At 48.2% G+C, this 132,293-nt stretch overlaps 1 protein-coding gene and 2 long non-coding RNA genes across 12 annotated transcripts; 2 read left to right on the top strand and 1 right to left on the bottom strand.

The window, feature by feature from the left end:
* Window positions 1-21,923: 21,923 nt before the first annotated feature.
* LOC115078080 lies at window positions 21,924-46,959 on the bottom strand. 2 transcript variants are annotated; one of them, XR_003853064.1, is made up of 3 exons: window positions 46,812-46,959; window positions 23,955-24,022; window positions 21,924-22,679 (listed from the first exon to the last, which is right to left on the bottom strand). It is a non-coding gene; the product is annotated as an uncharacterized LOC115078080 (long non-coding RNA). The 2 variants fall into 2 exon arrangements; XR_003853063.1 differs by lacking the exon at window positions 46,812-46,959 and adding an exon at window positions 24,223-24,491.
* LOC115078081 lies at window positions 43,803-46,620 on the top strand. The gene is made up of 3 exons (XR_003853065.1): window positions 43,803-43,906; window positions 45,123-45,217; window positions 46,454-46,620. It is a non-coding gene; the product is annotated as an uncharacterized LOC115078081 (long non-coding RNA).
* A 97-nt stretch (window positions 46,960-47,056) lies between the features above and the next one.
* Window positions 47,057-110,514, top strand: B4GALT3 (beta-1,4-galactosyltransferase 3). Of its 9 annotated transcripts, XM_029580712.1 has the most exons (10): window positions 47,087-47,157; window positions 62,368-62,593; window positions 62,934-63,028; window positions 65,704-65,803; window positions 85,471-85,785; window positions 91,616-91,851; window positions 97,095-97,285; window positions 97,689-97,811; window positions 106,781-106,885; window positions 107,977-110,514. In XM_029580712.1, exons 5-10 carry the CDS (start codon window positions 85,533-85,535, stop codon window positions 108,911-108,913), a joined length of 1,845 nt encoding a protein of 614 aa, XP_029436572.1. In that variant the 5' UTR covers window positions 47,087-47,157; window positions 62,368-62,593; window positions 62,934-63,028; window positions 65,704-65,803; window positions 85,471-85,532; the 3' UTR covers window positions 108,914-110,514. The 9 variants fall into 9 exon arrangements, with proteins under 9 accessions (XP_029436571.1, XP_029436568.1, XP_029436572.1 ...); XM_029580714.1 differs by lacking the exon at window positions 62,934-63,028; XM_029580713.1 differs by lacking the exon at window positions 62,368-62,593 and having other exon boundaries at window positions 47,125-47,157.
* Window positions 110,515-132,293: the final 21,779 nt, after the last annotated feature.

The following is a 132,293-nucleotide window of genomic DNA, read 5'->3' as shown; positions in this document are numbered from 1 at the left end:
CTACTTGATTTATCAGCAGCCAAACAATCGGGCCGATACAGTAAAGTCCGTGGGAGAGCTGTGCATGCGATTCACTATGCAAATTAGGCCCGGCAGTAAAAACAGGCAAAAGGAGGCGTTAGGGACACTAGCGCGTCCCTAGCGCCTCCTTTTGGACCGGAGCGGCGGCTGTCAGCGGGTTTGACAGCCGACGCTCAATTTTGCCGGCATCGGTTCTCGAGCCCGCTGACAGACATGGGTTCGGAAACCGGACGCTGGCAAAATTGAGCGTCTGGTTTTCGAGCCATGGGCTGATTTCAAATTTTTATTTTTTTTTTAACTTTTGGGACCTCTGACTTAATATCGCCATAATATTAAGTCAGAGGGTGCACAGAAAAGCATCTGGAGACAGATAAACAGGCTTTTCTGTGCACTTTCCTGGCGCCTGAAGAAATTAGCACCTACCTTTGGGTAGGCGCTAATTTCTGAAAGCAAAATGTGCGACTTGGCTGCACATTTTGTTTTCTGAATCACGCGGGAATACCTAATAGGGCCATCAACATGCATTTGCATGTTGCGGGCGCTATTAGGTTCAGGGGATTGGATGCACGTTTTCAGCCCCTTACTGAATAAAGGATAACGCTAGCACATCGAAAACGCGCGTCCAATAGAGGGTTAACAGTGCGCTCCATCGGCCCGTTAATTGCTGAAGAGGGCAAAGGGGCTGGGACTGAGTTATATGTCCCAATGGTTCTTTTTTTTTTTTTTCTTTTTGATGTAGAAGACTATTCTTTACAGTCATGGCCTCTATTATCTGGAGTTCCATGGGCTTCTGTGTCCCACACAACCTTTAGGGCACATCACTCCCTGTAATTCAAAACACTTTCACTGTTTTATCCCAAGTTATGTTTATTCAGGTTTCTCCACCTTGTTCAATGTAAGACAAGACTATGTCATTGTTGTCGTTTGCTGGTTGTAATGTAAACCGAAGTGATAATTAATTCTGTTAATTGAACCTCGGTATATAAAAGTTATAAATAAATAAATAAATAAATCATCAAGTGTTATGGAGCCATCTGATATAAGCAGATGACATGCAAATGTATTCATCAATTGGAGCTGATCCAGAAATGACAATAAGGGTTTTCAACACTTGATTACAGGCAATCATGCCGAGGAGGGGAGGGAATAAATTTAAAATGAACCCCAAATAAGTCTGAGGTTTTATAGAGCCAGTACTAAGGAACTGCATTGATCTGACGAACCACTCATGTTAGATGAGAGCTCCTTAACCCAAATTTAGGGGTCATTCTGACTTCAGCAGCTCAGACCATATCTAGGGGATACCAAATTAAAATCAGTAGTACAAGGGGTAGTTTTGGCACTTCTAGATGATGCTTCTTGGTATATTGATTTACCCTTCTCTAAGACCTGTAGACAAGATGATACAAAATTCTGCAGCCCACTTAGTCACTGGAGCAACGAGGAGAGTGGATCACTCTCTGCCTTGAAGGACCTGCAAGCATTTGGCACATGTGGAGGTTTTTTTTATAAATTTTTATTCAGCAAATATTCAGAAACATAGCTCAATTTACCACTGCAAAGAGGCTGCATCTCGCATAGCTACAGTTTTTCGTGAAGCATGTGCCAGCATTAACCTCACCCTTACATCATCAACTTGCTTAGTTAATGCATCTCTAATAGAGGTTCCCAACCCTGTCCTGGGGGCCCACCAGCCAGTCGGGTTTTCAGGATATCCACAATGAATATGCATGAGAGAAAATTTGCATGGTATGGAGGCAGAGAATGCAAATTTCTCTCATGCATATTCATTGTGGATATCCTGAAAACCCGAATGGCTAGGGGGTCCCCAGGACAGGGTTGGGAACCACTGATCTATAAGGATAAGCGGCAATGGGGAAACACCATGATAGTGTGTCACATCCCAATCTATATTATGCCTCAAATCAGTGCTATTCTTTGACAATCCTTAGGGTAATAGAGCAAAATAAATTGAACCACACAGACATATGCTTCAGATAACTTTTCACTTTGCAAGTTTCCCCATCTAAATGTTCCAGCTCCATCTGTTCAGACAGTTAAAGCCACCACAAACCAACTCCTTCTCGGGCCACTTAAGCAGAATTGCTTTTGCAGGCTACCAGCAGGGTTAAATATAAAACTATTGTCTCCACTACTTCCAAAAGGTTTCCCCAGTAGGTATTAATGTTCCCTTCCGCAGGCAACATGACCCCAGCACATGCATACAAAGCTGCTAAACCATTTTCCCCAAAAAAGGATCTACCGTATGGCCAGGGAGATAAGAACACTTAGATTTTCAGTGTAAAACATAATCTTTTATTGAACAATATAAGTATTCTCGGGAGATACTGATGCCATGCTTGTGACAACCTGTCCACCAGCATCTCATAGAAACATAGAAATGACGGCAGAAGAAGACCAAACGGCCCATCCAGTCTGCCCAGCAAGCTACGCACTTTATCCATTTTTATTTCCCTTTTTCTCTCTCGCACCTGTTACTATTGGCTTCCAGTACCCTCCAGCCCACCACCAATTTAGAGAGCAGCACCGTATCTGCATCCAAGTGACATCCAGCTCAATTAGGGGTAGCAACTGCTGTAACAAGCAGGCCACACCCTTGCCCCATACTCTTACCCACCCGTTATTATTTTTTTTTTTTTTTAATTTTTTTTTTGGAGATAGCAGCCCTCCATCCTTCCGCTCCGTGAAGGTGGAACAATAACTGCTGGCCACTGGCATCCCGCTCCGTGAATGCCTCTGTGGCTACTGCCGCTCCGTGCAGTGTTTTGCTGCCTCCACTTTATTCACGCCCTCTAGACTTGATGGATCCACAGTGTTTATCCCACGCCCCTTTGAAGTCCTTCACAGTTTTGGACTTCACCACTTCCTCCGGAAGGGCGTTCCAAGCATCCACCACCCTTTCCGTGAAGAAATATTTCCTGACATTGGTTCTTAGTCTTCCTCCCTGGAGCCTCAGCTCGTGACCCCTGGTTCTGCTGATTTTTTTCTGGCGGAAAAGGTTTGTCGTTGTCTTTGGATCGTTAAAGTTTTTCAAGTATCTGAAGGTCTGTATCATATCACCCCTGCTCCTCCTTTCCTCCAGGGTGTACATATTCAGATTCTTCAATCTCTCCTCGTATGACATCCGATGAAGATCCTCCACCTTTTTGGTCACCCTTCTCTGTACCGCTTCCATCTTGTCTCTGTCTCTTTGTAGATACGGTCTCCAGAACTGAACACAGTACTCCAGGTGAGGCCTCACCAAGGACCTGTACAAGGGGATAATCACTTCCCTTTTCTTACTCGATATTCCTCTCTCTATGCAGCCCAGCATTCTTCTGGCTTTTGCTATCGCCTTGTCGAATTGTTTCGCAGACTTCATATCATTAGACCAGTGGTTCTCAACCTTTTTTCGGCTGGGACACAGCTGACAGATGGTTCTCAAGTGCGTGACACACTGAACTTGTGACCGTCACGGGACAAAATGTAAATATACATTCTGCATCCTCAGGATCCACATCGACCCCCAAAAATGGGTGCAGAGCAGAACTAGGGCATTACCCATACAGCTCACCATACAAAAAAAGATATTCTGGATCTGATGACATCTCAGTAAAAGCAAAACAAACTCTCTTTACTGCCAGGCACAATACCCCTCCTTATGAAAAAACAGTAATTTACCACTACAAATATTTAACCAGGCCCTAAACACTAATACACCTCCTATTGGGAAAACAGAGCAAGCCAAGCTGCTATAGATAGATCCCCACTCAGAAATAATTGTAAAACTTTTCTAATAAATGTTACAAAACAGCTGATGAACAGAATAACATCCAACAATTAAAAACTCATAAAAATTAATAAAAATTGTCTAAATATCAAAATATTTCAAAACAGCAGACATCACATAATACCCAATAATTAAAATGGCAGTCAATCAAGAAAAATAAACTTAAAAAGCTGCCTTTACTTACCCTCTCCAGCAACTCTCCTACTCCTTTCCCTTGAAGATCAATAGCACTCACTAGAAGCAGCAGTGGCTGCTGAAGCTATGTCCTCACAGTCCTCTTCCTTAAGGCCCACAACCAGTCACAACCAGTCTCTGTCTCACACAGACTAGTAACTTCTCTAACTAGTATCTCTTCCTCACACACACACACACACACACACCAGTCAGCTCCCTGACCAGTCTCTATCTCTCACACACATACCAGTCACCTCCCTGACCAGTCTTTGTCTCACACACACACACCAGTCACCTCCCTGACCAGTCTTTCTCAATCACACACATACTCTGTCACTTACATACAATCTCACACATACTCTGTCACTTACAACCGCACACACTGCCACTCATGCACCCATTGTATCACACACACACAAGCTCTCACTCATGCACCCAGGCACCCATTCTACTCCACACACACACACAAAGCTGCCACTCACCACCCAGGCACCCATTCTACCACAGGCACACAAGCTCTCACTCATGCAACCAGGCATGCATTCCAACACACACACACCCCCAACACACACAAAGCTGCCACTCACGCACCCAGGCATCCATTCTAACACACACACACACACACACACAAAGCTGCCACTCACGCACCCATTCTAACACACACACACAGCTGCCAATTACGCACCCATTCTAACACACACACACACAAAGCTGCCACTCACGCACCCAGGCACCCATTCTAACACACACACACAGCTGCCAATTACGCACCCATTCTAACACACACAAAACTGCCACCCAGGCACCCATTCTACCACACACACACACAAAGCTCCCACTCACGCACCCAGGCACCCATTCTACCACAGGCACACAAGCTCTCACTCACGCACTCAGGCACCCATTCCACCACACACGCACACAAGCTCTCACTCAGGCACCCATTCCACCACACACGCACACAAGCTCTCACTCACGAACCCAGGCACCCATTCTACCACACACGCACACACGCTCTCACTCATGCACCCATTCTACCACATTAAGATAAAAAACTGTCAAAGAGATGGAATCTTAAATAGACCAATTTCTAAATACCATCACCATGCCACGGCGAAATTTGCTGTAGCCTGGATAGTTGCAAACAAAGAGACCTCATACAAATGTGGCTGGGTTACCTTTGCAGTGCCCAAAACGCCACTCTGGTTGTGCGGTGATAACTTTACGGGGTGCACCGTCATCAAAGTTCAAATCATTGGTCTCTTTGTTATAGGATGAAAGTAAAGACAACTTGTGTCAATTACTGGCAAAAAATTAGGCAGTTAACATTTTACTTATCGTAGCGTGGTAGCGGGGAGTGCAGTAAGGATAAAGTTGTTGGCAATAGCCCGACACGGCTCGTGTTTCTTGCACCAGCTTCCTCAGGGGCCTCACAATGCCACTACTAAAAAAAGAAATGCACAATTAACAACTCCTTATTAAACTGCAAAAAGTGAAGTCCGCGAAACTTGATACCTACGATTCCAAGCACTGCCGCTCTGCTCTGCTACTAGGCTGCAGCTATTATTCGGGCAGCCGGATCCGCCATTTTACTCAGTGATTATATACCTACCGCGATAGGAGGAACTCATTAATTATTAATTGTTAATTATGACGTCAGAGACAATCGAATCAGCACGGACAGAGTTACTAAATGAGTGATGTCCATTCAACAGAGTCATTCAGACCATTAGGTGATGTAGATGCCAAGGTGAAGATCCACCACTGCTCACGCATATTGAGAGTTTGATTAGTGTCACCACCTCGGGGGTTAGGTACAATATGTTCAAGTATCGTCCAGAGAAGTTGGTCGAACGTGTGGTTCAAAGTGGTACAATGCGTTACTATAGGTGCCTCCATACTGAGTGTGTTCAAGCGGCTCCGATGTTCAAAAAGACGAGTTTTTATTTTTCTGCTAGTTCTACCCACATAGATTAATTTGCAGGGGCACTGTATAAGATATATAACAAACGTGGAGTTGCAGGTAGTAACTGATCGTTTGTAATAGATATAACCCGTTTTGGGATGTTGCCATGACGGTCCCACTATAGTAATGGAGCACATGTCGCAGTTGCCACAGGCAGTGTGCATTCCTTGCGGGCGAACAGTATCACATGGGGTCACAGACGCATGTACTACACAGTCTTTTAAATTTTTACTCCGTTGGTACGCAAAAAGTGGCAAGTCAGTGAATACATGATGCAGCTGAAGGATGTGCCAATGTCGTTGAATGCTTTTGACAATTAAATAGGATTTTTCCGTGTGTGTAAGGACACATATATCTGCAGTTACCGGATCATGTGTTTTGTATTCCAATAAAGCTGTTCGTGGAGAGTGCCATGCTCTCTTAAAAGCTTTGTGAACCGCACCATACGGATATCCTCTGGAAAAAAATCTTTCTGCCAATTTGCCTGCTTGTAGTTTAAACTCGCCATCCGATGAACATAGGCGTCTGAGCCTAAAAAATTGGCTCACAGGTAAACCTTGTTTTAACGCTCTGGGATGGAAGCTGTGATACCTGAGTAGGTTGTTCCTTTCTGTTTGTTTGCGATAAACAGACGTATGAAGATGCTGGTGATCGATGGAGATGGCAATATCTAAAAACGCTAAATTAGTAGCGCTGTATTGTGTGGTGAATTGTAAATCCTTGTCGATTGTATTAACCCAAAGAAAAAACAATTGTAGAGAGGCAACATCTTGTTTCCAAAAAATGAGGAGATCGTCAATGTAACGGACCCACAACGAGACAGAATCAAACCATCTTGAATTGTAGATATGGAGTCTTTCTAATCTATCCATGACAAGGTTAGCAATAGACGGGGCTGCGGACGACCCCATTGCTATGCCATGGATTTGCAGGTAAAATTGAGAATTGAACGAAAAGTAATTTTTTTGAATAACTAGTTTGGCTACTTCAAAAACAAACCAAAAAGGGATCCTGGAATCTGCCATATTATTTTTAAGTGTCTCTTCAATGGTTCGTAAAGCAGTAACATGGGACACATTGGTATACAATGAGACAACATCCATTGTTACCAAAATCATAGGCTCCTTTAAAGTTGAAAAATTACCCAAGACTTTAAGCACTGCAGTGGTATCCTTGATGTAAGATTTCATTTTTTGAACGTAAGGTTGCAAAAAAGTGTCTAAAAAAATGGCCAATGGCTCTAACACCGACCCATTACTTGACACTATGGGTCTAAGGGGGGGATCAGTTGTGGATTTGTGAACCTTGGGGATCCCGTACATAATAGGGGTCCGAGGATGCTGTACCAAAAGGATGTTCCGCTCTTTACGAGTGAGAAAAGGAGTTACTTTTTCTTCCAGTAGGCTTGCAATAATGCTGACTAGGTCCTTAGTGGGGTCATCTACGAGAGGCCTGTAGTATTTAGTGTCGGACAAATGGTTGTTTAATTTGGTAATATACTGGTCACGATCCAACAATACTATACTGCCCCCCTTGTCAGCGGGTTTTACAATTAAGTTAGGGTCAGATGTAATCGATCGTAATGCTTGACGATCACAATTTGAAAAGTTGATGTATGAGTGGGTGCTACTACCTTCAAATGATACCATGTCTTTTAATACAAGGTCCCGAAAGGTTGCTATGTTGTTGTCCATAGGCCCCGGTGGTATCCATTTCGACTTTCCTCTTACTATGGAAATGTTGTCACTCAGAATTTCATTGGTGGTGCAGTATAACTTAATTTGAAGTTTACGAATGAATTTCATTAATGATATCCGACTCTGGAATGGATCATGTCTCTGATGTGGAACAAAGGACAATCCCAGGTTTAACACTCTTTCTTGTGCATCGGTGAGGCAATGCCGGGAAATATTTATAACTGCGGATCGTACCTGGTCCGCGATCGGGTTTGTGGCCCCTCCGGATGAGACGTTGTTTCCCGGTGGTCGCAGTGGGCATAGGCTTGGCTCACCGGATCTGTCCGGTATGGCCTGCGCTGAGTCTGGCGTTGCCACCTTCCGCGACGGCCTCTCCCTAAAAAAGACTGCGATTGACCACCTTTTTTCCTATAACGCGGGGCTTCGCCTTCGTCAGACCCGCTCGATCCACTACCCTCAGAGTCCTCAAAGGTGACTTGTCTATCAGGTGGATTGTCCTCTTTGTTGAGCCAACGGTAGACATTATTGGTTGCATAGTCATCCTCGTCCCTTTTCAGGGTTTTGAGTTTCATTTGTCTAACAGATGTTTTAAACTCATCCAATTTATTATTATGTTTATCAATAATTTCTTGAAGGTGTTCTGCCGAATGATCACAAATGATCTGCTCCTTAAGAGATGTTATTTTCTCCGTGGTTTCATCAATGGATGTCTTGGTGCGCTCCACTATTAGTACCATCAAATCAATGGAGCATTTGTTTAGAATAGAAACCCATCGGGCTACAAATGCATCATCCTCCCTAAACACCAAGGGGGATTTATTTACCCGTAGGCCACGGGGAATGATCTGTTGGTGCAGATATTGTACTAACGTGGCTGAGTGTAATTGTGATCGTATCAGTTGTTTATGAAGTTCCATGTATTCCGTTTCTATATTCAATTTGGAAACTCCGGCGTCTTCACACAGCAGTGAGTGACTCTGTACTAATGTCGTAACATAATCAGCTGTGTAGCTGAATGTATCTTTGAGTTTGGCGGGATCCATTTTAAAGAACAGTACTATGTAACACTTAAGATAAAAAACTGTCAAAGAGATGGAATCTTAAATAGACCAATTTCTAAATACCATCACCATGCCACGGCGAAATTTGCTGTAGCCTGGATAGTTGCAAACAAAGAGACCTCATACAAATGTGGCTGGGTTACCTTTGCAGTGCCCAAAACGCCACTCTGGTTGTGCGGTGATAACTTTACGGGGTGCACCGTCATCAAAGTTCAAATCATTGGTCTCTTTGTTATAGGATGAAAGTAAAGACAACTTGTGTCAATTACTGGCAAAAAATTAGGCAGTTAACATTTTACTTATCGTAGCGTGGTAGCGGGGAGTGCAGTAAGGATAAAGTTGTTGGCAATAGCCCGACACGGCTCGTGTTTCTTGCACCAGCTTCCTCAGGGGCCTCACAATGCCACTACTAAAAAAAGAAATGCACAATTAACAACTCCTTATTAAACTGCAAAAAGTGAAGTCCGCGAAACTTGATACCTACGATTCCAAGCACTGCCGCTCTGCTCTGCTACTAGGCTGCAGCTATTATTCGGGCAGCCGGATCCGCCATTTTACTCAGTGATTATATACCTACCGCGATAGGAGGAACTCATTAATTATTAATTGTTAATTATGACGTCAGAGACAATCGAATCAGCACGGACAGAGTTACTAAATGAGTGATGTCCATTCAACAGAGTCATTCAGACCATTAGGTGATGTAGATGCCAAGGTGAAGATCCACCACTGCTCACGCATATTGAGAGTTTGATTAGTGTCACCACCTCGGGGGTTAGGTACAATATGTTCAAGTATCGTCCAGCGAAGTTGGTCGAACGTGTGGTTCAAAGTGGTACAATGCGTTACTATAGGTGCCTCCATACTGAGTGTGTTCAAGCGGCTCCGATGTTCAAAAAGACGAGTTTTTTTGCAAATTAATCTATGTGGGTAGAACTAGCAGAAAAATAAAAACTCGTCTTTTTGAACATCGGAGCCGCTTGAACACACTCAGTATGGAGGCACCTATAGTAACGCATTGTACCACTTTGAACCACACGTTCGACCAACTTCGCTGGACGATACTTGAACATATTGTACCTAACCCCCGAGGTGGTGACACTAATCAAACTCTCAATATGCGTGAGCAGTGGTGGATCTTCACCTTGGCATCTACATCACCTAATGGTCTGAATGACTCTGTTGAATGGACATCACTCATTTAGTAACTCTGTCCGTGCTGATTCGATTGTCTCTGACGTCATAATTAACAATTAATAATTAATGAGTTCCTCCTATCGCGGTAGGTATATAATCACTGAGTAAAATGGCGGATCCGGCTGCCCGAATAATAGCTGCAGCCTAGTAGCAGAGCAGAGCGGCAGTGCTTGGAATCGTAGGTATCAAGTTTCGCGGACTTCACTTTTTGCAGTTTAATAAGGAGTTGTTAATTGTGCATTTCTTTTTTTAGTAGTGGCATTGTGAGGCCCCTGAGGAAGCTGGTGCAAGAAACACGAGCCGTGTCGGGCTATTGCCAACAACTTTATCCTTACTGCACTCCCCGCTACCACGCTACGATAAGTAAAATGTTAACTGCCTAATTTTTTGCCAGTAATTGACACAAGTTGTCTTTACTTTCATCCTATAACAAAGAGACCAATGATTTGAACTTTGATGACGGTGCACCCCGTAAAGTTATCACCGCACAACCAGAGTGGCGTTTTGGGCACTGCAAAGGTAACCCAGCCACATTTGTATGAGGTCTCTTTGTTTGCAACTATCCAGGCTACAGCAAATTTCGCCGTGGCATGGTGATGGTATTTAGAAATTGGTCTATTTAAGATTCCATCTCTTTGACAGTTTTTTATCTTAAAATGGATCCCGCCAAACTCAAAGATACATTCAGCTACACAGCTGATTATGTTACGACATTAGTACAGAGTCACTCACTGCTGTGTGAAGACGCCGGAGTTTCCAAATTGAATATAGAAACGGAATACATGGAACTTCATAAACAACTGATACGATCACAATTACACTCAGCCACGTTAGTACAATATCTGCACCAACAGATCATTCCCCGTGGCCTACGGGTAAATAAATCCCCCTTGGTGTTTAGGGAGGATGATGCATTTGTAGCCCGATGGGTTTCTATTCTAAACAAATGCTCCATTGATTTGATGGTACTAATAGTGGAGCGCACCAAGACATCCATTGATGAAACCACGGAGAAAATAACATCTCTTAAGGAGCAGATCATTTGTGATCATTCGGCAGAACACCTTCAAGAAATTATTGATAAACATAATAATAAATTGGATGAGTTTAAAACATCTGTTAGACAAATGAAACTCAAAACCCTGAAAAGGGACGAGGATGACTATGCAACCAATAATGTCTACCGTTGGCTCAACAAAGAGGACAATCCACCTGATAGACAAGTCACCTTTGAGGACTCTGAGGGTAGTGGATCGAGCGGGTCTGACGAAGGCGAAGCCCCGCGTTATAGGAAAAAAGGTGGTCAATCGCAGTCTTTTTTAGGGAGAGGCCGTCGCGGAAGGTGGCAACGCCAGACTCAGCGCAGGCCATACCGGACAGATCCGGTGAGCCAAGCCTATGCCCACGGCGACCACCGGGAAACAACGTCTCATCCGGAGGGGCCACAAACCCGATCGCGGACCAGGTACGATCCGCAGTTATAAATATTTCCCGGCATTGCCTCACCGATGCACAAGAAAGAGTGTTAAACCTGGGATTGTCCTTTGTTCCACATCAGAGACATGATCCATTCCAGAGTCGGATATCATTAATGAAATTCATTCGTAAACTTCAAATTAAGTTATACTGCACCACCAATGAAATTCTGAGTGACAACATTTCCATAGTAAGAGGAAAGTCGAAATGGATACCACCGGGGCCTATGGACAACAACATAGCAACCTTTCGGGACCTTGTATTAAAAGACATGGTATCATTTGAAGGTAGTAGCACCCACTCATACATCAACTTTTCAAATTGTGATCGTCAAGCATTACGATCGATTACATCTGACCCTAACTTAATTGTAAAACCCGCTGACAAGGGGGGCAGTATAGTATTGTTGGATCGTGACCAGTATATTACCAAATTAAACAACCATTTGTCCGACACTAAATACTACAGGCCTCTCGTAGATGACCCCACTAAGGACCTAGTCAGCATTATTGCAAGCCTACTGGAAGAAAAAGTAACTCCTTTTCTCACTCGTAAAGAGCGGAACATCCTTTTGGTACAGCATCCTCGGACCCCTATTATGTACGGGATCCCCAAGGTTCACAAATCCACAACTGATCCCCCCCTTAGACCCATAGTGTCAAGTAATGGGTCGGTGTTAGAGCCATTGGCCATTTTTTTAGACACTTTTTTGCAACCTTACGTTCAAAAAATGAAATCTTACATCAAGGATACCACTGCAGTGCTTAAAGTCTTGGGTAATTTTTCAACTTTAAAGGAGCCTATGATTTTGGTAACAATGGATGTTGTCTCATTGTATACCAATGTGTCCCATGTTACTGCTTTACGAACCATTGAAGAGACACTTAAAAATAATATGGCAGATTCCAGGATCCCTTTTTGGTTTGTTTTTGAAGTAGCCAAACTAGTTATTCAAAAAAATTACTTTTCGTTCAATTCTCAATTTTACCTGCAAATCCATGGCATAGCAATGGGGTCGTCCGCAGCCCCGTCTATTGCTAACCTTGTCATGGATAGATTAGAAAGACTCCATATCTACAATTCAAGATGGTTTGATTCTGTCTCGTTGTGGGTCCGTTACATTGACGATCTCCTCATTTTTTGGAAACAAGATGTTGCCTCTCTACAATTGTTTTTTCTTTGGGTTAATACAATCGACAAGGATTTACAATTCACCACACAATACAGCGCTACTAATTTAGCGTTTTTAGATATTGCCATCTCCATCGATCACCAGCATCTTCATACGTCTGTTTATCGCAAACAAACAGAAAGGAACAACCTACTCAGGTATCACAGCTTCCATCCCAGAGCGTTAAAACAAGGTTTACCTGTGAGCCAATTTTTTAGGCTCAGACGCCTATGTTCATCGGATGGCGAGTTTAAACTACAAGCAGGCAAATTGGCAGAAAGATTTTTTCCAGAGGATATCCGTATGGTGCGGTTCACAAAGCTTTTAAGAGAGCATGGCACTCTCCACGAACAGCTTTATTGGAATACAAAACACATGATCCGGTAACTGCAGATATATGTGTCCTTACACACACGGAAAAATCCTATTTAATTGTCAAAAGCATTCAACGACATTGGCACATCCTTCAGCTGCATCATGTATTCACTGACTTGCCACTTTTTGCGTACCAACGGAGTAAAAATTTAAAAGACTGTGTAGTACATGCGTCTGTGACCCCATGTGATACTGTTCGCCCGCAAGGAATGCACACTGCCTGTGGCAACTGCGACATGTGCTCCATTACTATAGTGGGACCGTCATGGCAACATCCCAAAACGGGTTATATCTATTACAAACGATCAGTTACTACCTGCAACTCCACGTTTGTTATATATCTTATACAGTGCCCCTGCAAATTAATCTATGTGGGTAGAACTAGCAGAAAAATAAAAACTCGTCTTTTTGAACATCGGAGCCGCTTGAACACACTCAGTATGGAGGCACCTATAGTAACGCATTGTACCACTTTGAACCACACGTTCGACCAACTTCGCTGGACGATACTTGAACATATTGTACCTAACCCCCGAGGTGGTGACACTAATCAAACTCTCAATATGCGTGAGCAGTGGTGGATCTTCACCTTGGCATCTACATCACCTAATGGTCTGAATGACTCTGTTGAATGGACATCACTCATTTAGTAACTCTGTCCGTGCTGATTCGATTGTCTCTGACGTCATAATTAACAATTAATAATTAATGAGTTCCTCCTATCGCGGTAGGTATATAATCACTGAGTAAAATGGCGGATCCGGCTGCCCGAATAATAGCTGCAGCCTAGTAGCAGAGCAGAGCGGCAGTGCTTGGAATCGTAGGTATCAAGTTTCGCGGACTTCACTTTTTGCAGTTTAATAAGGAGTTGTTAATTGTGCATTTCTTTTTTTAGTAGTGGCATTGTGAGGCCCCTGAGGAAGCTGGTGCAAGAAACACGAGCCGTGTCGGGCTATTGCCAACAACTTTATCCTTACTGCACTCCCCGCTACCACGCTACGATAAGTAAAATGTTAACTGCCTAATTTTTTGCCAGTAATTGACACAAGTTGTCTTTACTTTCATCCTATAACAAAGAGACCAATGATTTGAACTTTGATGACGGTGCACCCCGTAAAGTTATCACCGCACAACCAGAGTGGCGTTTTGGGCACTGCAAAGGTAACCCAGCCACATTTGTATGAGGTCTCTTTGTTTGCAACTATCCAGGCTACAGCAAATTTCGCCGTGGCATGGTGATGGTATTTAGAAATTGGCCCATTCTACCACAGGCACGCAAGCTCACATGGAGGCTCTTCTCGTTGTTTGGCCCAATAAGCCTGGCCTCCACTTCTCAGCCACCTCTGGCCTGACCTCCCGCGGTGCGCAACGTCTCTCCAGCCACCTCCCACGGTGCGCAGGGTCTCTCCGTCTTCAGCCGCCGGCAGCGGCGCACAGCGTCTCTACGTTCTTTGGCCCCGCTGGCGTCAGTGCGCAGGTCTCTTCATTCTTCGGCCCCGCTGGCGTCGGCGCGCAGCGTTTCTTCATTCTTCGGCCCCGCTGGCGTCGGCGCGCAGCGTTTCTTCATTCTTCAGCCCTGCTGGCGTCGGCGCGCAGGTCTCTCCGTTCTTCAGCCGCTGCCGCGCAGATCTCTTCATTCTTCGGCCCCGCTGCCGGCGGCGCGCAGGTCTCTCCGCTCTTCAGCCGCCACCGGCGGCGCACAGGTCTCTCCGCTCTTCGGCCCCGCTGGCGTCGGCGCGCAGCTCTCTTTGTTCTTCGGCCCCGCTGGCCCCGCTGCGCAGCTCTCTTTGTTCTTCGGCCCCGCTGGCCCCGCTGCGCAGCTCTCTTTGTTCTTCGGCCCCGCTGCGCAGCTCTCTTTGTTCTTCGGCCCCGCTGGCCCCGCTGCGCAGCTCTCTTTGTTCTTCGGCCCCGCTGGCCCCGCTGCGCAGCTCTCTTTGTTCTTCGGCCCCGCTGGCCCCGCTGCGCAGCTCTCTTTGTTCTTCGGCCCCGCTGGCCCCGCTGCGCAGCTCTCTTTGTTCTTCGGCCCCGCTGCGCAGCTCTCTTCGTTCTTCGGCCCTGCTGGCCTCGGCGAGCAGCATCTCTTCGTTCTTTGGCCCCGCTGGCGTCAGCGCGCAGGTCTCTTCATTTTTCGGCCCCGCTGGCGTCGGGGCGCAGGTCTCTCCGCTCTTCAGCTGCCGGTAGCGGCACGCAGCATCTCTTCTTTCTTCGGCCCTGCCGGGCTGGCCTCCAGCGGTGGCATGCAGTGTTTCTCCATTGTTCAGCCCCGCCCCTGGGGAGAAGGGAAGCACAAGCGGGGCAGTGGAACACCGGGAGCCGCGACACACCTGCTAGTGCTTGGCGACACACTGGTGTGTCGCGACACACCGGTTGAGAACCACTGCATTAGACAGTATAACCCCTAGGTCTCTCTCCTGCTCTGTGCACATCAGCCTTTCCCCCCCCCATCGAATAGAGTTCATTTGGATTTCCATTCCCCATATGCATTACTTTGCACTTCTTGGCATTGAATCTCAGCTGCCATATCTTCGACCACTCTTCCAGCTTCCTTAAATCCCGTCTCATTCTCTCCACTCCTTCTGGCGTGTCCACTCTGTTGCAGATCTCCTCATATACAGGAAGTGATCCTTCTTTTATAGATAACATACAATATTGTGGAAGCTTCTAGACTTGCGTGACTGCCCAAAGAATCATTTACATAGTCACATCATGCTGTTGACATGACAACCTATCTCTGAACTGCCCTGATTAGTTTTCCAGGGCGTGGCCCATTTGCCCTCACTCTCGAGATAGTCCTTTGTTCTGTTAAAATCTTGCTGGTCAAGATAATTAACACATCTGTGGCTGTGTTGATAAAAACTCCTGAGAATAGTGCCTGAAGCTCCCAGCCGTTGGTTTCTTCTTTGAGACCCAATGAATAGGCCTCACCTTTCTGGTGCCAGCTTGTCTGCCTTTATAGATATCCAGGGAAATTCTGCAAGTCTTGCTCAAAGTCACTTAGAGTTCATTCAGCCCAGGCAGGCTAAAGAAAAGCAGAGGATTCTGGGGATTTCCTTCTCCATGTTGGTTTTCTGTTCAGGCCCACTCATCATTCCACAAAATGTCTTGTTTGCAAAAATACAAAGAACTGAGACTTGGGCAAATCGTGTCACGCTTTTAATACTGAAAATGGGTGACAAGCCCATGTCTCCTCTGTAAGCAAGTAACCAACCGTCTTTATTCCTTTCTGGGACTATAGTTGACAGATTTGCTATTATGAGGAACCACAAAGGCCTTACTGAAAGCCAAGTACATTGCATCTAGTGCTCACCCCTGATCCAATTCTCTGGTCCCTAGGCTAAGAAATTTGATCAAGTTCATCTGACATGATTTACCTCCGGTAAGAAAAACATGCTGGCTTACAATTTATAATCCATTGGATTCCAAAAGCTGCACTATCCTTCGTTTTAGTACTGATGCCATTCGTTTACCCAAGACAGATGTCAGGCTAACCCACCTGTAGTTCCCCACCTCCCACTTCTGTAGACAGGAACCACAGCCTCCTGTCTCCAGTTCTCTGGAACTACTCCCAGTCCTAAATAATCATTGAACATGGCAGCTGGAGCTTCCAGGACTTCTCTAAGTCCCCTTAACACCCGCAAGCTGTATCGGGGCTGATGCCATGGCTGTATTTACTTTCAGGAACACAGTCTTCTGCAAATCATTTGAGTGTTACCTCACTTCCAGTCTTAGTTGTGTCTATTTTCTGTGGGACTTCTCTTCTTCAGTGAGCAACAACCAAATATTTGTTAAGCAATTCGGCTTTTTCCTCCTGGGCCTGCACCTAATCCTTCCCCTTCGTCTCCGAGTCTCACACTGCCACTTTTGCACTGTATCACTAACATACATACCAAACAGCCTGGTCCTCGCTCCCTCCCTGTTTTACCATATTTATTTCTTTTCTTCTATTTGAATTTTTGCATTCCCGACTGCCTTCGCACCTGCTTAGCTTTTGCAGATAGTGGTGCCGGTCTTCCTTTTTTTTTTTTTTTTTACAATCTCTTGGGTTTTATATAGGCTAACCTTTTTCTCCTTGACTTTTCAGCCAGAGCGACCTCTTTTTCTCCTCTCACCTTTACTTTCCTACCAAAAAGGTTGTGTCTAAACTTTTAATTTAACCCTACACAGGCTTCCACATAACTCCACACCTACACCACTTTTATCTATATAGACTCCCCTTTCAACTGCCCTATTTCCCACTATTCAATACATACACTGCAACACTATCCCTTTGTAACACATTCTTGTGCAACATACTCCTGTGTTTCATAATCTCTGACGTAACGTAATCACTGTCGTAGCTTTATAGAAGTGCAATATGTCAGTTTAACCCACACAATTCATGGTAATGTACATCGTCCATAAGGCCTCACTGTAAATATTTCATTCTCAATTGTATGCTCTTGTTCAAATTTATGCCCTTGTAACTCTCCATCCCTTTTTTACCTCTCCTCAAAGTTTTCGCTCCCCCCACTTTTCTCCTCCCCCACCCCCCCTCCGATGTTCTCTGTAAAGCCTGTTGCTGCATTTTGTTTCTTGTCAACCACTGAGATGCTCCCAACGATCAACGGTTATAAAAACTGTTAAATAAATAAAAATAAATACATAGTTGTCTTTACAATATGTCCTTTTAGTTTACTTCTCCTGCAAACAATACCGTTGTGTATCCTGTGACCTTTCCCCAAAGTCACTGAAGTAAAATCAGGATAATAGCCAGAAACGCTGTGAGCTACACAAAGACCTAGCAGGCCAAAACGGATTCCTGGCAGCTCCTAAAAACCTAAACCGAAGGATATGCAGAAAGCGGTAACCCGTAAAATGCGCCCACAGGGGCCAGAGCCCAGCTGAGTGCCATCCCCAAAAATCCCATGACTCTGCAGGAACAATGCCCCAGAGAAAGGGAAGGAGGAGGGCCACAGGCCAGAGGCAGATTATTCGTCCTCCCGCTGCCCTTCCGAGCAGGCCCAGAACTTCACTGCAGAGCGCTAACCCTGCTGCCTGCGGGAGACGGACAAGCCGGCGGAGCAGCTGTCGGGTCTTTCCTCCGGCACGCAAGGTAGAATTATTGGAAGTAAGCTGGGTAGGGTTAAATTAAGAGTTTAGTTTAATGAATAGCTTGGCTGCTAGCAGTTGTTGGGGTTTTTCTTTTCTTTTTTTTTAGTCTGGAAAGGAGGCCTACATTTGTCAGGCTGAAATAATTAAAATCTATTGCTGCTGTAGCTGCTCGTCTCTCCTGTTTGCCTTTGGCTGCGACAGTTTCCTGCTCATGCTTAGAAACATAGAAATGACGGCAGAAGAAGACCAAACGGCCCATCCAGTCCGCCCAGCAAGCTTTCACACTTTTTTTTTCCTCATACTTAACTGTTACTCTTGGCCCTTATTAGTAACCTTTTGGTTCTATTTCTCTTCCACCCCCACCATTAATGTAGAGAGCAGTGTTGGAGCTGCATCCAAGTGAAATATCAAGCTTGATTAGTTAGGGGTAGTAACCGCCGCAATAAGCAAGCTACACCCATGCTTTTCTGTTTATCCAGACTGACAGACGTGCGTTTTCCCTTACCCCTTATTCAGTAAGGGGCGGAAAACGCGCGTCCAACCCGCGGGACCTAATAGCGCCCTCAACATGCATGTTGAGGGCGCTATTATTAGGTATGCCCGCGCGATACAGTAAGTAAAACGTGCAGCCAAGCCGCACATTTTATTCTAAGAAATTAGCGCCTACCTTTGGGTAGGCGCTAGTTTCTGCCGGCACCGGGAAAGTGCACAGGGACCTCCGACTTAATATCATGGCGATATTAAGTCGGAGGTCCCGAAGAGTAAAAAAAGTAAAAAAAGAAAAGAAAAAAATTTTTAAATGGGCTGGCGGCTGTCGGGCCAAAAACCGGATGCTCAATTTTGCCGGCATCTGGTTTCTGAGCCCATGGCCGTCAGCGGGCTCGAGAACAGATGCCAGCAAAATTGAGTGTCGGCTGTCAAACCTGCTGACAGCCGCCGCTCCAGGTCAAAAGGAAGCGCTAGGGACGTGCTAGGGTCCCTAGTGCCTCCTTTTGCCCATTTCTACCGCACCACCTAATTAGCATACTGAATCATGCGCACCGGCGAGTGGCCAGCGCGCACGCCGGGAGAGCGGGCTTTCGTCCGCTCTCCCGCATTTTTACTGAATCGGCCCGTATGTAATTCAGTCCTTGTTGGTTGTTGCCTAAATATAGATCCACGTTTCTTCATTCCCCCCCTGCCTTGAAGCAGAGAGCTATGCATTGAAAGTGAAGTATCAGGCTTATTGGTTTGGAGTAGTAACCACCGTAACAAGCAAGCTACTCCCTGCTTTTTTGTGAATGCAAATCCTTTTTTCCACATTTCCTCATTGCCGCTGAAGCTTAGAGCAGTGTTGGAATCACATTAACCGTGTGTATGTTTATTGAATAAGGTTATTATCATCAGGTAGTAGCCGTCGTTCCCGTGAGCCACCCACTCTTCATTTCACATCCTTTAGACTTTATGGATCCACAGTGTTTATCCCACGCCCCTTTGAAGTCCTTTACAGTTTTGGTCTTCACCACTTCCTCCGGAAGGTCATTCCAGGCATCCACCACCCTCTCCGTGACGAAATACTTCCCGACATTGGTTCCGAGTCTTCCTCCCTGGAGTTTTAAATCGTGACCCCTGGTTCTGCTGATTTTTTTCCAACGGAAAAGGTTTGTCGTTATCTTTGGATCATTAAAACCTTTCAAGTATCTGAAAGTCTGTATCATATCACCTCTGCTCCTCCTTTCCTCCAGGGTGTACATATTTAGGTTCTTCAAACTCTCCTCATAAGTCATTTTATGAAGACCCTCCACCTTTTTGGTTGCCCTTCTCTGGACCGCCTCCCTCCTGTCTCTGTCCCTTTGGAGATTCGGTCTCCAGAACTGAGCACAGTGCTACAGGTGAGGCCTCACCAAAGCCCTGTACAAAGGGGATCAATACTTCCTTTCTCTTACTAGATATTCCTCTCTCTATGCAGCCCAGCATTCTTCTGGCTTTTGCTATCGCCTTGTCACATTGTTTCGCCGACTTCAGGTCGTTACACTATTGCCCCAAGGTCTCTCTCCTGCTCCGTGCACATCAGCCCTTCTCCCCCCATCGAATACAGTTCATTCGGATTTCCACTCCCCATATGCAGGACTCTGCACTTCTTGGCATTGAGTCTCAGCTGCCATATTTATTTATTTATTTTTATATACCGAAATTCCTGTATGAGATACAAATCAATCCGGTTTACAAAGAACGGCAGCTTGCCCGGGGCTTACATACCTGACCAGGGCTTTTTACATAAAACAGTAAAACAAGACAATTAACATAAGTATATTAACATAAACATGAACATAAAACATAAAGCCATGAGTCTCCAAAGCTGTACATATAACAATTAAACAGTGGGTCCCAAAATAAAACAATAATACTGATTACATTGCTAACAATTAATAATTGGGCCGGAGATTGCCTAGGGCTGTAGGTGAATGCTGAAGTACATTTGTTTGAAAGTGGGAATGGGAAGCCTGGTAGATGGGGGGGAGGGGGGAGAAGAAGATAGGAGTAGGCGGACGGCAAGGGGCTAGCTTTACCCCTTATACCCCTGTATAAGGGGTAAAGCTAGCGCGTCGAAAAGACGCGTCCAAGCCCGGAGCGCACTGTACCGTATCGGCCCCTGAGAGTGTACCCTCTCCCCGGCAGGGCTCCAGCCATTGCAGCCCATCCTGAGCAGGGTTTGGGAAGGCAGGAGTTTCAAGCACAGCAGGAATGGCACTTCCCTTCTTTTGCACTGCATGCAGAGTCTGCTTTCATCCCTCTTTAACATAATAAGTCTCCCTCTCCACCTATCACCCTCTTGCCACCCACTCCCTCCCATTCTCTTTCTTGGTGTTAAGTGAGTGGGAGGAAGCCTTTGTGCACTGGGAGGGCTTGCCTTGGTTAGTTATCCGTCACCATGGAACAGGCTTTGAATTTATGCGCTGGAAAGCTGCATTTGTTTGAGCTCCAGCCAGGCCTGACTGTTCCTTGCAATAAAAGCAGCCTTTGAATGGCGATTTAGCACTTAAACCCTTCAGCGGCAAACGTTTTCAGCAAACTCCAGCCGGGCTCTTGGGTTTCCCAGCGAGAGAGCCCTATAACCACAGCCTCCCCTTTCCCACAGGAGCTCGGGCTGCGTTCTGCAGCAAAAGTGAGACCATGCAGCTGCAAATTAGCAGCCACTGGAACAGACTTGCATGTTCAATGTCGGTTTCAAACTTTAACTTTAGGAAACCCACGTCCTGGAGAATTGGTTGCTGAGTTTCTCTGTTGCTGGTGCAGGAAAGGGGGAGGAGAGGATCCCCTCTTCCCCCCTCCCCAGCTGGCTACGCTCTCCTCTCTCACACACACATGCACAGTGCCCCCCACCTGCCTGCTCTCTGTTCATGATTTCCATCAAACGAGCAGCGGAAGAAGCTTTTCCAAGTGCTGCCTCTTCCTTAGGGAAAACGTCAGCTTCACAGGCAAGGAGAGGACTATTTGACATTCAGGAAACAAGTCGGAGCTGTCTCATTTGTATGCAGGCATGAGGAACACAATCGGAGGGGACTGGAGGTTGTTAGGGGCTGTAATGTACTGTGGCGTGTTTTAAGCACGGAGTTTGTGATCGTTTGGCTTTAAAGATTGTTCTGCCTGGCTGTTTTTATACCTTTCATGTAGGTTATGGATTTGAAGTTGTAATCTGACCTGAAGAAAATGGATTTGCGAGATATAAGATGTTTAAATAAATCTGCCAGTGCCCTTAGAAACTCACATCCCATCCCTAGTTCCCTCAATGCGCTTCAGCTTAATTCCCCTTTCACCCATCTGCCCCCCCCCCCCCCGTCTCTTCTCACTTAGGGCCGGTGCAAGAGTATTTGGCGCCCTAGGCAAACCTTCAGTCATACCCCCCCCCCCCCCCTTCTGGGGCAGTATAGCCTCTCCCCCTCTGGGCCTGGGCTGCCTGGCGTTTGCTGCCTCCCACAGTTTTGACGCTCTAGGCAATCACCCAGTTTGCTTAATGGAAGCACCAGCCCTGTCCTCATTCCATCATCCTCCCTTGCCCTGCTGATCCCTCCGGTGCCAACCTAGGCGGGCAGGTGGTTTAAAGCGCAGAGGAGCCTACAGCCCAAGGCAGCAGCACATTGTTCACCATCTCCAGCCGATGGCAGGGGGCAGCTAGTGCCAGCCACTCCTGTGATTCTGGGGGGGATACTGTACTCATGAAATTGAAGGGTAGGGGTGGGGAGAACCCCCACTGTAACCAAGGTCAGAGCATGTTTGCGTTAGTAATTATTATTTGATGGGCATTTTCCGAATGATGTGTGCCCACTTCTGACCCTGCTCCATGACTTTCTTATTCCTGCCAACGTGGCCCAGCTGCCAGCCCTTGGAGCAAAGTGCCTTATGCAAGTCCTTTTTTTTTGTGACCCTTTCTCCCATTTGCTGGAGAGATAAGTGTACAAGGTCCCATAGTTCCTCCAGCAGCCGGCATCTTGTTTCCAGGCAGCTTTACAAGGCTGATCCACAGCTTTTTGCCTTTGTTACAGTGGTTTAGAAGGACAGAGCATTTCCATGGACTGTGCAAACTGTAACGTTATCTCCTGCCAGCAGCCCTCCAGGACGCTCCTTCCATGGGTGGGACTTGGGCAGGGGCACAATGGTTTCCTCCCCTTCTGATTTACCGCTGCAGGAGACAAATAGCAAACAGGTTTTTTCCCACCACTATTTACTCTCCTATTCAGTAGTCTTAGCAATGCTCACAAGGTTATTTGTTCACTGTAGCCACACATCCTACCCCACGATTATCAATAAAAAATGTATTCCAAAATTCCCTTAGCAGTAAACATAAAAAACATGGAATTCCTTGGTTGGATAAGCATCCCAGGCTGCACATCTGTAACAATCTTTAATACAGTAAGTCCCAGTGTAGCCAATCGGTTTTGAGTACACAGAGGAAGGGGGTGCATAGTCGGCTACCATCTGGCTAACTTGGCCAAGATATCCGTGCCGCTGAATTTATGTATTTAAAATCTCTTATTAATCTGTTCCCCAGTTCCCAATACGTAATTGGAAAGAAACAATATAAAAAAACATAAGACAAGACATACAGTGAACCAACGCGGATCCACAATCTGACACCTAACACTGCTTATCTACCACCTCCATCACACTGCTAATCCATCACATTATTTTAGCACACTGCTGATCACATCATTATTTATCTAACCTTGTGAAAGGTCGGATCATTTCTCTCCATCCAGATCTCACTCCATAACGAGTGCTAGAGCATTGGAGCCACACTCAAAAAATGCTCCAGCCTGGTGGCTTTGGCTCACCTTAACGAGGTGGCGAAAAGTTTCTCTGAATTTTTTTGGCCTGCAGGCAGAGCCAGCACAGCACCCAGCGAACACCATCCCTACCGTGAAGCACTGTGGCGGCACCATGCCATGTGCAAGGTAAATCACACGGAGGGAAAAAAAGTAATCCCCACCACAGTCGCCCTCCAGCAAAAGGAGCTGGGCAGCATCGTGGAAAATATGCTGAAATCCTCGGCTCAGTGTAAAGGAGGTGGTCAAAAAAGCAAAGAGAATGTTGGGAATTATTTTATTTATTTATTTAATATATATTTCTATACTGGACTTCACGAATAGAAATTCACATCAGGCCGGTTTACATGGAACTTAGGGGGTGAACAAGTGGAACCAAAAACGAGAAGGCTGAATCAAGCAAAGTTACACACACACACACACACACACACACAAACAGAGAATCGGTCAGTTCTCTCCGGGGAGGATGGTAAATCGTGCAGTGCCCCAGGGATCTGTACGGGAATTGGTGCTTTTTTAAATCTTCTAACAATTGCTATTTAGCACCCTCTAGATTTGGGCAATAGCACATCTATAGACAGGCAATGTAGTTTATGCAGAGGCTCCCTAAGTTTCTATATGCTTGCTCTTACTTAAAATGTTGTTTTCACTTTTGTTCCATTTAAAAATGTACGAGCCGAGCAACACCAGGCAGTTTTCTCTAGTAAAAAAAACATAAATCAGAGCATAAAAAAAGTTATATAATTAAAACAGCAGAAAACAATTACAGACACCAAGCAAACGTTATGGCAAGATTCAGCCCTTTGCAGACTGCACGATAAAGCAAAACAAACGCAAACGAAACCGAACGCCACAAGTAACTTGGGAATCCAGGACGGAAGCAAAAGGGTAACGCCGCACCTCAACCAAATGCTCTCCTTAGAACCTGGGGTTGGTTTTTTTCCCACTGCACACCCAGTAATTGTACGGTAACCTCATTTCTTTCGGAAGGGAATCCCACAGGGCAGGCGCTCCAGAGGAAAAGGCTCTACCTCCTGTCTGGCTGGGGTGAAGGTCTGCCAGAGGCGGCAGTGACGACAGCAGGCCTTCATCCGCAGACCGTACTGACCTTGAAGGACGTAACCGTACTGAAAGTAAAGCCACGGCTCTTTAGGCAGGGCCTACCCAGACTAAGACACTGACCTCCACCTCCTCTGCAACGCCCCTGCTCTGCTCTCGACTTTGGTACTAGCCCCTGTATATAATTTTTGTTACTAACTCTCACCATTTTACAGCCTAAGAATTGTCTTTTGCGTTATATTTTCTGCTCTGGCTTATCCATTGCCTCCTTGTTCCCCTCGCTCCTGTTACCGTTATGTACTTCTCCACCTGTCAGTTCAGATGTAAACCGGTATGATGTTGCACACTAATGTCGGTATATAATAAAGTGTTAAATAAATAAACCGAAGCCTCCTTAACAGGTTGGACCTGCCCAAGAAAGCATTTCAAAACTGCCACTGAAAGGTTAGCTTGCACAGGGCAAGAGTAACGTGAGCATGCAGAGTGCATCCAAGGAGAAACCTGGCTGCTTTCTCAAAGACTTTAGTGGATTGCAAACACTGCAGTAGTCCGGTCTGGATGCCATCAGAGCACAGAGACAAGAAGTGACTAAATCTTGATTACGCAGCGATGGCCTTAATTTCAGAGAGCAGCTTTCTGCCACTGCTGCATCTTGGCAGTGCTTCTCGCAGAAAAGCAGCTATAGCCCCCACCTCCAGCCTTTCCCACATGGGATTTGGAGGAAAAGGAAGCCTTCTCACTTGTAGCTAACAATGTCAACTAGGCAGGAGACTGGAGAAGCAAAATCTAAGATTTTAGGCAGGAAACTGAAATCCAGAGCTCCAGCGTTGCATGCTCAGAAGTGCTCCCATCCCCGTGCAGGAGCCCTGGGGCAGGCTGAGCTTCAGAGTCTCATCGGGTGGATGAGAGGTTGCTGCAGGGAAGAGAATTTTAGATTAGTTAAGGCGCCTATTCTGATGGGATGAGCCCCGCTTTAACCGGAGTGGATCGAGACTGCTGGCATCAGAATTCGAAAGGAACTAGCACAGATTTAACTAGGCCTCAGACAGGTTTTTGTCAATTTGGGACTCTTTCCTGCGAGCGCTGCTACACCGATCCAAGAGTTTGATTTTGAACGAATGACCTGTAGTTCCATATGTTTGCCTTCTACGTTAACTGCTGACACAGTATATTTGAGCAATAATTATGGGGAGTTCGTGGGAGGGGAGAGGGGTTAAGAAATTTAGTGTCACTTGTACAGCTGTTATAATGTTAATACTTGGGGATGCCTCAGGAACCCTACATCCCAAGCCTTGTTTGTATTCTTAATCAAAATATTTTGAACTAGGAAAATTGGTTGTTACCTGCTAATTTTCGTTCCTGTGGTACCATAGATCAGTCCAGACAAGTGGGTCTTGCATCCCTAACCAACAGATGGAGACAGAGAGCTAAACACTTCTCAGGCACTGCTACGTAACAGAGAGTGGCCCCTGCAGTCCCTCACTATTGCCCTGTACCCAAGCCAAGGTAGAACCCAAAAAAATCTCAACTAATAATGTACCTCCCCGGATGAACAAGAGCGAGCAGCTGGAGCACCCTGAATGGAGCCCTCACATCCAAGGCCACAGAAAATAAACTTTGTATTGTTCCTAGAACCCAACTACATACAGCTGTAAATTCTTCAGAATATACCACTCAGTTATGCTATCTTTCGGAAAACCAAAAACAAAGGGATGGGGCTCTGGCCTGATCTGGGGTTCAAGACGGATAGTCCCCTACCCATTGTGCGGTATATAAGAATTTTAAATAAATAAATAAATAAAACAAAGAGGTAGGCGATCTATGATACCGTCAGGTGAACACAAAGGAATAGATGCCTGGATCTTTTTTCAACGCTTTATTGGTGCAGAGACGTGTCAAATAAAAATCGCCCGACTCAGGCTGAGTTTCGCAGCTTTACAGCCGCTGCCTCAGGGGCTACAAACAGAGTGAATAATCAAAAATCAATAAATATCTCAAAAATAATATTATTAAGATCTTACGAATATTAAAAAGAATTTTATATAAAAGAATAAACATCCTTTTCAAACATTGTAAAGATCTAAAATCAAAGCATCATAATAAGATAAAAAAAAATTTTTAGTTAAAAAATAATTAAAAGGTGACAACAGATAAACATCTAAAATGCAAAAGATTCAAATTAGAAACATGCTTTTAGCAATGAAAGCAAAATGAATTTTGCATTAAACATATTCTAATTTACCTCAACTATTCCAATCAATGATGTATTTCCTCCCATCAATTGTACTAGTATGCCAGCAGTGCAAGAACAACTAAAAGAAATCCAACCACTATTAGAACATATGCAAAACATTTTTTTAAAAACCAATCATTACATGCATGTGGCAAAAATATGTCCTATAAATTTCATAAACAGTGTTATCATATATGCAAAGCTCAAACCATAACATCAAAAAAAATTTTTAAACAATTTTTTAATTGTTCTTTCAAATAACTAATGAATATTTAAATTGCTAAAATTCAAAAATAATGATAAACAGGAACACTTACTACACCACACCCAGTCGATTTAATTTTGACACAATAACAATACAACTTATTGCTATCTTGTACCATTATATTAATCTTAAGAAAATGATTAATAAAAAACAATCCTTTATTTGGCACATTATAATTGTACCAAAACATCTTACTATTAATTCTAAATGCTATCCCAGTGTTCTTAAAGATTGTGTACATAATAAATTTAATGTCAATCCTAACCTCTTAACCAAAAGGTATTATGATCCCATACATATGACACTATTCTATTTTTATTTGGTAGGCTGTACCATTACAGCACAAACTCAATAAGATAATATTGCAAACATCAGTGACATTATTTAATCTCCTGTGTGAGCTTAATTCAATAAACACCCACCCCTCTTCTGTTCAATATTTTTCAAAAGTTCTTTAAAACAAATCTACTTTACCTTATGCATGAAGGTTCAAAACGCATTCCAGCATAAAAAACTGCAGTCTCCGCTTACATCTAGTTCAAGCCGCGTCTGGTCAGCCATTTTTAAAGGGACAAGTTTGGCGCCAAAACTCTTATTGGCTCCTGACTCTTCTGTGACTGAAAAATCTGTTCACTTTGGCATTGCTGTGCAATGCCATCAAGTACAGCTGGGGAGTGCCCCATCTGGTCCGAATGAGGTCAAAAGCCTCCAACAACTCCCACTCCCCCACATCCAACTATTTTCTGCTAAGAAAATCCACTTGCATGTTGTCCACTTCTGCAACATGAGATGCCACAATGCTCTGCAGGTACCGTTCCTCCAAGACAAATAATTCCTGGCCCTCCAGAGCCACTCCTCGACTTTGTACGGCCTTGTCGGTTGACATACGACACAGTCGTTACATTGTCCGAAAAAAATTCTCACCATTTGGTCCCCCATTTGAGGAAGGAAAATTTTCAATGTCTCATGAACCGCTCTTGTTTCCAGGTGATTTATAGACCAGGATTTTTCTACTGGTGACCACCCTTGACAAACTGCACCCCAACTCCTGAAGCTGGAATCCAGGGTCACCACCACAGTCCAGGACCTCCAGATCCACTTTCCACTCCAACTTATGCTGCAACCACCACCACGAGAGACTGGATCTGAAGACGCCTAGTAATGGCAAAAGCCACTGAAAATCCTCCGACAACAGATCTCAATGGGATAGAAGTGCTCTCTGAAGCATGGAACCAGATTCCGAGTGGAGGCCATCGAATGGAGGACCTGCAGATAATCCCATACCTTGGGAACCTGAATGTGCAACAGCTGGGATACTTGAGACTACAACTTCAAAGTTCTCGGAGGTGAGAAAATCCTTGCCTAAGCGGGTGTCACATCTCACCCCCAAATACTCCAAAGACTGACTCAGACCAAAATGACCCTTCACCAAGTTCATGATCCATCCCAGAGACTGCAACATCTCCACTACCCTCTGAACCAATTGGCCACACTCCACTTCTGACTTCACCCGAATAAGCCAGTCATGCAGATAAGAATGAACTAGAATCCCTTCCTTTCACAATGCAGCCGCCACCACAAATCATCACCTTTCTGAAGGTCCGAGGAGCTGTAGCTAACCTGAAAGGGAGGGCCCAAAACTAAAAATGATGGCCCAGCACCATGAAGCGAAGGAACTTTTGATGCTCCATGCGAATGGAAATGTGAAAATGGGCCTCCGTTCAATCCAGAGGCCATTCTCCTTGGCGAATATCTGCTATTAGCATCCTTAACATTTCCATATGAAAATGTGGAATCCACAGCACTGCACTGACTTTTTGCAGGCTCAGAATGGGGTGAAACATCCCCTCCTTCATGGGAACAACTTAAGTACATTTAATTTCTTCCTCACCCTTGTTCCACTGTTGGGACGGGTATGATTGCTCCTAACCTCTGCAGGCGACACAAGGTCTCTCAAACTATCTCTTGTCTGCCCAAAGACAAATAGTGAGACTCCATGCCTGACAGGGTGAGAAAATTCTAAAGCATAGGCATCTCTTATTACCTCTACAACCCACTGGTCTGAGGTTATCTTGGTCCACTCTCCATAAAACCTGAGTCAGCCACCCCCCGACTGACTCCGAGAACGCACCAATCTGGCTTCATTGTGAGGTCTTGTTATTTGCAGCCCCCTAACCTGCACCATCCCTGGCTGGCCTTTGGGACCCTCAAAAGGTTTGCCATCTCCCAGAGCCTGACTTCTGTGCAGACAAAGAACCTTTATTGGAATGAAAATGCCTCACACATCCCAAAAACACGATTGAGCAGGAAAAGATTTCCTATTGCTCTTCTTATCCTCTGGTAGCCTATTTCCTTTTAACTCTCCCAACTGCTTCATTAACTATTCCAAATCTTCACAAAAAAGCAACTTCCCTTTAAAGGGGAGATTACAGAGCTGAGACTTGAACCACATGTCCGCCAACCAATTGCATAACCTCAGCAGGTAGCGAGCCGATACCATACTCCTAGCAGAGGTCCTAATGAGATCATATAAGGCATCTGCCACATAAGCAATGCCGGCTTCTAACTGAGCATCTGCCTCGGAGACTCCTGGTCCCAAAGCAAACAGGCCCTCTGCATCAGACTACCACAGATGATTGTATGCAGGCTTAAGGCTGAAACCTCAAACACCCTCTTTAACCGCATCTCCAGCTTTCAATCCTAGATGTCCTTTAGCAAAGTGGAACCACCACCTGGATGGTGGTTCTCTTACAGAGACTGCTGAAACAGAGGCATCTATCTTGGGCAAAGACAAGAGCTGCAAGACATCCTCAGTCAAGGGATACAATCTCGCCATTGCCCTTGCCACCTTCAGCCCAGCTTCTGAAGCATTCTACTCCTGGTCCACTAATTTTACTTTCTTAGGCAAAGGGAAAGCTGTAGGAGGACCCCCAAAGACCATCCAAAAATCAGATCCACTCCATTATCTGAGTCCTCATACAACTCCTTTAGGACATGAGGAATAAGTGGCTTCAACTCCTCCCTGCGGAAAAGACGGACCACTCTCGGGTCATCCCCCTCCATAACAGGGAGCTCCTGAGACTCAGACAAATCCCCACACTTGTCTTGGCTACTTCCAAGCTCACACTCCATTGACTCATGCCCCTGAACAACATCAGGGTCAACATCAGTCTGATCCTCATCCAGATCATCCAACCGGTCATCTGAATCCTCCGACTCCAAATCCCCATCAGGTCAATTGAGCCCCAATCCGCGTAGAAGGGAGCCAGAACACCTGACCTTTTAGTCTTCTTAGGATTGGGCTGCCACTTTTGCTGGAGAGACCGTTCAGCCCCTTCTGGCCCAAAAGGCCTTGTGCATGAGTAAAAAAACTGTAGAGAAATCTTCTCTTTTGCTGTCCTCCTCTTCAGGCAACTTCAGTTTCCACCCTCTGATCCTCAGTCCCAGCCTGCATCGCCAGAGAAAGAGAGGGAGGAGAGTCCTGGGGCTCCCGGGCTGGTCCTTGCATCGATTTCTGCACAGCCCTTCTAATTCTTGAGACAATCCTCCCCAGCGACCCCTTTATAAGGCCTTGTGAACGGGTAGCCCTCCTGTCTGTTGATTGTCCCTCGGGTCCCTCCCCCCCGCCCCCCAGTCAGGACATTATGTGGATTGAGTACTGCCACAGGCCCTGCAGGTTTTGGCGCGATCAGAGGTCAGCGCCAGGCAGGGGGATGGGAAAACACATGGCATGGTGTGAGTCCTGGCGCAGCAGAGCAAGCGAAACATAGTGGCCTGAGCCACTGGGAAATTATAGACATAGCAGCCCTGCACAGAAAAATACCTTCTTTTCCCCAATCCGACGGCCGGCAACTAAACACCCAGCCATGGCTCTACAGAAAGCACTTGCAGACACCCCCCCCCCCCCCCCCAAGGTTAATCATCCAACAGCCTTGCCAACAAACAAATAAAAACTAAAATAGCCACTAACAGGAAAGTATCAGCTGTTCCTCAGGGAAGGAGGGAACCAGGACCCCTGGCTTTCCTAACCCTGGATGGCACAGGCTAAAGCAGCATAGATCACCAACCCCCTGCTTGCCCGGCTTGACTTGAGGGATGGCCCACGAAGGAACCTACCACCTCAGGTAGCTCCTTAATTCTTCTGACCTACTCTTAATTTTTTCTTTTTTTGACTTCTAGACATGCAGGTTTGCACCTCTATCTGAAATACTGAGGGACTGTAGGTGGAACTCTTGGATATGCCTGGAAAGTGTTTAGTTCTCTGCCTCCATCTGCTGGTAGGGACGCATAACCCACTTGTCTGATCTGGGGTATGAAAAGGAACCCAATAGAGAGGTTGTGGTAAAGACTGAAGTAGCCCAGCTGGAATTAAATAAAGCACAGTCAAATATGAAGGGTTCCAAGATACCTATAAGCAACTGCTAATAAACAGGTTGTGAGTAAAATTAAAACACTAAAGTTATCTATATACAAATACCAGAAGTCTAAACAAATGAGACTGGAGAGTTAGAATGTATGGCATTATGAGGATATTTACATAATAGGCATCTCAGATACCTTGTGAAAGGAGGATAACCATGGGACAGAGTGATAGCAAGGTACAAATATTGGTGGAGGGGTGGCGCTATATGTTATGGATAGCAGTCAGGATAAAAGTCTGCCTGCAGGAAACAAAATGTGCTTGGAATATTTACAAATATAAATTCCATATGTGAAAAGGAAGAATATAGCAGTGGGGGTATACTACCATTCACCTGACCAGGATTTAAAAAAACAAACAGGGAAATGCAAACAGAAATTAGAAAGGCAAATACAGTTGGCAAAACATAATAATGGGAGACAGTAATAATTAAGTCAAAATTTGACAATCACTAGAAGGAGGACATTAAGTAAAACTATGCCAGAAGCATTTAGCTTTAAAAAGAGATAAAAAGAAGAAGTTAGAAAAATAGTTAAAGGAATAGTTAACAAGGGTTAAAAAAAAGTTTGCATGAGATGTGGACATTGTTTTAAAAAATACTATATTGGAAACCCAGATAAAATATATTAAACACATTACAAATGGTCAAAGTAAGACCAACTACCAGCATGATTAAATGGGAAGGTGGAAGAGAAAGTTCAATTAGAGCCAAAAGGACATCTTAAAAAAAAACAAAACAAAAAAAAAAAAAAAAGAAAAGCAGACTCAAGTGAGGAAACTAGGCAAGAACAGGAGTATTGGCAAGTCAGCTGTAAAACATTAATAAGATAAGCCAAGAAAGAATTTAAGAAGAAATCTGCCATAGAGGCAAAAATTAATAGTAAAACCTTTTTCAAGTACATTGAAAACAAGAAGCTTGTGGAAGAGTCAGTTTTACTACTAGATGACTGAGGGGTAAAAGGAGTACTAAGGGAGGAAAAACCCATAACAGAAAAATGAACAGACTTCTCTTAGGTTTTTCTGAGGATGTTGCAGAGATACCTACACTGGAAACTATCTTTGATGGTGATGATTCAGAGGAATCAAAGCATATCACAGCAAAAATGGAAGCTAAAACAGAAAATAGACAAATTAAAGAGTAACAAGTCACCAGGACCAGATGGTATTCACCCTTTCAGAACTCAAATAAGAACCTGCAGACCTGTTATTAGTAATCTTTAACCTATCATTAAAAATAGTCAATACTTGATGAGGTGGCCAATGTAACACTTTTTTTTTTTAAAGTGCTCTAAGGGTGATCTGAGAAACTATAGATGTTGGTGCCAGTCAAAGTGGTAGAAGCTACTCTTAAAAAATAAAATTACTGGCCATAGAGATAGAAATGGCCTAACAGGGAAAAAGCAACATGGCTTTATCAAAAGGAAGTCTTGACTGATTTTTTTTTTTTTTTTTTTTTTTTTTTTTTAAGGTTTATAAAGGCAAGCTGGTCAGTAATAGTGTATCTGGATTTTTAGACGGCATCTGACAAAGACCCTCAGGAAATTAAAAAGTCACGGGCAAGGTCCTATTGTGGATTGAAGACTGGGAAACTGGTTAAAAACAAAACAAGAAACTAAATCTAAATGGTCAGTTTTCCCAAAAGATCAAAACTGGGACCAGTGTTTAACATTCATAAATGATCCGGTAAAGGGAGCAACAAGTAAGAAAACCAAATTTGCAGATGACAATTATTCAAAGTTGTTAAAACGCAAGCATGTTATGAGGAACTGCAAGAGGACCTTGCAAGATTGGGGAACTGGGCATTTAAACGGCAGATGAAGCTGTACATGGACAAGTGCAAAGTGATGCACAGAGGGAAAAATAATTCTAACTACAGGTACACGATGCTGGGCTCGGTGTTAGGAGTCACCACCCCGGAAAAGGCTCTTGGGAGTCAATGTGGACAATACGTTAACATTCCCAGCTCAGCGTGCAACAGTCAAAACAGCAAAGAGACTGTTAGAAATTATTCGGAAAGGAATGGAGAATTAAAAAAAAAAATAAATTAGAATACAATGCCTCTAATCGAGCCATGCTAAGACCACACTAAGTATTGTGTGCAGTTCTGGTTGACTCTCTCAAGAAAGGCATAAACAGAGCTGGAAAAAGATACAGAGAACGGCAACAAAAAGGATAAAAGGAATGGACCTGCTCTATGATAAGGGCTTCAGCTTAGAGAAGAGACGGCTAAGTTAAGACCTGAGAAATGTCTAAAATCAAGAGTGGGGTGGAACAGATAAATAGGGAATGGTTATTTACTCTTCCTAAGAGTACTAAGACTAGGGGCACACCATGAAACTAACAACTAGCAGATTATAAACAAAAGCAGTGAAAAGTTTTTTGAGGGTTTTTTTGTTTATTGAACAAGCTGAGGAATTTATTGCCACAGAACATGGTTAAGACATCTCGCACAGCTGGATTTAAAATAGGTTTAGACAAGCTCCTGGAGGTAAAGTGCATAAACCATTATTAGCCAGGCACCCTCGGGAAAGCCATCACTCATCCCTGGAAATGAGCATCGAGGAATGGATCTTACAGTTAATAGCAAAAGAGTGCATGATATTCCCTAAGGGGATTAGATAGACATGAAATAATACCTGGGCCAATCCTGCTCCCTGAGGGACCCGCTATTTATCGGAGATGAACTGGAAAATACATCCCCCTGGCCTCAGTCTGTGTCCTATCCTGCAAGCAAGAGGCAAACCAAGACCAAACCCCTATCGTCACTCTGGTTATCAGACGCGCAAGCCAACAAAATGTTGAAATAGACTGCTTAGGAAGGACCAGTAAGGTCAAGAACTAATATCCCACCCCAATTGCAGCCGCCCAGCAAGACCCATACAGGACCACGGGAACTGCGCTTCCTACTTCCTGTCCACTTGAGCTGGAAGAGGCATCCGCTAGGCCCGCATGGGTGGGAAGATGACCCAATAAGCATGGCCAGCAGGTGGAGGAAAGTGTCAGCAGTGACAGGCCAGGCGACGCAGGGAAGGAAAGGGGGAGGAGACGTGTTTGGGGACATGCAAGCCCGGCGTTGTTAGGGCTGTGCTGGCCCCCACGGCACTGGAGAGGAAGAGCAGGATCAGCAGGTACTCTCAGCAAAAGAGGAAGAACAGCGTCTGCCCCCCCCCCAACCACACATACACACAAACAGGAGAGGGTAGAGAGAGCAGAGACATCTGATCCCACACAGGCACAATGAAAAGGCTTCCATCGCCCAGAGCGAGCATGTGGGAGAGGTGACAGCATGTTTGTGTATGAGAGCAAACATGTTTGGGTGAGAGCATATGAGAGAGAGAGCATGAGAGAGAGTCAGACATCATGTGGGAGAAAGTGAGTGTGTGCGTGAGAGAGAAAAACTTGTGTGTGTAGGTAAGAGATAAAGGTTGCGTGCTCCCCAAACCACTAATCCAGGACAATTTTAGGGTAACTGGAAGTCAAAAGTTTCCATGTATGGAGAGCAGGAGATTTTTTTTTATCCTTATTAGTTTTAAGTATTGGGTGTTAATGTGTCTGTTTTTGTTTTTGGGGACCTTATCCCCCAGGTATACGGTCGTCCGGGGACCTTATCTCCCGTGTTTACATACAGAGGACCATATCTCTCGGGTTATATGGCTGGTAACCAAAGAAATCTCTCAGCCTTATAGTTCTAAGCAACAATCTTTATTAAGAAAAGTAGGAAAATAAGAGTCAGATAAGAATGCAAGAAAGACTAGAAGGTTTCTTGGGAGCAGCTGAAACAGTCTAACAGCGACATGCTTCAAAGTCTGCTCAATTTCTACATGGCCTATTGCTTTGTTATGTACATGTATTGCTGGCAATGTTTCGCTTTTTTTTTCTTTTCCGGGGCTATGCCTTATTTGGAATGGAAAGTTACTGAAACTTTCTAAAACTATGGCTAAGGCTAGAGTTTGCCAGGTACCTGATCTGGTACACTCCCTTCTCCTCTGTTCAGTACTTAGGCCTTGAGACGTGGGCAAATTTTCTACATCAACTGTTTCAGTTTCTTGCTCAAGGTTATTGCTCATATTAACAGAAATGCATTCTTTTACTTGCGCTGAGTTATTCTTTTATTATTTAATCCAGGCTATTCTCATTCCCCTCTTGAAGAATTATAGCTAATAATTCTTCACTCTGGATGGCCCGTATCTGGCTGTCTTAGGTTGTCCGGTGTAACCCATCCTAGTGGTAGGCTACCCAAATCTTACCCGTCCTTGCCAAGCATACTGTTTCTACCATCCGTTTACATAAGGGATTCTGTTTCAGGAGCACGTGGATCAGCATATTTGAGTTGCCACAAAGTTATTCTGAGAAACCATAATCTTAGGAGTGGAAGGCATCTTTGATCGACGTCGTTGCAGGCATGAGCAAATGCAAGGGAGACAGAAAGCATAAAGCAAGGAATCCAATGGCAAAGCCGACTAGGCCTCGCAGGTGACTGCCTAAGCTAGAGAACCAGGAAGAGAAAGGGTTACACCATGGCATTGACAAACCTCCTTCAAAATCACTAACTTGAACGCTGACTAAATCTTGTATCTTTTGCATAGCATTGTGTACAATATTAAAACGATTTACCACGACAGTACAACATTCTGAACTATTTAAAATAGTGCATAAGCCTCCTTGTGCTGCAAGCATATAATCTAAACCATGGCAATTATACGTAGAAACAAATGGCAAGTTCAGTGTGTTGCAAAGCTTTCAATGCAATTCCTAGCTCATGTGTGACTACATGTAATACCGACTGCAATAGTCTAATAGCCCTTCCTAACTCAGCAGCTACTGCAGGTTGAGCAAAGGGTAACCATAAGGTATAACTAAGTGCATCTAACAAACAGCTCGATCCAGTATCGTCCGCTCGAGGATTGCCCGTCTGTAACGTGCTCGTAGCGCACAATTCGGGCGCGCAAGGCAGTTCGGCGATACAGTGTCCAGTTTCACGCGTCCGTATCGCTTCTGAAAACAGACGCATAACCCTTTCCGCACCCGGCATGTAAATGAACGAAAAAGCTGTATAATGAAGGAATTAGCTATTTCCCTGCGATACTGTAACGGGCGCTGATATTATCTCCTCCGTAACCCGCTGTTCTGCCGCGGCCTTAACCTGCTAGTTTACCGCCTCCCCCTAGTAGGAGTTAGTGTAGTGTAGTGTAGGGTAAAAACATTGCTTACCCGCCCTGGTCCCGTCCGGTCTCCTGCAGCCCCGTCCGGACCGGACGGGGCTGCAGGAGACCGGACGGGACCAGGGCAAAAAAAAACAAACGAAAAAGTAGCAAGGCTCGGGCCTGCTATGGTAAGTGTAAAAAGTGTAAAAAACAAAAAACCTGTGTGTTATATAAAAAAATAAAACAATTTTAAATACCTGTCGGAGGGCCGTGGGTCCAGGCGGCCGGTGGGCGGCGGGCAGCCATCAGCGGCATCCGGTAGTCCCTTCTCCCTTCCAAAATCGCCAAAATCGCCAAAATCGCACGGGCGGGTTGGCAGCGGGGGCGGGCGGCAGCAGGATCCGGGAGCGGCGGGTAGGCAGCAGCGGGGTCCGGGGGGTCCGGGGCAGCGGGGGGGCGGCAGCAGGATCCGGGAGCGGCGGGGTCCGGGGGTGGCAGCGAGATCCGGGGAGCCAGCAGCGGCAGCATGTTCGATCGCGCAGGCAGGTAGGTGGCAAAGTAAAGATGGCCGCCTGCACGGGAAAATCGTGCAATTGGCCGCTGAAGACGTGACGTCACGACGTTTGGCGTCACGGGGTGTGACGTCACGTCTTCAGCGGCCAATTGCACGATTTTCCCGTGCTGGCGGCCATCTTTACTTTGCCACCTACCTGCCTGCGCGATCGAACATGCTGCCGCTGCTGGCTCCCCGGATCTCGCTGCCACCCCCGGACCCCGCCGCTCCCGGATCCTGCTGCCGCCCCCCCGCTGCCGCTGCCCCGGACCCCGCTGCTGCCTACCCGCCGCTCCCGGATCCTGCTGCCGCCCCCCCCCCCCCCCCCTGGCGATTTTGGAAGGGAGAAGGGACTACCGGATGCCGCTGATGGCTGCCCGCCGCCCACCGGCCGCCTGGACCCACGGCCCTCCGACAGGTATTTAAAATTGTTTTATTTTTTTATATAACACACAGGTTTTTTGTTTTTTACACTTTTTAAACTTTTTTACACTTCCTGGTGCCTGTCATTTCAAATGTCATTTGAAATGACAGGTACCAGCGCACCCAGGTTACTGTATAGGCGCTGTTACAGCGCCTATACAGTAAAATGGGTTGCGCGGGCATAACCCTTCCCTAACGCTTCACAGCCGCGGCATGCATTTGCATGCGATTAGAGGAGAGTATCGGGGAGTTAGTGAAGAGAACTGTGCGTGCGGGGAGGAAGGGTGCGCCTGACACTACCTCACTGTTTTTACCGCGGCCTTACTGGATCGAGCCGCTAGTTTTTGTTAAAGGATAAGTAGAGTTAATATAATCTAACGAAAGTTGAATTGCTTGGTCAGCGACAACTGTGGGAACACTTCCACGAAAGTGATCATGAGTGGGTTTTAACAACAGAACAATCTTGGTAAAGTAATTAAATGTAACCAAGACACAAAAATCATAGGACTCGGGGAGTGTGAGAAAAACTATTCCATCACATAACCAATAGTATCCAACATAAAGATTATTCTGTGGTATGAAATTTTAGTAATTAGCACTGGCATAAGGACCATAAACAAAAGGAGAACTGAATCGTCCTAGTAGAACACAAGGAATAAGAGAAGAATTAGGCTCAGGCCTAAGGATTGTGCAAGCAATGTATGAGGAATTGAAGGTGTGGGTGTACTGGGTTGCTGTAGCCAGGTGTTCAGTTTCTGTTAAATTCAATACACATGTTACACAGCGTGGACTAAGAGTCATGGAAAGGGAAGTGGTAGTTGAGCAACTACATTTCCTTATAAAAGGTCAGTGATAGTAGGTCTAGGTAAGATTGTTCCTTTATGAATAATCCATGTGCCATTGTGGGTGCAATAGGTATAATTGCAAGAAATTGGGTTTTGGGAAGTAACATTAATAAGGCAAAGATAACCATCTCTGGGTAGATCAGCAGTGAGTGGGGGATGTGCGATATCACCCAAATATTGTGTCCATGTTTTGCCTGCTAATGGGTCCTGGGAAATGTTATGTTGATCACAGGCGTTAAAGCCTAGTATATGGCATAGTTGAACTGGTAAGGTGATGGCAGGGATATGGTAAACAGCCTTGGGATGAGGAGTACAAATAATACAAATCAGTAATGTGGGAAGGTAGAGTCTTAACTAAAATTCTTGGATACCTTGAACCCACCGCTGGGTATTTCTGGTTTATTAGAATCTACAAATGAGGAGATGTTAGCTCCATCTACAATGGTTGTTACATTTCTGATACAATCAGACAAAGAATGGATTATGAGACTTTATTTTCCCCATCGTCAAGATCTGTTTAAGGGATTTAAAATTAGTATATTTCCTGATGTATCTAGAACCACACAAAAGAAGAGAAAAGAATTCTTAACATTAAAAAAATAAATGAGTGCTAGAAATAGGAGCATTTTATTCAGTAGTGTAGCGAGGGGTGGGCGGCCGCCCCGGGCACCGGGTCTAAGGGGGCGCCAAAAAGCTATTTAAATAAAAAAAGAAATTAGTATTTTAAGCCCAGATGTAAGTGTTGTTGAATACTGGCAGTTCGTCTTTTTTTTTTGTTTTGTTTTGTTATGAGAGATTTATAGTAATGGTCAGGGGCGGATTGACCTATCGGGGGGGATCGGGCATGCCCCGGTGGGCCGGTCTACCTGGTCTCGACCGCGTGGCTCTTCTTCAGCCCAGCCTCAACGCCTTCGCCAAGCCGGCAGGGGCCGAAGAAATACAAATAGAGGCCGGCGGGGGCCGAAGAAAAGAAGATCAGCCAGCGGCGCGCGGGCCGAAGAAATGAAGATGGGAACCTCCCAGCCAGCCCCCGCTGGAGAAATTAAAATCGAGGCCGGCGGCGGCCGAAGCAAAGAAGATGGGCGCCTCCCAGCCAGCCTCAAGCGGGGGCCGACTGGGCGGCGCCCATCTTCTTTTCTTCGGCCCCCGCCGGCCTCGATTTTAATGTCTTCGGCCCCCGCTGGAGACCAAGAGGGCCGAAGACATTAAAATCGAGGCCGGCGGGGGCCGAAGACATTAAAATCGAGGCCGGCGGGGGCCAAAGAAGTGAACACCGGTCTGCTAACCGCCGCTGGAGACCAGCTGTTCAACCTTGGATCGGAAGGGTGCTTCTGTGTGTATGTGAGAAAGGAGCGGTGTGTGTGTATGAGAAAGGAACGATGCTTATGTGTGTGTGTGTGTATATACGGTATGTATGTGAGAGAGGAATCTGCCAGTTTAAAAAAAAAAAACATTTGTGCTGGTAGCGCAACTCTTGAAAAGTTGGATGAAAGATTAAATTACTGAATGTTAAGCATCCCTCTTCTAGAAAATAAAATTTAGCAAAGTGGGTAGAGACAAATACTAAAGCAAAAAAAATTAAACTATTTAAAATGTTCATCTCAGCAAAATCACAAATTTAAGATACTGATGCCAGGTTTTGGGGTTTTTTTTAGCATAATTTAAGCATGAAGACTAGAATAGTTCCAATCTGAAATGGTTTTGCTATTTTTTTTTAAGCCTTTAGAAAATGTATATTTTTAAATGACTAAGACTGGAATCTTGATGGAGGGAGGGGGCGCCAAAGAAGTCTCTTGCCCCGGGCGCCAAATTGTCTAGCTACGCCACTGATTTTATTTAATAAAATTTCCTTGTAAGTGTATTTTGAAATATCAGGGGAATACTTATATATTTTATGCCCCAGAACAAGTACTGGACTTCCTGGCAAATAAAACATCTAGCGTGGTAACTTAAATACAACTTGGAAAGTCTCCAGAGAAGGCTTGTTATATATGCATATTATGTATAAACCTCTCTGTACCATCTAGTCAGTCTTTTTCCTATAATGTTTTGGGGTTTTCAGTGAGGTTTAAATACCTCCCCCCCCCCCTCCAAAATGTGGACTAGAATAGGAGCAGATTGTTAATGTTTTGTTTAAAAGCAAGACTGAATTGAATTTATGTTAAGATTGTAAAGTCTCCTTTTCTGATATCATTTAAAAAGATGAATGTATAAATTGAAGAAAAAAAGAAAAAGAGTCAGACTTATCTAAATCATACTATTGCACCAGGCCTTATTGAGTGTTTAATCATCCCCTTGTAGGACACTAGCAGATTAATTAGTGAATACACCTATAAATGTAAAGTACTCTAATTCCAACTCCCTTAGTAACCTAAACTTAATTAGGAACTCAACAAAATTAAGATGGGCAGCAAGAGGGGAGGGGGGGGGCTTTCCAGTCTTTTGTATTGAGTGTCACATGTATGATTTTTTAACATGCTGGTGAGAGATTGTATGTGCACACCTGGTGCAAAGAGAACGAGTGATCTCTGGAGGCTAGAGTGGCAGACCTAGAGGAGCAGAGGCAGACAGATGAAACCTTCAGGGACACAGTAGCCAAGTCCCAACTCCAATCTGGCAGCCCTGGATCAGAAAAGTCTTCCGGTTGGAGATCACCACTCTGGTGCAGCAGGAAATGATCCTGTAGCAAGGACCTGCTCTCCAGGTGATGCATTGTCCTTTCGCACTGAGGATATCTCTCCCAGGGCTACTGCCCAGGAGAGAAGGGTTAGGTCGGCCGTCATAGTTGGTGATTCGATCATTAGGAATGTAGACAGCTGAGTGGCTGGTGGGCGTGAGGATCGCCTGGTAACATGCCTACCTGGTGCGAAGGTGGCGAACCTCACGCGTCACCTAGATAGGATTTTAGACAGTGCTGGGGAGGAGCCGGCTGTCGTGGTACATGTGGGCACCAACGACATAGGAAAATGTGGGAGGGAGGTTCTGGAAGCCAAATGTAGGCTCTTAGGTAGAAAGCTTAAATCCAGAACCTCCAGGGTAGCATTCTCTGAAATACTCCCTGTTCCACGCGCAGGTCCCCAGAGGCAGGCAGAGCTCCGGAGTCTCAATGCGTGGATGAGACGATGGTGCAAGGAAGAGGGATTCAGTTTTGTTAGGAACTGGAGAACCTTTCCGAATGGATGGGCTCCACCTTAACCAGGGTGGAACCAGGCTGCTGGGACAGAGGTTCTGTATTTGGCTTCCCAGGTATTGGTACCAAAGTGCACTGTATCTGTGTCTGGTGCAGGGACTCTGAGCACCTCCCCCGCCCCCAAATAAACCTATGCTAGCAGATTTTCTGCACTAGCTCTGGGTGAGGGCACAGCATGAGGAGCTCCCGAGTCTGTCATTGAATAGACTTCATGCAAAAAAAAAAAAAAAAAAAGGTGACATTCTATTCCAGTCTAGTCCAGCAACACTGGGGACAGGCTAAAAGGGAAGCTTCTGTGCCTCTCTGCGGAGGATATGAAAATCTGCTCCAGGACAGATGTGCTGAAGCAGGGGGGTGGTAGTTAAGATGAAAAATAACTTTACAAAAAAAAAAAAAAATAGACATATGGTTCATGGTTAAGGGTTTAATGACTACCCCCCCTCCCCCCAAAACAAAAAAAGCAGCAAATCCAAGGGCTAAATACCATTTCAGAGGTGAAGAGTTAGCAGTCTGCAATCAGGAAGGCGGTCTGGGGTTCATCGTCTCCGCTGACCTCGGGGTAGTCTGCCGGCGTGAGCAGGCAGTTGGGAGAGCGGATCCTTGGGTACATGAAGAGGAATGGCCGGTGGAAAGCAGGAAGCAACGTTACTTCTCTGCAGGTCAGTGGTGAGACCCCGCCTGCAGGACTGGGCTCAGGATGGCCCAAGCACAGAGAGACGGAGGGAGCTAGAGACGTGCTCGCTACGAGAAAGAAGGGAACGGGGAAAATACAACAGAAACATTCAAACATCTGACAGGGTTCAATAAAAAAGTCCCAGAAGGAAGCGTGTTCCGTGAGATGAACGCCTCAAGGACAAAGGGTCATCACGTGAAGCTGAAGGGAGGGAGGCTCAAACGGAGCACTTTTCCTCAGCAGAGGGTGGTGAACCCCTGGAGTGGAGGTGAGCGCAGCCAGAACAGTGGCAGAATCCGGGCGCGCATGGGACGGGCACAAAGGGGACCACAGTGATGGAGGGAGGGACACAGCCCTCCAAGCCCGCGTAATCTTCCACCTCGACTACTGTAACTCGCTCTACAACGGGATCCCAAATAAAACCTCACCCAACGCATGGAACGCAGCACCTGAAATGCTACCGAGTCATCCCCATTTTACAAAAATCCTTGCACTGACTTCTGACAGTTCACTGTACAAAAAGTTTAAAATCTTCCTTCTAGCCTTCAGCGGATCTGCCCACTCTCTCTGAGCTACTGTCCGAGTCCCCTTACATCCCTTGTTGCTTGCTGTGGTTACTACCTCGAGTGCACCTATCGGTCGTGCTACTTAAGGATCAGAGGAAGAACCTTCCCCGGGTTCAGTCCCAACACCGTGGAATTCCCTTCCCCACCACAACAGACAAAGCGACGGACCTGCCAGCCTTCCGAAAGTTACCGAAAACGTGGTTTTTCGAAATGGCCCGGACTTGAAACGCGACTTGAGACGACGTGCATCTCCCAACAGTGTCGCTCTCTGAACTGCGCCTCAAGATATCCCACTGCTGCCACCCCCTCTGTCACAATCAAGCAGGAAGGATTCAGGATCCAGGCAGGAGCGGCACAGGACTTCACGACAGAGCAAGCCGTCTGCGGGACCAGCCCCCTCCCCCTTGGGTTGAATCTGCAAGTTCTGGGGGGCCAGCAGGACTTTCCTGGCACAGTACAGGATAGTCAGGCAGGGCATGAACTGGAGGGCAAGGCAGGGGCTGGAGACGAGGGCCGGGAGGCAGTGACTGGAACTGAAGTCAAGGCCTGGGATAAAAACTCAGCTGGAACTGGAGGCAAGGACTGCAGCTGAAGACAAGGCAGTAATGGGAGATAAGGGCTAAGCCAGACAAGGACCACAAGGAGGACCAGGCGGGTCAAGGCCAGGGGCGGATTGGCCTATCGGGGCTTCGGGCGTGCCCCGGTCCAGTGAATCACGTGGTTAGTGTTGGTCGCAGCAGCCCCCCATGCCTGCAAGTCTGCTGTGACTAACACTGGGTCCCCCCTCGCGTTTCTTTTACAAGAGTTTCCCTCAGGGGCATCGTTAGCCCTGTCGGTGCCCCCGAGTCTCAGCATTAGCTCTCGCTAAGGAGGTGGCTCCTCGCTGCTGTGTTGCCGGGGGGCTTTCACGGCACAAGGAGAAGAGGCCGTGGCTGCGTCGGCGGGGGTTGTGCAGCCCAAGGTCGAGGAAAACGTTGCAAGGTCTGAGGAGGCAGGGCTGCAGCTGTGTCGGCTAGGCCCGCCCCCCACCTTCACCATGGAGGCCTGAAAATATGCAGGCACTCCCCTCGTCGGCTCGGGTTGTCTCTCTCCCTTCGGGAGGCGGGCAGTAGGCCTCCCACTGCTGGCTCACAGCTGGCTCCATGCTGCAAGAACTTCTGATCCTCTGCTTTTCAGCTTGGAGAAGAGACGACTGAGGGGGGATATGATAGAGGTGTTTAAAATCATGAGAGGTCTAGGATGGGTAGATGTGACTCGGTTATTTACTCTTTCGGATAGTAGAAAGACTAGGGGGCACTCCATGAAGTTAGCATGGGGCACATTTAAAACTAATCGGAGAAAGTTCTTTTTTACTCAGCGCACAATTAAACTCTGGAATTTGTTGCCAGAGGATCTGGTTAGTGCAGTTAGTATAGCTGTGTTTAAAAAAGGATTGGATAAGTTCTTGGAGGAGAAGTCCATTACCTGCTATTAAGTTCACTTAGAGAATAGCCACTGCCATTAGCAATGGTTACATGGAATAGACTTAGTTTTTGGGTACTTGCCAGGTTCTTATGGCCTGGATTGGCCTCTGTTAGAAACAGGATGCTGGGCTTGATGGACCCTTTGTCTGACCCAGTATGGCATTTTCTTATGTTCTGCTGCGGGTCCCCTACTCCATGGGCCATGACAAAAAAAACCCAATCAGCACGGAGGCTTACAGCCTGCCTCCTCCCGCAGCAACAGGCAGTCAGCTCACCAGGAACCTGTTAATCCAGGGCTTTGTTTGTATCCCCCTAACCACCAATGTGAGTTAAAAAAAAACAAACCCCCCCCCCCCCAGTTTTTAAAGTTAATAGGCTGCTGCTATTGCTTCTGCATTTTTTTGGGGGTGATGGAGGAGAGACATCTTATGTGAGTAAGCATGTGTGACACTGAAAAATTGTGTGTGAGACTGAATATTTGTGTGTTAGCATCTGAGAAAGTGTGTGAGAGACTGAGCATTTTTATGTCTGAAAAAGTGTGCGAGACTGAGGATTTGTGTGTGTCAGCATGTGAGAAAAAGTGTCAGTCAGTGAGCGTTTGTGACAGCCTGTGCGTACGAGTCAATGAGTGTGTGTGACTGTGTGTGCCTGAACATGTGTGTGTCAGTGAGTTCCAGAGAGAGTGTGGATGTGTTAAATGTGTGTATATGAGAACAGGAGGAGAAAGTCTGTGCACATCCCTCACTCCTGATCATCTCTGAGCTTTTGGAATCAAAAGAAAGTGTTCTGAAACATTATTTATTTAAGAATAGGGGATTTTTAAATCTTTATTGGTTTTAATTGTTGGGTATTGTCTGCTGTTTTGAAATATTTTATTGGTGTTTGAGAAATTTTTTACACATTTTATATGAAATATTAATTATCTGATAATCTATTTTTTTTTTAACTGTTTGAAATGTGTCGTAGGTCCCCCATTCTCTGTGGTCAGCCTTAACTAGGAGTGCTAGAGGTCCGGGTGGAGTCCAGATGGGGAGGAAGAATAATCCATAGCTCTTAGATGCGTAAGTGCACTGAAAGTGCATAAATGAACTTTTGAAAATTGCTCAGTTAGTATGTTACATATACACATGTAACTCCTTTGAAAATTACCTCCTAAGTGAGCACATCAGCAGCAGCACAACAGGTTTCTTGTTGAATGAAAGTACTTACTGAAATATTTTATAAATGATATATGTGGGCACGGCCCATGGATTTTATAACATGTGCATGCCGGGTAGCTTTTTTTTTTTTTTTAATGTTTTAAGGAGTGTGTGCATATATATGTAAATTATCTTGTATGTGTAATTGGGTACCCATGGGCCATTATGGAGAAAAATCCCCCAGCCCGCTATTTCCCCACAATCCACCCCTGGTCAAGGCTAGGACTTTGGGTCACTCCAGGAATGGTTTTCCCATTAGGTGGAGTAGCCTAGGGATGTCTTGTGACTGGAGGGTGTCATAACACCTTTAAAAGAGGAGAGGGAGAACCTGTGTGACTCAGCTCTGCCATCTCCATTCCATCCAAGAGGCTGCTGCCTTTGAAACTGGCACCATCATATCTCAATAGATTGCTTACCCCCTATTTACCAGCACACTCCCTATCTCAGGCCCAGCTAGCAATTCCCTCCCTCAAAAGCAATGCACCTCACCAGAACCTTTGCGAGATCTGCCCCAACCTCGTGGGTCACCTTATTGCTCGGGTGGTCAAAAAAACCTGGCTCTTCCAAGTAGCTTTTGGCACAAGCTAGCAGCATGCAGCCCCAGACACTTTGTGCTATAAGCAACCTTGAAGCCCCCCACACTGATATTCACCCTCCTGAATTAAATTGCTACATTGCATACTATCCCTGCACATTGTTGCAATATTTGACATCTCTATTATACTTGTTGCTTATTGAAATATTTGTGCTATTTTGTCATACTGGAACACTGAATCTGGAATATTTGCACTATTTGTTTGAGGTTTTTGTGGGATTAATATTTATTTTATTAAATGCATCAAGCATACTAAACTAACGAAATACAATAAAGTGAACAGGAAGCTGGTTACTTTTGTTTTCACCAGTTTCTTTGCTGTTCAAAGACAGCCACAATACACGAAAAGCAAACATCCACCCCATACCCACACATACATACACCATGGTGCCGGAATTGTACATTATCTGCACTGTTTGTTTCACTGTCACACCAGTGTACTGTATCTAATTTTTTTTTTTGCATTTATTCCTGTAACACTCCATTACTTGATCTGGAGACAGGAAGAATGCATTGATTGCAGTGCAGTTTGGGAGCTGACCCTCCCCCCTTCACCCAGCTGCTGTAGCCCCCGCCTCACACTCCCTAAGTCCTGGGGGCCAGAGAACCGGATCCAGGTAAGGGAAGTTTGAATCCTCCCTCTCACACAGACGCAATAAGGTTGCCACCTCACGCAGGTCAGTTGAGAAGGCCGAGCCAGCCCTGATTTTACCGAACTGCATGCATGGAAACGTAGTCCTTGCTCTTCTTAGGAAACTCACTGTACATTTAGGGGGGAGGGGGCGGGGGGGACAGGACTTGCTTGGCCTCTCCGAGTTTAACTGGGGACCCGCGCGTGTAATAATAATTGTTTTTCTTTACCCATCTTGCTTCTCTTTGGCTCCTGTTTGTTGCTGCCCTTCCAGGCGCTCCCCGCCTTGTTTCGCTCTCGGCTTCTGGTTACCTTTATTGCGTTACCGCCAGGGCCGCGCTGGGGAGCGCGAGAAAGCGGATTGCTGCGAGGTCCCGCCCCTGCTTACTCAGCCTCAGCCCCGCCCCACGCTCTGACGTCACGGCGCCCCGGCTGAGTTCTGAGCCGCTGCCCCCGCCCCCCCTTCCTCCCCCGCGACGTCACGGCCCAGCTGCCGGGCGGACGATGCCGATGCCATGTTGCTCTGGGACGGATGGCAGCCGGAGCGGGAGCGGAGCCCCGGTGCCTCGGATTCAGGTAGGCGGCGGCGGGGAGGCCTTGCATCTGGAGGAGGGCAGGCGGGACCCTTTCCCGCTAGGTTTGGGGCAGGGCTGCGCCGGGTGATGGGGCTTGGAGGAGGGATCGGCAGAGGGCCGAGATGCGCGTTGCTGCGCTCCCCCCCCCCCCCCACCTTGTCCCTTTTGGGTTGGTATTTTCCGGCTGGCTCTGGTGGTGGGGGCGAGTCGTGCTCCGGTAACACCCGGCCCTCCTCCCTTGCCTGGACTGGAAATGTGGCTCAGCCGTTTGTTTTCTGTCTCTCTTGTTCCCTTCCCTGTTGTCAGGAGCCCAGGGGCTGCCGATCAAAGTGACAGCAGCCGCCGGGGAAGACTAGCCAGACTTCCACCAAGCAGCCCTTTAAATAAACCGGGGGGGGGGACGGGACAGACCTTGATCGACAGCTCTTGGGAGCAGGGACCTATTGGCCCTGGATTTTGAACGTTTGCTTGGGTTTAGCAGGGCTGGTACTGGTACATTGAGATACTCTCTATATTTTTAAAAAAAGGGGTCCAGGGAATCGGAAATGTTCTCCTCTGCACTGCCTGGTTCGGTTTATTTACCTTCTGCACGGGATGTACCCGCCAGCAATGCTAAGTGCCAACTCTGTGAGTGCAGTGGGTACTTGAGAAAACCCCTTTCACTGTGTCCAGGGGAGGGGGCGTTTAAGTTGAGAGTACCACCCCCACCAGTCCCTTTGAGCAGTTAGCTCCCATGGCTACTGAGCCTACAGATGGGTCCTGCATTTGAAACCCAGCGCGATGCACGTTGTCAAACGTTTCCGAAAAAACAAGAGGGAAGTTATCATTGTGGGAAGGATGGGTATCATCGATGCAGTGTGTTCAACGCTAGCAGAGAAGGAGAGATTATTGTGGAAAGGATGAAGATCATCAATGCTGTGTACTTAGCACTGCTGTATACTGTGAGCAGAGAAGGAGAGATTATTGTGGAAAGGATGGGGATCATTGATGCTGAGTGTTGCTCAGTGCTGCAGTATATGAGAGATTGTGGAAAGGATGGGGGATCATTAATGCTGTGTGTTGCTCAGCACTGCTGTATAATGCCAGAGGAGGGGAGATTATTGTGGCAAGGGTGGGGATCATTGATGCTGTGTGCACTTCAGCACAGCTGTATAATGTGAGAGATCTGAGATTGTGGAAAGGATGGGGATCATCGATGCTGAGAGTTGCTCAGTGCTGCAGTATATGAGAGATTGTGGAAAGGATGGGGGATCATCAGTGCTGTGTGTTGCTCAGCACTGCTGTATAATGTGAGAGGAGGGATTATTGTGGATAGGATGGAGCTCATCAATGCTGTATGCTCCTAAGTGCTGCTTGTGATTACTCTTTCCTGGGTAGCTCTAACAAAAATGAGATGGGCTGACATGCACCATAGATTAAAAAAAAAAAAGTCGATAGAATGCATTGATTAATTTCATTTTCCCTTGCTGATTCAGCTCTACTTTAATTAATGGAATCTGGTTTATAATTCTTGCACTGTTAAACCATGGCTCTGGCCTCCTCTGCAGCCAGTCGGAGTTTCAGGATATCCACCGTGAATGTGCATGAGATAGATTCTGCATCCGGCAAATGAGGCAACCAAAAAAAGTCTTTGACTATGAAAATAAGTCCGTCTGGGTAATTTATATCTGAGCAAAACTAAAGGGCAAAATATATATATTTTTTAAGAACTTGGAACTCCATGGCCATGCATGTGTTGTGGTGGAAGGCAGGACCGGATCAGGACTGGTTCCATACGACACAGAGCCAGATGGAAACCCTACAGTTCCCGCGCGCTCCCTTTGCCTCTGCTTTTACGCTGTCGCACTGGGCCCTGAATCCAGATCCGAGCCATCCAAGTTTAGGCAATTTGGGGGGGGGGAGGGAGGGGGGAACCAAAACATGCAGATGAATTCCGTTGTCAGACCGTACCTTGCCCTGCCTAAAGTGCAAATACGTGTCACACGTAAGGGATTAACAGAGACGGAGCCATGGCCAACGATGGCGGGCAAGCAGGATCAGGTAGTGGTGGCGGCTGCCGAAGGGGCCAGGAAGGGCATTACAGACATCGCGGGGGGGGGGGGGGGGGGGGCAGCGGTGAGCTAACCCTTGCCACAGGCCTAAAAGGAGGGGCACAGTCAGTGAGATGGAGTGCGTGTGAGAGAGACAGGGAATGGACGGGGGTGGGGGTTTGAGAGAGAGAGAACAAGCCCGGTGTTGCAGTTTCACTGTGGGGGGTGAGGGTGAGCGAGCTCTTAAGCCCTGGCTCCTGAGAGAATTTGTCGTGGCCCCCTCCTAAATATTCTGACAAACAGAGCAGGATTCTGCACTGGAATTGGGAAGCCTGGCACTAGGACAGAGGTCCCCTCTGATCCCCCCAAGGGTGGCACCTACTGCCGGGCCAAAACATGCAAATGAACTGTGACCCTCCCGGCTTTCTTTTCTCATAGTGGAGACCCAAGTTTGCACATCTTGCTTGTCCTGAAAAGCAGATTTGGGTGGAGGGTCTTGAGATCTGAAATTGGGACCTGACCCTCTTTTTAGGCCCCCCCCCCCCGTGGTTGATGGATATCGGGGGATCCATTTTCCTTTCGTACTTATAATAAGACCAAATGGTCCATCCAATCTGCCCAGCAAGCTTTCCCTAGGTTGCAACTGCTGCTCCGTGCAGTTATCTCAAGCTTTATGACAACTCATAAAAAAATTACTGCTGGCAACATTTTTACTGGGTGAGGAGCCTTCTTGAAAATTCAGACAGCGCTGCTTGATGTGCTTTGCTTATGGGCTTGGCTTGTGCTTTTTTTCCCCCCCTTATCTCTGCCTATCAGTACCCCAGACTTTCTTGGAAAGGGTTCACTGGGGGTTTATTTTGGGCCAGCATTGAACTCCCGCTCCCCTGGGCTTCCGGCTCTATCCGAACCGGCCTCCGTTCGCAATCCCCCCCTCCCCCCCACTGAGGTGACCGTCCTCAGCCTGAAGCCGAGGACGTTTCAGGGTTTTCTTTGTCCAAAAATTCGTCCTCGTGGGTCCGAAACTGGAAATCGATATCTCTTTGCCTTACATGGGCTCATCCGCTGGCTGTCTCATAACAAATTGAAGATTGCTTAGTAAAGTTTCCCCTGGAGTGACGACCTCGGCATTCCAGCCGGCCTCCATTTATTTATTTATTTATGAATAACTTTTCTATATCGAAGTTCAAATAACAGAGTTAATTATCACTCCGGTTTACATTGCAACCATAAAAACAGTGACAAAGTTGTCTTACATAGAACAGGGGAGAGAAAAACTTGGATACAGCTTAAGCATGGGGAGTAACGTGTCAAAACTGGTAAGAACTGATAAGAGTTGGCTTTTTGGGGTAACAAGGTATTCCGAGGGAGGGGGTAGGAATGAGGGGTTGGAAGGTGGGGGGGGGGGGGGGGGAGGGTAGCGGAGGGTTACCATAGATTTAATGAAACTAATATACATATATTAAATAGCTTAGGCAGCGGAAGAAAAAGTGCTTAGGCATCTGAGCTTAGGAAGAGAAGCTCAGATGTCCGGAACTGGGGGAATTACTCTCGGCTCCAGTTTATCTGTGTCTGCCCATATTAAGGCCGTCGTTAAATCTTCATTTGTTTTTTAAATTACACATGATCAGGAGACTCCGTCCACTTCTAGATTTCAATGACTTCCTCACTGTCCTTCAATCTTTGGTACTCAGTGCCTTTAGATGATGGTAATTCGCTTTTATCGTGGACTCTCACCGAATAGGCTTCATCCTTTACAGCTAAGTAAGTACCAAATGCTGCTGCTGCGGGTATTTTAACCAAGACGTCTTATTGTGCGAGCAGATCTCCCCACCGCTTTTGGCTAAATTGCAGCGGTTACCTGTTTTAAGTGGCGGCTTCGATTTGAAATAGCAAATGTAATCCCACCGGGTTTAGTTTTTGAAGATAGCAACTGAGGGGTGAACACCTAGGATGACCAACTGACCGGCTTGGAACTGGCCAGCCCAGTTTTACAGCTTGTAAAACCTGGTCAGCAAGGCCTGGCCTGTACCGAGCCAGCCCGGGGGCCAATCGGCAGTGGAAGCAGGCAGCCTTACTAGCCTGGCACGAATCAGCTGCCTTCTGTTTGCCTTGTGGCGCTGGTGCCGGTGCATTTTCCATCTTTTCCTCTTCTCCTAACTCGACCTCCCGCTGCCGGCCTGCCGCCGCCTCCTCCCTGGCTTGGTGGCTTGCCTGGGCTTTACTGTGATGGCTCCAGAAAGGCCGGCAACTGGACTGCAAAGCCCAGCCAGGGCCCACCTGCTTGCCTCATTTCCATGCCCGACTGGGGCGCGCAGCTGGGCCAGGACCGTGCTGGGGGTGCTGGCGCCATGGCTGCCCGCGCTATTGCCTGCTAGCTGCGCACGCTGCCTTGCCTCGCTGCACTCGAGCTGGGCGCCGGAGTCCAGCTCCAGCCGCCCTCCGGATAAAGTTACCCTGCTTCTCTGTTCTTCACTTTCCCCTGTTCCTATCTCCCCACTTCTGTTTGTTGGGACACGGGCAGTGCCCCAGTCAGGAAAGAAATGCGGCGGGTGGTGTGTGTGTGTTTGTGAGAAGTGGAAGAGAGAGAACTATGTGTGTGTGAGAGAGGGTGAGAGTGTGCGTGTGTGAGAGAGGGCGTATGAGAAACATGGGTGTGAATGAGCAGGAGAGAGAAAAAGAACCTGGATATTTATGGGGGAGAAGGCATAGACAGGAACTAGAAGGCCCCCCTCAATATGGTTCAGGGGCAGTGGGAGCACATATATATATGCAAATAAGAGGAAGGGGAGGAGCACAGTCTGACCCCTTCCCCCAGCCCTCACGTGTCCAGTTCAGGGCTGGGGAAAAGTTGGGCGCCCTATGAACCCCCTGCGGAGAATATACAAGCCTGGCCGAGATTCCGGCAGGACACCTCGCACGGCTGGATCTCAGCAGGGATCTGAGGCGGCCCTGAACACACCTGTGTATAGGCAGGTTTATAACACTGAACCTAATGCTCGACCTGCCAGGCCTTTGGATTCATGTCTTTGCAATCATGTGTTTTGTTAAATTCTTTGGTTCCAGCAGCTCTAATGTGTGATCTAATCCTTATCGGGCCGATACAGTACAGTGCACTCCGGCGGAGCGCATTGTTAGCCGGCATTTGAACGCGCTAGCTTTACTCCTTATTCAGTAAGGGGTAATAGCGCATCCAAAACGCAGGTCCACCCCCCCCCCAACCTAATAGCGCCCGCAACATGCAAATACATGTTGATGGCCCTATTAGGTATTCCTGTGCGATTCAGAAAGCAAAATGTGCAGCCAAGCCGCACATTTTACTTTCAGAAATTAGCGCCTACCTAAAGGTAGGCGCTAATTTCTCCGGGCACCTGGAAAGTGCACAGAAAAGCAGTAAAAACTGCTTTTCTGTGCACCCTCCGACTTAATATCATGGCGATATTAAGTCGGAGGTCTGGAAAGTTTAAAAAAGTAAAAAATTAAAAAAAAAAATTAAAATGGGCCCCGCGGCTCTCGGGTCGAAAACCGGACGTTCAATTTTGCTGGCATCCGGTTTCCGAGCCCGAGGCTGTCAGCTGGCTCGAGAACCGACGCCGGCAAAATTGAGCGTCGGCTGTCAAACCCGCTGACAGCCGCCGCTTCCTTCAAAAAAGAGGCGCTAGGGACGCGCTAGTGTCCCTAGCGCCTCTTTTTACCGCCGGGCCTAATTTAAATACATTAAGATACGGTATCGCGCGCACAGGAGAGTGTATGTTGCTATTTGTCAAATTTTATGTTGCACTTTTAGAAGTCATTTTTATCTGGGTTTTTATGGAATCCGCCTTGACGCTGCCTTCTGTGGAAAATGGGAATTACAGATTTTTATAAATTCGAAATTCAAACCACGGTTCTCTAAAAGTCAGCTAAGCATGGACCCTGCGCCCGGTCTCTAGGTCTCACCCTAGAGCGATGGTTCTGATTCCCTATCTAACCCCCCCCCCCCCCTCCTCTTTCCAGCCCGGGGCAGAAGCGTCCTGGGGCAGGATTGGAACTCGGCTTTTCCGCCCCCGATCCACCAGGGCGGGTCCGAGAAAAGTCGGGCGGGGGCGGAGGGAACAGTGGCTTCCGCTCTCAGCTGGCGGCTTCTGCTCTCCGAGGTGGCTGCAGGCATTCACAGCCCCTGGGGTGGAGGCCAGAAGGGTAGTCCTAGTGATTGAGCAATACCCGGCGCTACATTTAGGACCCCGCCACTGCAGAGTTTCAGGAGGCCTGGTGCACTCCCTTTTTGACCGAAGACCACCGGGGCAAGGACGGACTATAAAATGCGGGAAATCCCCGTGATCGGACGGGAGAGTTGGCTTCGCTAAGTGCATTTTCAGGGAGGCAGAACAGGGCCCTGAGTTTATGGGAAAGACGTGGGATCTTTGCTGGCGCAGACCTCACGCGGGTTAACTCTGACCCTGAAAAGTGGAGTGGGCCGAGGTGAAATTTTATGTTGTTAGATTATAAATATTTGTAAACCGTTTTGATCAAATTTTATTTGCTGTAACGGTATCTAAGAAGTTTTTAAATAAATAAATGAACAGCCGGAGCGATTGCCCGATGCAGGCTGAGGAGCGAGTTCTCTTTGGGGGGGGGGGGGGGGGTCAGCTTTACAAGTTCTCGGGTGTTTTTTTTATTTCAGCATAGGAGGTGGGACGGGACGGTGTCTCCGTCCCAGCCCGTCCGGATGGGGCCGACTCGAGTCTGCCGGCCGGGATCCCGTGCAAAAGGCGAAGTGGAATGCGTGGCTCCCGGGCTTCCTGATTCCGCCGCTCGTGCACACGCAACCCTCGCTGCCTGTCAGGTACTGCAGACGTCTGGGAGCCCTTTCACGTATCCTGCCTCTCACCAAAGAATGGGCCTCCGGGCGGGGATTACAGGAAATCTTGAAAACAGATCCCTTACCGCTCGGTTTGAGGGGGGCGGCATGGTCTGATCGCTTCCCGTGCACCTTAAAGTGATTTCTAACAAGGAAATGAGATTTTAGTAAAGACATAGCCCCTTGATATGGGGGAGGGAGAAAATAGCAGCCCAAAGGGTGGTTTCTAAATTCAAAAAGAGAGAAAGCTGTAGAGCGTGAAGTTCACAGTCCCCACAGGGGGCGTCCGGAATGCATTGAGTTCCCGTCTCCTCCGCTGTCGGTGCAAGCAGTCGCTGCTCTCCCGCTTCCTTCAGGCTGCTCGGGTCGATGACACCCCAGGGTGCACCAGACTCCTAGGGCACCTGCTCTCTCTCCGTGGCTCGGGGGGGGACGGGACGGGGGACGTGGCTGCTGCGCTCTCCTCAGTGGCTTTTTCCGTTCAAGACCATAAAACTGGCACCGAGCGCAGGCATTTTGATTTGTAAAAGCAGCACCGCAGCCAAAGCGCGGTGACTTTTGACAGGTGCGGCGTCGCCCAGGGCAATCCGGCGCTCAGCCTTTTGGCGAGGATCCAAGCTCAGTGGGTGAGCCAGGAGCTGGGGACTTTGGCATTTTGTCTGACGGCTGAAAAGCCGTACAATGAGAGGGGGGGGGCCTGCTGCTTCCGGACTGAATGGTAAGGGCCGTGGCCAAAACAGAGGCCAGGATCCGTGTGCCGCAGGCTGTGCATTTCAGATCGTGTTTGGCACCAGCCCCGGCTTTCTTGTTAGCTCTCTGCAGAGCCCTTTGGGCGTTTGCTGCTGCTCGGTCTCTTCGAGGGTTAACTGGCTGAGAGGCTGTGTTCTGGGGTTCAAGGGTCAACACCAAAAAAAAAAAATAACCGGCTGGCCGGGGTGTAGATAGGAGTGACTCATCCCATGACCTCCTGCCAGTCTCCTATCTGCTGAGCAGAAAGCCCTGCAGCCTTGCTCCTGGCCAGGATTTCTAACCCTGGCCTCCCCTTCCCTGCACATCCCACTGGGTAGGAAATTTGCTGGTTGCTCGGGCTTTCCCTTCGCTCCCAAGCCTTTTCCTAAATTCTGTTAACAGTTTTCCCCCCATGACCTCCCCTGGGAGGCCTTGCTCCGTGCACCCACTGCTCTGTTCACTGGGAAATATTTCCCACTGTTACTCCAGAGAAGGATGACTAAAACGAGAAAGGGGAATGGAATGGCGCCCCTAAGAGGAAAAGGCTAAACAGGTTAGGGCTCATTGGCTTGGAGAAGAGACGGCTGAGAGGTTTTATGAAATCAGGAGTGAGGTGGAACCGGCAAACAGGGAATGGTGGTTTAGCCTTTCAAATATTACTAGGAGTAGGGGATGCTTCATAAAGCTGACAGATAGCACATTTCAAACAAATCAGAGAAAGTATTTTCTCACTCCACACACAACTAAACTGTGGAGTTTATTGCCAGAGGATGTGTTGAAAGCAGTTAAGCATAGCTGGGTTTAAAAAGGATTTAGACAAGTTCCTGATGGAAAGGTCCATAAACCACTATTAGCCATGTAAACTTGGAAAGCCACCACTTAACCCTGGTTATGAGCAAGAAGCATTTATTTATTTATTTTATTTGAAGGATTTATATACCGGAAGTTCCTGTATAATATACATATCACCCCGGTTTACAAGGAACAGTAACTATCGCTTCATTTAGCGGTTTACATTGAACATAATTAATCCAAGTAACAGAATAATATTGCTAAACAGTTAATAAATAACATGCGAGTTAATAAGTAAATAACATGGTTATATGTTTGTCAACATAATTATATGTTTAAGTACAGTTCAGTATTGATCCTCCCCTCCTCTGAATACCTTGACAGCATGGATACCGACTCTAACATGTGGACTATCTCTAGTCTGGACTACCTCTAGTCCGGAATTTGTTTCTCTCCCTTTAACTTAACTTTATATTTCTCTTCTAGCTTCCTAAGCTTCCAAGTTCACAGTCCTCGTTGTAATGTAACTTTGTTTTTTCTTCCTTTATCTAGTTATTTTACCCCTGTTCGATGTAAACCGTCCTGATATGGTATTTAACCATGAAGGTCGGTATAGAAAAATGTTAAATAAATAAATAAATAAATCTCTTCAGGAAGATATATGCTGGGGGAAAAACGGATAATATGAAAATGCCTTTCTTCCTGCTCTTAGCTCTAAGGGAATGCTTGTTTGAACAACCAAGTCTTAAGTTTCTTTTTAAATGTAGCGTGGCATGTTTCAAGGCGAAGGTCTGGAGGAAGCGAGTTCCAGAGTGAAGGGCCTGCTGTGGATAGAGCGCGTTTCCTCAGAGGATTTCGCCGGTTGGGTGATTAGTCTGTTCTGATATGCGCTTCTAGTCAGTTTCACGGATGTGTGTAGCTGAATTTGAAACGTTAAATTGAGCGGAGCGATGTTATATAAGGCCTTATGTATCATCATTAAGGACTTGAATTGGATCCTGTATTTAATCGGAAGCCAGTGGAGATGATGGATTGGGGTGATATGGTCTCTTTTTTTTGGCATTTGAGAGAATTCTTGCCGAGGCGTTCAGGACCATCTGAAGTGGTTTTGTGGTGCATGCTGGTAGGCCTAGAAGGAGAGAGTTACAGTAGTCCAGTTTTGGGAGTATGATGGCTTGTAGCACCATGCGGAAGTCTCTGTATAGAAGGAGTGGTTTTAGTTTCTTTAAGGTTTGTAGTTTAAAGAAACATTCTTTTGTTGTGTTATTGAATCCGTTCTTTAGGATCCTGCCAGGTACTTGTGACCTGGATTGGCCACTGTTGGAAACAGGACACTGGGATTAATGGATCCTCTGTCTGACCCAGGGTGGCATTTCTGATGCATCTAACCCATTGGAGCTTCATCTCTTCACCCTCTCCTTCACATCTAGAGCTTCCTATTCCACTGAGAAATGTTTGCTCCTGTGCGTTTATTTATACCTTCTAGGGCTGCCGACTATGGGGTGGGGATGGGTGAGCCCCCACCTTCCTCTCGACTTCGGGAGGTGCCAGCCGGGGTCCGTGGGGAAGTGCGTGGCTGTGCGTGCTCTGCCGCCAGCCTCCTCTCAAGATGCACCCAGTTCTCCCCTGCCCTCCACCCAAGAGGGGCCCTACGCACACACACACCCCCCCCCCTCCCCTCCCCCAGCTTCTGCCCCTTCTGGAGCAGCTTGTAGCGGGCTCTTTGGGATGCGGCATATGCAGCCATCTGCTTGTATCTTGCACAGCACTAGGCAGACTGATGCACTCCCCAGACAAGTACGCAGTCCTTACGCTGATATTTGTGCAGCTGCAGAAGGTGAGCAGGGGCTCGTGGGACCCTTCCACTGGCCTCTCGTCCCGTGTAGCGATGTCAGCCCCCCCGCGCGGGCGGCATCTGCTTCCTATTCCGGATGTGCCCGTGTTGTGCCCGCCGGGCAGGCTGGACCCCACCCCCCGGCAGGGCTCCGTTTACGCCGGGCGAAGTGCAGCAGGGCGGCTCGGCAGAAGGACCGAGCGTTCCCGCAACAGACGCCTTGTGAAACCGCAGGGATGCGGTGGAAGGGCCGAGCAACCCTATAATGTGTCCGCCCCCCGCAAAACGGCGGGGACTTTGTCGAAGGCCTGAGTGGTCCTGTGATGGGGGGGCTTAGTAGGAGGGCTGAGTCTCCATGTACCTGCATCAAGCCCTGTCTGAGAGCTATTGCTGGCTGAGCCGCTCTTCGGTGGGGTCCGGTAAGAAGTAGGAGCAGCAGTTTTGCAGCTCAGGAAAACAGTTTTATTGTTTTCAGGGTAATAATATTACACCACTGGTGTTTGTGTTTCTGTAACGCTGTGTGCATAGTGCGAGAACCTCTCTGGCAGGGCATGCGCTTCTGCTCTTTTCGGCTGGCTGCAGGACCCCTTTCTGTTCTCTTAGCAGGTTTTGATTGTGAGACTTTCTCCGATTGGAATTGCTGTATCCCTGCTTTGGGTGCCTCTGGGGGTTTCTCCGAGGTCTCGCTGTATCCACTCCGGATGTGGTTGCACATATGTTTCTGAAGGATTATGTTGCAACAAGGGTGGTATTTGTGTTCTGTTTCACAGCAAGTCACTAGCTAAATCCAAATTATCAATTCACTTTTTATTAGGGCCTAACCCTAAGGGGGGAGACTTTTGAAAAGTCTCTGTTCTAGAAAACCGGAGATCACCAACACGAGCTTACGGTAGGGCCATGGTTAAGCGCACAAAGCATGAATGCAGCATGGACTGCTGAAGACAGCGGCATCTAAGACACCCATAGTATGAAAACAGCATGAACAGCTGAAGAGAGACAGCAGTGCCCAAGACATCCAAAGCACGAATACAGCACCGAGAGCTGAAGAGAGGGAGACTGCAGCATCCTGAGATACCCAAAGCATGAATAAAGCACAGACAGCTGATGAGAAAACTCAGGGGTGGAGACAGTGTCCCGAGACACCCAAAATATGAATGACTTTGTCCAGGTACCAGAAGTGTACCGCAGTTTTCTGTGCTGGTAAGGATAGAGAATGCTGCTGTCATTCTCACGGTTGTACAGTAGAGGAAGTTGAACTGCAGGGACTTGGTCAAAGTCTCACACGGGGGTGGGGAGTGGCAGGGCTGAATTTGAACTCTGGTCCCGAATCCTATATATTACACTGCTTTAACCACTCGACTGCAACCTCTCCCTGCAATCCCATTATCCTGGAGAAACTTATGCAGTGGAAATATGGATTTATTAAAGGTTTTCTTTTGAATGTGCTTGGCAAACAGCCAGATGGTGGATGCAAACCCTTTCATTTTATTAGGGATGTAATCAGCGCGGAGGGAGAGAGGGAAAGAATCCAATTAGTGATTAAGAAACCGCACCAGACTCTCATTAATATTTCCAGAGCAGCCTCACTGCAGCCGGCCGGGCAGGGAGATTTGGAAACAGAGACCTGCCAAAAGCCCGTGGCAGTGCTGGATTCAGCCGGGAACTTCGCCCATCTCAGAGAAAAACTGGCCCGAGGAATTTTGCAGCCTTGAACGGGGGTGGGGGGGCATTCAGGTTGCCGTGACCTTCTCGCTCCCAGCAGAAGTAGCTAAAGCAGTTCACTTTTGAAATGCAGAAACATGATGGATCTGATACCCCCCCCCCCAATCATCTTAAGATTGTTCCATGTTTAAAGCAGTGGTAACATAGAAGCTGAAAGCTCCGCTTGTCCCCATCACGAATGAATGCCTGCGCCTCTGTTCTAAATCCCGGCTCTGTGATCCTGGGGCGCGTCCCTGAATCTCCCGAGCTAATCCTCTCTCTGTGTGACCCTGAGGAACTTTCCCTGCTGTATGAAGCAGCTTTTTCTGAGAATGAATTGTCCACATGAAAATCCAGGAAGAGGAGCATCAGCAAACCTGAGGGGGGAGCTAGGAGGGGTAATGGGGAAGCAGAGTGGGAGAGATGGCATGGCCTGTATTCTGGTACGCACGGAGTCCCTGGCAGGGATTGCTATCAAAGGCTGCCTCCCTTATAAGATTTATTATTTATTTATTAGATTCGGGGACTGGAGGTATTTTCCCTGCCCCCAGAGGCAATGGAGGGTGGAGTGACCTGCCCACCGTCACGAGGAGCAGGCCTGCTCTGGCTGGTTCATAGTCAGCTGCTCTCACCACTAGGCTACTCCTCCGTGTTTTGTCCAGCCCTGCATAGAGAAAGGGACTCACCATGCTGGGTCAGACCGAGGATCCCTCAAGCCCAGTGTCCTGTTTCCACCAGTGGCCAAGCCAGGTCACAAGTACCTGGCAGGATCCCAAGGGGGTAGATAGAGTCCAAGCTGCTTATCCCAAGAATAAGCAGTGGGATTTCTGCGGCTCCACCTTAATAATGGTTTATGGACTTTTCGCCCAGGAACTTGTCCAAACCTTTTATAAAGGCAGCTGCACTAATTAATAGCATTCGCCACAGGCTCTGGCTACGGATTCCAGAGCTTAATTATGGGTTTCCTTCTGTTTGTTTTAAATGTATCACCCGGTAACCTGAGCGCCTGTCCCCTGGTCTTTGGACCCGTTGAAAGCCTTCCCCAGAGCTCATTATTTTACAGACCTCTGCCCTTCCCTCCTCTCTGCCTGTGCGGATCCCACGTCGGGGCTGCGCTGCCCTCGCATTGGGGAACACTCAGGTGTAACCAGGGGCATCGCAGGCATTGCCGAGTGCTTAAAAGGGTCCTCCTCCTCCTCTGCTTCCCTCTCACCCTCTTCTCTCCTTTCTTTCTTTCTCCTCCCCAGCTTCTCCAGTCCGTCCCCCCCCCCCCCCCCCCCCCCACACAAAAAAAAAAGAACGATCCCTGGCGGTTCCTGCTGACCTTAGGGGGGATGGCACCGGCCACGCTGGGAGGATGCACGGGGGGGGGGGGGGCGCTGCTCCTTCCCTGTCCGGGGGGGGGGCTCCCACCCCTGATGAGGCGGTAGAGGGGGAAGGGCGAGGAGCTGCAGAGCGAGGGGATTTACAGGGCCTGGCCACCCTGAAGGAGGAGAGGTCCTGCAGCTGAATTGTGAATAGATTGCAGTAATCTAAGTGAGAGGCGATTGAGAGAGCGCAGGAGCGTTTTGGTGGCTCGGAAAGGAAGGGACAGATTTTAGGAAGCACCTACCCACTGTAGCAGCTTAGAGACAGGGACGGCAGGAAGCGGGCTCGGTCAGCAAGAGGTTTTACAATCTTCTCAGTCCGGCTCTCCTCCTCCCCCCATCCCCACCTCTAGCTCTTATCTCACCAGCTGCACGCCCCCTCCCACGTGATTCTCATGCACACCCCCCCCCCCCCCATATACCCTGATTCTCTTTCATCACTTCAAAAAGCCCAAGTCTGCCTTGTTAATTTCAGGAAGATACTGCACTCCCCTCCCCTTCTCTTACTGGCCCCCCCTCTCGCAAACCCCCCCCCCCCAGCATTCGCCTCCTCTTCTCATCATCCCAGCCCTCTGTGGAGTCCTGGCATGGCAGGGGGTGGTTGTGTCTGGCCCAGCCCCTCCTGTTGAAACAAGGGGAGGGGGTGGCAGGGGATGTGAGTAGAGTGCAGTACACAGCAGAACAGAAAAACACTCCTTTCTCCCCACACAAGCTGCCTGCAGTGTCTGCTTCAGCCTCACCCCCCACTCCCCCTCCTGGGGGGGGGGGGGGGGACGTGTCTGGAACAGGCACTGCAGAGGAGAAAACAATTGCCCTGCTCCCTTCCCCCCAGGAAGGGGAAGGGGTAAGAGAAATAAAGAGATGTGGGCCTAGCCCCGTGTGCGCTACATGGCTAGCAACACCCCTGACGGGAATACAGAAGAGGGGACAGGGTGGTGTGCGAATCACCCCTTTTCCCTCTGTCCTGTAGTGCCCCTCTCTGACTTGCTACCCTGGGCAGGTGCCCATTTTGCCTCGACCTGGCTGCACTTGTTATATATATATATATATATGTATATATATATATATATATAAAAGCGGAATATTTAAAAAATAAATAAATAAAAATTTATATAATATATATATATATATAATTATAAATTTTTTATTTTTTTAAATATTCTGCTTTTTACATATTCTGCCTTTTTTATATATATATATATATATATATATATATATAAAAGCGGAATATTTAAAAAAAAAAAATTTATATATATATATATATATATATATATATATATAATTTTTTTAATTTATTTATTTTTTTAAATATTCCGCTTTTTTTTTCCAGGCACTTCAGAGCGGATTGGATTCAGGAAGTGTAGGTATTTCCCTTCCCCAGAGGGTGCTCAGTCTAGGTTTGTGCCTGAGGCAATGGGAGAGGGAAGTGACTTGTCCAAGGGGGTCACAAGGATTTGAATCCTGGTTCCTAGCCCACTGCTCTAAGCACTAGGCCACGTGATGGCGCCCGAACTCGATGAGAAATCCCGAGGTGCCTTTCCTACAGGGGGCGCTAGCCACAAAGCTGGCAGGGGAAGAAAAAAAAAACCAACAAAACAGGAAGAGATTCACCATGCGGGTGACGCCAATCCACAGGATAAGGGCAGCGGTGCCCACACAGCACGTACATGGCAGCATCATGCACTCCGGAAAGCTGCTGAGTACACTTCCTCATTCCTTGTTATCCCCCTCCCCCCCCCCCCCCCCCATTCTGTTAACCTCTGTCTGAGCAAAGCCAGAAAGTTGGCAAGCGTTTACAGCTGGCTCAGGCATGGGTGTCTGCTCCCGTTAGCCAGACAGAAGGCTTTGCTTGAACGCTGCAACGCTGCTCAAACCGCAAAGCAGACAGATGCTTCCTCCTTTTTTTTTTGCATTTTCACAGATTTTGTCCGTGTACCAGGCCCTTCCTCTGCGGGCAGCCAAGAGCGTTCAAAGCATCCGTCGGAGAGCTGAGGTCGCAGGGCTGCAGGTCATGCGATTGCTAAAGCTCCCGTGACCTCTTTGCTTAATAAGCCGATCCCTTGCCAGGAGGCGGGGGATAGAGCCCGGACAAAAGATCTGTAAACATTGCCAATCTCAGCGGAAGGGAGAGCGGTGAACTTGGAAATGTAAGACAACCTAGGATCAGAGTTCGAATTTCACGCCCCTCCGAGCAGGTCACTTTAGGGGCAATTTTAAGTGCTTTTTGGGAGTTTGGATCCTAAACTTTTAAGTCCCTAAAAAGTGAGTTGCTGTGGGCTTAGCGCTGCTTTTAAGCAAAAGGCATTAAGGCCTGGTTTGCTTTCCCCCCCCCCCCGCCCAGACTCAGAATAGGGAAAAAGAAAAACCTTAGTAAATGTGCCCATTGGACCCCTAAATCCAGGCAAACGAATGGCAAATTTAGGCTCCTGGTTTTGTCTGAAAATTACCCTAAATGAACGCGCAGAGCATTTTTTTTTTTTTTTGCAGAATTGACTCGCCCGCATCACCCCGGTTCCCATCCCGGCTCCGTCATTGGCTCTGTGTGACCCTGGAGGGGATCACTTTCCGGAGGTTTGGCCCGGGTAAATAGATATTTATCTAGGTAGATTGTCCCGTTGGATAGTTGCTCTCACTCGGTCCGGCTAAAAGGCTGCACAGGCCTCCACGGACACAGCCTGCTTTCAGCTAGATCCGGAGGCGGAGGTGGCTATTCCTGGGGAAAAACCCTCACACGGATGTGGGTTTTCCAAATCTGTGCGTGGCGTTCTGCGGTCATTTTTTTTCTGCCTGCGCGAATTGCAGCTGCCCAGGAGCTGTGGACTCTGCGGCCATGTTGGGCTACTGACAGTGGCCCCCCTCCCCTCTTTCATCTCCCCTGGGCCTCCGTTCCAATCCTGGCAAGGCCATCGATTCTCCGAGGGCAGTTTTGGAGGGGATTTTCTGCGGGTAAACAGGTGTTTACCCGCAAAGGAAGCCCCCTGGAGTCTTACTCCCCCGCCCCACCACCACAGGGGGGGGGGGGGAAGCAGTGGCACCAGGATTGCTGTAGCAAAGTCTACAGAGGGAGGTTTGGTGGGTTTTTTTTAAACCCCCAACACGTTGCAAACTCTTCTGGGTACTTACGTACCCACAATCCCTATTGGACATAAAATCTTGAGAAGGATATTTTAGTGTGTGTATGTGTGTGTTCCCTTCCAAAATGAGCTTGCAGTCTTCCCACGGGGGGGCCCTGAACATATGGCCCTACCTGTAATACAGTAACCCAGTGAATGCCGGTACAACACAAAATGGCCCATCCAGTCCGCCCATAATAAATTCCCCATGGAACCAGTCATTCACGTCCCCCTCACTCACCCAGCCCCCCATAAATTCTCCACTGGTCCCTGTCCCCAGCCGGTAAAGTACAGGCCGCCTCTTTAAGACAGAATCGGCTTTGCTCGCCTCTGCGCAGGCCGGGGTGCGCTGTCCTCAGTCTCCTTGGACCGGGGTGTGCGGGCCTGGAACTGCAAAACACGGCTGCTGATTTTCTCCTTGTGAGTGGAAGGAAGGGAGCAACGCCACGTGTTCTCCTCACTCGCATCTCTCCCTCTCCCCCACCCCGGCACCCCCAATCCTATCTTCTCGCCTCCTTCTCCACCCCCTCCGATCGCAGACTGCCCCCCCCACTCGCTCTGATCATGTCACTCGCATGCCATAGTCTCTCCGATCCCTCGCTCGCTCGCAGCCCTTTTGATCACTTGACGCCCTTTCCCCCTCATAACCCACAGGCTCTCCGATCGCTTCACTCTCGTTTGTTCTCTTACATCCCATCACTCACTTCCACCCCTCTTCCCCCCCCCCCAATCCACTCATTCTCTCTCTTGGCCCTTTTGCCCTCCCCGGCGAGGTCACCAGCAGCAGAGGCGGCAGGGCCTGAGGATGGCAGCGAGATAGGCAGGAAGCCAAAACGCACCCAGGAGGGGCAGAAGCAGTGGGGCTGATAGACATCCACCCCCATCTCTGTTTTATTTATTTTATTTTTTTTACCTTGGCTGTTGTCCCTCACAGCCTTCTGGAGTTGTGCTGGGAAATTGCACAGAAATGAAAGCCAGGTGGCTGCGCTTATCTCAGGGTGAGCAGCTCCAACTCTCTCTGATCTTCTCTGCTTCCCGCCAGGGCCAAGGGGAGGGGGGGGGGGCCCGGAAATGATCCATGCAACTGCCGGCTCTGAGGTACACTTCTGGCTCTGCCCCGCTTGCTTGGGTCCCCAGAGAAAAGGTGGCAGAGCGCAGGGGCTGAATTAGCACGGGGGGGGGGGGGGAAGGATGAAAGCTGTGAGCAGAAGCACCGCTCGTCAAGGCCAGGGTTGAAGCTTTGACCACCGACCCTGTTGCTGACAAGTTTCAAACTCGTGCTAATCCAAACCCTTTTGTGTGTGTGTGTGTGTGTCCATAGCTCTGCAGCGTCTGCTTCCATATCTGCCCCTTCCCTTCCCCCTTCTGTCCTCTGCAATACAGGAGGAGAGAGCCCGGATTAGGGAGCAGAGTGGCTGTCAGTGTTCTCCTCTCTGTGTGCTCCAGGCTCCCCCTCCCACTCCACCTCCTCCCATCCCTGCAGGCTGCCTGGAGGGGAGGGGCTGGAGCAGAACATGCCCCCCCCCTTCAGCCTGAAAAGAAGGGCCGGAACTGCCCCCTCCCACAAGTTAAGCCCTGCCTAGGGTGCCTTTAGGTTCAGCCTTTTGGCCTTGCTCCCATCACATGCTCCTGTAAAAAAAAAGAAAAAGAACCACACCTGCTAGGTCTCGGTAGAGTCTTGCCCGGCTTTGTCATCTGCTTTGCCCATCGCTAAGCTGAAGTAGGGCGGTGACAGGATTTGATGCAGTAAAAAAAAAAATAAATAAATTTCCCGGTAAATGTGCTAGTGTGAAACCAAAGGCTTATTTCGTGAGGGCCCGCGGTGCCAGCCGGGGATGGGCAGTGCCAGAGTAGAGTTGTAGAACTGGGCGAACGTGACGGACCTGCCGGGGGACGTCTTGGAATTCCCATGCACTGTGAGCCGGGAGGCGGTAGTGGTGTCAGTGGTAAATGGTGAATACTCCCCCCCCCCCCCAAGAGTTCCAACCAAAGGAAGATCCTAATGACTTGGGCCGGTTTTGAGGAAATCACCCCGGGAGTCGGCGAGCTCCTGCGATTTAGTGGGGGATTTTTTTTTTTTTTTTTTTTGGGAACGCGGCGGAAATCTGTTCACTGAGGGGTCATTGTTGTTTTAATTTTTGTAGTGTGCCGATGGCTTGCATCCCGCGGTCCAGGGTGGACGTAGAGGCTTCAAAACGGCGATTCCAGTGAACGGTTAAGTAAAGTCAAGACAGGATTCAATAGGTAAGGGAGTTCCCTGCCCTGGAGCTTTACAGCCTTTAAATGGGAGGAAAAAGGGAGCTTACAAAAGATTATGAGGGGAGGGGGAATGCAGGTAGAATTACTCCCCCGAAGACATAGAGGTCTGTCATGTCCAGCCTTCAATCTTCTGATTGACTGCCCGAGGCCCTCCCTGGGAAGGAGGGGATGATGCATACAATGTGCCGGGAATTAGGTCAGAACACAAGACAATGGACTTGAGCATATAGAGATGGGCATATTCTGTGACTAGCAGCCTCAGTGATACTTGATAGTCGCAGGACCAATAAATACAGAAGATCCAGTCTCATAGAAGCTGACAATACAGTGCGTCTTCACCCGACTGTGAGAAGAATTCCCTGCCCGAGGTTACGGAGCCTTGGTAAATAATAGTTCTTTCGGAAGTAAAAATAACTTTGGGAAAATAAACATGTCTTTCTCATCTGGAAAGTCCCTTGTTAGTAGGAAAGCAGGTTGGCAGGTAGTCCACAGGCCTTCTTACTCTACTAAGTGATCATCAGGCAGACATTCGGCCTTAATACTGTACCAGCAGGTTAGCAAGTAGGCCGCAAGTCTCGAGATTTGTATCACTAGCAGGTCGGCAAGTATTTATTTATTTATTTATTTATTTATTTATTTATTGGTTTTTATATACCAGAAGTTCCTGTATACAATACATATCACTCCGGTTCACATTTAACAGAGATAACTATCGCCGGGTAGGCGGTTTACATGGAACATATCAAATATAAAGTAATGAACAGAAGAACTATAATACAGTATATATATTATATTTAGAAACAACTAAGATCAACTTAGATAACAACTTGGAACAAAACTGGTTCGTTTTGTTCCAAGTTCGTTACTCTGCCAGCAGCTTTGGAGATGGACCATAAGCCTCCTTGCTGTGTGGCCAGTAACTTACGCCTGTCTCTTGGTTTATACGCTGGTTTTTCGTCAGATCATCTTAACTACTTATCACTCCTGGCCCTCTTTTTGCCTCAGATCCAAGGGTGGGGCGACCAATAAGCTGAAAACAATCCCTTCTTGGACTTTTTGGCTGACATTGGGAAGCTGTATAATATGACCCAATTAGGGGAAAAAAAAAAAGGATTTACTGCCTATTGCCAAAACAGGATAATTTAACCTGATTTTTAGTAGGTAGGCCACAGGCCTTGTTGCTATAGCAGCAGGTTGCTCGCAGACCTCATCACTGTATCAGCAGGTTGGCAGGTAGCTCACGGGCCTTGGTATCGTACCAGCAGGTTGGCAGCTAGATGGGCTTCATCACTGTGCCTGCAGGTTGGTAGACAAATCACAGACCTCGTTAATGTACCAGCAGGCTAGCAAATAGGTCCTAGGCCTCATTACTATACCAGTAAGATAGCAGACTCTTCGACTGTACCAGCCAGCTGTGTTAATGCCTACCCTACCAAGTGACAAAGATTCTTGTGCGCAGACACCTGTGGGCTTTTCTGCCATTAGCAGGGCGGCATGCGGCTGCTTGCTCTTCAGTGTTATTCCCAGAGCTAAGGCTCAGTTACTGTTCTAGGCCTGATTCTCCCTGCCAACAGAAGATTACAGACATAGAGTCAGCTCACACATTGCAAATTGCTCTCCAGATACTGAGAAACCTAAAAATAACCACACTATAGACTAGATACTCCTTCAGACTAGAACTGTTAGGCTGCTATATCTACTGGTCTCGGACTATATGTTCCTATTCTAATATGCTGTACCTCGCCTTGGGTGAATTTCTTATTCAAAAAAGCAGGCAATATATCCAAATAAATATTATCCTTCTCCCCTTCCTCCCTCCTTTTTGACTTGTCTTTTGCTCATTCTGTTACCTCATCCCCTAACCCCTACTGCACCCCCTAGCCCTTCTCTCCACTTCCCTCTGGTTGGTTTCCCTCTCTCTTTCTCCTTTTCCTGCCTTCCCATTTTCACGTCCCGAGTCCCTGGTACTACTTTCCAGCCTCTCTCTCGCTCTTCCTTCATAGGCGCTCTCTTCTTTAAGACCACCTCCTGTGCCTTTCCCTCATTCCCCCTTTTTTCCCCTCATCTTTCATCTCCCCTTCTCCTGATTATTTTTATGTTTTTTTCCACTACCCCTTGTTCCCACGGCGGGGGTGTGACCCACTGCAAACCGTGCACCTGCGCAGAGAGGCAGCTCCAATGGGGGACGCCATCACACAGCTGAGCCGACCCAGAGAGTCTAAGCAGAGTAGAACCTGTCTTGTCCGACTACACTCCCCCCACCCCCCCTGCTGATAGTAGGCGTGGCCCTTACCACAGCATCAGCTTCTTGTGCTGGGATGGGCCAGGCTCGAGGTACGAGGCACAAGACCTCTGAGATTCTACGTGGCTAATACTATAAGAACTGGACCCCCACGGCACAGGAAGTTGATACTGTGTTACGCATAAGCTTCTTCTATGAGCAGGGAGGACCAGGAGGAGGCCAGGATGAGCAGAGAGGATTGAGGGTGTTGTGGATGGGGGGGGGGGGTACATGAGAACTTTTGGCAGGGACAGAATGTGGGGAAGACCGTCAGGAGAAGGAGAATGCAGGGAGGAGAGGCTTCTAGGGTGGGACGGGGATGTGGGGAAAGCTTTCTGTGAGTCAAGGAGAGAGAATGTGGGGAGAGCATTCTGGGAATTGGGGAGAGGGAAAGGCTGAACGTGGGATGGGGGCCAGAGAGAAAGAAGATGTGGCTAATAAGGAGGGGGGGGGGGGAAGGACCCAGGATGGAGGGAAGGGGGAGAGAGGGAGAAAGTATCCTGGCTAGAGGGGAATGTGAACTAGAAAGGAATGAGGAGAGAGAGGAAAAGGGTGATTGGTTATTGGGTGGAAGGAGAGGGAGAAAGGATCCATGACTCTGAATTTGATGGGTGGGGAAATCCAGGAAGATACTGAGGGGAGAAAGGAGTAGAAATGGGAAAGGCGAGCAGGCAGGAAGACACTGAAGAGAAGCAGGAGATGAGAAGGAAGAGAGAGGCATTAAGATAACCTCTTTGAAGGAAGAGATAAAGGAAGGAAAGAAACAAAAGGAAAATGAACATTAGAGAGAGAGAGAGATGGAGAATATTAATAACATCAGGTTAAAATATCCTTGGGCCCAGTCCTCAGTCTCTGACCTGGCCAGGCCTCACACAGAATTTAAATGTGAACACCTGGATTTTGTTGCCTGATTTGATTTCTTTTTTTTTTCTGGTGCATAATTAATTTTTTTTTGTATGCAGGACCAGCCCTAAGGCTTTTTTCGTATTGGGTTTCAGATGTTTTTGAGTTGGCCAAATTTAAAGAGTGCTTTTAGGTATGTTTTGAGAGTAGGTGACTACAGTTTTTCACAAGGGACAACTCCCTCATCCTCCGTCAAGGAGGAGCAAGGAGCCTGGAAGCAGCAGACGAGATGGCGCTTCTAGTGAGATGCGACGGAGCTGCCCGCGTAGCAGGAGCGCTCAGCGTACACGTGGGTTTCCTAAGCCGACAGCTGCTAGGCCCAGGGGAGCAGGAGCTAGCCTTCAACCAAACGGGGGCACCCCCAGTGGGATCTAATGGCCGTGCACGGGAACACCAAAGCAGAAGAGTTCTTCAGCTGAAAAAAAGAGAACGGGGATCCAAGGGGATGGACGCACTGGCGCAGAAGTGGCCCCGAGGCACGCCACTGTACGTGTTCCCACCTTGGCCCCCTGGTGGGAAAGGTGTTGAGAAGGATAGCGGACCATCCGGGGTTAGTCATACTGCTGTGACCCCAGAGTGCTTAAATAGTGCAATTTCTCCAGGATAAAGGGCTGCATAAAGGGCTAGTGGTGAATTTGCTATGGGTCCAGATAGTGGCGGTAGCATTATTTATTATTTTATTTAAAATATTTGTTATTCGCCCTTCCGTTATTCAGGGCGAGGTGCAGTAAACACGCAGAAAGTGTGAATAACAATTTCATAAAACACTAATAAAATAGGGCAGCGTCTTAAAACAGAGGCGGGCAAGACGACATGGCTCAGGTGTGTCAAACCCTTTCTTGAATAGACAGGTCTTCTCTGTTTTTTTATAAACCATTTGGGCTCTTCAGTAGACCTTAAAGACGCTGGGAGTAAGTTCAACGGTACCAGGGCCTGCGGCGGAGAAGGTCCTTTCCCGTGTGGGAGGGATCATCAGAAGGCCTTGACTGGCAGATCGGAGGAAACGAGAAGGTGTGAGGCTATTCGGTGTAGCAGGGGCACCGTTCGAACCTTCCAAGGAGCGCATCCATAAAGGATCTTACGTTGAAGACCCTATTATTAATGGCCATTTGTTTTGGCCAGAGGAATTTGAGTTACAGGCACTGGCCTGCAGGGATCCTTCCCTGTCCTTTCAAGAGAAAAGGTCATCACTAGGCCAGTTCCATCCTTGCTGCTGAAGGCAGTGTCGGAATTTCATATAAATCAAGTGGTCTCCTTGCCGGGCTTCAGGAGAGCAGAGTCTCGAGGTTAAGACGTGGGAGCTCAGATTGCTGGATGTGTCTAGGGCTCTTCTGAGATACCTGGAAGTCACAAATGATTTCCGGAAGTCGAACAGGCTTTTTTCTGTTGCCCGCAGAAGGGAAGTGGCCTCCAAAGCCAACAGTTGCACAATGGATTAAGGAAGCAATTGAAGTACCGTACCTATTAAAGGGAATGCCTGTGCCAGAAAGCCTTAAAGCACATTCCCACGAGGGCTCAGGCAGTGCCATGGGCAGCTCGGAGATTAGTGGCCCCAGCAGAAAATCTGCAGGCCAGCCACATGGGCGTTTGCTGCATTCATTTACAAAATGTTACAGGCTGAACCGTCAGCAGAGAGGAGGACACAGCCTTTGTCATGGGGGGCGGGTCCTGGATCCTGGAAGCATTTCTCCCACCCGGGATAGGTACTGCTTAGGTACATCCCACTTGTCTGCACTGGTCTGGTAGGATGATGAGGAAGGTTCTTACCTGCTAGTTTATCTTTCCTTGAGTCCTGATAGACCTGTCCAGAGCCCTCCCCAAGAAGAGGTCCGAGGTAAAAAAAATATAATAGCAATAGGTAAAGTCCTCGCAGAATAAACAAAAAAAAAAAATCAGGATTTAGATTTAAATATAGATATAAGCGAAAGGCGTGCCTTTTGTCCCAGGTTGGAAATGAAACCCAGGGAGAAGAGGTGATACTCGTTCCTTAATATTTTTCTCTTTCTCCTAGGACGGTAGTCCTCATGCATGGGTGACATCATCAGATGGAGCCCGGCACGGAAAACGTCTGTCAAAGTTTCTAGAAACTGGCTGGCACACTGAGCATGACCCACGCAGGGTCTCTCATCAGTCCCTTTCTTTTTCACGGAGCTTTCGTCTTGCGGAGGTGGAGCTTGTGCTCTTTGGTCGGAAACCTTGTGTTTTCTTCCCGAAAATTTTCTCTTTTTCGCATATTTTTCCTGCGCTGGGACTCTCTTCGGTATCCTCGGGATCTTCTCGGTCGCTGAGTTCTTTTTTTCTTCTCCCACATCCGCCGCTCGCTGTGTCCACGTGGTCTCTGTCTACCTCATGGCTGCCTTGGGCTTTCGTCAATGCCCCCGGACTATGTCCCTAACGGATCCACATGAAGTGTGCATCCTCTGCCTGGGGGTGTCGCACAATGTCCGTGGCTGCGAATTGTGTGCCCAGATGACCCCGAAGGGCCGTCGGGCCAGGCTGGATAAAATGGAGAAGATATTCGGCTTGGGCAAATCCGAGCAATCTATGCTGGCGTCGGTGCCCTCGACACCTAGGGACCGAGGGGAGCCGATTGCCCTCGATCCCCCAATCACCACTCCTCCCCTGAAGTTCTTGGGGCAGGAGGGCTCCGGGGATCGGCCAGTCTCGGTGACCTCGAAGTCCCAGACATCTGGGTCATCTTCATCATCCTCGGCGCCAGGGAAAAACTGGGCTGAGCACCATGGGAGATCCCGCAAACATTGGCACCGGTCCCCATCCGAGCACGGGACTGGGCCTGTGAGGACCATGGCACTTGTCCCTGCCGTATAAGCTGCCTTGACACAAGGAGGTCCCAAATTCCCTCGATGTCTGTGCTCCGGGGCCATCTGCACCGATACCGGTGACAGACATTGACCCTCCTCAGGGCCCCGAGGAGGAGTTGAGACCAACCCTCCACTCTCATCAGAGGTGTTCGAGGTGGAGTTGGAGTGTTGGGTGCGCCTGGTGGTGGAGTGCACATGCTCCTTATTTTTCATAGTGCCACAAAAGGATGGATCTTACCTCCCAGTGCTGGACTTCAAGAAGGTCAACCAAGCGCTGAGAATCCTGTGTTTCAGAATGGAGGCCTTAGGGACAGTCAAGGCGGCAGTAAGAAGAGGCAAATTTCTCTCCTCCCTGGACCCGCTGAAGCTTTAGCTGCACATTCCGATGCGGGAAAGCTTCCAGAGGTTTTTGCGCTTAGGTGATCACTATCAGTTCCAGGCACTGGCATTGGCCCCTCGTACCTTCACAAAGGTCTTGGTAGTCGTAGCAGCCGCCCTGCATAACCAAGGAGGGAATCGGAGTCCATCCTTATCTGGACGACTGGTTAGTAAGAGCAGACTCGAGGCAAGAAGGGGTCGCAGTACCAGAAAGGATCATAGGACAGCTAGAAGCCTTGGGGCGGATAGTAAACCAACGCAAGAGCCATCTGTGCCCATCTCGGGGCAGTGTTCGATACAAGTAGAGGGATGCTGTCCCTGCCGGAAGAAAGGATAGTCAGGCTGCAGCGGCAGGTGAACAGGTCGATATCCACCAGGCAGCCCAAGGCAAGAACGTACTGCAAGTGCTGGTATCGATGGCAGCAGCTATCGAAGAAGTGCCTTGGGCAATGGCACACATAAGGCTGCTGCAGCATTATCTCCTAGCAAGCGGAGCACCACAAGAACGGGATTTAGAGCGGAAACTGCCATTGCTGCGACATGTAAAGGAAAGTCTATGTTGGTGGCAGGGGAAGGACAACCTAGCCAGAGGCTCCAGTTTGGAACCCCGCCAGTGGGCCTTACAGACGCCAGCAGCAAGGGCTGGGGAGGAGCTCTACGACGGTTGGGGTGGCACTAGGGTCCTGGGTCGCGCAGGAGATGAACATCTCCATGAACAGGCTAGAGATGCTCCTAGCCGTAATCAGATTCAGATCAAGGGTGAGAGGTCACCCAGTCCGGATTCTCTCGGACAACGGAACAACAGTAGCCTACATCAACAGGCAGGGAGGAACCAGGAACCCACAGATGAGGGCAGAGCGTCGCCTGCAGGATATCTCGGCGGCCCACATAGCAGGGGCGGAAAGCACACAAGCAGTCTTCCTAAAGCCGCCAAAGATTGGATCCGGGAGAGTTGGAGCTGTCGGCGGAAGCTTTCCAACGGATTGTAACTCAGTGGGACCTCATGGCCAAGAGGAGCAGTGCCGAAGCAGCCAACCTTTTCAGCAGGCGGAGCGAGTATGGGTCCAAGGGGATCGATGCGTTAGCCCAGCAGTGACCTGTAGGAGTTCTTCTCTACATCTTTCCCCCACCGGCCTATGGTGGGAAAACTCTTCCTCAGAATAGCGAGCCACCAAGGTCAAGTAATCCTAGTAGCACCAGAGTGGCTGAGATGACTGTGGTATGCGGACCTAGGCAAGCTAAGCATGGAGGAGCCGATCAGGTGCCATCCAATACTGCAGGAAGTCCGTCAACATGGAAAACCCAGCACAGTTCTCTCTTACGGCATAGCTATTGAGGGGGCCTGGTTCTCAAGGTAAGAGCTGCTCCATGGAGGTAATAGCCACACTCCTGATGGCGCGGAAAAAAATCAACCTCAGTGGCATATGCGAGGACCTGGAGGCTTTTTGAGCGGTGGTGCTCTCGGAGAAACATTGCCCCAGGCAGCAATATTGCAGTTTCTACAGGATGGACTGGACAAGGGGCTGGCAGTAAGCTTGCTTAAGGTCCAGGTGGCGGCTACTGCCTGCTAGAGAGGACGGATCAAAGGCTTCTCTGTGGCATCTCTAAGGGGGGGTCGAACCACACACAGGCTTCCTTCAGACTAGTAGTGCCAGCATGGCATCTGAACTTGGTGCTGAGAGTGCTAGCGAAAGCTCCCTACGAGCCGCTCAAAAACGTCCCGGTAAGGGACCTCACCTGGAAGACCAACCTTCCTGATGGCCATATGCTCGGCAAGAAGAATATTGGAGATAACAAGGCCTATCGTGCCGGGAACCAGATCTCTCCTTCTCAATCCAAGTCAGGACCCCCCCGAGTAGTAGCGCTAGCATTTGTTTTTCTTCCCTTTGGTTTCTGTGTTTGGTTAAAAGTCACGTTTCCTAGGGGCTTGGGAAGCGGCAAGGATAACGGGAATTATGATAGATAGCACTGGTAAAGAAGCTGCTGACTCCTTCCCTGCTGAACAGCCTATAGAGAGGAGGGTCTCAGGGACGAAGTCTGGAACTCTGCCGCCATCTGCTGGTAGGGGGACAAACCCCACTGTGAAGACTGGGCTGGCAGGCCTTGAGGAAAGACAATTAGCAAGGTAAGGCCTAATTGTGCCATAGCTGTACGTTTCATGCAGGCCCTGCTTCAACTGAAGCCTCCCCTCAGGCCTCCCGCTGTGTCTCGAGACCTCATTGTGGTGCTAGCTCAGCAGATGAAAGCTCCTTTTGAGCCGCTGTGCTCCTGTGACCTGAAGTACCTGACCTGGAAGGTCATATTTTTGGTGGCAGTCACTTCAGCGTGCAGGGTCAGCGAGCTCCAAGCCTTAGTGACTTATCCACCTTATGCCAAGTTTTATCATGACAAGGTGGTCTTGTGTACACACCCTGCCTTAAGGTGGTGACAGATTTACATCTTAACCAGTCAGTTGTCCTGCCAATATTCTTTCCCAGGCCCCATTCGCACCAAGCAAACGAGCACTGCATGGTCTGGACTACAAGCAAGCCTTAGTCTTCTCTCTGGAGTGGACAAAAACCCATCGACAGTCCAGCCAACTTTTTATTTCTTTTGACAGGAATAGATTGGGAGTTGCTATTGCCGAACAGACACCATCCAGTTGGCTAGCAGATTGCATTTCCTTCTGTTATGCTCAGGTGGGACTGCATCTTGAGGGTCATGTCAAGGCTCATTCTGTAGAGCTATGGCAGCATCGGTGGCCCACTTGCAAGCAGTTCCTGTGGAGGAGATCTGCAAAGCTGTGATGTGGAGTTCTCTCCACACATTTCCATCTTACTACTATCGGGATAGGAATGGCCAATGCAACAGTAGGTTTGGCAAGTGTCCTTCAGAACCTATTTGAGGTTTAGAACCCAACTCTCCCTGCCTAGGGCCCGTTGTTTGGGTTCAGGCTGTCTCCCTCTCTGTTACTAACAGTACCAGTGGTGTTGTGCCCGTTGGCACCTGGTTAGGTGTCTGTTGGTCCCCTTTTGTGTTGGGGAGCAGCCTGTAGCTAGGGATTCACCCATGTGTGAGGACTTCCATCCTGCTTGTCCTCTGAGAAAGCAGAGTTGCTTACCTGTAACAGGTGTTCTCCGAGGACAGCAAGATGTTAGTCCTCACGAAACCCACCCGCTACCTCGCGGAATTGGGTTTCTCCTATTATTTTGTTTTAATCGTAATTCTATGTTGCAAGACTGGAGAGGGACCCGCGTGGTATAGGGCATTTCTGGGCATGCTCAGTGTGCCTAGTCAGAGTTCTAGAAACTGACATCGCTTTTCTGCATCGGGTTCCATCTGATGATGTCACCCATGTGTGAAGACCAACATCCTGCTGTCCCTGGAGAACACCTGTTACAGGTAAGCCACTCTGCTTTAATGGCGATTTGAAGAAATTCAGTTTCTGAGTTTATTAGACTCTGGACATTATAATTAAGCGGCCCTAAATTTTGTTTCACTGCCTTTTCTAGTTCTCCTCAGTTACACTGCCCTGTACCTCTGACTAGCCTAGCCCCAAGTTATCTACCCTTGTTATATGTAACTTCTGCTTCTAGTGAATTGTTCTTGTTTAAGTTATACCCTTTGTTACATGTAAACCGATCTGATATGAAATTTTTTCATGAAGGTCGGTATAGAAAAATGTTAAATAAATAAATTTCAAAAGTGGGACAGAGTGAAAACTTCTGAATGAATGAATGGAGAGGAAGAACGCACAGCATATCTGGTACTTATGTTGGATAGGAACATAATGTTTTGCTTTGCTGCATTGAAAAACTTAATGAAAGAAAATTACCGAAAAAAAAAACCCCTGAAGCCTATGAATGGCTCCATTATTATCTGTGGGAGGAGAGCACGGTAATTGTTGCACAGAGCAGCAAAACGGGTAACTCTGGCTCTGTTTGCCCTGCTTTCTCCATTCATTCTCTCCTTAACTTCCTGCACTCCCCCCCCCCCCCCCCTTCTATGTCCATCCTCTCTCACTCCCCCTTTCTTTTCTCTCCCACATCCCGTTCACCCTCTTCTCCTCCTCTTTCCCTCCCTTATTTCTGTTCCTCTCCTCTCCTGCCAGGGAAATGCAGAGAAGCCCCCCCTCCCCCATCCCTCGCGCAGATAGCGGGGAGAGCGCGCGCAGCCGCTCGGGGGGGGGGGGGGGGTTGTCTTCGGTTGGGCGGCTGGAAATTCTCTGAGAACAATCCTGGCCGGGGGGGGGGGGCTGCTGCCGCCGCCGCTGCCACTCAGATCCTCCCAAGCGTGGCGGGAAGGGAAATGCACAGCCTGTACCCAGAGCCAACCGCCGCTTTCCTGAGCTGCCCCTGCTGGGAGGGCGCGCCTGCCTTGACTCAGCTGCAGTTGGGAAAATAATTAGGTTTATCTCTCGGTTTTTTTTTTTTTTCTTTCTAAGTTGATAAATGCCCTGCGTTTGATATCTTTTAAAGGGAATTAATGAGCGGAGAGCAAACATTGAGCAGAATGGCTCGCCCGTTGCCAAAAGCCATTAAACCCTAACCCGTTGTGGTATGCGCACGGGCTTGTGAAGTCTGGTTTCCTTCGGGGGGGAGGTTATCGGAGGGGAACAATCGGAACGGCGAGTCCCTTGCTCGCAGGGAGGCAAAAGCAGGACGGAGTCGGCCCCCTGACTCCCCGAGTTAAAGGGGCGGGAAGGCCCGTTGGGCTGGCGGCAGTTCTCGTTCTGCATCGGTCGTCGGGCACAAGAAACGGACCGTTTTAGGGAAATGTGCTAGAACCAAGGGGGTTACAGTAGGAAGCTGCAGGTGGGCGAATGCAAGGAACGCCCCCCCCCCCCCCTCACAAGGGAGGTGGTGAAGACAGAAACTGCCCGGGAATAAGCGCTGGGAGGTGAAGAGGAGGCTGGGGGATCGGCAGGGGGGGTCCGTAGTGTTCCTCTGGAATTGAGATGGCGTGGAAAGGAGGGGGACCCTCATGGACTTCGTCCTGCTGTCGGTAGGAACAGGGTGGGGAGGTTACAGTAGTGCTGACAACCCACCCATCACCCCTCCTAGGGCACATAAACAGGGGAGCAGCGGTAAGGACAAAACAGGGATATATAGTCTTGCAGCAGGGACGGGAATAACAGAGCAAAGTGCAAGAAACCAATTGGCCTTGAAGTTGCTATTTGGCTCTCCTCTTGAGTGATAGGGAATTGGCCACACGAGGAGCAGTTTGCAGATTACCACAGCCGGACTGCGATTCGATCGGGCCACGTTTTTGCCACGATGTCACTTGTGCACGTGTGTTCCGTGAACCAGTCATACGCTCTTCTCCACGAAGGAAGCTCTGATGCTGTTTTGAACGTGGCAGCTTCCAGTGGTTGAGGATTCAGGGGCGGTCACATGGCAGAGCTCCTGTGGAAGGCGGGAAAATGGCCTTCGGGTCTCCCTTTCTCCTTTCCTCTTTGATTGTGCCCTTGACCGCCCCTTGGCTTCTTTAATAAACCTAGACGTAGGCGACAGACAAGGATGGTTCACCAGGTCTGCCCATACTGTCACGTTTAGACTCTGCTCAGTCTCTGGTCCCCTCCTTCCCTTGGCCTCACCAGCTATCCCTGGGCTTAAATTCTACCACTGTTCTATTTCCTGACACTTCTAAGAGGGCCTATTCGAGACATCAGTGGTCACTTGATAAGGAAGTAGTTCCTCTGAGCTTCTCCCCCCTCCAACATCATACCACCTGCCTTATCTTTCAGTTCTTCTTTTAAAGTGGCTTTTAACTGAGGGCCTAGGGTCTGACAGAAGAGGCAGGAAGCACCCGGTTGGTGCTGCGGGAATTGGGTCCACTCTTCTGCTACCCAACGTTGACCATTATAATTTTAAAAAAACCTTGTACTTTACCCTTAGTCTGGTGCCTCGTCACCCTTGCTGTAGAAAAAGCCGGTCTCCCACTCGTGGCCAGTTGGAATTCCCCCCCCCCCCCCCCCCCCCCCCCCCCGTGGGAGCCCCTGTCATCCTAAGAGGGCTAAAGAAACTGAAGAGTAGCTGAAGCTGCAGTGTAGAGGAACGCAGAGTTACATATTTTGCACATTTGGCGCCAGGGAGCAGTAAGCCAGTGCCGCACCTATTATTTATTTATTTATTTTTAATTTTTATATACCGAGGTTCTTATAGAGACTATAAATCACTCCGGTTTACATATAACGATAAACTGCCCAACAGAGATAAGGGGGCTTTACATAGAACAGTGGTACATATGGAACATTATAACTGGATGACAATTTAACATAATGATAATAAATAATATAGAATAGTTTTACTTGTAATTAATAAAATTATGTAATATAAACTGTATAATTTAAATATTTAACTTGGATATAGTGACATATTAACCATGCCAAATATAAATAATAAGATAAAATGAATTTTGAACTTAGAAATTGTAGTCCAGTTGCAGAGGAAAATATAAATAAGATTAATTTTTAGAACTCAAAGATTGTTGTCCAGTTACAGAGACCTGAAGGTAGGACTTGGTATGGTTAGACGTAACATGGAATGGTTAGACATGTAACATGTCTAACATGGTAACATGGTAACCATGGTAACATGGTAACCATGGTAACATGGTAACATGGTATGGTTAGACATAACATGGAACCGAATCGATGAGATGGGCTCAGAGAGCCGCTGCACTCTCAGCCACACTATTCAACATACACACGCTACCACTATGCACCCTTCTAGTGGATCGAGGAATCAACTTCTTCCTATAGGCAACTGTACATACCATTCGACCAGTTATATGAAAAAACTGCTTCGTCCCTGCCCATCTACAAGAAGGCAATGCAACAAAAACTATCTCAACTGAAGCTAGCGCTAAATTAAAAAAAAAACAACAACCTGAAATTATGTGGTTAAGGAAAAACTCCATGTTAATCAAACCGCCAACCTTAGACCTAGGAAATTTTAGCATTACACCCTCTGATCAAGTATGAGATCTAGGAATTCATGAGAACCTTTCAATGAAAAAACCTATAAGTAAAGTCATTAAATCAGAATACACCAAGCTGAGAAGACCCCACCAGCTGAAACCATTGCTAACAATACAAGACTTTGCACCGTTCTACAAACACTGATATTTTCAAACTTAGACTACTGCAACTCCCTATTAAGAGGCCTATCTTCAAACTTACTAAAACCACTACAGTTACCTCAAAATGCCTCCGCCAGCCTTTTACTAGGTGCAAGGAAATGTGACCACATCACCCCCCTCGCTGATTGCACTGCACTGGCTTCAAGTACAATCCAGAACTCATTATAAAGTATTAACCCTAATTTTTAATATCAGCAACCTCAAGCCAAGTCTAATGGGAGTGACTCTTCAACCTTACGCCCTGCAGAGAGCCCTAAGATCGCAAAACAAAGGTGCCCACAATACAGAACACACACCTAACACAAATAAGAGAGACCGAATGTTTTCCATAGCGGGCCCCCAACTATGGAACTCTCTCCCAGAGTCGCCTCGCCAGATAACAGAAAGAACAAGTTTCAAAGGAGAACTGAAAACAGTGCGTGTGCAGTTACAAAGAGCCATAACGTAAAACTCCGATCTGCTAATAACAGAGCTGTTGGAACATTAGACTACGCTGACAGAGTGAGCAAGAAGTATTGAGTGATGTATTCTGAATATAACATGTAATGGAAAGCTTAGGTTATAATTCTACTTCGAAGCACCCCAATTAACGTTGATGTATCCACCCAGAATATGCATTTACCGTCGAGACGAACTAGATTTTGTATAAAATTGACCTAGAAATATATTTGCTAGAAAATGTACATTCCTGTTAATATGGACCTAGAATAAATATGAGCATTGAAGCAGAAGGGGAACGATATTGTAAACTGTTGTGAGATCTGATTTTTGGGAACGACGGTATAGAAGATGCCTAAATAAATAAAATTCCAACCCGACTGTTACAGATGCGGCACGGCGTCCTTTCCGAAATGCCCAATACAATACAGCGCCGCCTTTCTTGTCCCCCTTTGGACTCGCGGTCGTCTCTCCCTTCCCCTGCTGCTGCCCATAAGAAAAGGTTGGATTAATTACATTTTAGAAACCGCCGGAAAGAAACTGCGCTGGACCTGTGCGGCTGGGTCAGCCTCATAGGAAGGTGTGAATGGCAGAATTTACAAAAGCTCCGGGGGAAAGCTGTAACACAACGGGCCGATAACCGAATCTGACGAGGGGGCAATGACCAGCGCTGCACGCCTGTTTTCTCTGGGTTGTGCGGTCCGGTGCGTTGTTACCGGAAGATGTTTGGTCTCTGGCAGCTCCTGCAGCGCTGGACCTACCAGAGAGTTAGATGTCTGTGAGCCCAGAGCGATTAAAACTTGCAGGATACTGGCACAGATTGTTTCCTGGTTGGCAGGGGACATCTGTCTTTTTTTTTTCCTGATGATTGCCCAGGTATTCCTTAAGGGCACCCAAGCAGCACAAGCTAAGGAACGGCAAACGAGAGGGTTGCAGAAGCTCGCCCTCCTGCCGTCAGCTGGCCTTTCCCTGGTGGAGGACCTGTAGCGTCTGCTCGTCGTCCGCCGGCCGTTGCATGGGGCCAGGTAACGCGCGCCTGCAGACGGTCAGAACGGGATAGGCTGCTTTGGGCTGCAGGACACGGATAAGCAGCAGGAGGGCTACGTCGAGTATTTGTTGTGTAGGGGGGAAACTTTTTTTTTTTTTATGTTCATTTGTTGGAGAAGGGTCAGTAAAATGGAGTGGAAGTGGCATTCAGCTCAGTCTGTTTGAAAAGTGGATGAATTTGAAAGGAATCGTATTTAACTTCTGCAGATTGTAATATTAATAACTGTAGAGCTATGTATGTGTTTCCATGTGTGTTATAGAGAGGAGGAATGAGAGGGTTACTGAGGGATGAGGGCAGCTGGGAGGTGTGAGGGGGTCCCTGGGGGATGAGGGCAGCTGGGAGGTGTGAGAAGGTCCCTGAGAGATGCTGGGAGGTGTGAGGGGGTCCCTGAGAAATTAGGGGAGCTGGGAGACATGAGAGGAACTGTGAGGGGGGTGTACCTGAGAGATGAGGGGAGCTGGGAGGTGTGAGGGGGTCCCTGAGAGATGAGGGGGTTGGGAGGTGTGAGGGGGTCCCTGAGAGATGAGGGGGTTGGGAGGTGTGAGGGGATCCCTGAGAGATGAGGGGAGTGGGAGGTGTGAGGGGGTCCCTGAGAGATGCTGGGAGTGGGAAGTGTGAGGGGGTCCCTGAGAGATGCTGGGAGGTGTGAGGGGGTCACTGAGAGATGAGGGGAGCTGGGAGGCGTGAGGGGGTCCCTGAGAGATGAGGGGAGCTGGGAGGCGTGAGGGGGGGGTCTTTGAGGGATATGGGGAGCTGGGAGGTGTGAGGGGTATTAATTGGGTAAATGTCACCTCAGGACTTGCGATGGAGGTAAAGTTCCTGGATGCCATCGGTGGCTACTTCACGCAGCGCTTTTGTCATGGAACCGATGAGAGGGGGAGCCACATTAGATCTGGTTCTCGGTGAAAGACAGGACCTGATGCAAGAGATAAAGGAGAGGGATCCGCTTGGCAACCGTGATCACAATGCAATATAATCTGACAGAATCACGGGAGGGCGAATGCTAAGGAAGATGACTGCAGGAGTATTTTAGTTATAAAAATAAAAAAGGAGACTATGATAAAATAAGAACATTTGTTAGAAAAAAAACATGAAAGGAGCAGTCCAGGAGGCGTGGACACTGTTTGAAATGACCATCCGTGAAGCCCATTGTATTCCGTGCATTCGGGAAAAGGTTGAAGAAAAACCAAAATCTGCCGGCGAGATTTAATAGTGAGGTGAAAGGAGCCAGGAAAACCGAAACGGCGTCCTTCAGAAACTGGAAAGCAAACCCAAGTGAGGGAAATAAGGAAGAGCAGGTCAGGTGTGAAAAAGTAATTTAAGCAGGCTGAGGGAGGATTTGAAAGGAAGCTTGCCAGAGAGGTCAGGAGACGCAAGAAAACTGTTTTCAAGTATTTTTTGAAGTAAAAAGCCTGGGCGGGATTCAGGTGGGCCGCTGGGTGACCGAGGGGTCAAGGGGTCAGGGAGGACAAGGACAGAGAGAAAGTAAATGAATAGTTTGCCTCTTTCTGACTCGGGAGGATGTGGGGGGCTCACACACACACACACCAAAAGCATTTTCTGAAGGCCGTCGGTTCTGAGCGACTGGATTGGGAACCCCTGTGAAACCGGAGGATAACTGCAAAGCGCAAATGACCCCCATGTTAGGAGTCGCCACCCGGGAAAAGGACCTCGGAGTCCTGGTGGACAGTACCTTGAAAACTTCGGCTCGGTGTGCGGCGGTCGAAAAGGCAAATAGGGATTATTTGGATAGGAACGGAGAACAAAACTGAGAATATCTTAATGCCTCTGCATAGATCCACGGTGCGACCGCACCTCGAGTATTGGGCCATCTCAAGAAAGACGTAGCGGGCGTAGAAAAATTACAGAGGAGGGCGACAAAAATGATAAAAGGAAATGGAAAAGCTAAACAGATGGGGGCTCCTTAACTTGGAAAAGAGGCGCCTGAGAGGGGATATGATTGAGATTTATAAAATCATGAGTAAATGGGAAGCAGTTATTTACTCTTTCAAACATTAGGATTAGGGGATGTTGCATGAAACGAGCCACCGACAGGTTTACAACAGATCCTAGGGAGTGTTTTTTTCACTCGGCACACAATCAGTCTACGGAATCTGTTGCTGGAGGGCCTGGCAAGGGGTTCAAAAGAGGATCAGCCAAGTTCCTGAAGGAAAAGTCCAAAAACCCAAGCCAAGGTCCTTCCATGGTGGGGAAGGAGAGGGGCTGGCTGAAAGGCTCACGGCAGGTGTGTGTTTTTTCTTGTCTGCACCCTGATCCCTGGACTTTGCCTGCTGCCGTCTGCACTTGGCTGTGCACGGAGCACATGATCCCGCAGGAGCGGCCGTCCCGTTCTTGGACTTTTAAGTCCTGCCAGAAACTGTCTGGTCAGCCTGCTCGCTCTCTCTCTCTCCTGTCTGGCTTGTCTCTTGCTCCTGTACTCCTGTGCGGTCTCGCGCCTTCCTTCCTGCTGCTCCCTCGCCTGGGCTTCCGTCCCGGACTTGCTCCTCGTGTGTGTGTTCGGGGGGGGGGGGAGCTGCCTCGGGCCCTCGCGTCTCCCCGGCTTTTCCCATTTCCCTTGCCCCCCCCCCACCCCGGGGATAGATTTTGTGGTCACCTGCCGTATAGTGGTGGAACACCAGTGATTCCTGCACCCCCCCCCCCCCCCAGCTGCCTGTGCTTGTCCTTCAGTGCCCGTACCCCGGAAGCACCCGTGGCCGCCTCTCTCCCGCTTTCTGTCTCCGATTTTTCCAGTTCAACTGCTGCTGCCCATGGATTTGTTCTTGGATTATGGATTAATTCGCTCGCCTTTCCAAACCCAGGGCGAGTCCCAATCAGGTACAGTAGGTAAGGTCCCTGCCCCTGAGGGCTTACCATCTCAGGGCCTGATTTACTAAGGCTTTTCTCCCATTCTGTGTCTATGGGGTGGGGGGGGGGGGGGGAAGGAATTGCTTAGTGAAGGAGGCCCTGAGGAGGCAGTAACGGGTGAGGTGGCTTGTCCGCCAGGTCAGTGGGAGGAGCGGGATTTGAACCCTGGCTTCTCCTGGTCCTCCGCCCGCCGCCGCTCTCACCGCTAGCCGGCTCCACCTTTTGGTGCGTGTGGAGTACCGGCTCCGAGTTTCTTCCTTGCATGGTGCTGGAGCTGTGTGCCCGAGGAGTTTGGATAATTTTGTTTTCCATGCACCCCTCCCCCCCCCCCCATGCCTCACTTACTCGTGCACCTCACCGCCCGCGCGCTTTCAGACCTCCCCCTCCCCCCCCTCCCCCCCCCCGGGCTTTGGTTTTCGTGATCCAGAGTAGTTTAGGGAGGCCACTGTGCCGAGTGAGACTCGGGTCCTCCCTGTACAGACCCCGTGCCGAGTGGCCGCCACGTATCGGATTTTTACCTCCGACAAAGGATTTCTCTTCTTTCATTATATAGAGACCCTGCCAACTCGCCCGGAACTTCGTATCGTACGCTCGTTAAAAAAAAAACAGAAGAGAAACCCTTTCCGTTGAGATTTACGCCAGCGCTTTGTAGGATGACCGCATAATTTTTATTTATTTATTTAACAATTTTTCTATATCGACATTAAAATACACATCATATCGGTTTACATGATAACAAAAGGTGGGAATTACAAATAACAGGGGGGGGGAGGTGGAGAACTAAGAGTAACTGGGGGTCAGAAAAGGACCCCAACAATAGATAGAGGGAGAGAGAACGAGAGGAACGGTAACTTCTAAGTAACACAGGTTAAATAGGTTCAATGATAAGTAAAGTGCAGGAGTGCAGATAAGGAGGGGGTGCAAGAGGACAGAATATAAATGTACGAAAGATATATGGCGCAGTGAGGTGAGAGAGTAAGAAAATATACAGGGGGTACAGGAGAACAGAGAGGAGGGGTACAGAGGAGAGATGAAAGCAGAGATCCAGTTGGTCGAGGCGGTGAGTAAGGAAATAAGCAAGGGAGAAGAAGCGAACAGGGAGAGGTATTAAATAGATGGAAAGTCAAGGAAGTTAATTCGGGAAGGCTTGACGAAAGAGCCATGTTTTTAGAAGTTTTCTAAATTTGAGAGGGCAGGGTTCCATGCGAAGAATGGGCGGTAGGTCATTCCAACGCGTGGGGCCGGCAATTGAGAGAGCGCGGTTTCTTGTGACTGAGAGGTGGGCTTTTTTAAGCGGGGGGACGAGTAGGGTACATTTATGAATTGTTCTGGTAGGGCGGGATGATTGTGAGGGTTGAAGGGGTTCATTGAGCCAAGAGGAGTTGTGGTGGTAGACAGCTTTTTTTTTTTAGGACTGACAGGGAATTGGTTTTAATCCCCAAAAATTAAACACTATGAAAATAGAAGAAATAAGTTGCAGTAGGCCAGGAAGGGAACTCGCCCAGGTCAAACCAAAGAGGCTGGATCCTGCCCTGGGATTTTCCCCCATGCCTTCCGTGTAGTTTGGATTTCCCTAGGAAAACCAGGGGGGGGGGGTGCCCCCCCCCCCTTATCTCCAGGCATGCAAAGGGGCAAACCCAGGACCGGCTCAGCTTCTCTGGAGGAGATGGCGCCTCCAGGGCTGAGGTGGTGGGAGGGTCAGGAAAGACGAGGTGGCGGGGGTGCAGCTAAGAGTAACCCGGTTGTTTCTGGCGAGGCAGGTGATTTTTAAAACCTTCCCTCTTTCTCTCCCCAGGGTTGCCCTGGCCACGGGACTTCCACCCGCTCCCCCGGCCCAGGAAGAGGACCGCCTCCACCATGATCCGCTGGCTGCTGCAGCGGCCCTGCACCCTGGCCCTGCTCATCGGCTTCCAGTTCGCCTTCATGGTCTACTTCTCATTTGGCGGCTTCCGGAACCTGGCGGCGAAGTTTGGGCGCGCTGCCGACCCGGCCTACGACTACTCCCGCACCCACGACGTGTACGGCAACCTCAGCCACCTGGACTCCCAGCGCGGCCGGGGGGAGCCTGCGGAGATCCTCCCCTACTGCCCGGAACGCTCGCCGCACCTGGGTACGCGCGCCCTGACCGGTAACGAACGCGGTGAGACCCCTCCGGCGCGGAGCCGACTGCTGGCATTGAAAACCAAAACTCGGTGTGTCGGGTGTGTGTGTGTGTGTGTGTGGATTCGGCTGCCTCAGGGGAGAACTTTACCCCCGCTAATCAGAGTCAGCAAGGCGGGAGGAAACGGAGTTAATTCGGGTGCACTTACAACCTGCTGTTTCCATGCAGCGACTTGCTCAGAAAACTGCAGCCTACACACACCTCGTTTCTCTGAGCAACCCCCGCCCGCCCCCCTCCCCCCCCCCACCGACCTGTACATTCCTGATCCAGAGCCCCTCTCGTGAGAGCACGCCACACCTAGAGCCCTGTCCGGAGAACATTCTGCGCTCATTAATGGAAACGTGGCTGTTTCACAGTCAAGTGCACAAATAGATTTGCCAGCACAGGGTGACAACAAGAGGGAGAAGTGATGGCTAACTTTGGGACTTTGCTGGCTCAGTCAAACCTTTAGAAACTTTACCACCGTGCTGTGCTTTTCCCTTCCGTGTCTACCTTTTTGGGTTTGCCCGGAGACGCGTTCTCTGGGCAGGGTTCCAGATCAGCCTGCGTTCTGGACAGAGGTTCTAGGTGTGGCCCGTCCTCTGGATAAACGCTGCCACGTTCCACGTACAAAATATTCTCTCGCAGCGAGTTTTTAGAAGTGGATTGTTCGCTGGGCAGGAGTCGCAGGTGTGGGATGTCCTCTGGGCAAAATATTCTAGTTATGAAAAGTTCTCTGCATGGAAATTGTAAATGTGGAGTGTTTTGTCTGGATGGACATTGTAGGTTTTGCCCCCCGTCTAAATGCAAATGGTTCTTTAGACATGTAGGAGTTCCTGTCCGTACCCCAGATCAGTCCAGACAAGTGGCTTTTGCATCCCTGCCAGCGGATGGAGGCAGAGAAGAAAACTTTGAGGCACCGCCACATAACCAAGAGTGCCACCTGCGGTCCCTCGGTATTTCTCTGTCTCCAGCGGTCTGGTGTTATTGGCTCCCCGAGGTGTTAGCGTCCTCCGTGGGCCATCCCTTGGGTAGAGCAGGGGGGGGGGGGGGCGGTTTGGCGATCCCTGAGCTACCTCGGCCCTTGTCTTCAGGGAGGGCAATAGCCGGTGGTTCCGGTTCCCTCATCCCCTCTGGGTCCCTGTCACCTCCAGTGCACATCCTCCCTCACCAGAAACAGGGAGGTATTTCATTTTATTTCCCTGGTTCTTGTTTGGTGTGTATCCCTTTAATTTAGGTAAAAAAAAAAAAAAAAGTGAGACGGGAAGGAGCAGCTCTTAGGCAGTGCTCAGGCGGCTGAGTGCAGTTTTACTGCGGGGAGGCAGTTCCAGGTGAGCGGGGCCTGACTCGCCAGGTTTCTCAGGGCCGGGTGCTTGATCAGCGCCGCCGACAGGGCTCGCAGTCAGGGGTTCATTTTGGGCCCGTTTTTCGCAGCATGGCGCCTCCCACGCTGCCCGGGAAAGCTTGCCGCAGTTGCAGTTCAAGGCGGGCTTGCCTCAATTCGACTGCGTTTTGCGGGGAATGCGCCTCCGGAGGGGCTGGGACTTCCGCGGGGCCTCCAAGGCGCACGAGGTCGGCTGGGCTGGTTCTGGAGGCCCTGGGGCGGCCGGGGGGGAGGGGGGGTCGGGGTTTGGAGGAGCCAGCGGCCATTTTGGCTGCCCGTGCTGGGAGTCAGGCTGCTGTTTCAGAGCCTCGGGACTCGCCTGCCACGCTGTTTCCCACGGAGCAATATCCTGCTGGCGGCAGGGGAAAGGAAGAGGTGCAGGGGGATGTGGATCCGGAACTTTCTTCTTCGGATCCGGAAGATTTTTCAATGGATTTTGTCCTTCTGCTCCATAAGGCCTATTTGGCCAGGAAGGGAACAGGGACCAAGAGGCCTTTACTCAGGAAGTCCCGGGCGGCTAAGAAGCCTGGGAATCGGAGCCATACAGAGTCCAGAGGGACTCTGTATGGCTGGGTCAGACCAAGGGTCCAAGCCCAGCATCCTGTTTCCAACAGATGCCAAACCAGGCCACAAGAACCTGGCAATTACCCAAACACCTAGAAGATCCCATGCTACTGATGCAATTAATAGCAGTGGCTATTCCCTAAGTAAACTTGATTAATAGCCGTTAATGGACTTCTCCTCCAAGAACTTATCCTTTGATCTCAAGCGGTCTGCGGTGGAAGAAGACACGTCAGAAGAGACGGATGATCCGGATCAGATGCAGGGCAGGGGGCGGTGGATCTGGACAAGGATCCTGCTCACATGTTGGTGGATCCGATGCCAGGTCCGGACCAGGATCCTATTATTGCGTTGGGAGATCCGATACAGGGCCCAGACCAGGATCTTATTATAGTGTTGGGGGATCCAATGCAGGGTCCAGATGAGGTTCTGATCGTGGAAGATGTCGATCCTCAGGTAGTCTGCCTGTACCGTAGAGATGAGCTGGGCCTGCTAATTCCCCAGGAGCTAGAGGAGCTGGGGATTAAGGTCATTCGGGAAGCTTCGATAATGAGGGGGTAAACCCAGTCCTATCGGGATTACAAGGGCCTCCTAAGGCTTTTCTTTTGCCTAAGAAGGTGAAGAGGTTGGTGGATCGGGATTGGGAATCTCCGAAAGCAGTCTTGAAGGTGGCCAGGGCTATGGCTAAGTTTATATCCGTTGTAGGAACAGAGCTTGGAGTCGTGGAAGCTTCCCAGGGTGGATGCGGCAGTTTCCGCGGTTAACCAGGAAGACGACCTTCCCGGTGGCAGGTTCGGTCGCTCTGCGGAATATCCAGGATCGGAAGCTGGAGATTCTGCTTCAGAGGCCGTTTGAGGTTTCAGCTTTGTGTGGCTGCTTGATAGGTGCAGAAGGCGCACGAGAAGTGGTCGGGGACGATTGCCCAGGCCACTCAGGCTGTGTGATGGATGCCCTGTATGCACGATCCGGGCCTCTGCCAGGAGTATGGACCCTGCGGTGGCGGCGCGGAGACGCCTCTGGCTACGAAATTGGTCGGCGGATGTGTGGTCCAGAGCCCAGCTGTCTTACCTCCCCTTCAGGGGCAAGCTGCTGTTTTGGGAGGATCTGGAGCAGCTCTTGAAGCAGTTGGGGAATAAGTTGCCTGAGGTCAGGAAGACCCCCAAGAAGTCTTTCCCTCCGCGAGCTCGATTGCGGGAGGTGAGGAGATTTCGAGCTGGCAGAAGGCCTGGGCCGGTGGCACAAAAACAGAATTCGGGCAGACAGCAGTCCTTTTGAGCCCAACGCAGACCTCTGAGGGACGGTGGCCCCCAGGGATGAAGGCGGGGTGGTCCGCTCCTCTCCGAGGGCTATCGGAGGGAGGCTGTCCCTCTTTTACGAGAAGAGGCCCAGGATCTCTTTGGACCAGTGGGTTCTGGAGGTGGTGAGAGACGGCTACGCCTTAGAATTTTCTGGTCTGCTCAGGGTCGCCTTTGTCATCTCCCGCAGCGTCTCCCGGTACAAGCGAGAGGCGGTGCAAGATACTTTGCGACGGCTACAGCTCCTGCGTGCCATTGTGCCGGTGCCCCCCTCAGGAGAGGGGGGGGGGGGAGCAGGGTCGATACTCTGTGGACTTTCCGGTGCCCAAAAAGGAGAGGACTGTTTGGCCCATTCGCGATCTGCAGAAGGTCATTGCTGCTCTCCGGGTTTCGGATGGAGACACTGCGCACGGTGATAGCAGCAGTGCTCAAAGGGGAGTTTTCTGGCCTCGTTGGACTTGACGGAAGCCTAGCTCCATAATCCCCAGTCGGGCCGAACACCAGGAAACCTAAAGCAGTGCGGCTGGCATAAGTGAATCAGAAAAGGTGTTCCAGTGATAAGGGTGAAGGGCAGAGGGGAGTGATGAGTGATCAGAAGGCAACAGGCAATATAATTTTATGATTAATAATGCGAGAAAAATCCCAGTCCCAAGGTGCCAGATCATTTAAAGTTCAAAAGACTTGCCTTCCTGGATTTGTTAAAAATTTTCCTGTGATTTATCCTGATCAAAAGGTCGCTGATGCAAGAGCTGCCCGTCATCTTCTGATCACCCCACACCCCCCTCTCGCCCTTCCCCTTCACCCTTATCACTGGAACGCCGTTAATGATTCACTTATGGCAGCCGCACCGCTATAGGCTTCCTGGTGATGTCCGTCTTTGCTCATTTGAATTCTGACCCGAAGGAAAGCTCACCAAGAAATGGATTAAGTCCCTCCGATAAAAAGGCATCCCCTGATACATATTTCTGGTGTTTGTTACCCTTTATTTGTGTGCATTCAGTCAAAGCCAGCAGCCAACCTACTGTATCCAGAGCAGAGTCCATGCATTTAGGATGCAAAAATCACGAGGAGCAGTATGCAGGTGGGGGTGAGGGGGCTGAGAGAGGGACCTCAGGGTGATAGTGTCTGGCGGTCTGAAGATGGCGAAGCAATGTGACAAGGTGATAGCTAAAGCCAGAAGGATGCTGGGCTGCATAGAGAGAGGAATAACCAGCAGGAAAAAGGAGGTGATAATCCCCTTGTGCAGGTCCTTGGTGCGGCCTCACCTGGAGTACTGTGTTCACTACTGGAGCCCGTATCTCAAAAGGGACAGAAACAGGATGGAGGCAACTGAAATGATGCTGGGTCTGCACTAAAAGCCATATGAGATGAGACTCGAGGAGCAAAATATGCATCACCTGGATAAGAAGAGAGATGGGGGACATGACACAGATTTTTAAATACCTGAAAAGTATTAAAAATGCATAGTAAGCATTTCCATTTTCCAATGGAAGCTGTAACATACAAAGTAAAATAGTAGTGATGGCAGAAAAAGACCAAATGATCCATCCCGTCTGCCCAGCAAGCTTCCCTAGATAGCGACTGCCGTTCCGTGCAGGCTACCCCCATATTTCTCTTAGGGGGGGGGGGTTACTGCCGCTCCGTGCGGTTATCCCGAGCAGTTACAACCCTGATCAAGAAGGCGAGGGAGGTAACTTGCTCAGCGCAGCAGTTGCAGCCCAGAAAAAGGCAGGGGTACAACTTGAAAGGTTGGGGGAGGGTCATGGGGAAAGGGGACGCCAGCGTTGGGTGGAATTTTTTTGCTGGGCAGACTGGATGCCTCCATTTACTGTTCCTGAGCTTTACATGGTCACTGATTCAGTGCTCTGGTCCCCCCCTCTCAGGACCTGTTCTGTTTGGACCTGAGGAAGGGAGCGTTAACGCCTGAAAGACGCTCAAGAATCATCCCTGTGCGCCAGGCCGGACTGAATCCCAGCCTTGTGGGCTGCAGGAGCCCGTGACCCGGACGGGAGACGTCGGGCTCATCAGGATATCATCCCGGTGTGCTGCACCTCCGGGGATACCTCTCTGGAGCTCGAGGGAGGGCGGGAGGTGCTCCTGGGGGCTGTTGCGCACCTCCCTGGCTTCTCTCCCTTCGATCACCGTGGCTTATCCTGACCAGGTGGTCAGTAGTAGAGCACTGATGTTTTTCGCCTCTTGGTGAAGCGCTGGGACTTTATTCAAAGACACCAGGATGCTTTTGGTTTTTTTTCTTCAATTAGCCTTGGCACCTACTTTGATTTTTCTTCAACGTAGTACGGTCCTTTCCTGTGCAGGCTGCAGACTTCGCTCCCGTGGTTGAGTGATGCGATCCGTAGTTTTAATGGTTACTTTGCTGGATGGTTGATGCTGGCCTGGGGTGAGAAGTATTAGGAACCTGTGGCGAGTGTGTGGCTGTGAGCCTGTGGTGTGTGTGGGTGGTGAGGGCAGTAGGATTAGGTGTATGTCTTTTTTTTTTTTTTTTTAATGCCTGTTTTTTGGATATGTTAATTTTGTTCCTCCTCCACCCCCACCAACACAGTTGGACCTCTGACCGTGACCTTCAATAAAGTGCCAACCCTGAAAAAAATCCAAAAGAAGAACCCAGAAGTCACGGAAGGTGGCAGGTACCGCCCGCTGAACTGTGAGCCACGGCACCGGACCGCCGTCATCATACCGCACCGGAACCGCGAGGCCCACCTGCAGTACCTGCTCTATTACCTCCACCCGTTCCTCCAACGCCAGCAGATACAATACGGCATCTACATCATACACCAGGTCAGAGAGCAGAGCAGCTCAATCACCATCACTTGCTCTGCTCTGTCTCCCTCCTTCATATCCCCCCTTATATCTCCCTCCTTCCCTCCCCTTCTGCTTTGCTGTCTCTGCCATTGTATCCCTGCTCACTACTTCCCATCTACGACCATCGTCTCTCTCCCTAGGTCTGTGTACCTCCTCCTTTCTCACCTTCTCTATCTCCCCATCTTTTTCCTTTACCTACTGCTATCTCCTTCCTGTCTTTCTTATCTCTCTCCTTGCCTCCTATTTCCCCTTTGTCTCTCCCTTGCATAATCTTTCTCTATCTCCCCTGTCTGCAGGGGGGTGGAGGGAGGAGAAAGGATGATACTGGATTTTCACTGTGCCTGTCTATGGGAAGAGGGTGGGATTTGAAAGAAGCTTGCACTGCTGCTGCCTATGCTGTGTGTGTTGTGTAATGAGACTGCATGTATGTGTATGAGAGAAGCTTGCACTGTTGCTGCTCATGATATACTTAAGAACATAAGAAATTGCCATGCTGGGTCAGACCAAGGGTCCATCAAGCCCAGCATCCTGTTTCCAACAGAGGCCAAACCAGGCCACAAGAACCTGGCAAGTACCCAAACACCAAGAAGATCCCATGCTACTGATGCAATTAATAGCAGTGGCTATTCCCTAAGTGAACTTGATTAATAGCAGTTAATTTTATTTATTTATTTTTATTTTAAGTATTTTCTGGACCGTCACAACGGTTTACATTAAGGCACATAAAAGTAATGATACTACAGTTTGTCCGTTTACATAGGTGCCATAAGGTTCGGTAACATAGTTTGTTATCAATGTTCGTTGTTAAATGTGATTAATCATGTCCATGTCTTTCCTTCTCAGTTTTAAGTACAGAACTAATTTTACAAATGTAACTTATCCATTAGTGATGGTGTGCTATATATTAAAAACTACACACTTAGGGGTAGCTTTTCAAAGGGCGCGTACCCCCCGAAAACCTACCCCAAACCCCCCCTGCGCGCGCCGAGCCTATTTTGCATAGGCTCGGTGGCGCGCGCAAGCCCCGGGACGCGTGTAAGTCCCGGGGCTTGCATGAAGGGGCGTTTTGGGGGCGTGTCGCGCATGTCGCGACGTTTCGGGGGCGGTGCTGTGGGTGTGGTTTCGGCCCGGGGGTGTTCCGGGGGCATGGCCGCGCCCTCCGGAACAGCCCCCGGGTCGGGTCTTGGTGCGCGCAGGCATAAATCCATGGATAAAGGTAGAGGGGGGTTTAGATAGGGCCGGGGGGTGGGTTAGGGAGGGGAAGGTGAGGGGAGGGCAAAAGAAAGTTTCCTCCGAGGCCGCTTCGAAATCGGAGGGAACGGAGGCAGGCTGCGCGGCTCGGCGCGCACAGGCTCCCCAAAATCGGCAGCCTTGCGCGCGCCGATCCAGGATTTTAATGGATACGCGCGGCTACGCGCGTATCCATTGAAATCCCGCGTACTCTTGTTCGCGCCTGGTGCGCGAACAAAAGTACGCGCTTGCACAAATTTAGAAAATCTACCCCTTAGTGAATTTCTGCAGTGTGTATGGTTGTTTAATTGTTCGTGCTTTGCTCATCCCTGGCTTCTATTATCCCTTCTCTTTTTGGAAAGCTTGTTTAAATAGCCAGGTTTTTAAACTTTTTCTAAAGGTTTTGCTGTCTCTTTGTAACCTTAAATCCAGGGGCATGGAGTTCCATAGTATGGGTCCTGCCAATGATACTGCCCTCTCTCTTACTTGTGTTAGTCTTGTGGTTTTGACTGATGGTATAGTCAGGAGAGTTTTGTTTGCTGACCTTAGGTTTCTGTTAGGGACGTGTACTCGGAGGGCTGTATTTAACCAGTCTGCGTTTTCGTTATGTATTAACTTATGTATGGTGCACAATGTTTTGTATTGGATTCTTTGTTCGATGGGAAGCCAGTGTAGTTCAGCCAGTGTTTCCGTGATGTGTTCTCTTTTGCCAGTTAAAACTCTTGCTGCTGTGTTTTGCAAAACTTGCAGTGGTCTTAGTGCGGTGTATGGTAGACCTAGTGGAAGTGCATTACTGTAATCAGTGCTTGCAAATATCAACGCTTGTAGTACTGATCGAAAGTTAGCAGTTGTTAGGAGTGGTTTGAGTCTTCTGAGGACCCTAAGTTTTACGTATCCTTCCTTTACTTTTAGAGCTATGTGTTGTTTTAAGCTTAGTTCAGTGTCAATTATTACTCCTAGATTCCGTACTTTTTCTACTAGTAATATTTGTTGGTTGTTTTTGAGTGTGATTGGGCTTTGTTTGATTTCCGTATTTTTTCGTTCTAAGTGTAGGAATTCTGTCTTCTCTATATTGATTATTAATTCCATTTGGTTTAGTAGCTTTTTGATGATATCTAGATACATGTTGGCAATGTTTAATGTTTTCTCAATTGTATCGTCAATGGGTAATATTAATTGGATATCGTCGGCGTATATGTAGTGTATGATTCCTAGACCAGCTAGCAGGTGGCATAGTGGTAGCAGGTATATGTTGAAAAGTGTGGCAGAAAGGGTGGATCCCTGTGGTACTCCCGTTTGAAGGTTTATTTTTTTTTATGTTGCGTCTTTAATTTGTACTTGATAATGGACTTCTCCTCCAAGAACTTATCCAAACCTTTTTTGAACCCAGCTACACTAACTGCACTAACCAAATCCTCTGGCAACAAATTCCAGAGCTTTATTGTGTGTTGAGTGAAAAAGAATTTTCTCCGATTAGTCTTAAATATGCTACTTGCTAACTTCATGGAGTGCCCCCTAGTCCTTCTATTATTCGAAAGTGTAAATAACCGATTCACATCTACTCGTTCAAGACCTCTCATGATCTTAAAGACCTCTATCATATCCCCCCCTCAGCCGTCTCTTCTCCAACCTGAACAGCCCTAACCTCTTCAGCCTTTCCTCATAGGGGAGCTGTTCCATCCCCTTTATCATTTTGGTTGCCCTTCTCTGTACCTTCTCCATCACAACTATATCTTTTTTGAGATGCGGCAACCAGAATTGTACACAGAATTCAAGGTGCGGTCTTACCATGGAGCGATACAGAGGCATTATGACATTTTCCGTTTTATTAACTATTCCCTTCCTAATAATTCCTAACATTCTGTTTGCTTTTTTGACTGCTGCAGAACACTGAGCCGACTATTTCAATGCGTTATACACTCTGATGCCTAGATCTTTTTCCTGGGTGGTAGCTCCTAATATGGAACCTAACATCGTGTAACTACAGCAAGGGTTATTTTTTCCTATATGCAACATCTTGCACTTGTCAGTCTTGCAAGGTCATCCTGCAATGTATCACAATCCGCTTGTGATTTAACTACTCTGAATAATTTTGTATCATCCGCAAATTTGATAACCTCACTCGTCGTATTCCTTTCCAGATCATTTATATATATATTGAAAAGCACCAGTCCAAGTACAGATCTCTGAGGCACTCCACTGTTTACCCTTTTCCACTGAGAAAATTGACCATTTAATCCTACTCTCTGTTTCCTGTCTTTTAACCGGTTTGTAATCCACGAAAGAACATTGCCTCCTATCCCATGACTTTTTAGTTTTCTTAGAAGCCTCTCATGAGGGACTTTGTCAAACGCCTTCTGAAAATCCAGATACACTACCATCTACCGGTTCACCTTTATCCACATGTTTATTAACCCCTTCAAATAAATGAAGCAGATTTGTTAGGCAAGACTTCCCTTGGGTAAATCCATGTTGACTATGTTCCATTAAATCATGTCTTTCTATATACTTTACGATTTTGATCTTGAGAATAGTTTCCACTATTTTTCCCGGCACTGAAGTCAGGCTCCGGATCGCCCCTGGAGCCTTTTTTTAAATATTGGGGTTACATTGGCCACCCTTCAGTCTTCAGGTACAATGGATGATTTTAATGATAGGTTACAAATTTTAACTAATAGATCAGAAATTTCATTTTTGAGTTCCTTCAGTACCCTAGGATGCATACCATCCGGTCCAGGTGATTTGCCACTCTTTAGTTTATCAATCTGGCCTACTACATCTTCCAGGTTCACAGTGATTTCGTTCAGTTCGTCTGACTCATCACCCCTGAAAAACATCTCTGGAACTGGTATCTCCCCAACATCCTCATTAGTAAACACGGAAGCAAAGAATTCATTTAGTCTTTCTGCAATCGCCTTATCTTCCCTAAGAGCCCCTTTAACCCCTCGGTCATCTAATGGTCCAACCGGCTCCCTCATAGGTTTCTTGCTTCAGATATATTTTAAAAAGCTTTTATTATGAGTTTTTGCCTCTATGGCCAAATTCATTTCAAATTCGCCTGTCTTATCAATGTTTTACATTTAACTTGACAATGCTTATGTTTTATCCTATTTTCTTCAGATGGATCCTTCTTCCAATTTTTGAAGGATGTTTTTTGGCTAAAATAGCCTCTTTCACCTCACCTTTTAACCATGACGTTAATCGTTTTGCCTTCCTTCCACCTTTCTTAATGTGTTTAGTTTGCACTGTTACAACCTGTGCTGTACGTGTTATATGGTGAGACTGTATGTGTGTATGCTGCTGCTTGTGATGTACCTGTTATGTGATGGAACAGTACGTGTGTGTATGTGTATGTGTGTGAGACTGAGAGAAGCTTGCATTACTGCTGCCTATGCTGTGTGTTATTTTGTGGAACATGTGTGTGAGAGAAATTTGTATTGCTGCAGCCTGTGGAGTACCTACTGTGTGATGGAGCTGTCTGTGCGTGTGAAGTTTGCACTGTTGCTACCTGTGCTTTATCAGTTCTGTGGAGGGTGGATGTGTGTGTAAGAGAGCGAGAGAGAAGCTTGCATTGAGCTGCCTGTGCTGTACCTGCTCTGTGGTGGGTGGGGGTTTGAAAGAGAAGCTTGTATTGTGCTGCCTGTGCTGTACCTGCTCTGTGGTGGGTGGGGGTTTGAAAGAGAAGCTTGCATTGAGCTGCCTGTGCTGTACCTGCTCTGTGGTGGGTGGGGGTTTGAAAGAGAAGCTTGTATTGTGCTGCCTGGGCTGTGGTGGGTGGGGGATGTTTGTATAGAGGGGCAGAACCCAGCTGAACAAAACCTTTCCAGGTCCTTTATGAACCGCTGCCCTGCCCTGCAGTTTGGTTCAGAAATAAATCATGGAGGGGGCTCTTACATTTTTTTTGTGTGTGTGTGGGAAGAGGGCTGAGAACGGTCTTTCTCCTATCTCTGCTCCTGACTTCCCCTCATTCCCCCTTGCTGTCTGCGCAGGCCGGGAACACCACCTTCAACCGAGCAAAGCTGCTGAACGTGGGGGTGAAGGAGGCCCTGAAGGACGAGGACTGGGATTGCCTCTTCCTGCACGACGTGGACCTCATCCCCGAGAACGACCACAACCTTTACGTCTGCGACCCCTGGAACCCCAAGCACGCCTCCATCGCCATGAACAAGTTTGGTTACAGGTGATCAGCTCTTCCCATCCTGAAACTTGTTGCCACTCCCACCCCCAACTGAGCTCTGCCAGTGCATCTCGCTCCTGCCCTGCAGCACCCAAGTTTGGAGAACTTTCCTGGCAGACCTGACTATAAATTCCCGCTGTTATAAGCATTAACTATGTGATGTAAATGTCCACCTGGCTGTTAAAAGCTCTAAATGTACCTATTTTGTTGTTTACAAATAAAATGGAATTATCCTGCTGTTCCAGTACTGAAACCCACCTGCACGGCTCTGCAAGTGCACCTCAGTCCTACCCTGCAGCGCCCCCTAGTGTCCCCTGCTGATGCACCTCAGTCCTGCGGTGCGGTGTCCCCCCTCAGTTCCATTCTTGCTGATCACCCTTGTCTCTTCCCCCCCTCCTCTTTTCAGCCTCCCATACGCTCAGTACTTTGGGGGTGTTTCTGCGCTGACCCCAGAGCAGTACATGAAGATGAACGGCTTCCCCAACGAGTATTGGGGCTGGGGAGGAGAGGATGACGACATCGCCACCAGGTGAGGCATCATCTCGGGGAGTGGGGGGGGGTGGTGTCCCTTGCTCGGCTTTGCATAATCTCTTTGCTCTGGTGGGGGAGAGGGGGGGTTGGACCACAGGTAAGGGTCCTACTTCACCCAGGTCAAGCCAAGAGGCTGGGCCTTTCCTGGTTTTGCCCCCTTTGCATGCATGGAGATGTAATTCCAGCCTTCCTGCCGGGGGGGGGGGGGGTGGCGGAATCAGATGTACAGAGCCACGCACCCAGTGCCTGCGTGTATGTTCTGCAGTTGTGTCTCTGTCAGCGAACCTCCACGACGCGGCCTGCATGTAGCTCTGTATGCCTGTGCGCGTCTTTGTGACTGTCTCCATTTCTTTGACTGCGCGTCTCTGTGGCCATCTCTCTCTGTGTTTCTGCGAATGTGTGCGCGTATTAGACACTGGAAGAATAATCACAGGGGGGGGTTAGGCGGTGCACACAGTGATCTGAGCCATCTTCTGCCCCCTTGCGTTTGAAATAGCCTCGGTGACTCCTTGTCTTCCCCTTCTTCGTGTTGTCTAATTTTTGCGAACACATTATCGTGGCTTTTTGTCTCTTTCTCTTTTAAGTTTTCCTTCATTCTGGAGAGGCTTGCATGCTTTCTCGTTTCCACCGGCTTCTGGGGCTGGGGGTTTGTTGTTAAGTGAGAAGCTAACCAGGGACTCAGGATAAGCATTGCCCAGGGAGGAAAAACTGCACTTAACAGGACGCCGCAAGGCCCGGGACCAATGAGAGGGAGAGCACAAGCCTTCGTCGTGCCCGGCTGGAGCGTTCTCATTGGCTGGGACGAGTTCTCCCTAGTGTGACAGAACCTTCTCATTGGTTCCGACAGGAGACTTGAGCTGTGATAAGGACGTGCTCTTCATTCTCTGGGTTTCTTGGTCTCGCTATGCAGTTCCTTTTGGGGATTTCGGACCTCATGTTTTCCGATGGGACATTGCCGAGAGCCGGGAAGAGAGGAGAGATGCAACGTTGGAGCCAGATCCCTTGAGACTGAACACCAACGAGGGGTGGTGTAGCGTGGCCTGAGGCCAGCCTGAGTTGAAGGCTAATGCCAAAGTTGGATCCCTGCTGTGGTCATTCAGGTGCCTCTTGAGTGGGGGCAGGGGTGGGGATTTTGTCTCCTGGCGGAAGAATTGCCCTCGCAATAATTTGTAAAATGTTCCCTGTATGTACCGAGATCGGTCCAGACTCCTGGGTTTTGCCTCCCTTCCAGCAGATGGCGACAGAGAGAGTTTTTCAGACACTGCCTTATAACCTGGTGTGCCACTTGCAGTCACTCAGTATTTCTCTGTCTCTAGTAGATGGTGGCTATGCAAAACCTGCAGTCTGGGGGAGAGGGCAGAGAAAGCCTGGAGGGCTCATGGATGATGCAAGTGCAGCAGCAGGCCGCTTCGCGGTTAGCATGGGAATGGCGGCCATTTTGAATTCATTTGCGGCTGCAAGGAGGGAGGGGGATCTTCCTCTGCCACTGTTCCCAGTTGATCAGAGCCCCGTGGAGGACCGGGGAGCCCAAGGGACTCTAACGGGGGAGGATGAGGACCTCCTGGAGGAGGATACTGATGATCCTGCAGTTTTTTCTTCAGAATTTGATCTTTTGATGCACAAAGTGTATCTCACCAGGAAAGCCATGGGGCGGTGTTTTTCCAGGCAAGAAGGATCGCTGGGCTGCAGCCTAGGAAGAGGTCCAAGTTTTCACGGGCTACTGGTGCAATTAGGATTCGGCGAGTCCTTGGCAGGTCTGCACAATCAGATGCTGCAGACGAGGCCTCGGAGGATTCAGAGGATGGGGAGCCTCAGTGCAGGACCCTCCGGAGGCAAATTCTTCTCCAGAAGAACAGGATCCAGAAGAGGGGCAGGGACAAGCCCCAACTGTTGAGGGAGACTATCCGAAAATTGTTCATCTTTTCCACAGGGAAGAGTTGTGGCCCCCAATCCCCTATGTCCTTAAAAAGCTAAGGATACCGGTTCTGCAGGAGGAATCCGATCTGGAAGAGGTGGACCCAATCATGGATGGCTTAAAAGGTCCAGCAAAAGCCTTCCTCTTCCATGATTCGGTGAAGAAGTTAGCGGTCAGGGAGTGGCATACTCCAGAGTCCTGTTTGAAGGTTGATAGAGCAATGGATAAGTTATATCCATTACCGGAGGTCATGCTTGAGGCTGCCAAAGGTGGATGCCTCAGTGTCCGCGATTACAAAGAAAACGGCCATTCCGGTGGTCAGTTATGCAGTGTTGAAGGACATGCAGGTCAAGAAGTTAGAAGTCCATTTCAAAAAAGAATTTTGAGGTCTGTGCCCTAGGCATTCGTGCTGCGGATTGCAGTAGCTTCATGCTGCAGGCTGGTCTGTGCTGGGTACAGCAGTTGCAAGCTGAGAAAGCAATGTTGGTGTCGGAGGCAAAGCAAGCCGAGTGGCTGGAGGCCATAGTGGCCTGTGGAGCAGATGCATTGCATGACCTCATCAGAACTTCATCTAGGACTATGATGTCAGCGGTCTCTGCCCGATGGCTCCTTTGGTTAAGGAAATGGTCAGCGGATGTTTGGTTAAAGTCTCAGTTAGGAGCATTACATTTTTTGGGAAACCGCTTTTTGGAGAGGACTTAGAGGAGCTCATGAAATATCTAGGAGAGAATTAAGGGCATAGACTGCCAGAGGATAAGCTGAAAGGTGGAAAAGGATCCTTTTCTACATGGCCTCGCTTTAGGGTAAATAGGCAGTTTTGTCAGAATCGGGCTTTGGAGGGAGCCCGGAGACAAGGCACCGGGAGGCAGCAGTTCTGTAACCAGTCTTTTCGAGGTCGAAAGCCGGTTCTGGCCAGGTTGGTCTACTCCTCATGCTAGCTGTAGGGGGTCATTTGACTTTTTTGCGAGGAGTGGGCCAGGATCACGATGGACCAGTGGGTCCTAAATGTGATAAGAAAAGGTTACACTTTAGATTTTGCTTACCCACTAAGGGACTTATTCATGGTCTCCTCTTGCACTTCCGTAACCAAAAGGCAGATGGTACAAGAAACCATCAACTGCTTGCAGATGTTGTGAGCCATTGTCCCTGTACCTGTAGGGGAACGGGAAGGTATTACATATATTTTGTGGTCCCAAAAAAGGAGGGGACCTTCCGCCCGATTTTGGATTTAAAAAAAGTGAATGTGGCTCTCAAAGTTTCTCATTTTCGGATGAAGACCTTGCGCTCGGTCATTACAGTGGTGCATAAAGGAGAGTTCTTGGCTTCCCTAGATTTGATGGAGGTGTACTTGCATATAGTGAACCGGCCAAATCTGAGGTTCATGATCCTCGGGACACATTTTCAATTTTGCGCCCTTCCATTAGGGTTGGCAACTGCTCCAAGGACCTTTACCAAGGTGATGGTCATGGTGGCGGCTCTCAGGAAGGAGGGCATTCTAGTTCTCCTATATCTGGACGATTGGCTTATTCGAGCAAAGTCAGAGGTTCTTTGCAGACAAGCAGTGCTGTTGGTATTGCAGCAGTTAAGATCCCTGGGTTGGGTAGTGATTCTGTCAGAGTCACCCCTACTCAGGTGTTGGTGTTCCTGGGGGCTCATTTCAACACCAAGATTGGGAAAGTGTTTCTCACCAGGGAACGCATTTGCAAATTGCAGAGGCAGGTTTGCAGCTTGTTAGAGACAGCAGTTCCCAGGGTTTGGGATTACCTGCAGGTTCTCGTTTCCATGGCTTCCAGGTTGGAGATGGTTCTTTGGGCGTTTGCTCATATGAGGCCTCTGCAGCAGGCATTGCTTTCTCTGTGGAATCCATTGTCAGAACTATTTCATCTGCCACTTCCTCTTACGGAGATAGCCAGGTCCAGGCTCTTATAGAAATGACGGCAGAAGAAGACCAAACGGCCCATCCAGTCTGCCCAGCAAGCTATGCACTTTTTTTTTCCTCTTACTTGTTACGCTTGGCTCTTAGTACCTTTTAGTTCTATTTCCCTTCCACCCCACCATTAATGTAGAGAGCAGTGTTGGAACTGCATCTAATTGAATATGTAGCTTAGTTAGGGGTAGTAACCGCCTCAATAAGCAAGCTACACCCATGCTTTTGTTTACTCGACTATGTAATTCAGTCCTTGTTGGTTGTTGTCTATATATAGATCCTCTTTTCTACATTGCCCCTGCTGTTGAAGCAGAGAGCTATGCGTTGAAAGTGAAGTATCAGACTTTCTCCCCTGCCGTTGAAGCAGAGAGCTATGCTGGCTATGCGTTGAAAGTGAAGTAACAGACTTTCTCCTCTGCCATTGAAGCAGAGAGCTATGCTGGCTATGCGTTGAAAGTGAAGTAACAGACTTTCTCCCCTGCCGTTGAAGCAGAGAGCTATGCGTTGAAAGTGGCTTGGTTGGGACCAGTTAGTCCGTGGGGTGGACTTGGAGGTTCTGAATTGGATAGTAGTTACTACCGACGCCAATTACTCTGGATGGGGAGCTGTATACCAGACTCAGTCGGCGCAGGGCCAGTGGTCGGCAGAAGAGGTGTCATGGTCTATCAATTGGTTAGAGATGAGAATGGTGCGGTTCGCGTTGTGTGCCTTTCTACCTCTCTTGGATGGGCATCCGGTAAGCATTTTGCCAGACAGTACAATGATGGTGGCTTAAATCAACTGACAGGGTGGTACCAAGAATCGAGCGGTGGCTCAGGAAGCCCAGGAGTTAATTCGCTGGGCACAGCAGCATCTGGTATTATTAGCGGCATCTCACATAGTGGGGATAGACAATGTGCAGGTGGATTTTCAGTCGTCAGCAGTTGGATCCTGGGGAGTGGGAGTTGTTGGAGGAAGCAATGAGGCTTATGTGTGCTAGATGGGGCATGTCCCACATGGACTTGATGGCAACTTAGTGAAATGCCAAGGCTCCGGGCTTCTTCAGTTGCAGAAGGGAATGCGGACCAGAAGGGGGTCGATGCCTTAATGCTGTCATGGCTGCAAGGGGTTCTCCTGTACGTATTTCTGCCATGGCCGCTGGTGGGCAAAGTGTTGCAGCAAATAGAGATTTGGGAGAGGTGATTCTAATGGTGCTGGAATGGCCTCAGCGGCCATGGTTTGTGGATCTGGTCAATCTAGCGATGGATGGGCTGCTGTGTCTCGCCCATCTACAAAAGCTTCTGCACCAAGGTCCCATATTTTCAGATAAAACGGCTTCTGTCTCGTGGCTTGGCTTTTGAGAGGAAACGTTTAAGGTGGAAAGGGTATTCGGAGGATGTCATTTCCACTCTGCTACAAGCTAGGAAGACTTCAACATCCTTAGCCTATGTGAGGGTCTGGAAAGTCTTTGAGATCTGGTGCGCAGAGCAGGGTGTTGAAACTACTCGATTGTCCGGGACACACATTTTGATCTTCTTTCAATGAGGGTTGGTGAAGGGTTTGGCCTTTGACTCCCTCAGAGTTCAGGTGGCAGCGTTGGGCTGTCTTCAAGGCAAGGTGCAGGGAGCGGCCTTAGCTGCAAATCCTGATGTGGTGCGTTTTCTCCGGGGATGTGTGTGGCTCAGTTTGAGCCTCTTAGAAGAACAGCTATGAAAGATCTTACCTTAAAGATTGTTTTTCTGATGGCAATTTGTTCCGCTAGAAGGATTACGGAACTTCAGGCTCTGTCATGTAGGGATTCTGTTTTGAGAATTACGTAGTCCGGAGTCTCATTGTGTACGGTTCCTTCCTTTCTTCTGAAGGTGGTATCGTCATGTCACTTGAGATAATCGGTAGAGCTTCTGGCCTTTCCAAACCTGGATGCGGCGGTGCCTCATGCGAGGGAGTTATGACTCTTGGCGTTGTTGCGATATATCACGGCTTTCAGCTCATCTCTTTGTGCTATGGAGTGGCGCAAAAAAGGGACGTAAGGCTTCAAAGTCCACCATAGCGCAGTGGTTGAAAGAAGTGATAGGTTCGGCGTACATCTTCAAGGTCGTCCTATTCTTGAGGGTAGAAGGGCTCATTCCATCACAGGCACCATCTTGGGTCGAATGACCGCAGTTATCGCCACAAGAGATCTGTAGGGCAGCTACTTGGAAATGGTTGCACACTTTCACCAGGCATTATCGTTTAGATGTCCACGCTCTGAAGGACATGGGCTTCAGTGAAAGTGCACGTCAAGCAGGACTCTCGCAGTCCCCCTGGTTAAGGAAGCTTTGTACATCCCAGGAGTCTGGACTGATCGGGGTACGTACAGAGAAAGGAAAATTGGTTCTTACCTGCTAATTTTCATTCCTGTAGTACCACAGATCAGTCCAGAGTCCTGCCCACTGGAGGAAAGGGAGATTTGGAGAGTCCTGCTCGATCTGTTTTTGTAATTACTCTGAAGAATGGCACAGGTTTCGTTAGTTTCTCACGTTGGTAAGGTTGGAAAGGTTTTTTTTCCGTTATAAGGTTCCACTTTCGGCTGCAGCGATTCTGGCGAGAAGCACCCGGAGAGCCTTGTTTCTTTAATTTCTGGTTCCTGGTTCCTGGCAGCTACCCCGACGTCAGCGGGAGGGGCCGAGAGACGCTACAAGAGCAGCGTCGGAGAGGTATCTGAGCTGCAGCGATTCTGGCGAGAAGCACCCGGAGAGCCTTGTTTCTTTAATTTCTGGTTCCTGGTTCCTGGCAGCTACCCCGACGTCAGCGGGAGGGGCCGAGAGACGCTACAAGAACAGCGTCTCGAATAGGCGCGCCACCGTCGCCGGCGCGCCACCAAAGCCGCGCACACTCAAGGGGCGCACGGCTTTGTGTGGCTTAGTTCGGCGTTGGGAGGCTTGGAGGTGAAGGTCTGCCAGAGTGTCTGCTGTCACAGAGGCAAGTAACTAATTAACATTGTAGCAAAAGCAGACTTCCTGTTTTGAAGTAATTGCAGAAATACGATGCCGCCAAAACGGAAGGGGAGAGTAAGGGTTTTTCCTTCCCTGCCTCCCCCTTCACCGATTCAACAGGAAATTGTCCGGTTTTTGTCAATGCCTGCATCTACTCCAGTGGCCAAGGATACCGCTGGCTCAGGTACTTTGGGAGGAGTATCAGAGTCTATGGAGGAGGCATCACTGAGTCCGAACCTGGACAGACCACCTTTGTGTAGGGCAAAAGAGGGACCTAAAATGGACACACCTGAGGAACTCAATATAATTGAGCTTCAGTCCCATATTGAAAACACCATAGCAGGGGCTGGAAATGAGACACAAGATCGAGTCTCAGCTGGTGATTCCATTGTGACCCCTGAACGCCCTACTGTGGTAACATTGGATTTGCTATGGGACATTATGAATAAAATGTCTTTAGATATAAAAGGGTTAGACAGGAAAGTAGATACAATGACAGGGAAAGGGCAGCAGGATATTAAGGAAATCCGAGATGCTGTGAAAAAATCGGAGGAAAGGATAGCTTTATTAGAAGACAGGGAGAAAAAGAACTCAGAATTTCAAAGCTTGGTAGTAAAAGATAGAGATTCACTATCTCGAAGAATAGAAATCTTTGAAAATAATAGCAAACGTTTAAATCTCCGTTTTCTCAACTTCCCTCGGGTGGTTGGGCAGACATTGATGGAAACGTTGAAGAGATTTCTGTTAGAAGTAGTGAGTTTGCCAGAAAATGATATACCTGTTATTACCCATTGCTATTTTCTTCCTAAAAAAGATCCAAACTTAATAACTGAGGAAATGCCCTTCCAAGGCAACCTCACAAATTTTCTAGAAAGTACTAACAACTTGATAATAGATAGAGGTACATTGGTGGCAAATTTTCTTAATTTAAGTGATCTTAATAATGTTATGAAACAATACTTTGCCAAGTATCCTATCACGTTTCATGAAAATTTGGTAAAGATCTTCCCTGATCTATCAATTACTACACAGACAAGAAGAAGAGAATTTCTGTTATATAGACAAGAATTGATAGAGATGGGTTTCACTTTTACCCTGCGATACCCGTGTAAATGTGTGATTAAGAAACAGCTAGATGTATACATTTTCTTTGTCCCCGAACATCTAAAAGCATTTGTGGAACAAAAGAGATTAGAAGTAATTCCCGTACAACCCAATGGTGAAGTATAGATTAATGCAGGAATACAATGTTAAATTCTAGATAATGTTTCTCTTTTTATCTCCCAAGTTATTTTCAGTATGTCTCTGTTTTCAGATAATGATTGAAATATTTCTGTTTGATTATATCATAATTAGACTATAAATATAAATGAAATATTGATCTGTAAAGAAAATGATCCTATGATATAGTTTAATAATTATGTTTTATTACATGTCTAATATATGGAAAATCAATAAATATATAATTGGAAAAAAAAAAAAGGTTCCACTTTCTACAGCTCATGCAGGGGGATGTGATTATGTTTCTTGTAGTTATGCTTGTTGGTATCTTGGCTTGGGTACAGGGCAATACCGAGGGACTGCAGGTGGCACACCGGGTTATGTGGCAGTGTCAGCGAAACTTTCTCCGTCTCCATGTGCTGGAAGGGAGGCAAAACCCAGGAGCCTGGACTGATCTGTGGTACTACAGGAATGAAAATTAGCAAGTTAGAACCAATTTTCTTTTACCTCCCTGCCAGACACCTGGATATTGAGAGGCCCACCATTGTCGTAGCCTGACATTGTGGTGTCCAGCCTCCTCTTAACTACAGTCATAGGGATAGCCAGGAGGACTCGCTGTAGAGCCGACTGTTTCCTCCTCCTTTCCTTCCCTGGTCACTCTAGAGCAATGATGGTGAACTCCAGTCCTTGAGTGCCACAAACAGGCCAGGTTTTCAGGATATCAACAATGAATATGCAAATCTATCTCATGCATATTCATGGTGGATATCCTGAAAACCTGGCCTGTTTGTGGCACTCAAGGACTGGACTTCATCATCAGTGCTCTAGAGTCAGAGTGGGGTCCCAAACCCCGTGCTCTGAACACAGACAGCTGTTATGTTCCATGCTGGCCCTGAAGATAAATGATACAAGCCTCGTTACTCACCCCATCTCACTCCTCTCCTTTCTAGGGTCCGACTGGCAGGAATGAAGATTTCTCGCCCTCCAGTGTCTGTGGGGCATTATAAGATGGTGAAACATAAAGGGGATAAGGGGAACGAGGAGAACCCCCACAGGTGAGAGAGCACTGCCATGCCCAGGCACCTTGATAACGTACAGCACCTCCTTTCCCCTTTAGACTCCAGTCTGATATTCACCACTGATCGATCATGTACAGCAGAGAGTGTGTGTTTGTGTCTGTGTGAGTGTGTGTCTGTGTGTGAGTGTCTGTGTGTGTGTGTCTGTGTGTGTGTGAGTGTCTGAGTGTCTGTCTGTGTGTGAGAATGTCTGTGTGTGTGAGAATGTTTGTGTGTGAGTGTGAGAGTGTCTGTGTGAGAGTGCGTGTGTGTGTGTGTGAGTGTCTGTGTGTGAGAGTGTGAGAGTGTCTGTGTGAGAGTGCGTGTCTGTGTGTGTGAGTGTCTGTGTGTCTGTCTGTCTGTGTGTGTGAGTGTCTGTCTGTGTGTGTGTGAGTGTCTGAGTGTCTGTCTGTCTGTGGGGCATTATAAGATGGTGAAACATAAAGGGGATAAGGGGAACGAGGAGAACCCCCACAGGTGAGAGAGCACTGCCATGCCCAGGCACCTTGATAACGTACAGCACCTCCTTTCCCCTTTAGACTCCAGTCTGATATTCACCACTGATCGATCATGTACAGCAGAGAGTGTGTGTTTGTGTCTGTGTGAGTGTGTGTCTGTGTGTGAGTGTCTGTGTGTGTGTGAGTGTGTGTGTCTGTGTGTGTGTGAGTGTCTGAGTGTCTGTCTGTGTGTGAGAATGTCTGTGTGTGTGAGAATGTTTGTGTGTGAGTGTGAGAGTGTCTGTGTGAGAGTGCGTGTGTGTGTGTGTGAGTGTCTGTGTGTGAGAGTGTGAGAGTGTCTGTGTGAGAGTGCGTGTCTGTGTGTGTGAGTGTCTGTGTGTCTGTCTGTCTGTGTGTGTGAGTGTCTGTCTGTGTGTGTGTGAGTGTCTGAGTGTCTGTCTGTCTGTGTGTGAGAGTGTCTGTGTGTGTGTGTGTCTGTCTGTGTGTGTGTGTATGTGCAGCTTGCACTGCGAACAGTTGGAAAATTGCCATTTCCAGTCCTGTTCACATTGGCAGCTTTTATGAGGCGTCCATGCAGAGATGCCTTCCTCTAACCCTGCATTGATCCTGGTTTTCTGCTCTGGTTTGCTGTAGGTTTGATCTGCTGATCAGGACCCAGAGGATGTGGACGCAGGATGGAATGAACTCCTTGACGTATACGCTGATCTCCAAGGAGCTCCTCGCTCTCTACACCAACATCACAGTTGACATCGGGCTCGACCCTAAGACCCAGCAAAGCAGGAGGACCCGGCAGCCCAAACCTGAGGAGCAGCCAGAAAAGGTGGTCTCGTTCCTCACTCCTGACAAGGCGGTGCTCCAGAAACCTGAAACATCCCTGGACTTTTGGAAGGGGCCACCAGAGCCCCAGACGGAAGAGCCTGAAGAGGTCAAAGTGCCGGCCTCTCTGGACCAGTGGAGTGGAAAGGAAGCGGGCGCCGGCAATCTGAGCGGACTGGAAGTGAGGGCGGCCAAGCTGAACATGTCTGCATCCTTGTCCCTGGGGCAGGGAGGAGAGAGGCGGCGTCGAAGCATACAGGACCCGAGAGTCCCACCAGGGCTTAATCCCCAGGAGGCACAGCCACGGAAGAGAAAACCCAGCAGTGTGAAACGCAGGAGCCGGCTGGAGAAAATAGCCAGGAAGCGGAGGGACCCCAGAAATGCTCCCAACCATGATCTCCTTAGGAAGCAGGGAGCCAGGACTGAAGCCCCGGCAGGGATAGAAGGACCTCAGGAGAGCTTCAGGAGCCTGGGAGCCAGGACCGGGGCCCCCAAGCCCCCAGCAGACACAGGGAGTCCTCAGGAGAGCTTCAGGAACCTGGAAGCCAGGACCGGGGCCCCCAAGCCCCCAGCAGACACAGGGAGTCCTCAGGAGAGCTTCAGGACCCTGGAAACCAGGACTGGGGCCCCCAAGCCCCCGGCAGGGATGAGAGACGTTCAGGAGAGCTTCGGGGAGGGGGGAGCCAGTCGGGGCCTGCAGAGGCCTGTGCTCAATCCAACAGCAAGGGGGAAGGCTGCCCCTTCCCTACGATGAGGAGGCGAGAAGGGGCAGGAAGGAACACTTTGTCCCAGAGGTCGCTGCCTTCCTCTAACCTCAAACAGAGTTATGATGCTGGCGTCTTCTATAAAACCTTTTGTCGGAGGGGGGAAAGGCGCCGGGTTACCAGAAGTCTCAGGAGCATGACTCAGACGTGACAGGCAAGGACCCGTCCCCGCTGGCGGAATTGGGTAGCCTTCCTTGGACTCAGACTCGCCGGCCGGGCAGGAGGCTGGCACCCTGCGTTCTGTAGCAAAGCAGGACTTGCCTCTTCCTGAGGCAGCAAAGCTAAAGTTTTTTTTTTTAATTTCTAAAACACCATCTGTGTACACAGCACCGTTGCACAGGGTTAAAATGTCCAGCTGCGCATGGGCACGGGGAGGTTAAGTGACTGGCCAAAAGGTCAGACAGCGAGTGGTGGAGCTCAGCCCTAAACTGGATCCACAACGATCCTCGCCCGAGGAAAAGGCAGGTTTCCTTTAACATTATGCACTAGGGGTGTGCAGGCCAAAATGTTTTGTATTGTTGTTTCGTGACATTTGAGGGCAAATTTCCATGGCGGGTTTTTTTTGGGGTTTTTTTTTTAGTGTGCACTAAAAAACCTAAAAGAAGAAAACAAGAAATTTTGTTTTTCCTTCTAATCGTTTCATTTTGAAAACGACATACAACGTTGTCTACGCTGTTTCAGATGAATGCACATCCCTGTTATCCCACTGACGCCAGCTTTGAGGTAGGGCTGCCTCCTTGCCCAGATCAACCCGAAGAGGCTGATCCAGTCCTGGCTTTTACCGCGCTGCACGCATAGCGTTACCGTTCCTATTTTCCTTAGAAAAAGCAGAACTACAGCTCAGGCCAGCAGAATCTGTACTGGATCAGCCTCTCTGGATTGACCTGGGGTGATTTTAGCAACGGGAAGGTCATGCCTTTGCAGGCATAAACAAACCCAGGGAGACGGTTGAGCTGATCAATATAGTGGCCCTGGCGTTTGATAAAACTCCCACCTGAGCGTAATCACTCATGTGGCTGACTCAGGAAATTACAAAAGTTATGGGTCAAGAGGCAGTGTCCTATTGTGAACAGAGAAAAGCGAGAGTAGGTCTTAAATGGTCACTTTTCCCAGTGGGGAGAAGTGAATAGTGGCGAGCCTCAAGGATCTGGGACCAGTGTGGTTATAACATGTTTCACAAACGAGAAAGGAGCAATGAGCGAGGTGATCAGATTTTGCAGGTGACTCAAAATTATTCAAAGTAGTTTAAAACAGGAGCGGATTCTGAGGAATTGCAGGACTGGGGGACTGGGCCTCTGAATGGCAGATGAAATTTAACACGGACAAGCACAAAGGAAAAATAATCCTATGTACACCACGATACTGGGTTCGGTGTTAGGCATTACCACCATCCAAGAAAAGGACCTTGGCATCACTGTGGGCAGAGCGTTTACATTTTCAGCTCAGCGTGCGGTGGTCAGAAAAAGCAAATAGAATGCTAGGAGTTATTCGGAAAGGAACAGAGAACAAAACGTGGAATAATGTCTGTCTCTGTCAACCCCTCGGTGTGTGCCGCACTTTGGAGGTTGCGTGCAACTCTGGCTGCTGCCGCTCAAAAAAAAACAGCCGAGCTAGGAAAGGTAGAGAGAGAGAGAAGGGCAACAAAAACGATAAAGGGGATGGAGCGGCTTCCTCATGAAGAGAGGCTAAAGAGGTTAGGGCTGGAGAGGAGACGACAGAGAAGGGGACATGATGGAGGTTTATAAAGTCATGCGCGAGGTATGGGACAGGTTAATGGGGAAGGGTTTGTAGACTATCAAATAGTACTAGGAGAAGGGAATGCCCCCTGAAGCTTCACAGGTAGCAGATTTATAATAAATTTAAGAACAAATTCTTTTTTTTTTTTTCACTCGACGCACAATTAAGCTGTGGAACTTGTTGACAGAAAAGGTGGTTGAGGCTAATAATATAACTCCACAAGTTTCTGGAGGACAGGTCCCTAAATAATTATGCAGGTAGGCTCTTTTTGGGTTTCTCCGCCTCTTAACTTCCTGGGGAGAGCCACCATCATTTATGCGTGGACCAGGGCTTTCCTGTCGGGATGGGCCGGGCGGTTGCAGGTGCCCAGGACCAGGATGCTGGGCTGGATGGGCCTTGCTCTGATTCAGCACGGCCCTTCCGATGTTCTCCTACACCACCAGGGATCTATCTATAATATATTTATCTGTATTGCGAGTAATTTGTGTTTGTGAAAGAGGACGATCCTAGATACAGTGAGCTCAGTATTTAAAAAAAATTGATAAGTTATCCAGCGGAAATTAGCAAACATCCCACTGAATATCCTCAGTTATCTGGGTAGGGGGTTCCTGAATAATTTTGAGATGAACTGGCTGTATTCAAAAGAATATTCATCAGTTAAGTGGCAATCTGGTGTGAAAAAAGAATCCAGGCCAGTTCTCCAGCCCCTGACCCAGTACCACAAAATAAGAACCTGCTAGCCCAAACCTGTCCCCAAATCTCTCCAGACATTGCTGAAACGGTAAAATGGCACAGGGCCAACCATTGATACCCTCCCCCCCTGTCCCTGCCATCTTCTCCCCACAGTGGTTCAGAAAGATATTTACCTCCAACCCACCCAGCATCCTCCCAGGCCCCTGACCACCACCAGGATCGCTCCATCCACAGCAAGGCCGTGCAAGAGTTCTGCAGTCCCAAACATGCGAAGGGGTTTGGGGAGCGCGCTAGGCAGGGGGAGAGGGTAAGGGTTGATCCCAGGGGGAGACGTGGAGGAGAGGCTGGAGGTTTCTTGAACCACCGGGGTGGGCACGACGATCAACCCTAGGCCAGTTTCACTTTTCGACGGTGGGGTGGCAGGCTCCGTCATTTTGTGACATTCGGATGGGGTTTGGGGAATTGGTTTGCCCGGGCCTGTGAAGCTGGTGGTGGTTTATTGATTTAGTCTTGCACCGCATCACCACTTAAGCTTAAAATTATCTGGGACCTGCTGACGGCCGTGTCTAGAGTTGGTCGGATAAATTATCTGGCCCTGGAGCACCCCTAGGTTATCAGGCTAAGTTTCATCTGTGTAGTGACTTATCCGGATAAAACTTAGCTGGGTAAATGCCAGCAGTGTTAGAACTTCGACCTTGGTAGGTGTAGGTACAAACCTTGGCCTCACACTGATTATTTTAATCATCTCCTCCCTGCGTTTCACTGGGGAGGGGAACAACGGGAAAGTATCATGACACAGCAGCAAAGAACTGAATTAAACCACTGTGGCGGATATTACTAAACGCGGGCGTATGGACTTCTCTGTAACAAAATTCAGTTTAATGTATGGCAATAACTAGAACAGTGGATCATAAAGATAAGGTTTTTATCTGGGAAAAAAAAAACTATAATTGGAAAATGTCTATTGAAATAGCAGAGCGATGTAAAGGTTTGTACCTACAAGTACTGAAGGGAATTGTCAAGGATTTACCCATGTAAAACTGGGTTTTTGAAAATTCCTACTTGTATGCGTGCTAACGCCTTTGAAAATTATCTCCGTTGGCTGAACTGACAAAAGATTTTACGTGCGTAAATGGGCATTTTGAAAGTTGCTACGAGGTCTACTTTTGCACACACAATCTCTTTGCAAATTACCTCCACTGTGTCTAGGATCATCCTCTTCTACAAACAAGAAACCCTGGAGATGGGTATGTACTTTAGAAGTAGATTCCTGGTGCTGAAGAATGGTTTTTGTATGCTACATGGGGAATGGCCTTTGTTTTTGTTAAGCTGGTCACTTAGAAACATAGAATTGCGATGGCAAAAAAAGACCATATGGGCCTATCTAGTCTGTCCAACTAATTTAGTTTTTCAACTCCCATCACTTCCTAAGATTTCCCATGCTTTCGTGACTTCAGATACTGTTTGTCTCTACCACAAGCCTGTTCCTTGCATCTGCCACCCTCTCTGTAAAGAGATATTTCCTCTTTCACCCTCATCTCATGACCCCTTCATGTTAGAGCTTCCTTTCCATTGAAAGAGGGCCCCCTCCTGTACATAGAAACTTTGGAGGTATTTAAATGTATCTCTCTCATATCTGCCCTATCTCGCCTTTCCTCTGCATGTTTAGATCTTTAAATCTATCCCCCCCCTATGCTTTAGAACAGAGACCTCTTCCCATTTTAGTAGCCAACCTCTGCCTCGACTCCATCCTGTTTATATCCCTTTGAAGGTGCGGCCTCCAGAATTGTACAGAGTATTCCAAGTGAGGTCTCACCAGGGACCTATAGAGGGGCAATATCACCTCCCTTTATCTGCTGACCATTCCGCTCCCTGTGCAGCCAAGCATCTTTCTGGCTCTTACCATCACTTTATCCATCTGTCTCGCCACCTAAAGATCATCAGATACAGTCACCCCCAGATCCCGCACTTCCTTTGTGCTTAGAAGTATTTCACCTCCAATACTGCACCTTTCCCTTGGGTTTTTGCATCCTAAATGCATTACTCTGCATTTTCTAGCATTAAATCTTAGCTGCCAGACCTTAGACCATTCCTCAAGCTTTGCTAGATCCCTCCTCGTGTTTTCCACTCCTTCCTGGCTGTCCACCCTGTTACAGATTTTGGTATCATCGGCAAACAGACAAACCTTTCCCTACAATCCTTCTCCAATGTCGCTCACAAAAATGTTGAAAAGAACTCGTCCAAGAACCAATCCCCGAGTCACTGCTAGTAACAATCCTCTCCAAGAAACATCCATTTATCACTATACTTTGTCTCCTCCCACTAAGCCACTTTCTAACCCAGTCAGTCACTCTAGGATCCATACCAAGGGCGCACAATTTATTTATAAGTCTTCTGTAAGGAACCGTGTCAAATCCAATTACAGTACGTCTAGCGCTCTCCCTTGATCCAAATCTCTGGTTACCCAATCAAAGAAATTGATCAGATTCATCTGACAAAATCTACCTTTGTTAAAACCCTGTTGCCTCGGATCTTGCAATCCATTGGATTCCAGAAACTGCACCATCCTCTGTGTTAGCAGCGAGTCCATTAGTTTGCTCACCACAGAGGTCAGACTGACTGCTCTGTAGTTCCCAGCCTCCTCCTTACTTCCACTTTTATGAATAGGAACCACATCCGCCCTTTTCCAGCCCTCCAGAGCTACTCCAGACTCTAAGGAAGCATTGTAAAGGTCACCAGCGGAGCCGCCAGGACATCTCTAAGTTCCCTCAGTACCCTCGCATGTATCCCTCCGGCCCCATCGCCTTATCTACTTTAAGTTTAGTTAGCTCCTCACAAATACACTTTTCTGAAAATCGATTGAGGTTTACCTCACTTCCATTCTTGTGGTCCTGCTCCAGGCCCTTCCACAGTGAACACCAAACAGAAATATTTGTTAAGCAATTTTGCTTTTTTCCTCATTAACCTCTATATATTCTTCCCCTGTTGCATTTTTTTCCATCACTAACCTATCAAAAAATATTCTGTCCCCCTCATTTTACTTTATTTGCTGTTTTTTCTTCCATTTGTATCCCCGACTGCTTTCCCAGCTTCTCTTGTCTCCTGTCTTCCTCTTTCTGCAATCTCTTGTAGGTTATGAATGCTAATCTTTTTTTCTCTTATCTTTTCAGCTACTTTAGGAAACCATAACAGCCTCTTTTTCCTTTTCCCTTTATTTACATTCATAACAAAAAGATTAGTTGCCCTTATGATGTTTCCTTTTGGGTTTTGCCCACTGCCTTTCTGCTTCCCCTAGCTTTTCCCAGTCAGCTGGTGACCCCTTGAGGTGCTCCACCATTCTAATAAAGTTAGTTTTCCTGAAGTCTAGAACCTTTGCCTTTGAATGAACCTTCATCTCCTGCATTCTGGAAGCCATAGCAGCCCTGGAAGAATATAGGAAAATTGGTTCTTACCTGCTAATTTTCGTTCCTGTAGTACCACAGATCAGTCCACACTCCTGGGTTTTGCCTTCCTTCCAGCAGATGGAGACAGAGAAACATTTTACTGACACTGCCATATAATCTAGTGTGCCACCTGCAGTCCCTCAGTATTGATCTGTACCAAAGCCAATACAGTAGAAATCACTAACACCAACCACAAATAATTATCCCCTGATGAGCAGTGGGACATGGAAACTTGGAACAGATAAACTTGTTCCCACTGAAAAAACACGAAGGACCAAACAAAACCTGTGTCATTCTTCAGATTCATTACCATAACAGAACAAGCGGACTCTCCAAATCTCTCTTCTCCAACTGGTGGGTCTCTGGACTGATTTTGACCTATGTACTACAGGAACAAAAATTGGCAGGAAAGAACCAATTTTCCTTTCCCTGTACGTACCCGGATCAGTCCAGACCCCTGGGATATACTAAAGCTTCCCCAAATGGGGTGGGACCTCGAGAGTCCCGCTCGAAGCACTCTCTCACCAAAGCCCTTGGCCTCTGGGGCCTGAACATCCAAACAATATTGCCTGGCGAAAGTGTGCAAAGATTTCCAAGTAGCCGCCCTGCAAATCTCTTGTGGTGACACCCTGCCAAGAAGGTGGAAGACTTTCTAGCCTACAACAGAGTAGAAATAACATCCTCAGAATAACCTTTCTCTCTTAAGCATTTCCTCTCAAAAGCCAAGCCGCGAGACAGAAGCAAGCCATCTGATTGAAAGTATGGGACCTTGATGCAGAAGCTTTGGCCGATGAGTGAGCCTCAACAGGCCATGTACCGCTAGATTGATCAGATCTTCAAACCAAGATCTCCAAGGCTATTCTGGAGCCATCAGAATCACGAATCCCGGATGACACTCCATACGCTGCAAAATCTTACCCACCAGTAGCCACGGTGGAAACACATACAGCAGAATGTCCTGTGGCCAAGGAAGAACCAAGATGTTGACTCCCTCTGCCCTGCATTCCCATCTGTGACAGAAGAAGCGGGGCTCCTTGGCATTTCGCTGAATTGCCATTAAATCCATGTGAGGCTTGCACCACCCGCAATCTCCGACAACTCCCACTCTCTGGGATCCAGCTGTTGACGGCTGAGAAAATCCGCCTGCACCTTGTCAATCCCAGCTATGTGAAAAGCCGCTATTATCTCCAGATGCTTTCCCCAGTGGATTAGCTCCCAAGCCTCCTGAGCCACCGCTCAACTCTTGGTACCACCCTGCCAGTTGATATACGCCACCGTTGTTGCATTGTCGAACAAGATCCTGACTGGATGGCTGCGCAAGAGAGGAAGAAATGCACTCAGTGCTAACCGCACCACTCTCGTCTCTAAATGACTGATAGACCATGATACTTCTTTCACTGACAACTGGCCTTGCATCAATTGATCTTAGCAGACAGCTCCCCAACTAGAGAGGCAGGTGTCTGTAGCAACCACTGTCCACTTCGGAACTTACAAGTCCACCCCCTAGACACAAGTGATCCCGACCAAGCCACCACGAGAGACTGGATCTGGCTGACTCCATAAGCAGCAGTGGAAGCTGAAACTGCTCCGACAATGGATCCCACCGGGAAAGTAACACCGCCTGCAGAGGCCTCATATGAGCAAATGTCCAAGGCATTAGTTCCAACATGGACGCCATGGAGCTGAGAAACCTGTAGGTAATCCCAGACCCTGGGCACCTGGCTCTCTAACAATCTGCGAACTTGAGATTGCAACTTGACAATGTGCACCGCTGTAAGGAAAACCTTCCCCAGCTTGGTATCGAAGCATGCTCCTAGAAATTCCAACACTTGAGATGGGACGAGATGACTCTTGAACCAATTCACAATCCAACTGAGTGATCGCAAGTGCTACAGCACCAGGTCCACTGCTTGTCTGCAGTGGACCTTCGACTTTGCCTGAATGAGCCAGTCGTCCAGATACGAGTGCACCAGCACCGCCACCACCACCGTCACTTTGGTGGGGGTGGAAGGGAAATAGAACCAAGAGCTAAGAGAAACAGATAAGTATGAGAGAAAAAATGTGTGAAGCTTGCTGGGCAGACTAGATGGGCCGTTTGGTCTTCTTCTGCCGTCATTTCTATGTTTCTATGTGAAAGTCCATGGAGCCGTTGCCAGGCCGAACGGCAGAGCGCAAAATTGAAAATGCATGCCAAGGATTTTGAAGCATAGAAATCTCTGATGGTCGGGCTGAATTCCTATGTGCAAGTATGCCTCGGTCAGATCCAGAGACACCAGAAACTCCCCCTTGCGCACTTCTGCAATGACTGAGCAGAGAATTTCCATACGAAAATGAGGAAGCTTGAGAGCCATGTTTACTTTCTTGAAATCCAGAATTGGACGAAAAGTCCCTTCCTTCTTTGGAACCTTGAAATAAATGGAGTAATGTCCTGTTCCTTGCTCCTCCAAGGGGACGGGAACAACGGCTCCCAGCATCTGTAGATGATCGAGAGTCTGTTGCACCACCCGTCTCTTTTCTACGGAGGCGCAACAGGCCCCTTAGCAGATGAGCAAATTCTAAAGCATGACCTTGCTTTACCACACTTAAGGCCCACTGGCCCAATCCTCATAAAAAAGAGTCAACCCGACCCCCCTACAACTGGGATGGAGGAGTGGACCTGCCTCTCTCTTCATTGTAAGGATTTGGCTCCAGGGTCCCCCTGGCCAGAGCCATCCCTGTTTGGCTTCCAGCCTCGAAAGGATTTGTTCCAGGACTGCTGCCTCCCTGAAGTCTCTCTCTGGGCTGCTCCTGAAGACCTCCCTTGCCAAAACTGCCTGTTCCCTCAAAACCGAGAGCATCCAGAAGAAGAATTCCTTGTCCCTTTAGGTTTGTCCTCGGGTAACTTGTGAACCTTATTCTCTCCCAGATGCTTTATCAGCTTCTCCAGATCCTCTCCAAAGAGTAACTTCCCCTTACAGGGCAACGCTCCTAACTTGGACTTGGAGGAAACATCCGCTGACCAGTTCCTCAGTCAAAGGAGTCTCCTGGCCGAGACTGCCAACGTCATTGTCCTGAAGGATTTACTAATGAGGTCCAAACCCCCCCCCCCCCCCCCACCAGGGAGGGATGCTCCTCAGGAGGCCCCGATCCTGCCAGCGCCCCGACCTCAGAACCATCCAAAAGATCGTCTGCCATGGAAACCTGCAAGGCCACCCCAAGGGCTCACCGAAACCTGGTAGCTCCTGTAGACCCTGAGATCCTAGATCTCTTCTTGGACAGAGACAAAACCTCAGGCTTGGACTCCTGCCGCCCCACAGCTTTCCGGGCTTAAATAAACCTTGTGCAATAAAAGCACAAAATCTGCTGAAAAGAAGGAAGAATCATCTCAACCCTCCCCCAGGAGGTTATCTTCCACCCCCGAATAACCCCCTTGGGCCTCCACGGGGCTCGGATTGTCTGGAGACAGTGGTGGAGGGAAATCCCTCTCTCCCTCTGCGGCCTCTGTAGCAGCCACAAAGGAAGCCAAGGTGGCCACTGCTCCCGTGCTGACAGGGAACGGATCTGACACTTCCCGTGGCGCGGCCAGGGCCCTTTCAGACCCACGCTGCCAATTGAACACCCCCCCCCACCATGAGTGATCCCGAACTGGCCTCTCCCCCCAGAGAGGCAGCGGGAACAGAGGTCGTTCCGGGAGAGCCGCGCATTTGCTGCTGCGTGGCATGCCGCTGAGCATCTGCTCGCGGCAGACTGTCGCCCGAGGGAATAAAATTACCAGAACCCGGGGAAAGCTGAGCCCTCACTAGCATCAGCCCCGCACTGCCACCAAGCTGCAGGAAGGCAGCAAAAAATAACTTTGCTCCACTTCACCCCTTTTTTTTGGTAAACTTTAATCAAATGGAAAGAAATACTTCCCCGCACTGAAGAACTGGCAGCAGGCTCCAGTTTCCCTTCTGAACATGTTCCACCATCTTTCAGCCTCCGTCGACGAAAGACCGAGCAAAACTAAGGGTCTCCCAACCCCCTTATTTATTTTTTTTATTATTTATACCTTTTATATACAGACTTTCATGATACAATCATATCAAATCGGTTTACATGGAATGGGGATTAACAATATCGAAGAAGATGCCAGAGGCAAAAGTTACAATGAACTTTTCCCTTGCTTGTCCACTTCAAGACCAGGAAGGATGGCTCCAACAGGACCTACCAACCTCCTGGGAGGAATCACCAAATCTTTCCTGTCCTACCTCTTTTTTTTTTTTTTTTTTAATACAGACTGCAGGTTTTGCACCTCCACCATCTGCTGGAGACAGAGAAATACCGAGGGACTGCAGGTGGCACCTGGTCTTAAGTGGCAGTGTCAGTAAAACTTTCTCTGTCTCCATCTGCTGGAGGGGAGGCACAACCCAGGAGTCTGGACTGATCCGGGTACGTACGTGGATAACGTGAGAATTAGCCAGAGCTGGGCTGCTGAGACACAGCTGAAGAAGGGGAGGGCTGGGGGATCATCCTTGTTGATGAGATACCAGGGTGCCAGCGTGAGGATCAGGTGGAGGAACAGGAGACCCCTCAGTATTTAATAACTTTCCCTTGCTGCCTGTGGGCTGAATATGGAATACAAAACTCGAGTGTATTTTATTCTTTTTCCCCGACTTGGGTTGTTTTTTGTTGGGGGGGGGGGGTTTGCAGGGAGAGGGATCGCCCTGTCCAAAAGTCCCCCATGCATTGAAATTTTGACAGCAGTCGTCTGCTGCCTGGACGTCAGAATAATTAAACACTTAGGGCCTGGTTCACCAAACTTTTTCCCCATGGTCAGAGGGTAGGAGAAAAGCCATAGGCCATTTGTTTTCCAAGAAAGAGAAGAAAAAAGATTTTTTTATTTTTGGAGGATGACTTACACCTCCTTTCTTTCTGGAGCTGCTAGTGGGAGATTAATGCAGAGGCAGGAGAGGAGGACTTCACAGGATCCCCCTGTCACAAGCGCTATGTGATAACCTGGGGGAAAGAGGCTGGAGAGAATAAACTGAAGCCCCAGACCCACCCAGCCAGCTTTCTGCTGCCGCAAGGCAGGCGGGGTATGGGAACACTCTACCCCTTGACACAGTCACTGCCCCACCGCATGACAGGTGTGTGAAGGGGACATTCACTTCTTGGCCAAACATTTCTCCTCCACAAAACAGAAAATAAGGACATAAATCACAGAGGCGCAACAATCAGCTGGAGGAATCCAGGTTAGAGCTGAGCTCCCGTCAGCAAAGCAACTTTCTCCATTGAGGCTATCCCTGACCTCACAAAAAGTGGCGTCTGCTTTGACTTTTTTAAGTCCCTTGGGCCGAGAGGGGAAATTTTTACCAAAACAAATAAATAAATAAGAGGCTTTAATGCAAGTAAAGAAGAGAAAAATATTTTATCCTGTACTATCCCTAAGCGTTCTTCGGCTTGACTTTGCCGAATAAGTGATTCATTCCAGCCCTGCATCATGAGAAAAGACGGGTCCTTTGTAGCGGGAAGACGCCAAGCTCAGAGTCTTGAATGTATTGTGTGCAGGGAACAGACTCCTGGGTTCTAGAAAGCCGCAAGTGAATTTTGCAGGATAAAGAACATTTATTTTCTGTACAAAAAAAGAAAACCGCAGAAATGCGTGTGTGTGTGTGTGTGTGAATATATATATATATATATATATGTATGTTGGAAAAGAGATTTTATAAGCTGTGAACTATTTATTGAAAATGATTCTGTAGATTTTATGTCTCATAATGTCCAGTTTTTATTTTGTCAAAATGACATAGATACTTATCCTGACTCGTCTGTGTTATATGACTTACCAAAACCATGGTGCTACTTGGCTGTCTCTATCATGCACACTGAATGCTGTTTTCTCTCCGCAGCATACAGAGGGGCCGATGCAGTACCATGCACGGTGGCTTGCGCACAGTTTAACACGCAATGCCATAAGGGGATTAACGCAGCCAGAACATGCGTCCAAATCACCGCGTAGCTAATAGCACGCATCATATGTAAATTCCATGTAGATGAGGCTATTAACTAAACCTTGCGATGCAATTTCCCGCGCGACCAGAATACCCATTGCAACACGGCACATTTTACGCTAGCACATTGAAAAAAAAAGTCCGGCTTTCTGTGATTCCTCTTAATAGTCTCATAGCGGTACTAAGTAGGAGGAGCCAAATAAAGATTTCGTTAAAAAAAAAAAAAAGTTTTACGGGGGAAAATAAATTCTAGACACCCAATATTTATACATAAACTACACGTTGCAGGCCGTGTCTCTTGTGCACTTCTGTGCTGGTAGGGGGAGAAAATGGACGCTCGTCGATTGAGCGTCCGTTATCCCAGGACAAGCAGGATGCTAGTCCTCACATGTGGGTGACGTCACTGACGGAGCCCTATTGCGGGAAAACTTTCTGTCAAAGTTTCTAGAAACTTTTGACTGGCCCTGTGAGGCCACTGAGCATGCCCAGCATGCCATGATATTCTCAGCCACAGGGTTCTCTCTCTAGTCTTTAGGAGCCTTGTGAGTTTTTCCTCACAATATTTCTGACTGAAAAGTCACCAGTTTTCTCCCATAGGAGATTCTCTCTCTCAGTTTTCCACCGGCCGGTGAGTAAACTCAGTCTCGTTTTTACTCTTAGTAAAAACCTTTCTCATTTTCTTTTCACATTTTTTCATCAACGGCTGTCGACATAAAATGGCTTCCGGATTTAAAAAATGTCCGGTTTGTAACAGAACAATGTCCATAACAGATCCACACCTAGAGTGTGTTATCTGTTTGGGAGACAAACATGACGTTTCATCCTGCCCTCAATGTGCAGAGATGACTCCTAAAGGAAGAAAACTTCGACAGGAGAAGATGGAACATCTTTTTCATCTGCAGCTCCTTCCTTCTCCTTCAACATCAACGAAGTCGTCTCCGGTGGGGGTTACGAAGCAAATTTTGTTGAAAAAAACGTCTGGAGGGATCGGGAGATCATCCATCGACGTCGACGGCATCAATAAGGTCAGTAGTCGAGCATTGTCCAAAACATCGCCACAGACATCAACACACATCGACTCCCGCGACACCCCTCTCCCCGGAGGAACCGACCGCTAAACAGCAAAAACCTCAGGAAACTCCGCTACCTTCGGCGCCGGGGCCTATACCTGCATCGATCGAACCTCCACAGGGATCTGCGGATGGGATATCGACGCCTACACTGCCACCACATACAGCTGCTCTGCCTGCACCAGCTGTATAGCAGGAATTGTCCAATTTTATTAGACAAGCAGTGCTCCAGGCCGTGAAAGAACACACACCTACTCCAGCGACTTCGCCGATGCTAGTGCCCTCACCGATACCGGTGATTGCACCGAGGCCGATGACAATACCGATGCCGACGATTCCGTCGATGCCGGTACCACCACAGATTCCAGTCAAGGTAACACCGGCACAACAACCGAAGATACCGATGCCATCGATTCCAACGCTGTCACCATCGATGCCACTCTCTCCCGGGGACCCAGAACACCCAGAAATGGCACTCCACCATCTTCTAATGAAGATATTCGATGAAGTGGTCGGTACTCTTCCTCCCAAACCTGGGAAAGACCACCCGGAGGAGCCACCCTTGGAAGATCCACAACCAGGTCCTTCAGGGATTCCTAGACCGCCTAGAATATCCATAATTTCTCCACCTGAACAGGATCCATATGACACTTGGAGTGATACACACTCAGATACCTCATCTGAGGCCTTCATGTCGGATCCTTCACCACCGGATCCAAGGAAAAAATCTCCACTGGAAGATTTCACATTCACAACCTTTGTCCAGGAAATGGCTGACACCATTCCATTCACTTTGGTCACAGAGCAGGACGTCAGGCAGCAAACACTGGAGGTTCTTCAGTTTGTGGACCACCCAAAACAAGTGGTAGCTGTACCAGTCCATGATGTCCTTTTACAATTACAACATCGGATTTGGGAATATCCCTGCTCAGTGCCAGCTGTTAACAAGAGAATGGACACTACATATTTGGTGCAGTCTGCCCCTGGCTACCAAAAATCACAGCTGCCTCACCAGTCAGTAGTGGTAGAATCTGCACAGAAAAATCCAAGAGAATTAGACCACATTCTTCAAATCCCCCAGGTAAAGATCACAGATTTTTAGATTCCCTGGGATGGAAAGTCTTCCAAGGGGCCATGTTAAATTCCAGGATATCTTCGTATCAATTGTACATGACCCAGTACCAAAGAAATTTATGGAAGCAAATGCAGGACTTTATTCCATCACTTCCATCACAGCATCAGGAAGCAGCCCAAATGATTATTCATAAAGGGCTGGAAGCAGGCAAACACGAGGTCCGTGTGGCCTATGATGGTTTCGAGACAGCTTCCAGAGTGGTTGCATCAGGTATCGGTGCCAGACGTTGGGCATGGCTTAAAGCCTCGGACCTCAGGCCTGAAGTCCAGGACAAGTTAGTAGATCTCCCATGTCTTGGTTATAATCTTTTCGGATCTAAGGTACAGGATGCAGTTGCTCAATTAAAAGAGCATACTGAAACCCTGAGACAACTGTCAGCGATCCCTCAAGATCCACCTACGCAGCCAATTCGTAGGCCTCAAAGGAAGGATTCCAGAAGACCTTGCTATAGACAGAGAAGTTAATACCCCCCTACATCTAGGAGCAGGTCTTCTAGGCCACAACAAAGGACTCAGCCTAGACCATCCAGGCCTCAGCCTCCACCACAGACTGGTCCGACTGCTGGCTTTTGAGGCCATGTCCAGAGAACACAGCCATCTCTCCAATCCTCATCCAGAGTTTCCGGTCGGAGGTCGAGTATCCTCCTTTTACAACCATTGGGTTCGAATAACAACTGACCAGTGGGTTCTGGCAATAATATCTCGAGGTTACCAACTCAATTTCCTCTCAATTCCAACAGATTCTCCTCCGAGACCTCTTTCTCTCAGCGAAAATCACATAATTCAATTACAAGTAGAATTATCCACCCTTCTGAAAGCCAGGGCTGTGGAGCCAGTCCCCTGGAAGAGGATTCTATTCCCGCTATTTCCTTATTCCAAAGAAAACCGGAGGCCTACATCCTATCCTAGACCTCAGAAATCTCAACAAGTTTCTGAAAAAAGAAAAATTCAGGATGGTGTCTCTAGGCACCATGCTTCCACTTCTTCAAACAGGAAATTGGCTTTGTTCTTTGGATCTTCAAGACGCTTATGCTCACATTCCAATATTCCCTCCTCATCGCAAATATCTGCACTTCATGGTGGGTCATCAGCATTTCCAATACAGAGTACTGCTATTCGGACTTGCCTCTGCTCCCAGAGTATTGACCAAATGTCTGGCAGTAATAGCAGCACACTTGCACAAAGAAAGTGTCCATGTCTTTCCCTACTTAGACGACTGGCTCATCAGAAGTCAATCTCAACAAGGAGCTCTGGCTTCTCTCAGTCACACAATTACTCTACTTCACTCCATGGGCTTTCTCATCAATTATCAAAAGTCCCATCTTACTCCGTCTCACCTGCTTCAATTCCTCAGAGCAGAATTGAACACCATCCTCTCAAAGGCTTTTCTACCCGACAATCGAGCAAAAACACTTTCCCTACTGGCAAACTCGATCCATTCCAAGAAACAAGCAACAGCTCATCAGTTTCTAACCTTACTAGGCCACATGGCCTCCACAGTTCATGTCACTCCCATGGCAAGGCTTGCCATGAGGGTAACCCAATGGACATTAAGATTTCAATGGATCCAAGCCATTCAACCACTGCATTCTCCAATTCAAGTAACCCACCGATTACGTTCATCTCTACTTTGGTGGGCGAACAAGGACAATTTGCGCAAGGGCCTTCCCTTCCAGCAACCAGTCCCATAGATAACTTTAACTACAGATGCATCCACCTTGGGTTGGGGAGCTCACATAGACAATCTCCAAACCCAGGGTACTTGGACAAAACTCAAAGCAACATTTCAAATAAATTTCCTGGAACTTCGAGCTATACGTTATGCTCTGCATACGTTCAAGGACTGCCTTTCACACAAGACTGTTCTGATCCAAACGGACAACACAGTAGCCATGTGGTACATCAACAAACAGGGAGGTACGGGCTCATATCTCCTTTATCAGGAAGCTGCACAGATCAATGTGGGCCCTGACACACTCAATGTTTCTGAGGGCCACTTATCTGGCAGGTATTCACAACGTAGTGGCAGATCGACTCAGTCATCAGTTCCAACCACACGAATGGTCCCTGGATCCCTCAGTAGCGATTAGGATAGTTCAACGTTGGGGACAACCAACAATAGACCTCTTTGCGTCACACCTGAATCACAAAGTGGACAAATTCTGTTCTCTACACAAACAGAAAAACCAGCCACCCAAGGATGCTTTTGCTCGCCCTTGGAACTCAGGCCTTCTATACGCGTATCCTCCGATACCGCTCATAACCAAAACTCTAGTGAAGCTACAACAGGACAAGGGGTCCATGATACTCATAGCCCCGTATTGGCCTCGACAAGTATGGTTTCCCACACTTCTAGACCTCTCAATCAGGGATCCCATTCGTCTGGGTGTAGCTCCCACTCTCATAACTCAGGATCAGGGTCGGTTGCGCCATCCCAACCTTCAATCCCTATCCCTGACAGCATGGATGTTGAAAGCTTGATTTTACAACCACTCAATCTTTCAACCAATGTATCTCAAGTGCTTATAGCTTCACGTAAACCTTCAATACGAAAGAATTATTCTTCAAAATGGAAAAGGTTTACTTTGTTGTGCAGACAAAAGAACATTGATACTTTCTCCTGCCCCACAGCTTTTCTACTTGACTACTTATGTCATCTCTCAGACTCTGGTCTTCAGACTTCATCTGTTAGAGTATACCTAAGTGCAATCTCAGCTTACCATAATAAGATGGGAGATGCACCAATATCCATACCACCTCTTGTCAGTAAGTTTATGAGAGGTTTAACTCAACTTAAACCACCAATTCGGCCACCAGGCACAGAATGGGACCTGAATCTGATCTTAACAAGACTCATGCGTTCTCCCTTTGAACCCATGACTTCCTGTGATCTTAAATTTCTCACATGGAAGACTATCTTCCTCATAGCCATTACATCGGCTAGAAGGGTTAGTGAGTTACAAGCACTTATCACGTACTCACCCTATACAAAATTCCTACATGACAGAGTGGTTCTCCGTACACATCCAAAATTCCTCCCCAAGGTAGTTACGGAATTCCACTTGAACCAATCCATAGTTTTACCCACATTCTTTCCAAGGCCTCATTCACACCAAGGTGAACTGGCCTTACATATATTGGACTGTAAGCGTGCGCTGGCTTTTTACTTAGACCGCACTGCAGTCCACAGAAAATCCACTCAACTCTTTGTATCTTATGATCCAAACAAACCGGGTAAAGCAGTGGGTAAACATACACTATCCAATTGGCTAGCAGATTGCATACAGTTTTGCTATGAAAAAGCAGGCCTTCCTCTCTAGGGGCGAGTAAAAGCGCATTCAGTAAGAGCAATGTCAACCTCAGTAGCGCACTATCGTTCAGTGCCAATTCTTGACATATGTAAAGCAGCAACATGGAGTTCTCTTCACACCTTTGCAGCTCATTACTGTTTGGATAAACAGGGACAACAAGATTCAGCCTACAGACAATCTGTCTTAAAGAACTTGTTTCCAGTTTAATCCCAACTCCTTCCACATCCGACCTGCTGTGATCTTCGGCTGCCTCATTTTCATTAACAATATTTCACTGTTGCTTCACTACAAAATGACTCAGCCTCTAGCTTGCTAATCACCCACATGTGAGGACTAGCATCCTGCTTGTGCTGGGATAAAGCAAAATTGTTTACCTTGTAATAGGTGTTATCCCAGGACAGCAGGATGTAGTCCTCGCGAAACCCACCCGCCACCCCGCGGAGTTGGGTCCGATACATTTTATTATTTTATTTTTTTGCTCATGCTTATTGCTACATATGAGACTAGAGAGAGACCCCAGTGGCAGAGAATATCATGGCATGTTGGGCATGCTCAGTTGCCTCTCCAGGCCAGTCAAAAGTTTCTAGAAACTTTGACAGAAAGTTTTCCCGCAATAGGGCTCCGTCAGTGACATCACCCATATGTGAGGACTACATCCTGCTGTCCTGGGATAACACCTATTACAAGGTAAGCAATTTTGCTTTTTCCTAACCCGCTGACAGCCACCTCTCCTGTGCAGCCCGATGCCGAGGAGGTGCTAGGGATGCACAAATTTTCCCTAGCGCCTCCTTTTTTTTTCCGCAACCCGTAATTTAAAATATTGCATCGTGCACCCAGGAGGGGTGGCTGGGCGCGTGTTGGGAACATGGGCGCTCAGTGTTGAGTGCCTATTTTTCTGTGCACAGATACTGCATCGGCCCCCACCGTGTGCACCACGCTCATATTGCATCCTGACTTTTCCTATCAGCCAATGCGCTGAATGCAGTCTTCTCCCAGCAGCGTACGCTATGCTCGCACTGAACGCTGTCTTATCCTGTCCACGCTGAGCACTGACTTCTGGCAGCTTTTACGTAGTGTCCATTGCGCTTGTGCTGACTTCTCCCAGCAGTGAACGCTGTGCTCACGCCGGGATTGATATAATAAGGCGCGCTGAAGCTGCTGTGGGTTTGTGCGCGCCTGTAAGCACTTTCCCGCTCAAAGCCATAGACGGGGATGTAATAAGGGTTTTGTGCGAGGGGGGGGGGGTAAAAAGCGTGTACGAACGTGCTTACTGACCCGCGGTTTTTCCTGCGCGAATGCATGCTAACAGCATGCAAAGGAGGCGATTAGCTAATCATAGGCAATGCAGGGAGCCGCACTGCTAGTGCACGTTTTTTACCACTATGGTCAAGGCATGAGTTAAATATCAGCGCCGACTCGGGGATCCTGTGTTAGCATCCTGAAAACCACCTAGCTGAGCGCCTGTCTTGACGTCCGAGTGGCCAGCGTAGCTAGGCGCTTTTCTGGGCACCCACAGAAGTGGCAGCTTCAGCTGCGCTTGATCAAAACCCGCGCTCCTAACTAGTACCTGTTTTGCTGCAGGTCTTATTACATCGGTCTCACTGAATTCTAACATCCTCTGTCAGTGTATTCAGTGTACATCGCACTCACGATGAATGCTCACTTCTCCCGAGAGCATACTTCATGTACACTGTGCATCCACTTAGTGATGACTTTACATTATCCTGTTGCATACACACCCTGTTACTCTGTTGTCTTGACACCATCAGCTATTTTACTGTATCACAGCTTTGCTTTCGAAAACAGTTTTAGAGCATTGGTCACATAAGATAGGCCTGGCACTGCCATAAAACCCAGCCTAAGCTGGTCCTGGTTTTGTTTTTTTTCCCTTAATCCTCAGTTTTTTTTACAGTCTGGCCTTTACAATCCTCCATGTTTTGTTCTAGGAAAAGGAGTAGAGGTTCTAGGCTGCAATGCAGTGGTACTTTTGGGACACAGAAGTGACTCGGGCCATTCTCTTTCATTCTATTCTTACATCTCAAAAACAGGCATCATGCTGATCTATTCCACTTAGTGCTACCACGACCCTCCAGTGCTAAAAAAAAATCAAAAAAATCAATGTAACAAGGAAGCGTCGGGTTTTGTGTGTCGGAGTGGACACTGAGAGCTCATATTGGTTCTGTTTACTGGTCAAAACCTTCCCTCCCCCTTTTTGTTTTTAATCGAACTCATTTACTACAGAGTAGATTACAAAGCTCAGAGTGTGTTCACTGAGCCGGGCCCCTCACCTGCTACAGCCTGCAAGATTGGCCATCCCCTTGCACCACAACACTGGCTACTCTTCATGTGCAGTTCCCCTCTGATGACAGAGCCTAGTGCTGGTAGCCCACCGGAGGAGGGTTCCCGGGCCGCTAGACTTGCCCTGTGCACCCTGGAGTGAGCTGACCCATTGTTCCCATGAGTTTACTGTTCCAGCAGGGCCCATGTCGTTTTTTTCACTGTCCCGCCAAGGCTGTAATCATTTGTATCTTAAACAAATAAATTATTTTGTTCTGTGCTGCTGGCTCTCACGTTTTCCCTGATCACAGGGGTTGGAATGAATGCAGGGTTTAAAAAAAACAAGCAAACCCTGCCTCAATGAATTATTCCACCCAGAAATCATTAGGCAGTAAATCTTCCCAAGCATAATTGAGGTTTACGTGTATGAGTAACTCAAGTGGATATTCAGCTACCTAAAAAGTACTTGAGTAAGTTCACAACGAGCAGCAATTTGACTGAAAATAGGTGGAGTGGGATGCATGAACTTACATGCCTAATGTTAATTTAAAAAAAAAAAAAATTGTGTACAACTGGGCCGCCGACGACTCGCACTACGCTAAGCCTCTTTTTGCAATGGGGAGAGTTACGCGCGCCCATTCAGCCACGGGACAACCCAAAAGACAATTTCACCTGCAACGTGAAAATGGAGTGATTTTGTTTGGACCTGGGTGCTCAGGGATGTTGCTGAGCATCAGCCCCCCCCCCCACAATATTTGTGATGCGTCACGCCACCCCCCAACTCCAGGGGACGGCCACGCTCGGATCAGTGTCACATGTTACCTCCCTTGGGATCGGTATTTGTAATGCGTCATGCCACTCCCCAACTCCAGTGGGCAGCCACGCTCGGATCAGTATTTGTAACGCGTCACGCCACTCCCCAACTCCAGGGGGCGGCCACACTCTGATCAGTATTTGTAACGCGTCACGCCACTCCCCAACTCCAGGGAGCGGCCACGCTCGGATCAGTATTTGTAACGCGTCACGCCACTCCCCAACTCCAGGGCGCGGCCACGCTCGGATGAGTGTCACACGTTACCTCCCAGGGGATCCGTATTTGTAACGCGTCATGCCACTCCCCAACTCCAGGGGGCGGCCATGCTCGGATCAGTATTTGTAACGCGTCACGCCACTCCCCAACTCCAGGGGGCGGCCACGCTCGGATCAGTATTTGTAACGCGTCATGCCACTCCCCAACTCCAGGGGGCGGCCACGCTCGGATCAGTATTTGTAACGCGTCACGCCACTCCCCAACTCCAGGGGGTGGCCACGCTCGGATCAGTATTTGTAACGCGTCACACCACTCCCCAACTCAAGGGAGCAGCCACGCTCGGATCAGTGTCGCACGTTACCTCCCATGGGATCGGTATTTGTAACGTGTCACGACACTCCCCAACTCCAGGGGGCGGCTATGCTTGGATCACTGTCACACGTTACCTCCCATGGGATGAGATGCTAGTGGTTTATAGATGAGAGCCATAGCTAAACAGCACTTGGTCCACCCAGCCTACTCTGTGCCTGGGTACCACACCAATGCCAATGCCCAGACATCCTTTCCCTGCCACTAAAGTCCTTTTCTGTCCGTCCCATGCGTGTTTGGAGTTGGTCACTGTTTTGGCTCCTAAAACCTCTGCTAGAAGTCCGTGGATCAGGGTGTTTGGGTGCCTGGGGAAGATGGTTTTTTGAGTGGGAAAGAGGGTCCTGATTTTGAAAGGGAAAAAAGCAGGGGGTCTGTGTGTTTGAGGGCAGAAGTAGAGTAGCAGCCCTCAGGTATAAGGACAGTAGATGTCACTGTGAGCCTGAACTGGCTAACAGTTCCCTCATTTTCCTTTTTTTAAACTATATAAACGAGACAAGTTACTAAAAAAAATAAAATAGATATAGGTGCATATAGTATATATGTGAGGCCTGGCACAGTGGCATTGCCTGCTTTAAACAGGCGTCTATCTAGCTCACTGGCCAGCCCAATGGAAAGCATAAGAACATAAGAAAATGCCATACTGGGTCAGACCAAGGGTCCATCAAGCCCAGCATCCTGTTTCCAACAGTGGCCAATCCAGGTCATAAGAACCTGGCAAGCTTGACCAATCCCTAAGCTGCTCTCGCACTGGCCAGCACCGAAACCCTGCCTGGCCCATTGTCCTTGCTGATTTTCAGGACTGAACCCGCACGTTAGAAGGAATGTTTCAGACAACAGACAGGAGTGTTAATGTTTATTTGAGCACCTGAAAGTGTATCCTTGGCCTTTACTTGATGGTTCATAACTCCCCACTGATAATGATCTATGCATTCAGTCCTTATTGCTTGAATGCCCTGCAATGCTGTTCTTTCATGGCTGAAAGCAGTTGCTGGAAAGAAAGGCGGATGCTGATGCTTTCCTGAAGGTAGAAGGCGCCCAGTTTCTGTCGTGCAACATTTGCCGTGTTCACACAGCGAACACTAAACCCCCGGCCTACAGCACAGCCCTACTCCCAACCCTATTGACCACCACCACTGCTCTGCTTTAAAAAGAATGTCCGAGCGGCCCTTGCTATGTTGCCTGTACTTATAACTTGCAAACAGATTCTATGTTGGTCACAGATTTTGTATTTAAAAAAATCAATTCTTTATTCTGGCAACTCCACTGCTGCATATAAAAGTTTCAATGAAAATACAAGGGTCCCCCGACCCGGACCCCGTGTTTCGCCAAGCTGGCTGCGTCGGGAGGGATAGTTCGATTTAAGAGATCATTCTGTAAAAAACAAATGTAAACAGTAACCACTTGGCAAAACGACCAACATAACGGAAGAAGGCCGGCAGTAGCATCAAGACATATCAACATTTAAAAAAAAAAAAAAAATATATATATATATATATATATATATCAGTCGCCGCCCATACCTTTCTCTATATAAGATGACAGGTTACAGGGAGTGCGCCAAACTTACAGAGTCCTGGGACTTAAACTTTCAAGGTTTTGGCGCAAGATACACTATCCAATCAGAATACAGGAATGAGTAGCCAGTCAGAGCATAGCGGAATGCCTTCAGGTGAACCAACTCCATTCAAGCCATTAGGTACCATAGAGTCCAATAAATGAATCCATTTTTGTTCTCTTTTAATCAACTGTTCGGGGTAGTTCCCTCCCCGTTTAGCTTGCCTTGATGTTGCAACATTTGAAGACAAATATATATATCCATCAGACTGGTTTACATTTTTACATTAATGGCTCAGATACAGCGAAGACGTTTTTTTTATTTGGTTGGGCACTTACGTCCAATTCTTTGTTTTTCTAGATTGCCTTAATCATTGTGCCTTAAATTTACAATTTAATTACACCATACAGCCTACTCAGATTTCTTTTTTAGATATCCTGGTTTCAATTAACAATGACAAGTTTTGCACCACTATTTTTGGAAAGGACACCGATCGTAACACCTTGTTGAACTTCAATAGCTGCCACCCACGCCTCCTTAAGAATAATATTCCCTCGGGCCAGTTTTTAAGGCTGCGCCGGCGGTGCTCGACAAAGAATGATTTTATAACACGGGCTCAGCAGATGACAGCTCGGTTCAGCGCGAGGGGTTCCCCCCGTAAGGTTCTAAAGAACGCATACAAACGTGCATTATATGTTAATAGTGACCTACTTTTTTTTTTTTTTTACCAGAGAATCGGTCTGTAGACAATTCTGTTAACTATATTTTGCCGTTTTCAACCA

The sequence above is a fragment of the Rhinatrema bivittatum genome, chromosome 16 (genome assembly GCF_901001135.1).
Source record: "Rhinatrema bivittatum chromosome 16, aRhiBiv1.1, whole genome shotgun sequence".
Classification (NCBI taxonomy): domain Eukaryota; kingdom Metazoa; phylum Chordata; class Amphibia; order Gymnophiona; family Rhinatrematidae; genus Rhinatrema; species Rhinatrema bivittatum.
The sequence above is the reverse complement of the archived record's forward strand: the minus strand, read 5'-3'. Positions and strand labels throughout refer to the sequence as shown.

Coding starts and splice junctions, on each gene's coding strand:
- B4GALT3 (XM_029580706.1), top strand. CDS start 83,579: ATGGATTTGTTCTTGGATTATGGATTAATTCGCTCGCCTTTCCAAACC. Junction 97,286..97,688: donor ATGAACAAGTTTGGTTACAG/GTGATCAGCTCT, acceptor TCCTCTTTTCAG/CCTCCCATACGCTCAGTACT. Junction 106,886..107,976: donor AACGAGGAGAACCCCCACAG/GTGAGAGAGCAC, acceptor GGTTTGCTGTAG/GTTTGATCTGCTGATCAGGA.